The following is a 144,179-nucleotide window of genomic DNA, read 5'->3' on the forward strand; positions in this document are numbered from 1 at the left end:
AACAAACCAGATACTGTACATTGGACACCCATGGAAGAAATTAGTCTGTACCCAAGCAGAGGTCTATTCTCCACAGGGTCTGGTAGGGGCTGGAGCAGCATGACTAAGCATGGGACAGTGGGTTCTTAAGTCGCCATATGTTAAGCAGTCCCAGTTACCTGCATTGCCTATAAAAGGGGGTCTCCGTCTGAGGACCAGCCGGGTGCTTATCCATGCTGGGATTGCATACACTATTAAAGTTCACCACAACCAGCAGAGGAATCCTCGGGTGACCTGCCAAAAATGCACCTCTCCTCTGTAATACCTCACTGTAATAGGGAGGAGGAATACATACAGACCCCAAAATACATTGCATAGAGAACAATTTGCATAGTAATAACACACATCTGCGGATCCACCAATGTCTGCGTGCAGGAAAATTGTAATTTGGAGGAGATTAATATGCTAGAGCCTCTGGCATAAGCAGAGTATACAGAGTAGTATTGGGTGGGAAACATTCTATTCTGCAATAGAGAGAGAGTGTTAGTGTGTTTCCTGCAAGCAGACAATAGATGGAGCGTGTTAAGACAGTGCTTTACAGGGCACGCTTTTTAATTGGGTCCTTAAGTCCTCTGCTGTTCCAGGACAAATTCACTAGCCATTCTCATAAATGAACATATGACCAAGGGTAAAAGACAGGGCAACACTTTTGCAGACCCTGTGACCGGATGTCCTCTGATCCCGCTCTTGTAAAATAGCAGTATTCAGAAACAGTAGGAGCATGTGTAGCACAGTACTATAGTAAGTATAGGTCCAGTCAAATAATGTCGGGATCATCTTGTGGAAGTCTCACGACAAAACAACATGTGAGTAAAGAAAAAAAACAAAAGAGAGAACAAAGAAAACAAAATTAAGAACAAACCCAGCCAAACTCGCATCCCAGAACTCTGGATGCCAAATGTATTCCCACAGGAAGAACAGGGGGGAAGAGAAGTCCATCCAGGATTGCATCCACACATGGGGCCAGATTCACAAAGCACTTGCGCCGACTTATCTCGAGATGCGCGGCGTAATTGAAAAATGCGCCGCGCGTATCTTTGCGCCGTATCCTCAAAACGAGATACGCCTGAAATCCAGTTTTTTCCGTCCTACCTAGAAAAATTACACCGGCGCTTCTTCGAGCGCAAAATACGCTAGACACACCGCTGTTTTGATAGGCAAAGATGCAAATGAGGGAGATAAGACGATCCACAAAATTAAGTGTGTGCGGCGTAAATTACGCCCTGTGCGCATCTGCTAGTTTCATGGTGTAAAGTTACACTTTATAAAAGGTGCCCTAACTTTACACCAGCCGTGTAAATGTCAGCTAAAGCAACACCATTAAGGAAGAGCTGAGCACACATACTTGCAGGACAACAATCTGAATGCCACCATGCCAGGGGCATCCATGCTCATAGCTATACTAGTGACTTTAGTAACCCAGGGTACCCCCTCTTCTGAGGGAACAGCAGCCAGGAGACGCCTCGCAGAATGCATCTTTGCACAGTAAACACACACATTAATCATGTCACAATGAGAATGCATGCATGCACACCCACTGTGGTCCCTAGCACAGACACATCACATGCACATCTAATTGGATTAGATCCAAGTACCCCCAATGGTATTAGGGAGCAGTAACGCCACGCCACGGCTCCAATTATGTCACTGTGCATTCATACACCTTTCACACGGACCTGGGATCACTTCTCCCTGGTCCTGGGGATCCCTACTCCACCAAAACTGAGGGTGACACCCCTTATTTAATCAGGAATGTCACCCCCACATGTATACATCATTCACAACAAATCATAAGTACAGTATAATAAAAAAAACAAAAAACAACAAAAAAAAAGTACCCCAAAACCCCAAAACTGAACGGCGGCGTGAGCTACGCCTGGGCCGGCCACGGCCACGGCCAACCAGGGGAGACTCCTGGGGGGGGTGAAGCAGGGGAAGGAGGAGCCTCCCCTGGTGACTGTCCTCCTGCTGGCCTGCCCTCCAAGGCCACGGCTATCCTGGTCAGACTGAGTGTGAGGGCAGCCGTATTGGCCTGGACAGCCCGGGTGTTGTCCTGGACAGCCTGGGTCAGGGCACTCACCTCCTGGGCCACGCCTGTTGTTGCGGTCTGCAGCTCACAAAAGCATGTGATGACTGCCAAAGAGTTTGTGGCCACATCAGTGAGTGGTTCCTTAATTGAACCCAGGCTGTCCTCTATCTGGGTCAAAGTCCGGTTGATCTGACCCAGATGGCGGGTCTGAAGAAAAAGGTCCCTCCGCAGATTGGTCGGCAGACACTCGGCCACCCCCCTGGTCTTATGGGTAGCCTTTCTGCCTGCAGCTGAGTCTTGTGGCCTGGGAGGAGGGGAGAGAGAGACCCTTGTGGGGGAGGCCTGTTGGGGGATGAGTGGGAGGGGCTACCCCTGATGGTGGCCTGACTGCTGCCAGCCTCAGAGGTAGCCTCAGGGGTAAACACATCCGAAGCCAAAAGGATTTCCCTGGCAATGTCCATATCTTCATCCTCATCCTCCCCCCCTCATCCTCCTCGACCTCAACCTCCTCCTGAGGTGAGGTGTGGCCACTCCCCTCCCTTGGGGACTCCTGCCCTTCTTGGGGCTCTTCTGCAGCCTGTTGTCCTGGGGGTGGTGCAGCCTGGCCTGATGGCCCAGCCATCTCCTGGCCTGATGGCCCAGCAATCTCCTGGCCATCTGTGGAGGACACAAAACATTCACAGGTTGGAGGATCCACACACTTGGCACATACTCCCTTCCCCCACCCACACATGCTACTCACCAGATTGGAAAACTAAAAAATTACCTGGCCTCACAGGAGCATCAGATTCAAAGCCAGGCAGGCCCACCACCTGCTGGCTATGGAAGCACCGGGCCACTGCCCATTCCTCCTCAGTCAGCCTGACGGAGCAGGGTGGTCCTCCTCCAGTGCCCGTGGCATGGGCACTTATCTTGGCCATCTTGTCCCAGACCAGGCTCCTAAGATGGTTGATGTTCTTCTGAATCCCACTGGGGGTCCTCCTCTCCCCCCCTCCGCATTGATCTGATCAGTAATTCGCTTAATGATCTCCTTCTTCCTGGCCGGGGTGGTGTCCCGGCTCTCAGGGCCATGCAAATAATGCCCGAAACGGGTGATGGCCCTAGCAAGTATCTGCTTTTCTCTGCTTGAAAAATTCAGCTTCCTGCGCTTCGGTGCCATAACACCCAACACTCAGCACCAACAAAAAACAAACACAACAAACAAACACAAATACTCACAGAACAAACAGACACAGATACTCACAGAACAAACACACACAGATACTCACAGAACAAACACACACAAAAAGTCACAGAAGAAACACACACAAAAATCTAACCACACAAGCAGACAGCTAATACAAATTCAAAAACAAACACCGAAAAAACAAACAAAAAAAACACTCAGAAAAAAAACACAGCTACTACACTCTACTACTCCTCCAAATCTTTTATCTAACACTAAACTCACCAACACACACCAACAGACGACAGAGCAAAAGCAACTTGCTTGAGGAAGGGGAAAACAGGGATGTACTTTTGCAAGGGAAGTGTGTTTGTCTGGGGCTATTTATACACAGGGCGATTCTCAAACTAAGTACGCTTGGCCTTTTACCTATCTCACTGATTGCGCCGAGCCAAGTTCTGAGCATGCCCAGTGAGGTGCAGATTCGTGCGCGCATGCGCAGTATGGCTGGCCCTTCATTTGCATGGGGTCACAGCTCATTTCCATGGAGCACGCCCACTTCCTTCCCACTTGCAATAACCCCGCCTTACGCCTCGGGATTTAAGTTACGCTGGCGCAAATTTGGGCGCAAATGCGCTGTGGATACGGCACTTACGACACAAAATTAAGGCGCCGTAACTTAAATGACATACGTTTGGAGTAACTTAATTTGCGCCGCTCTACGTGAATCTGGCCCATGGATCTCATCAGTGCATACAGATTTCAACTGAAATTACACAGGTTTTAAGGTTGGTAACCTTAAAGCAACCGGTCATCAAATGTATAGGATATCTCCATATTCCAAGAAGCATCACAAGGAATTACAGCTGCGAGGAGGACGGGGCAGGTGTTGGTCGTTCCTGTCGAGTTATATGGCAGCTGCCTTAGGATTCGTGAAGAATAGCGTTTCTCCCCTTGCAACGATCCAGCGCTTAGCAGGGTATAGCATGGCGTATTGGATCTGAAGAGATGCGGAAGCGCCTTTTTAACATCCACGTAGTGAGCTCATAGCTTTTGAACTTCAACATAATAATCAGTGAAAAGGGATATTTTGAATCTGTTCACGTCAATATTATCCTTAGTGCATGCTAGAGAGAGGATATTGTCTCTGTGTCTGTAATGAAGCATTTTTAAGATAAACGGATGAGCCAGGGGTCTTTCGCTGGGATTCTGTGTGCCATTTTCACCAAAAAAGGGTGGGTGGTGTTTCGCTTATCAAATACATCCAGCAACCGTTGCCCGATAAACTCAATATGGCTCCTTTCTTCCATGCACTCAGGAAGGCCCAGAATGTGCACGTTATTTCTCCTGAGTCTATTTTCTAAATCGTCAAGGCAATAAGCGTGGTGGTTATAAGCAGTGCCTGGTTTTCTCCACACATACTCTCTCATCAGACCAGAGAATCTTATTTCTCACCATCTTGGAGTCCTTCAGGTGTTTTTTTTGCAAACTCCATGCGGGCTTTCATGTGTCTTGCACTGAGGAGAGGCTTCCATCAGGCCACTCTGCCATAAAGCTCCGACTGGTGAAGGGCTGCAGTGATCTTTGACTTTCTACAACTTTCTCCCATCTCCCAACTACATCTCTGGAGGTCAGCCACAGTGATCTTTGGGTTCTTCTTTACCTCTCTCACCAAGGCTCTTCTCCCCCGATAGCTCAGTTTGGCCGGACGGACAGCTCTATGAAGGGTTCTGGTCATCCCAAATGTCTTCCATATAAGGATTATGGAGGCCACTGTGCTCTTAGGAACCTTAAGTGTAGCAGAATCTTTTTTTGTAACCTTGGCCAGATCTGTTCCTTGCCACAATTCTGTTTTTAAGCTCTTCAGGCAGTTCCTTTGACCTCATGATTCTCATTTTTGGTCTGACATGCACTGTGAGCTGTAAGGTCTTATATGGACAGGTGTGTGGCTTTCCTAATCAAGTCCAATCAGTATAATCAAACACAGCTGGACTCAAATGAAGGTGTAGAACCATCTCAAGGATGATTAGAAGAAATGGACAGCACCTGAGTTAAATATATGAGGGTCAGCAAAGGGTCTGAATAATTAGGACCATGTGATATTTCAGTTTTTCTTTTTTAATAAATCTGCAAAAATGTGTGTACATTAATGAGGAAAACATGAACTTAAATGATTTTAGCAAATGGCTGCAATATAACAAAGAGTGAAAAATTTAAGGGGGTCTGAATACTTTCCGTACCCACTGTACAATGTAATACTGACATATAATCACACACATAGGTTGGACTCGATGGACTTGTGTCTTTTTTCAACCTCACCTACTATGTAACTATGTAACTAAGTATTTATTTCCTATAACAATCATCTCTGTCCAGTTGTCCTAATTAAGTATTTTCCTGAACCACTCTATTATTTTTCCTAACCACACTATTCTTATCAAGGAAGAACATCTTACCTATAGAGAATATAGCCTAGTAACATTTAAGTTTTGTTGGCATTGGCATAGAGCATTTATAAATATATAACTTAAAGCTTATTCAATAAGACAATGTGCAATATACACAGTCCAGCAAATCCCTAGCAATTACCTGAATTCAACTTTTAACTGATCTGACCTTAGAAACATAAACTTTTGGTAGTTATGCTTACTATAATACAACGTATGTTATTGTACTTTTTTTTTTTGCACTGCTTAATTAAATAAGCCCATAAATGTACGCACACTTTCTGTACCGAGTAATTAAACATCGCCCACTGTTACAGTTTATTTCTTCAAGTCATTTCGTTTTCCTTGTGTTTATTTTACAACACTTATTAATTTATCATTGCCATGTCTGTGCTTGTTTTTCCTCCTGTTCCTTTGCCCATGGTTAGCTCTTTATGAGTTTGTGAATTGTCTGTTCTCTCAGCCATCTGCTGCTCTGTGGTTCAACACATAAAACTATTTGCATAGTATTTATTATTCTTTTTACAGAAATCAATAAGCACTGAAGATATTTCTTCCTCAACCCCCTTATCAGGCCTCACTTTTCCATTTCATAACCAGCTTGTAGCAATAAAATAGACTTTCTGACAGAAAAAGGGAACAATGGGGAAATGGTATTCCTGTCCAAATGAACCCTGTGATTGCAATCTAAAGCTTTCCTTAATCAAATGGTTTATATCAAACAACAAACGGGGCAATTAGGGTAACGGATTTGATACACAGAAATGGCAATTCTCTTAAATTAAATGGCTAAATAGATAGTGACTTGATTTTTGGAATGAATCCTTTAAAGGAGAAGTGTGGGATTAAAAAAAAATATATATATATGCATACTCACATCTATGCTGCAGCATTGCTCTGATGCTGCAGTTGCCCCCAGCAGGCTCTAAACCTGAGAACTGATCGCCGATAGCTGAGTTTTGGGTTCGCTTGGAGTTGAGAGTGATGACTGTCAGTCACCTCTCTCTGCTCTACCCCTTCAGCGCTAATTGGAGTGCCAGGCAGGAAAGGGGGTGGGAGTGGCTGTCTCAAGCTTTTAGCGGTGTGTTGAAAGGCTGATGCATTTTTGGACCTCTCATGTTCAATCCATAGTGTAGCATGTGCATTTATATTGCTAAGTTGGCAGTGCTAGCAGGTTAGCTTGTGTAAAGATAACAGCTCATCTAAACCCAAGTACAGTACAAAAGTGATATATTGTATCTTAGCATTCCTCAGATGGGATGGCTTAATTAGGTTTCTTTCGTAGACTTTTTTTATCACAGATCCTGCTGGTAACACATGTTCAGTACTAGGGTGATAAAACTCACTCACTGTGCCATACACCTCAACTTCTTGAGATAGGAATGAGGGACACATTTAGCACAAAGAATGAAGGCAAACAACCACCCTGCATTGCCCCCAGTTGAGCCCACAAATGCGTTTCTCATAATTTTGTTTCTTCTATAGTGCTTTTTTTAAATGTGATAATAGAAAGGTTTGTGTGAACAGTTGAGTGTAGTGCAACCATTCTCAACCAGGTTCCAAGAAACCCTAGGGTTTCTCCAGAGGTTGCTAGGTGTTTCTTGAGCTTTAGCTGATTGACCTTCCATCTGATGGTGCGTGCATAGTTCCTGGGGCCAGTCCCAGGGGCCAATCGGACATGGCACAGCCAGCAGCAGGATACCAACATTTTTTAGCTGACTGTGAGGCCGGGTACTCACGACCAAACATGTATGGTGAAAGCGGTCCGTCGGACCGTTTTCACCATACATGTCTGCCAGAGGGCTTCTGTACGATGGTTGTACACACCATCGTACAGAAGTCTGCGCGTAAACAATACGCGGGGCGTGTCCGCGGTGTCGCCGCGTCGATGACGCGGTGTCGCCGCGACAATGACGCGGCGACGTGGGCGGCCCGCCTTTAAAATGCTTCCACGCATGCGTCGAAGTCATTCGACGCATGCGAGGGACGGCGGGCGCCTGGACATGTACGGTAGGTCTGTACTGACGACCGTACATGTCCGAGCGGGCAGAATTCCAGCGGACTGTTTTAAAACAAGTCCAGGAATATTTGTCTGCTGGGAAAAGGCCCGGCGGGCAAATGTTTGCTGGAATTCGGCCCGCTCGCGCCCACACACTACCAAACATGTCTGCTGAAACTGGCCTGCGGGCCAGTTTCAGCAGACATGTTTGCTCGTGAGTATGGGGCCTCAGGGTGACATTCTGACCACCAATGTAAGAAGGGCATTTTGCCTACTGTTCACCAATGTAAGGAGGGCGTTCTCCTTTAGCACCTACTGTAAGGGCAATATCTTCCCAGCTTCCCACTGCACCCTGATTAAATAATTCCCTGAAGCCTAAAAGTTATTTCAAGAGTTCCTCTGGTGTAACATTTTATGAAAACACTGGTATAGTGTAACACTTTTGGTAATTAAACATTGATTAGTTTTAATCCTTATGCTGCTAACATTAGTAAATAGATAGGAAAGTATATTTTATTTTCATGTTTTAAAGCTTTTTTTATATTTATTTCTTGTTTTTTTTTGCCTAGCAAAATTATGTCATACATGCCATGAGTCTTCAGGAGGAGAGGAGGGGTTTTCTCAGCTAAGCACACCCTCTTGCCTGCATGCCTAAGGTAAGGGCAGAAGGTTTCCAGGAAGTAAATGCTTCATGAATATTCTGCCCTTACCCAAGATGGCCATGAACAGAAATGCTAGGGAGGTGTTTTTCGAAGTGAGTTCTCTGCAAAATAAAGCATGGATACATGGATGGATGGGAGAGTTGGTTTGAATATTAAAAATGAATTAAATTGTGTTTGTGGTTTTTCAGATGCCGTGTAGTTCCACTCTAAGTATTGCAATTGTTATAGGGGTCTACATATCTGTCCAATATCTGACAATTGAGGAGAAAAGAGGGACAGAGGGATTTGGTTTTAAATGAGGGACAACATGGAGACTTTCTGTACTGTATCTAGGTAGAAACAGTATTGTTACCCTAGGCTGCTGCCCTGATTTGGACTACATAACCTTACCTTTATTTTTACAGAAGAAAATTGGGAAAATTGCTAACATTGTTTGAGATTTAGTCTCAGTGCACACAATATTGCAAAAACAAAGGTACTTTGGCAAAAGCATTTTTGCAGGAGATGTACTTTTTTGTTTATAGGTTTAGACTCAAAGTGGAAGATAAGGCTAATACTACATATTCTTCCAAATGTTCCCTTTCCCTTCCTACTACCTATCCTGCAAACCCTGTATAAAGAAGATCTGTGTACTGACCTATTTTTATTCTTCTCCGGTCTGGTCACATAATTCAGCAGCTCCAACACCCTTGTGTCAGTGAGCGATCAACAATGGCAGTGGATTCCCAGAACTGTGACATCACCCATAGGCTCCCATGGCCAAGCCGTTGTTGCACTCCTTCCTCACCCCTGCACCAGTGGCTCACTGACACAGAGAAGCCAGGGCCACAGGATGACGTGATCGGCGGAGGGGATAAATAAAGAGTAAGTATACAGATCATTTTTAAACAAGGTATGCGGGATAGGGGAGAGGGAACATTTCTACTTTAAACAAGTAGAGTAACAATCAGAACTGTGACTATAGGATAATCTAAACCTTCAATCCTTCAACCCCATGTCATCAAATCCTCCAAAACCAACTATTCCCAACATTTTTAAAACTCTGCCACTGTTGGATTTCTTGAATGCTTTTGCTACTTGCAGCGATTTTGTATGGCATTTTTCATTGCTTGCAGTTGAGGGTCATTACCTTTGTAAGCTGTAAATAATTAAATGCATTTAAGACCCTAAATTCTTCATCAGTACTGCCCTTGGCCTACGTATCAACAAATGGCTTGGATACAACTAGAGCATCATTTTTTTTGTAAGCAAATCATCATCCTGCTTGAGCAAATTCAAATTTTTAGACTGTACCACAACAATATACACATGCATACAAACATTCATATCAAATCCTTTTGTGGGATATTTCTTTTTTGTATTTGGGTATAACTGATCTCTTTGCCAGCACCACTTGTTTGGATGCACCAAGTGGAATTGTCACTTGTTTTCACAAGTCAGAGTATGCTAATAGTCAAGCAATATTGTTTCATTTTATCCTATGCATCATTTTGCAGACATTCCTACCTAAAGTCAAAGTTTTTCATTGAAAGTTTTTTCAAAGGTGAAAATCACATCAGCAAGAAATGGGATTAATTTTGCCAGGTAATTGGCCATTCGTGGAACTGCTTCCAGCTGTGTTTTTCAGGGTTTCTCAAGTGAAAAATTGCTATAATTTCATCTCAATCTCTTTCTAGGCTTTCTGATGACAATATATGCTTACAATACTTGACTTTGCTTGTCTGTAGTACATGTTGTATGTGTTTTTCTGGAGTCAATTTAACTTTTTTCAAGGATCTTTCACAAGTGGCTTTCACATTGAAATTATGATCTTGAAAAGTGATGGCAATCACTAAATGATCATCCATATAGCTGGCTACTTTCCTTTGGAACACTTCTCTTGCATACTGAATGCCAAATAGTAGGTGAAATAATGGTACTGCTTTGTGGCGTGTTACATGCTGCAAGTTTAGAACTGTCTTTGTTTTTGCTTTATCTGCCAATGTCCAGCAGCCTGGGGGTGAGGTCATATCTAAGAAAGCAGAACATTGCAGCCATTTTTATTAGATAGTATGATTACATCTGGCAGACAGAGGGGACATGCAGATCTAAAGCTTGCTATAGAAATTAGGGGTTTTATGTTTAAGCAAGTAGTGGTTACTGCTGCCTCAGTGGGAAGTTAGGGGTTAACTAATGTAATGTTACTGTAACCAGGTTTTTTTGGCGGGTTTTGCTGAGTCCAATCCCTGGTCCGTTGCAATATAAAAGGGATGGAGGTCCAGACCCAGAGAAAGATGGTGTGGGGAAAAAGAAGAAGGAATTCGGTTTAGGCCTTTCATTTTGGGAAGACTACTTCCTGAAACGCCCCTTTTTACCTTCCGAAAGGCAACATCAATTGCATCAAAATTGGTCAGAAGTGAGTTTAGGGGGGATCACGACATTGAGCACTGCAAGTACACAGGCACTTTCAAGTACGGATCTTGCGGGTACAGCAAATTTATGTACACCAACAAAAAACTCATCTTGTCAGATGGCAGTGTTTTTACACCTAAACACCTTTCCAACTGCAAAACGTTTGGTGTCATCTACATGCTCCGATGTGATTGTGGGTGCTTCTATGTCGGGAAGACCAAATTGGAATTCTGGCATAGAGTATACGACACATCAGGAGCATGCAGACCTGCAATCCAGACATACCCTTGGGAAGACATACCTCCTACAACTCGTATTATGGTGGATTTTCAGACTGAAAGTGACCAAGTCACCAGGGTTGAATGAGGCAGTTTTCTTTAAGCTCTTTCTAGAGGACTTCAACTCTGGTGGGATGGAAAAATAGGTTTCCTCTTTCTCAGTCTCATTCCCTCTCCCCTCTCTTCCTCACCTATTGAAAACGTTACTGCGTGTGGGTTTGTGACCAGCAATGCATTTTATACGCTGTGTTCTACTCTGTTTCCCTTTTTTCTCCCTACATGCAGTTCATTCTGCCCTTTATATACTGACTTTTATCCCTTTCTTTTTTTTTTTTTTTTTTTTTAATAATGTAATATATGATTTTTTGTTATTTGTATATTTGTTATTGTTTACATATACACATCACTCTGGTGTCCCACTGCTGACCACCCACAGGTCATTAACCAGTTAAGCCCCGGACCAATATGCAGCCTAAAGACCCAAGGTGTTTTTACAGTTCGGGACTGCGTCGCTTTAACAGACAATTGCGCGGTCGTGCGACGTGGCTCCCAAACAAAATTGGCGTCCTTTTTTCCCCACAAATAGAGCTTTATTTTGGTGGTATTTGATCACATCTGCGGTTTTTAGTTTTTGCGCTATAAACAAAAATAGAGCGACAATTTTGAAAAAAATGCAATATTTTTTACTTTTTGCTGTAATAAATATCCCCCAAAAACATATATAAAAACATTTTTTTTCCTCAGTTTAGGCCGATACGTATTCTTCTACCTATTTTTAGTAAAAAAAAATCGCAATAAGCGTTTATCGATTGGTTTGCGCAAAATTTATAGTGTTTACAAAATAGGGGATAGTTTTATTGCATTTTTATTAATTTTTTTTTTTTACTACTAATGGCGGCGATCAGCAATTTTTTTCGTGACTGCGACATTATGGCGGACACTTCGGACAATTTTGACACATTTTTGGGACCATTGTCATTTTCACAGCAAAAAATGCATTTAAATTGCATTCTTTATTGTGAAAATGACAGTTGCAATTTGGGAGTTAACCACAGGTGGCGCTGTAGGAGTTAGGGTGCACCTAGTATGTGTTTACAACTGTTTGGGGGTGTGGCTGTAGGAATGACGTCATCGATCGTGTCTTCCCTATAAAGGGAATGACGCGATCGATGCGCCGCCATAGTGAAGGACGGGGAAGCCGTGTTTACACACGGCTCTCCCCATTCTTCAGCTCCGGGGAGCGATCGCGACGGAGCGGCTATAAACAAATAGCCGCGCCGTGGTCCCGGATCGCTCCCCGAGCGGACCCGACCTCCGCATGTAGCGGGGGGGGTCCCGATCGGACCCCCCACCCGCTAATAGGCGAGGACGTACGTGTACGCCCATGTGCCTGTACGTGCCATATTGTGGACGTATATGTACATGCGGGGGTCGGGAACTGGTTAAATATATTTTTTTCTACCCCTTCTTTATTTTTTACTTACCCTAATAGGTAGATTCAGGTAGAGTTAGGCCGACTTATTAGTAGATAAGTCGACCTAACTCAGAATCTATGCCGACTTATGTTTAAGCGTATGCTCAAACAGAGATACGCTTAAACATATCTAAGATAGCTGCAATGCACACTGGGAAATGTAGGCGCCCGTCGCATGCACAGTTAAAAAAAAATGTAAAAAACGTGAGGTCAAGCCTCATTACCATAAAACACGCCCCCCTCCAAGACATTTGAATTCGGCGCCCTTACGCCCGCCCGCTTTAGGCTACGCCGCCGTATATTAGCAGGCAAGTACATTGAGAATCATGTACTTGCCTAGCTAACTTACGGCGGCGTAGCCTAAACAGGCTAAGCTACGTCACCACAAGTTTGCACCCAGGTACCTGAATCTACCTACTTGTGTTTTTTTCTACACAGGGGTTCTATACCAGGATTGCTGGGCCTTTTCGCATTTTCAATCTGTAGGGGATTGTTTGTGTTTTTATGATTCAGAAAATGGGGAGGTTTTCATAGACATACTGGGCCAGATTCAGGTAGATTTGCGGCGGCGTAACGTATCGCATTTACGTTATGCCGCCGCAAGTTTTACGGGCAAGTGCTTGATTCACAAAGCACTTGCCTGTAAAGTTGCGGCGGCGTATCGTAAATCCCCCCGGCGCAAGCCCGCCTAATTCAAATGATCCAGGTAGGGGGCGTGGATAATTTAAATTTGGCGCGTTCCCGTGCCGAACGTTCTGCGCATGCGCCGTCCCTAAAATTTCCTGACGCGCATTGCGGTAAATGACGTTGCAAGGACGTCATTGGTTTCGACGTGAACGTAAATGGCGTCCAGCCCCATTCACGGACGACTTACGCAAACAACGTAAAATTTTCAAATTGCAACGCGGGAACGACGGCCATACTTAACATTGGATACACCACCGAGGGGGCAGCTTTATCTTTATGCTGCGTATCTCTTACGGAAAGGGCGTAAATTTACTGCAACAGGCAAGCGTACGTTCGTGAATCGGCGTAACGACTCATTTGCATATTCTACGCCGACCGCAATGGAAGCGCCACCTAGCGGCCAGCGTAAATATTGCACCCTAAGATACGACGGCGCAGGCCGTCGTATCTTAGGCATGTTTAAGTGTATCTCAGTTTGAGAATACACTTAAACCATACGACGGGCTTAGATTCGGAGTTACGTCAGCGTATCTGCTGATACGCCGGCGTAATTCTTTGAGAATCTGGCCCACTGTGTATATCTTACACTAGTTGGCCAGGTCGGCCTGGTCGGCCTTGTGTAGTGTGTTGCGGTCGTTAAAAGCGGACAGAGAGAGTGTAATTTTTTGCAGGTAGAGAGAGCAGGCAGGCTAGTCAGTTAATGTTACAGTGTGTAGAGGATATATATACATCCCAGGTGTTGTACATATATTTATACACTGTATAGTTTAGCTAGATCAGTTCTTCCTAATTTACTGGCAGGCAGGTGATTGTGCTAGCTGCAGTATTCTTACGTGGTTTATTGCCTGTGTCCTCTGTAGTTTGCTCTTAAAGCTACTTGATGTGTACTGGCCGTGTGCTCTGTAGTTTGCACCTAAAGCTACTTGGTGTGTACTGGCTGTGTGCTCTGTAGTTTGCACCTAAAGATTCAGGAGCAGTGATTTTACTGATGCTTAAATAAAAAAAATAAAAAAAAAATAATGAAAAATTCCTTTAAATATTGTACCTGCTGGGTGTCTATAGTATGCCTGTGAAAACGTCTTTGCCCGAGGGAACATGTATCAATGTAAAAAAAGTTTTAAAAACTGTATTTTTTTCAGGAGTCCTGAAAAAAACGACAGTTTTTAAAACTTTTTTTCCCTCCTCTCCTGTCTGCTAATTACCAACATTGACACAGTGGATGGACTGCATGAACGGACATGCTCTGCAGTGTTAAAACTCTCTTTTTAACCTTTTGGATACTTATTTGCATTGCCAACAATAAGGATGTAAGTGACAAGTACTTTGATGGGCTAGATACACTATAGACTTCGTCAATAGATGTATTGTTGTATAAATTGTCCACTGATTATCTTGCATTTCTTATAGATGTGAAATTATGTTACTACCTTGATGAAGGAAGAAAAACCCTGTTTTCCAAAACGCATTGGTTTTAAGAATCTATATCTGTATTGCAATCTTTATGTATCCAGGCTTTTGTATTATTTATATATGTGTTTTCAATAAATATTATTTATTTACTTCAATACTATTATTATTGTTGCGGTAGTGCCTTTAAAGTCCCACTCCAGGTTTTTTTTCTCTTTCCAATAGTTTTTGGGATGTGGCACCTTTAGTTCCATTTATCAGATCCCTTTTCACTTTGATTTAGGCCTGGTCCACTTTTCTAGGACCACCTGATGCTGGCACCAAAGTCTGAATGGCTAGTATCATGCCGAAGTCATAGCTAGATTCCAGATATGGACTCAACCAGTATTAGTCGTTCGCTTAAACAGATATGTTGGGGCAGCCACAAGCCTTAACCCCCCTGACGGTAAACCCGAGCGTGACTCGGGGCTGGTTTTTTATGTTACTATCGGTTAGTCCGAGTCACGCTCGGGGTGAATGTGCAGAGAGCGCAGCGGTGTTCCTTACCTTGTCCAGGCGATCCAGCGATGATCTATCATTGCTGTGATCGCCGCCGAGACACACACCGCGCCGTCCATCAGTCATCTGACTTCCTGGTTCCGTTCCCTGCACCGCAATGGTGCATGGGAACGGAACTGGGAGGGAAATTCAAATGTTGCACCAACACAAACACATAAAAAGGTGGTGATACAATGTAATCTGAGAGGATTACACTGTATCACTTTGAAAACTGACACAGTGCCCTTTCATTGCCCCTTGCCATTGTCATTGCTGACATATGAAACCTTATAAACCATATAAAAAATGGCATCAAAAAAGCGCTGTCCTCCAAATGCGCTTTTGGACCAGCTGAGCGACAGCGACACGGAGTTGCTCGCAGATCAGAGCGACAGTGAATCATATGGAGATTTATCATCTGGATCTGACACTGACACTGATATAGAAAGTGACGCCGCAGATGATCCCGCACCTGACCTGAGTGATGTGCGCACTTGGTGCCCTATAGACAGCGATGCGGACCAGACAGCGCCCCCGAGGTTCCGATTTACTGGATCTCCTGGGATGAAGGTAGATGTGGAGGCCGACAACCCTATGGCGTATTTGAAACTCTTTTTATCTGAGGAGGTCATTTTACAAATTGTGACGGAGACCAATCGCTACCACGATCAGCAATCTGCTACGCTGCGTGGCAGATTTTCCAGGTCCAGAAAATGGGAACCGGTCACCGAGGAGGACATTTGGAATTTTTTGGGACTCATCATCCTTCAGGGGGTGGTGGGCAAACCGCTCCAGAAGTGGTACTGGACCACCAATAAGATGCTGGCCACTCCGTTTTTTGGCACTGTGATGTCCGAGTATCGCTTTTCACTAATAATGAAAAACCTGCACTTCGCCAACAACGAAGAATTTGACGAGGCCACACATCCTGCGCCAAAGCTGAAAAAAATCTGGGAGGTGTGCCAGATGATTGTTGCCAACTTTCAGCGGACCTATGTGCCAGAAAGGGACGTAAGTGTGGACGAAAGTCTGATGGCCTACAAGGGACGCCTGAGTTGGATCCAATTTATTGCGTCCAAAAGAGCGCGCTTTGGGATAAAATTTTACATGCTATGTGAATCATCCACCGGCTATATATGGAATTCGGTAATTTACACCGGGAAAGGTACCAAATTCAATCCCAGGTACAGCCGCTATGGGATGGCCACATCTTCTGTCCTGTCACTGCTGGACCCATTGCTGAACCAGGGATACTGCGTGACAACAGACAATTTTTACACGTCACCAGAACTTTATGAGGTTTTGCTCCTCAATAAAACGGACGGGTATGGTACCGTGAGGCCAAACCGGCGTGACATGCCATCTACGTTTGGCAAGAAAAAAATAAAAAAAGGAGAGATGGTTGCCTTTCAAAAGGGCAAAATGATGGCAATGCGCTGGCGAGACAAAAAGGACGTGTGTCTCATGAGCACCGTGCACAGCACCTCCACTGCCATGGTCCGCACAAAATACGGAAAAGAAGTGCTGAAACCACAAGTCGTGATCGACTATAACCACACAATGGGAGGTGTCGACCGAGCCGATCAGGCGATGACTTTTTACCCGGCGATGCGAAAACAACAAAAGAAGTACTATAAAAAGATTTTTAGGCATCTCCTTGAACAATGTCTTTGGAACGCCTATATCCTTTACAAAGAAAACACGAACATACCTCTTGTTCATTCGGACTTTATATGGAAGTTGGCTGAGCAGATCTTTATCAATCACCCGACGGCATCAGTGTCTGCTAACAGACACGGACGACGCTCTGTTGACGTTGGGAATCCAGAGCGCCTGACAGGTCGTCATTTTTTGGAACCTGTACCGCCAACCGCACGAAAGTTAGCGCCTACCAGGATGTGCGTCGTTTGCTGCTCCAAGAGGGATGAAAATGGGAAAAAAGTCCGAAAAGAATCAAGGTACTATTGCCCAGATTGCAATGTCGGACTTTGTCTATTTCCTTGCTTCAAAGTGTTTCACACTATGGATGTGTATTGAATTTCTTTCTTTGACTAATTTCTTTATTTTTCATTGCTTTGTTGAATAAAATTATATTATTGATTAATTATAATTCATGTGTTTGTGTTTCAAATTTATCACATCTGGAATGTCTACTAGAGTCTTGTTTTGGTCAGGTTTAAGTAAGTAATTACTAAGAATTGCAGGCCTATAATACATATCACCAAATTTCCATGAAAAAAAATGTACCGCTTTTGGTACGTAATTCCAGACAGAATCATACCGCCAGGGAGGTTAAATTAGGGACTAGGAATGTTAGGAAATGTTGGCACTTTATCTTGGTCTGTCAATTGTCTCAGTCATCATGTTAATTTTTTCTTCAAGTGAAATGCTTGAAACGTTGCCTTTGTCTGGTCTGAAGTTACCAACGAGGTGCAATGTAAGTAACCAGCACACATAGGGGTTGATTTACTAAAGGCAAATAGAAGTGCAGTTGCTCCAGAGTTTAGTAAATGAGCAGAAGCTCTGCTGACTTCTATCATCCAATCATGTGCAAGCAAAAATACATTTTTTTTTCCTTGCACTTGATTGGATATTCTTTTCAAAGTGAAGTTTTACCTCATTAACTAGCCCTGGAGCTATTGCACTTGCAGAGTGCAACTGCACTTTGCAAAGTGCACAGTCTTCTTGCCTTTGATAAATCAACCCAAAGTCTACAGCTTGGGTCACTAGACACACTGGGGTATGAAGTCAGAGTTACAAGGAGTTGATACAGTATGAAGTTTCAAATGGTTTCAGGGTAATAGAGGTTTCTCTAGCAGCCTGTTGTTAAGCATATACATAGTTACATAGTAAGTCAGGTTGAGAAAAGACACAAGTCCATCTAGTTCTACCAACAAAAAATAATACAATCCTGTATACACAATCTTTCACCCACAGTTGATCCAAAGTTAGGTGAAAAAAGCGAAGCATGCTTTAATTTTTTTAACATCAGGGGAAAAAATTCCTTACTGATCCCCCGAGAGGCAATTTTCCATGGATCAACTTTATCTATACAGGTTAGTACCCAGTTATATTATGTACATTTAGGAAAGAATCCAGGTCTTTTTTAAAGCAATCTACTGAGCTGTAAAAGTAGGCGGAAATACTGCGCTAACTATTAGGAGGTAATCACAAAACACACAAATATGTGAAAGTAATACAAAGCTGCAACATATGAATGTGACAAATATTCAAGTGAGAAGATGGGTGAAAATGTAGCGCTAAAATTAAGTGCATATAGGATGAATATTCTAATAAACATTCAAAGAAAATGAGTCAAAAAGTCCCACATGATGAACATAAAACTAGTCCAATGACATGAATCAAACCAAAAGGAAAACCACAATCACAGTCCACAAATGACAAGTGGTGATCCTCAGGTGAGTGAATGTGAAGAGCAGGTGTATGTGATATTCAACGAGTCAATATAGCAAGGGACGACTGTAACGGTCAGGGGTTAACGCTGTTACGATATTCCATTCCACCAACCCAAGACAGCTTCCGACATGCCACAATCCAGCAGACAGGACCCATTGGATTTCCCCCAGAAGAACGAGACACACACAGCTCTGTTCTCTGGTTCCAAACAGATTGACACTTTAATGGTAAACTTAGGTTTCTTATATACAGTTAGAAAGCATGCTGCAGTAATCAAAGGGACAATGACACACTCCACCCACAACATCACACAATGGGTGCTAACGAGTCCCTCTCAATCCACATCTTAGACAGACTTTCTGGCACCGAATTTGCATGAGTTAATTACTATAGCTGACATGGCAGACGTCATAACTCCGGCTCTTTTCACCTTCTATTCAATACACATTCCTTTAGTAAACATAAGTCAGACGTCTGACCTTTAGAGTGTGCTAACTCACAACACATATTAGCATCAATAGAACTTTCACACAATACAGGGTTAGTTAGCATAGCACCATGAAATATCTTAGGAGCCAGGCTTAATTAATACAATAGACAATAGAATGCAATCACAGCAAGCTTGTATCACTACAGCCAGGTTGCTGGAGGTGATTAACATCAATTAACATCTTAACAGTATGTGTCCCCACATTGAATGACTCACACTATTATTGACCTGTTGGGTTCAGAATGAACAACTTGTACTATTTCAAAATATCCTGCAATACATGAATTATCATTACTGTCCCATCTCATGTAATCCATGATATCGGTTCTCAGTCATCCTATGCCCCTAGTGGACATAGGATGACCCTAGACGCAAGAGTCATTGGTGAAGCTGACACAGGAGTACCTCGTATCCTTCAAGAGCCTCTGGGTCCCACGGGCATACCGTTACGACGACAATGAGTCAATATAGCATGGAAATCCAGAAGGATGAATCACCCCAACGATGGAAGAAGTCCAGGATCTCTGATGGTATCTCAAAGGGATCTCGTAGGTATCAGCCAAACTGGAAGCATAAGTGACTAAATTGGACAGCCAAAAACTCACATCCAAGCAGGGTATGTAGAGGAAAAAGAGGCTCCAATAGTGCAGGTCAAAAAGTAGGTTTATTATAAAAACCAACATACATGAATTAAAAAGTGATCACGGATAAAAAGCAATGTGGGGAGTGATGAACCTTTCCCAATGCATTTTGTCCTACTAGGACATCTATAGTGGTATCTGAGCTGGCCAAAAGCACATCTGGAGGGAGTCTATTCCACATTTTCACAGTTCTTACTGTAAAGAAACCTTTCCATATTTTTTATGTACATGTGACTGGTGAGCTTTTGCAGAGATGTTGTCAGCACTTCTTTGGCCACAATCCATCTCCCATAGCAATGGGAACAGATCTGCACCGCCCAGGCTCTAGAGTATCCTGTACACAGGTACGGAAGAGAATGATAAGTTAAGTGCACTAATGGAATCCACGATGAGTTGCACGGCGGGACCCCATACCGTTATTGCGAGTGAGGTAGCAGTGATATACTGGACAGGTGGAGAGGGCAAGGGCTCTGCATTTCCCTCCTAAATGTACAAGTAACTGTGGTGATATTTAGTACATAAAGAGAGTTTACTAAGGTTCCATAACGTTTAGCCATCTGTCGGGGTCATGAGCGCGGCTCAAGTAAAGGTACCCAATGTGTAGTGGGGTGGCCCTGTACAAAGTGTCTAGCTTAGCCCAGAAGAACCCACCCTGGGGTAGGCCTCCTATGTGACCCACACTTGGTGCCCAACAAGGAGGGAAGCATGAAGGAGGTGACGACCACCCTATCACCCTACTCTTACATCTGCAACCTACCTACTTTTTTACATTAGATCTCTATATAATTAAATGGTTGGTGGAAGCTTGACTTGTTTTTTTCAGTCTTCCTTTGCAATGGAAAAGTTGAAAAGCTAGTTATAAGGCACTGACGAATACTGACTGGGCAAAACATGTAGGTGGATTCTCTGCACTCTAAGTTCATAGCTGTAGTGTAGATGGATGCCTCGCTTCTTGTTTTTAGTTTTGTGAGTGTTTTAAACTGGAATATTTTATAAGGTTTAAAAGTAAATTTGAGTCTGCTGCAGCGTTTTTTCTCCTTGTTGGACTTTGGTTCTTACTTAGAAGAAGACATTACAGAACAAAATAAAAACCCATGGGTAAAATACATATTTACAACAAAAGTGCACTTTGATCATCTTGTAATAGAGAAATTAGTCTCCGCGGATGAATGTTGCTATTTCTTTGGGTGGAGAATAACACAAGCCTGAACAATATGCATGTGGTTTTATCTTTGCTTTGTTGCACATAGCTTTTGATGTTTGTATGAGTGTACTAGATGCCTCAATAATGCACACTGTGACTTTAGATCTGAAGCTAAAAATCTATCCTACCCTTTTCCTTCCAACTCCCACCAACAAGTGAGGTCCTCCATTACATTTATGGACCAATAATGATGAATGCTTTGAAAAATCCAAAAATATTTGGATCAAACATAGAGAGGGACATTTCAAAGACCTTTTATAGACATTTATATGGTACAGCAGTTTTTTTCAGTCACACTCTAGGCAATCTACCATACTGTACCCAAATCCAGGATGCTTCTTCTATCATTACCTCACAAAAAAAAAAGATTTATCAGAGCTTTCACCTAGTTCCTCTACAACTTGCATCTAGTAAATTACTACCAATTCCAGAATTCTGACTTTGCCCAAGGACAGGGCCCTTTTAAGAGCCAGCCCTTACATTGCTCAAATACGGCTCACCCCAGGATTGGGCAGGAGACAGTCCTACCACTGCTCCAATTACATACATATTCATTATTCAGGTGGAGGGAAGGGTATACAGTCCCATCAAAGAAAGTCCCCAGATTGGAACAGAGATCACCAACCACAGGGCATAGCAGGTTCCTGCCGTACACTCCTTGAGGGAGACAAATTTTACCCCTTATGGGCTCCTAACAGTGAAATAATACCCAACAGCACACCGTGCATCCTTACTGAGATAAAATCAATGACACTTATAGCCACATAGAGAGTATATTTTTTTCAGTCAGTCGGAACTATGCAATAGAGTTGTTCTGAGCTAAAAGTAACCGTTTTGGACAATCACTGTGTAATTAAGGTGGACTTAAGGGGGCTGATTTACTAAAGACAAATAGGTTGTTCACTATCCAATATATATATGTCCTTAGCTTAGTAAATTAGTAAATATGATATTAACTCATCCTGCAAAGAATACCCAATCACTTGCAAACAAAGTAAAAAAAAAAAACAGTTTTGCTTGCACATATTTGAATGACATAAGTCAGCAGATCATCACTTGATTCAATAAACTAATGGAAAACTCACACTGAACAGTCTATTTGACTTTGGTAAATCAACCCCAAAGTCTATACTTGTTTTTACATACCACTCACTACCCTAACATATAACAAGCTGTTAAAAGTTAAAGTGTAACTCCACTTTTGTTGAGAAAAAAACATTCCCCTCTGGGTGATCTCTGTACACTGCAAGGATTATAACAACCTTTGTTATTTTAAAGAAATCCATGTGTGTTTGTCTGTGCCTCTGTTCTGAGTAGGTCTAATGGGAGTGGTTTCATAATTATCCGTCAGCTGGGCAGCTGCAGGACACTAATGATGAAAGCTGCTGGGCCTGCATCCCTTTAGACATGTTCCTATTGGAAATATCTCACCAAAAATTACATTTTTTGTTGCAGGAGATGCCTGAAATATGACTTGTATCTTAGGCAGACGTCTGGGAAAATTGGTGAGCCAATCACATAAGCAGAGAATGATGTTTCTGGGGAGTGGTTAGTACACATTCTGTGTACAGAACAGCTCCATGTATCCATATTGCATTGCATTTTTAGAAAATTACAGCGGCTGCAGAATGAAAAGGAAAACTAATATTTAATAACATTTAATTACAATATGACTTGTTTTGTACACGCTATATTATTTTTTCCTAATTTGCTATTTTTTTCCCCACGAAAGTGGAGTTGCCCTTTAAGCATTAGCTACAACTTCATACTTACTTCGGCAGCAACTCCATAAACTCAGTACCAATGTGACCCTTTCTACCAATCACCACTGCCAACCAGTCAATGACACTCTCTGAGCATGCTTCATGACTATGGACATTGGGCTCCTCTGCAGTAGCTTCACTCTAAGACCTAAAGCTGTACTGAACCTAGGATGGTGGTAGTTGAGAAGATGAAAAGTTTGCCAGCATATTAATGGTTAAAACAGTGGAGGTTAGGTAAAAAATATGAACTTAAAATCCGACTCCTGGCAAAATTGAAATTTAACACCTTCCCACCCTGCCTATAGCAGATTGGCCAGACAGGACTTTTGTCCTTCTGAGTGGAAGTCATATGATGTCTTCTCAGAAGGCACTGCGCAGCAGAGTAATCCTTTTGCATGAATTACTGCATCAATGCCGCATGACGTAGAGGCGATCAGCCTGTGGGACTGCTGAGGTGTTATGGAAGCCCAGGTCGCTTTGATAGCGGCCTTCAGCTCTTCTGCATTTATTGTTCTGGTGTCCCTCATCTTCCTCTTGACAATACCCCACAGATTCTCTATGGGGTTTAGGTCAGACGAGTTTGCTGGCCAATCAAGCACAGTGATACCATAATCATTAAACCAGGTATTGGTACTTTTCTCAGCGTGGGCAGGTGCCAAGTCCTGCTGGAAAGTGAAATCAGCATCTTCATAAAGCTGGTCAGCAGAGGGAAGCATGAAGTGTTCTAGAATTTCCTGGTAGAGGGCTGCGCTGACTTTAGACTTGATAAAACACAGTGGACCAACACCAGCAGATGACATGGCTTCCCAAATCATCACTGACTGTGGAAACTTCAGACTGGACCTCATGCAACTTGGATTCTGTGCCTCTCCACTCTTTCCCCAGACTCTGGGACCTTGATTTCCAAATAAAATGAAAATGATCCATGTCATCTACTATACTGTGCATGGACATACTTTTCAGTAAGCTAACATTTCTGTATTAAATTTTTTTTTTTATTGGTCTTATGTAATATTCAAATTTTCTGAGCTACTGAATTTTTGGTTTTCACTAGCTGTAAGCCATAACCATCAAAATTAAAAAAAAGAAATGCTTGAAATATATCACTCTGTGTGTAACGCATCTATATAATATAGGAGTTTCACTTTTTTGATTGAATTACTGAAATAAATAAACTTTTTGATGATATTCAGATTTTATGATATCCACCTGTATACCATAGTTTGTGGACTCTATAACTTTCCTACAGACTGATAAACACTGATTTGGGCTATTTTTACCAAGGAAATGTAGCAGAACATAGTTTGACTTTATGAAGAAAGGTTAGTTAGTGCCGTGCATAACACAACCCAAAAACTCCACCCGATGCAGAAAAAATGTGCACACACATAAAGAGTGTTCACAAAAACATGCAGATGGGTGCAAATGTCAAGTGGCCCTCCGAAAAGGGCCCAACCCTGATCCCCCGGTACGTTAGGCTCCTGGCAGGGACTGAGGTAATCTGTGGTCCGTGCAGCCGAAGCCGACACGGACCCAACTTCCTTGGAGGGTCTGCCGTAACAGAACCCTCCCAGGTGGGGCTCCCACGAAGGGATACCCCATGAGAGCAGGTGAACTAAGCTAGAAGGCCATGTCCACCCACTCCCAAGACATTCAGGGCTGGCCCGAGGACCGGCACCCTACTAATCACACATAAAGTGTACACAAAGTGCACCAACAAAAAAAGACAGAAACGTGACAACACAGGGGTAAAATAAAAAAGAAAGTGGGGGAGAAGGAAGGTGGGAGATGTTAGTAGAAATTGAACATCGTGCACAGCGATGGCCGGCCCTCCGGCCAGGAAACAAAAATTCCCCTGGTCCTAGCCAAAAGGCTTGGCCCTAGAGGCAGGTGGTAAAAAAGTGTATGTGGAGATGTGACCAAGGTGCCACACTTGTAAGTGTCCCTCTCAAAACACTTGTGCAAGGTATGGCACCCCGGGACTGCCACTCCAGGGGCACTATCTCCACAGGCTTTTCAACAGACCCTGACCCCCGGCCCGGACCAGCAGCACCCTTCTCAGCCAGGAAGTTAGGAGTTCTGAGAGATTGGGGAGAGCCCACCTCGGCAGGCTACTCCCACAACTCCCATCCCTCCCTCCTAATCACGGTCAGGAAATACTAACCGCTCCCCCCAAGGGGGAGGGGGAGCAAGTGTTCTCTCCCGAACAACTGACCGGGGCAGGCACCACCAAATCCAGGCCGAAGGCCAGGGGCCCGGCCCCTCAGCTCTGACCTCATGTTTCTCCATCCAAATCAGAAGGCTTCCACCTCCAAAAAAATGTTCTTATGGGTACAGTGTTGCATGTAGTGCAGTGACAGTGCTAAAAGCTGAAAATTGGTCTGGGCAGGAAGGGAGTAAAGGTGCCTGGTATTGAAGTGGTTAAATGGTGCATTGTGTGTCAATTATCTTACTCATTGGCAGTGGTGACTATGGGTTTTTTATTTGGGGGACGGTAAACAACCCCCCCCCCCCCGGCGGGACTAACACCCCTCCCAAATCCCCCAATCACTGTCTGCTGGACAGTCCGTACCCTGGATGCGGCCGGTGAGAGCAGCGGTCAGATCTTTATGGAGTGTGGAACTGATGCAGCCATTTTCCAGCGTGGTCGCCCCTGTCTTTAAGAGTGGTGGACTCGGGGAAAGCTGCCCCGGTGTCCTATCCTGGAGCAGCTTCTGCAGTGCATCTCCTCTCTGTTCCTCTCTGCACTAGGCATCCAATAGGATCGCCTGATGCTTTGGCCAATTGGGAAACAGATTTCATACTCGCTTCCCGATTTGCCAGGAGGAGGATCAGTTCAGTGTTTCAACACACTCATTCACTGTTGCAACACACATAGGTGGGCTCCAGACGCAATGCTCTGTGCCCCAAGCCCACTCTATTTTGAAGCCTAATAGATCCAAGTGCTTCAAAACACAAACCCCCCCACCTATCCCCGTAATTGTAATTCATGCGTCCGGTGTCCTGAAACGTGACGGGAGCATGGGTAGGGAGGGCAGGGTTGGGGGGGAACCCACAATGCACAGGCTAACACTTCTCATTGGTCTTGGTTCCAAACACCTCTTCCTAAGCCATCCTGCAGTATAACAGATCAAAGTCACAGTTTCCTCTATGAGCCAAGATAATTTTCTGCCGCGGGGACCAGTTATTTTCCTTGCATATTATTACCTCTAAAGCCTACACAGTCAGTGATGTGGACTCTTGAAGAAGGACCCCAGGAAGTAAACAAAAGAAGAGAGAAGTGGGCATTTTGTTTAAATTATTTTTATTGTTTTCACATAAAATAGAAAAACTTTACATACTTTCTTTAAAGACATTTTTAAAATCACCAATCATTATAAAATTATTCATACATATAACATTAACATATACAGACTACAGAATAGGTGGGCATTTTGATAGGTCTATTTTGTTTATCAGACCAGCAGTTAGTTAGAAGGGTTTAGCCCAACTATTGTGGTGTTGGGCTATGCTCACAAAAACACTGTAGAGTTATTAAGTGGGACCTGATAATGTGTTCCTTAGAACTGTCTTGTTGGAATGGTGTCTCCTAATTCTCATTATCCAACTAAAATCAGCACAGCAGCAGAAGTTGTTTCCAAGTAAGGATATGCAGATCAATGCATTTCTTTTCAGTCATCTTGCTCATTGACAGAAAACAATAAGTGCAGCGCTAAAATTGATATTGAGTGAAAAAATGTTGCCAAAATCACATATCATTGGAAGTGTGAACAACAGAGGACTGTGAGGAATGTGAATGGGAATTCACTCAGCATGGGGGCAATGCTTTTAATGAGTCCATGTGTGTATAACCAAACAGATGAATGGAAACACTGACCAGGTGCAATGAACAATGAAAAGTTCAATGAACAAATAGAAACAGTTCATAGGTATGCTTCCCAGTGGAAGGATAAAACACTTCAAACGTAATGCTGGTTTAAATAAAGAATGTAGCAGTCATGGCTTGTCTGTAGCAATCTTCAGAAAATCATATAAAGAGGGTGGATACTCTTACCAACTAAGGTGGACTTGCATGTTAGTACTAACATCAAGTCGGATACGGCATGGTGGTCACAACGGACCCTGGGCTCTGTGCAGATGGATCCGTGGGATGGTCTCTCCAACTGGAACGATGGAACCGATCTCTTCAGATACCTCTCTTAGGAACAGACACCCAAATGAACAGGGCCGATGACTCATGGAACAGCACAGCATGTGTGGAAAGGAAAAAAAATTTGCTCCAATGGTGCAGGTCAAAAAAAAACCGTGAAGGCTTTATTTGTAAAAAATATAACAATAAAATCACATGAATAGTTATAAAAGGCAGTATGGGGTACTGAGCATATTACCCAACGCGTTTCGGCTCTAAGCCATCAACAGGGGCATGTATCTGTACCCCCACACTGCTAAATTTATATGTACCAAACAATCCAAAGCTCCTCCCCAGGGGGGGAGGAGACAGGAAGTTAAACAATCATGGTAATGCATGGCATAAGCTGATGCGTATTTTACATATGCAGAACATGTCATATAAGTATACATCATAAAAACATAAAATAAAAATGCACATATGTAGCACAAAAATATAAAACGACTTGCAGAGGGTAAAATTTGACTTGTACCAACTGTTTGTGTAGCAAACCGTTTATCACAGTATATGTTAAAACTTGTCAATGCTGAGTGTCCAGCTGGAAGCTGCAATCCGCCGCCAGCCATAACACATCACCACCTCTGAAAGAAGCACACACTCTCCAGCACTAACATGTATGAAAAAGAAGCCCAAAACTTGAGCTAACACAATACACAGCTCCAGGAAGTCAATCCGGAGCGTGTATCAGTATACAGGGGACACCCTACGTGATTGGAGGACAACGGAGAAAGCTGGGGGGCGGGGCCGGTGACGCGAACCGATAAACATCCAATCGCTGTCATCAGCCACAGCCGCGCCCCCAGGTCAGGTCCGTACACTAAAGAATAATGGCGGGGGAGGGCCCCAAATCGCGACCTATCAACAGAGAGGATCGTCGGTAACTGACAAGCATCAGCGATCAGACGTGAGGTGCAGAGAACGGGCGCGGTGACAACGAATCGTCTGCACGGCCGCCCACCACGTGCGCTCGTCATGTGACGTAAACACCATCAGTCTAGGGAAATAAACAAAGGCTCCGGACGTACGACGAATTACGTGATAACGTCATAATCGGAGAGCCAATCGAATGTGTATATCAACGGCCGAGGGATGGTGAAACTTTATATTAGATATTCGGTGCACATCTGAATAGGACATGGATGTCACAACAGCCCAATAGATGGACGCACGTCAAAAATAATTTGTGTCAGTGGGCATCCAAATAAAAATAATGAAAGTGCCTGAATGGAATACATGTTTAATGGTGAAACTTAATATTAGATATTCAGTGCACACCAGAATTAGACATAGACGTCACAAAGGCCCAATAGAGGGACGCATGTCGAAACCGGGGGGCACTGAAATCTGTGACTTTTGAGATAACCTTTACAAAAAAAGGGAGAAACAAAGGAGAAACACGACCTTAGGAGCTCACGCCCGGTTGATGAAACAGTTGACATCCCAGTCAACGTTCATGCCGTGTGGCGTGTAGCTCCTAAGTTCATGTATCCAAAAGGTCTCTAAGCGGGAGACCCCCCTCACACAGGAGTCACCCCGCCAGTGAGGCACAAATTTATCGATAACTTGGAAAGAGGTACCCCTAGGATCTTTCGCATGGCATTCCAAGTAGTGTCTGGAGACTGTGTGCTTGGGGCAGCCCTTCTTAATCTTACCCAAATGCTCATTCACTCGAATGGCAAAGTTGCGAATGGTTCGGCCTACGTATTGCAACTTGCAGGGACATGTGATCAGGTACACTATGTAGCTAGTAAAACATGTGGTAAAATGCTTCATCTGATACGTGCGGTTGGTTACAGTGGAAACAAAAGTATCCGTCCTCCGTCGGCCCAGAACATTGACAATGCATGGGTTGCACTTCCGACAGGGATGGTAACCTATAGTTTCTGGAAAAAATACAACTTTTTTTGGTGGATCTATGACATTGGGTGCAATTTCACTTTGTACGGATTTTGCTCCCCTGAAAATTACACCTGCCCTTTCAGGTAGGGAGGGTCTTAGAATCTTGTCACTACGAAGGACCTTCCAGTGTCTATTGAGTATTTTCTTTATGTCGTTATGTTGTACAGAAAAATCAGTGAAGAAGGACCATTTGAACCTATCGTCCCTATCTTTCTTGGGTTTGCTCATTAGTTATTATAATTTTCAATTTCTGTTTTCCTATTGGACCTAATCACAAAGAGAAATGAAACTGTGGGCACATTAGAGTCGGCGTGAAATGATACAATAGGGGTTTTTATGTGGTTAGTTACTTTTTTGATAATATAATAATGTGATATGAAAGTGGGAGGGGAGTATCATACAACCAGTGTGAAGCAGAGCTCGTACATCTTAAATAAAAGAGATTTATGCAACTTCTGTAAATTGCCACCAATATGAATGGGTGGATTAGTCATGCAGATCGATTTTGAAATTTCGTGCATAATTGTACTGGGTTACTCATTTTCTGTTGTCCATTTAAATTAATCAAAGTTTGCAACATGCTAAAATCTGAGAGTACATAATTATAAGCGCTGAATTATTTAGGGAAAAGCAGGTCTCGGTTCCATATTTGAATTTTGCTCTGATGCTTAATTAATGCCGAGTAACAGCTCTCATGATGAAATAGGACATTAATACCATCATGAAATAGAGTTGATACTATGGTGACAAAACACAGCTAAGTGTCTCTGTATGGTTTAATTTCTTTGTACACATCATCATTTTAGTTATTGATGCATTTATCATAAAGTAGAACTAAAGGCAAAAAATGTTTTCATTTCGATCAGTTATATTTTTGTCATCTGTGTCCCATTGGGGAGATTTCCCTTCATTTCATAGTTACATAGTTAATCAGGTTGAAAAAATAAACTAGTTTATCCAGTTCAACCAGAATTTATTTTAATATAAAACCCTGATATACACAATCCTTTACCCACAAATCATCCATAGGGCTTCCTGTCTCATACCCAAAATAGGAAGTGACAGGTGATCCCTCAAAAGTGATTGACTCCTGGGTTGTCACCAATGTCCCATTGGACGAGTTGTCCTCATATTCCTGTTCTGGTGAAAACCCCAATTTTTTTTTTCTTTTACTATTGCTTTCAATAGGTTAATCTCCCTACTAGGGGCACAGACAGCAATACAAACCTGACAAGTGTTTTAATCTCTTTCCACTCCATCCAAAACTTAAAAAATGCCTTTAGTTGTAAATGATATAAAATCTTAATGCAGCAGTATGTAAGAAGTATTGCTTGTACTAGAGAAAGATGAACCCTTATGTGTAATACAGTATTATGGCGCAGTGGTTGTAATGCAGAGGTATAGAACATTATGTTTATCTGCTTGCTGACCACCCCATGTATATGTACTGCGGAGCGACGGGTCCTACAGGCGGGAGCCAATCAGTGGGTCTGACGGACCCAATGTCCGCCGGGACCCATCAATCGTTCCCGACAGAGGCAGAATGGTATTCTGCCTATGTAAACAACGCATGACCACTCATGTGAAAAAAGCTTTGGCTATACTTCTCCTTTAATGCAGAGGGATGATGCATTTCAATTTATAGAAGAGGTATAAAGCTCCGTGTTCGTCCGTGTTCATCCGATCCCCCCATAGGGGAGAGCAGAGAAAAGACAGGGCGGTCCCTGCACAGTGTGCGGGGACAGCCCTGTCAGTCGACGGCTCAGCTGGGATTTACGGAGCGATCCCCGCTGAGCTTACGGACACACGGAGGCGGATCATTACTGATCCGCCCCGTGTGAAAGGGCCCTAAATCTGGTTTGGATGTGAAGCTTCTGTGTGAAGCTTTCTGCTGCAATAGAGCGAAGATTACAAGAACAGGTAATTATCAATTCTCTTCCTTTATAGGGTATCTTTTCATATTTTTAGGTCCGCTTAAAGAGTTAAAGAATATGTAAACCCAACATTTCAAATTCATGACATGTGACTGTTAAACCCTGTATGCCTGTTCTCTTTGTATTGTTTCCTTTGTGTGTGTTCTTGCCAGTCCCTCTGCATTCCTAGTTTTTTTAACTGACCACACTAGACATGCGAGCGCAGTATGGTCAGTTCTCTAGCTGTGCTGGGAACTCAGCCTACTCTCCTCCAATGATCAAACTTCTGCTGACCCCCCTCCCCCTCCCCATGGTGGAGATTTCCCTTCACTTCCTGTCCCATAGTCAAACAGGAAGTGAGAGGAAATCCCTGCCTAAAGGGAATGCCTTGGGGACCCCTCCAGGTCACCAGAACTAATGGGAAGATTTCTTCTCCATGACTTTTCTGGGGACAACCCAAAATTTGGGATTTTCTTTTACTTTCACTTTCAATGACAATGGTAAACAGGATGAATTTAGAGGGTGAATCTCCCTAACGGAGGCACAGAGAGCAATAAAACCTGACAGCTGTTCTAATCCCTCTCCACTCTATCCAAAACAAAACAAGTTTTGCCTTTAATTATACTTTAAGGTGATTGTACAGGCATAAGTTTGTTATCTTAATGCAATCCATGCATTAAGATAGAAAACATTCTGTGTATAGCAGCCTCCCCAGCACCCCCTAATACTCACCTGAGCCCCCTCTCTGTCCAGCAAAGTCCACTAATCCCTTAGCCACCTGGGACTCTCCCTCCTGATTGGCTCAGACACAGCAAGGCGTCATTGGCTCCTCACTCAAAGTAATTTAGTAACTCTGTGTCTGAATGGACACATGGAGCTGCAGCTTGACTCGGCTGCCCCCTTAGCAAGGTGAGGGGCCAAGAGCTCCAGTTAGGGAGCCAAGAAGAGGAGGATCAGGGCTGCTCTGTGCAAAACCAACTACACAGAGCAGGTAAGTATGACATTTTTTTTTGTTTTAAACAAGACATAACAATGGCCCGGATTCTCAGAGGACTTACGACGGCGCAGCGCCATGTACGCCGTCGTAAGTCCTAATCCGAGCCGTCGTATCTATGCGCCTGATTCTTAGAATCAGTTACGCATAGATATCCATTAGATCCGACAGGCGTAAGTCTCTTACGCCGTCGGATCGTAACTGCAATTTTCCGCTGGCCGCTAGGGGCGTGTAAGCTGATTTACGCGTCAAAAGATGTAAATTAGCTAGATACGCGAATTCCCGAACATACGCGCGGCCGACGCAGTCAATTTACGTTAGGCTTTTTCTGGCGTAATGTTGCCCCTGCTATATGGTGGCATAAGTGCGGCGCAACAATGTTAAGTATGGCCGTCGTTCCCGCGTCGAAATTTGAAAAAGTTACGTCGTTTGCGTAAGTCGTCCGTGAATGGGGCTGGACGTCATTTACGTTCACGTCTAAACCAATGACGTCCTTGCGGCGTACTTTGGAGCAATGCACACTGGGAAATTCCACGGACGGCGAATGCGCCGTTCGGGAAAAACGTCAATCACGTCGGGTCACAGTAGATTTACATAAAACACGCCCCTCTGATCCAAATTTGAATTAGGCGGGCTTACGCCGGCCGATTTACGCTACGCCGCCGCAACTTACGGAGCAAGTGCTTTGAGAATACAGCACTTGCCCGTCTAAGTTGCAGAGGCGTAAAGTAAATCGGATACGTTACGCCCGGGCAAAGATACGCAAATGTACCTGAATCTGGCCCAATCACTTTAAGGACAGATTTGTGCAGAGTAGGCAAACATGGTTACTGTCCATGGTGCTGAAGCTATGGTTCATGTAAAAATAGATAGCTTTGCAAAATCAAATTGAACTCGTTCTTGTTTCTATTTCTGGATTGTTATACACTACCAATGTGTATTGATCATTAGTAATAGAAGGCTTCAAATCAAACGTATGTCAACAGTGTTCTACTAAAATGAAATCCAATAGCTTTAAATGGCAGAGGATCAATATTTGCCAGGACTCCCTAAAGTTCAGTTCATAGTGAACTCTTATGTGGTCTATAATAATAATAATTAAGAATGTTCTGTTTAACCCCTGTCTGGCATATGGTATATATATATATATATATATATATATATATATATATATATATATATATATATATATATATATATATATATATATATATATATGTCATAGCTACACTGTGTGAGAGCATATGTAAAGCTGGACATACATTATTATACAGCACAAATGGGTGAATATTCCTGCTGGACAGCTGTCAGAATACTCAAACAGCAGCTCAATCTAATTGGATGCAGCTGCTGTTGGGCTTACAATTTGCCACTTGGCTCCTTTGATTTTTTTAACAGAATGCTGTCAGGCAAGAAGGTACTAACAGGGCCATCCACTAAGCAAATTGTGCAGGTTCATCAGGAACAGGGCAAAATTTGAACAGTGTGACCAGCTTAAAGAGTGTGTTACCCCAACACTTCATATTCCTGATATGTGCCTGCTGTATCATGTACTTGTATGAGAAACAATCCTGTTCTCTTTGTATTGCTTCCTTTGTGTGAAATCCCTGATGTTCCTGCTCGTCCCTCTGATTTCCTATTAAAAATTGACCACACTAAGCAGGAGAGCACACTGTGGTCAGTTCTTTAGCTATGCTGGGAACTCAGTATTCTCCCCTCCAATGATCAGATTTGTCCTGACACGCCCCCGCTGCACAGCCATTCACTGGAAAGCTCAGTGTGCTACTGCTCCTCCCCCCTCCCCCCAGCTCTTATGCGGCTGAGAACAGTATATAAAAAGTAAAACAGTAAAAAAATAAGGTATTTATAATGTATTTTTTATATCTATGCAAAAATGTTTTGCCTTTTATTTCTATTTTGAGTACAGAAGAACACAAACAGTTTAACCACTTAAGGGCCGCCTCCTGCACATATACGTCGGCAGAATGGCACGGCTGGGCACAGGCACGTACAGGTACGTCACCTTTAAGTGCCCAGCTGTGGGTCGTGCGCACGCCCGCGACCCGGTCCGAAGCTCCATGGCCGCGGGACCCTCGGACCCGATCGCCGCCAGTATCCCGAGATCGTTCACTGGAGCAGAAGAACGGGGAGAGGTGTGTGTAAACACACCTTCCCCGTTCTTCACAGACGATCAAAGACGATCAATGACATCACAAGTCCAGTCCTGCCCCCCTACAGTTAGAAACACATATGAGGTCACACATAACCCCTACAGCGCCCCCTAGTGGTTAACTCCTAAACTGGAATTGTCATTTTCACAGTAATTAATGCATTTTTATAGCACTTTTTGCTGTGAAAATGACAATGGTCCCAAAAATGTGTCAAAATTGTCCGATGTGTCAGCCATAATGTCGCAGTCACAAAAAAAATTGCTGATCGCCGCCATTACTAGTAAAAAAAAAAATAATACAAATGCAATAAAACTATCCCCTATTTTGTAAACGCTATAAATTTTGCGCAAACCAACCGATAAACGATTATTGCGATTTTTTTTACCAAAAATAGGTAGAAGAATACGTATCGAAAATCTAAAATAGGGAAAAAAACTTTTTTTTATATATCTTTTTTGGGGATATTTATTATAGCAAAAAGTAAAAAATATTGGTTTTTTTTTCAAAAATGTCGCTCTATTTTTGTTTATAGCGCAAAAAATAAAAACTGCAGAGGTGATCAAATACCACCAAAAGAAAGCTCTATTTGTGGGAAAAAAAGGATGGCAATTTTGTTTGGGAGCCACGTCGCACGACCGTGCAATCGTCAGTTAAAGCGACGCAGTGCCGAATCCCAAAAAGGGGCAAGGTCCTTTAGCTGCATAATGGTCCGGGTCTTAAGTGGTTAATTCTTTATAGATCCGGTACTGTTCCTTTACAGATGAACCTCCTGCTATCTATAATACACTGCCCATTTTCCCTTTAAAATTTCCCATGGCGATAAATCACTAGAAAGGCCTGTGAAGATTTCACCGTGTTGATGTAGTTTGGAAGGCACAGCCAGAATCTGCAACCAAGACATCTCAGAGCCCATTTACATTTGTTTTATTTATGCATTGTTTATATGGATCTGACATGAGAGCTTTATTAAGAAACATCTCCAGTAATATATTCTTTCGGTGTCAAAGCAAGCAATTTAAATAATTGTCAGATCATCCATCTAAAAAAAGCAGCACTCAGTAATTTAGACAATCTGGATGAATATAAAGCATTTTTTTAATGTTTTTTTTTTTTTAAGGTGAAGTTTAGTTATTGAATTTTTTGCATAGTTACATTGATCCAGTGCCATACCTGCGGGATCCCTGTGGATTGCTACCACTGTGATCACCACTATCATCCAAATGTCAAGCCGAGTAGTTGCCCTGCTGCATTGTGAACACGAGAGGTTGTGCACCTGTCACAGGCACCATTTAGAGAACACTTTGCAGTTTCTCAATGAATACAAAGCTTTCTCTGATTGGATGAGGTGAAGAGGCGGGGCAGTGGTATCCCAATCTTCACCTTATCCAATCAGAGCATGGTTTGTATTCATTGAGAAAATGCAAAGTGTTCTCTGCATGGCACCTGTGCTTAGTGCATAACTATCTGTGTTCACAATGCAGCAGAGCAGACATTCAGCACAGGACCCTGAAGTTAGTGCAGATCACTACGGTATAAGTGTCTAATACAGCGTCTTCTAGCTTCCACGGGGGGCCCATAGGTATGAAAAAGGCATACTTACGTTGGTCCAAATTGAACCAATGTAACTATACAATATATCCCATGCCTAACTTCAGCTTTACATAAAGCCAGCCTGTAAAAAAAATAATTTATAATTGCCTGTCCTGTTGTGCTTGCCATCTATTTATACAACTGTATTTTGGAGTTGACTGTCCATAAAAGCAATCATAGTGACTAACTAGCTGCTAGGTTTCTCTTACAAGCAGTGGGAGGGGATGTCCCCCTCCTCCCGCGTCTTCATTGGGCTGTCCCATTCCACCGGTAAACCGAATCAACCAGCCAGCACTCATAGAGATGAACAAAGACCAGAACCGATTTGTTTGTCTCTATGGAAAACCTTTTGTGTGTATGTTTTTCGTCGAGAAAACAGTCGTGGATCTTGACGAGAAAAAAAGAGAACATGTTCTCTTTTTTCTCGTCGAGAGTCTCAATTTCCTCGTCGTGTTTCTCGTCGGGCTGGTTTACGACGAGAAACACGTTTGTGTGTATGCTTAGAAACGCAAGCATGCTCAGAATGAAGTATGAGACGGGAGCGCACCTTCTGTAAAAGTAGCGTTCGTAATGGAGATAGCACATTCGTCACGCTGTAAAAATTATTGCATCGTTTAAATGCTTTGCATTTAAATCATCTTTAGAATGGTACATTAATGAACAATAATGAACTTCTTTTGCTGCTGATATTCACACAGAGTTCTGACTAGGGATGAGCTTCGTATTCGAGTCGAACTCATGTTCGACTCAAACATCTTTGTTCGATCGTTTGTCGAATTACGAACGTTTTGGGCCGTTCGCGCCAAATTCGAGTGGCATTTCATGGCCCATAATTTACTGTGGCATCGCAGTGCATTGCTGGCTGATGATTGGCCGAGCATTCACTATGACCCGCATGCTTGGCCAATCACAGCTTGCAAAAAACGGAGAGCCATACTTGGCCAAAGCCAGGGTGGCTTTGGCCAATTATGGCTCAGGGGGTTTAGTACACGCCCCACACTATAAAAGGCCGCCTGCAGGTCGGCCTTGTGTAGTGTGTTGCAGTAGTTAAAAGAGAGAAGACAGAGAGAGGGAGAGAGTGTTATTTTTAGTAGGTAGATGGAGCAGGCAGGCAGGCAGGCTAGTCAGTTAAAGTTACAGTGTGTAGAGGATATATATGTATCCCAGGTGTTGTATATATATTTATACACTGTATAGTTTAGCTAGATCCGCACTTCCTAATTTACTGGCAGGCAGGTGATTGTGCTAGCTGTAGTATTCTCACGTGGTGTACGGCCTGTGTCCTCTGCAGTGTGCACCTAAAGCTACATCGTGTGTACTGCCTGTGTCCTCTGCAGTGTGAACCTAAAGCTACGTGGTGTGTACTGCCTGTGTCCTCTGCAGTGTGCACCTACAGCTACGTGGTGTGTGTACTGCCCGTGTCCTCTGCTGTGTGCACCTAAAGCTAAGTGTTGTGTGTACTGCCCGTGTCCTCTGCTGTGTGCACCTAAAGCTAAGTGGTGTGTGTACTGCACGTGTCCTCTGCATTGTGCACCTAAAGCTACGTGGTGTGTACTGCCTGTGTCCTCTGCAGTGTGCACCTAAAGCTACGTGGTGTGTACTGCCTGTGTCCTCTGCAGTGTGCACCTAAAGCTACGTGGTGTGTACTGCCTGTGTCCTCTGCAGTGTGCACCTAAAGCTACGTGGTGTGTACTGCCTGTGTCCTCTGCAGTGTGCACCTAAAGCTACGTGGTGTGTACTGCCTGTGTCCTCTGCAGTGTGCACCTAAAGCTATGTGGTGTGTGTACTGCCCGTGTCCTCTGCAGTGTGCACCTAAAGCTACGTGGTGTGTGTACTGTCTGTGTCTGTGCTATTTTTCTCAATGATTTTCATCCATATTGCAGGAACCAGACATTACATTAAAGCCGCAAGCAGTTTTAAATTACTTTTTTCTTATAGTAATCTCATTTTATGCAGGGACAGTTCTAAACACATGCCACTTCACAGGCATACTATAGACACCCAGCAGGTACGATATTTAAAGGAATTTTTTTTTTTTTTTTTACTTTAAGCATCATTAAAATCACTGCTCCAGAAAAAACGACCGTTTTTAAAACTTTTTTTCCATTGATACATGTTCCCTGGGGCAAGACCCGGGTTCTCAAAGACGTTTTACGACAATAACTTACATATTAGGCTTTAAAATGAGCATTTTTTCATTCGAACTTTCGAGTCCCATAGACGTCAATGGGGTTCTAAATGTTCGCATGAATGGTCGGTCTATTCGAAAGTTCTGGTGCAAACCGAACGGGGGGGACGGGGGGTTTGTTCGGCTCATCCCTAGTTCTGATTAACTTTTGGTAACATTTTTCATGCTGACCTCATGAATATTTTTGGATAATTTATAGAGCAAGATATATATTTTTTTTTAATACAGATCTGCATTTTTAATTATTATTTAATTTCTAGTCATCTACATTATTTATTTTTTTATTTTGTTGTGTCAAGTTACCGCAATTTTAACATTATTGTTTGGTGTTATCTGATCTGTCCCTAATTAGACCTTTTGTAGTTTTTTTAAAGTTAACCTGCCCACTCACAAGCTACATTTTTGGGTTGATTAAAAACACATAGGCAAGTATGAACTGTAAAACAAAATGACCATTTATTCTGGTAAAGAATAGAAATAAAATATGGTAAATAGAAGACAGCACTGAAGAACCTGCTGCCATTTGTGCAACTCTGTGTGGACACTAACATTGGGACATTGAGAAGCACATACGGGAGGGAGCCCAATCTGGTCCTGGACTCCCAGAGGTCAGGAACAGCAGCAGGTGAGATATATGTCCCAAGTTTGTGGTACTACAGCAGGCTGCCTTCTGTCAGACCACCTTGAAGCAAGGCCATCACTTTCTGGTCTTCCTGGTAGCCTTCCCTGCAGCCTTCCTTGCTGCATTCTCTGCAGCCTGCTCTGCAACCTTCTCTGCAGCCTTCTCTGCAGCCTTCTTTCTCCGCTTGGCTGGAGACTGTGCCTCTGGAGGTGTACTCGTGCCAGGAGGAGAAGAGGGTAGGGGAGGAGGAGGAGGTGGCGGAGATGAAGGTGGAGGAAATGAAGGTGGAGGAGATGAAGGTGGAGGAGGTGGAGGAGGAGGAGGAGGTGGAGGTGGAGGAGATGAAGGTGGAGGAGATGAAGGTGGAGGAGGAAGAGGTGGAGAAGGAGTGGGAGGAGGTTGAGAAGAAGAAGAAGGTGGAGGAGGAGGAGGCTGAGAATAAGCTGGTGGGGGAGGATGGCCGTGGCTACAAATGACCATGTCCTCGGTAAGTACCCCCCTCACCCCCTTATTCATCAAACTTATTAAGAGGGGCTCAAATATTCCTAGAAAATGTTCCTCTGACTTTTGGCTCATTTTGGCCATTACAAGGGTGCCATAGCCCTCTTCAGGGGTGGTAGGCTGCTGGAGGGTGGCCTGTGCCTCTCTAATCAGGGCCAGTGCTGCCTCGCTCACCCTCATATCCCTCATGACCCTTCTTGTTGGAAGGCGGATGGGAGGCACCTGGCACCATGTGCTGCCACTTGGCCCTGCCACCTCCTCTCTGCCACTCACTCCTGCCACCTCCTCTGTGCCACTCACCCCGGCCTCCTCCTGCCTGACACTTTCCAGACCCTCGTCCAGGCTGATGTCCTCCTGTGTATAAAAAAGGGAAAGTTTGAGTTTTGGGTTAAAAAATCACACACAATTTTCACCTCATGACTGTTGCAAATTGATTGAAAATAAATAGAAAATAAAATCATTCTGACCCCAGCAGTTATCATTCTTTTCTCCCCAACTTTTTGGGCCACTACTGTCTATTGATATGGAAAACACTTTTAGATCAAACATTATATATTTTTTACATATTAACATCTATTTCACAGCATTTTCTTTCCACAATAAATTAATTTAAAATACTATACCTGGCTCCAGACAGCCACATCCGGGTCTTCCTCCAGGATGGAAGGCTCCTCTTGCTCATGAGAAGTATCAGCTTGGCATGCAGGGAAGGATGGAGGCTTGGCTGGAGGGAAGTCTGGAGATTTTTCTGGAGCTTTTTCTTGAGGGTTGTCTGGGGGGAAGGCTGGAAAGTGATGGCCTTGATTCAAGGTGGTCGTCAAGAAAGGACAGTCTGCTGTAGTACCAAAACTACGGTACATATACCTGCCCTGCTGCTGCTCCAGACCTCTGAGAAGCCAGGACCATGTTACGCTCATCCCTGTATGTGCCTCTCAAGGTCCCGATTTTAGTGTCCAGCTGTTCAGTGGTTACATGGGGCATGCGAGTGCACAAATGGGAGCAGGCTCTTCAGTGCTGCTGTCCTTAGCTCTTTTTTCCAGTGGATGGGGTCTTTTGTCGCCCAAAGAGTGGGCAGCTCCCTTAGTCTATCAATAAATTCCCCAAGGAACTCCCTCTCATGAAATGGATTCATATTTTCTGCAAGACAAAAAAAAAGACAAATATACTAATGTCAATCACAGTCTATAAACTCTAGTAATCTTTATCCCCATATAGGCCTTAAATCTCTTTGCAGTATAGGCCACTAATGTCCCAAGTTCAAATCATACCTTCGTTCACACGTTCGTCGCTTTAACGACTTCCTCCGCACACCGAACGTAGGTACGACACATGTGTGTTAAGCTTTATATACACTACGCATGCGTGACACTCTGCACACGTCGCCCGCCCCTGACGTTCTTACTCGATGTTTCCCTGCCCCTTCTCTTTCGGCGCGCAAACGACATGGCAGAATCAGATGAGCAGGTATCTGAAATTAGGCCTAGTTCATCCAAAAACTACGACATGGCGGAATCAGATGAGCAGGTGTCTGCAACATGGCTAGAAAACGAACGTCTAATCAGAACGAACAAACTAAACAGAATGCACTGAAGAACAGCAAGTCCTATGAAGAACGACCTGAAAATCAGAAACGAGCGGACAGGAACTCACTTTAAAGCAAAAGTGGGCCCAAGGGTGGCGCCAATGGAATGGAACTTCCCCTTTATAGTGCCGTCGTACGTGTTCTACGTCACCGCGTTTGAGAAACGACGAGATTTTGTCTTGACATTAGGTTATGCAAAGAAAGCTTGACAAGGTTCTCGACAAGCCTGACAAGAACTTCGTAGAGAAAAACGACATTTAATTTACGACGAGATTCTCGGTCGCGTGTACGAGGCCTCAGATATAAGGAACTGGAAGCGATGATGTTACATCACTTCTGATTTACCCGGATATAAATGGACTATATTTCTACGGTCTTTGTTTTACAAATATCTAATACATGACAAAGGATTCACAAAGCACTATGGGTTATCTAAACAGACAGCAAAGCAGAAATAGCTTCTTTTCAGACACAGCTATCTTTCAGTGAAACATTATAAGGAGCCAACCTATAACAGAGGAGTCTTTGCTCTGAATCGCCCAGGTGTATGGGACAATTCACTCTGATCTACTAATGTCTGTGAAAAACCCTCTTTTGTCAGCATTTAGTAGGTGGATTTTATATTTACCTAACTAAAAAAAGGAAAATCAAAAAAAAGTAATAAGTACAAAATGTACAAACCACTATGTATTTCTTGAATATCCTTTAGGGCAGGCATGTCCAAAGTCCAGCCCGCGGGCCAAATGTGGCCCTTCTGTTGATTTAATGTGGCCCCCCTGGGGATTTGGATATATACATTGTTTGTGGCCCCCAGGGCCACAAAAGATATATACCGTATTTATCGGGCGCTGCCTTGGAAAGGGACAGGGAGGGGCAGGACAAGCGACGTCGGATTACATGAAGAGAATCTCCTGTTTACTCAGCAGTGTCTGTATTGGAAGTCCCGTCTCCTGGGATGCCATTGGATGACTGTTCTGTCTATCGTAGGAGGCGGGACTTTGTATTAAAGAGGCCATAGAGTAAACAAGATATCCTCCTGTTTGTAATCTGCCGGCACTTGTCCTGCCCCCCTGCCTCTGCCTGCCGAGGCTGCAGATGGGCATCGATTAGACTGCACTGATGGCACATGTGAGGCTGCGTTGGTTGCAATGGTGAGGCTGCGTTGGTTGCAATGGTGAGGCTGCATTGGTTGCAATGGTGAGGCTGCGTTGGTTGCAATGGTAAGCCCATGCGTGTTATACGCCGATAAATACGATATATCCAAATAACATGCCCAAGCTCATCCTTAGTCCTGAGCAGTGCTCTGGGATTCGTTGGGGCCACAAAAGAAATATATGCAGTATATCCAAATAACACGCCCAAGCTCATCTCTTCCCCACACACAGCCACAAAGGCAATAGAATTCTTGTTGGGCAGTGTATTCGTGCTCAGACGAACACACTTAGACCGGATTTTAATGGTTCAAATAATGTCAGGCAAAATAGTCGGCCCTCGCGCATTTTCACTTCATCAATTCTGGCCCTCTTTGAAAAAAGTTTGGACACCCCTGCTTTAGGGTTTGTTTATAGCAGCAGCTCTGTTTGATCACTGGTGAGAAAGCTGTGTTTTTTCCCCAAACTTTAATGATGTATCACAACATGAATATTTTTTTTTTTGGTTCCATCAGCCACCGTGTGTTTGGGCATATAGTGCCGCATCACTTCCCTGGTGTAAACAAGCTGTACTAGAAAAAACACCGGGCAATGGCCATCTAGATTCCTCCTTAAAATGGAAAAAAAAACTTATGTTCTGTACACACGATCGGACCTTTGTCCGACCAAATGCACATAGGAATTCTGACAGAATTCCATTGGAGGAAAAGATAACATGTTCTCTATGTAAACTCTGATGGAATTCATCGGAATTTCCGATGGGGCATCCGTCTGACTTTTTCCATCGGAAATTACGATCGTGTGTATGGGGCATAACACTTACCTATCTTAAAAAACATTCCCTCCCCTATCCTCCTACCCATCTTGCATACCCTGTGGAAAAAAAGATCTGTGCATTTACCACTCCTGTCAAGTCATGTGATCCTGCAGCTCCAGCTCTTATGCATCAGTGAGCTGCTGTTACAAGGAGAGGATAGAGCATGGCCAATGGCTGAGCCATGGGAGTCTATGGTTGACGTCATGGCTTCCAGAACTCACAGCCATTGTGGAGCGCTCTCCTACAGGAATTGTAACTCTGTCTATCCAAAACTAAAATAAAAAATTGGATGAAGTTAGGCTTTTCATACAAGCTTTCCATATGATGGCTGATGTTCTGGGTTTGTGCGTGTTTTTGTCATACATTGTTGAGCAAACCAGATTTGTTGGATTTGGTTTAGTCCAGATTCTTCAAATCTGTACATCTTAAATTACTTTCTCGCTCATCTCTGCATATGATCTATTACATTTCTGGATTATAAATGTTTTCAACCAGACTAGCAGCTGATGACAGAGGAATGCAATTTGTGTGCAGTAGAGCGTGTATATTCGTTCTTTGAAGCACACCTAACAATTGATGAAATGTGTCCACTTTGGCCAAAGCAATCAAGTTATTCTGTTTTCTAATCAGAACGGAAAAATTGCAGATTTCCTTAATTATTACAGAATTGTAACATAATGTTTAAAGTGAAATCCCTTATTGGCAGCTTAACCTCTTTAACCTATGTTCTGAGACTTGCTTTTCTAATGCAGGCTTTCGTTTTTCTTTTTTATCTGTTGACCTATGGTAACATTGCTCCCTTGCTAGTAGGGGGGAATTTAATAAAATTGGAGCACTCAGAATCTTGTGCAGATGTGCATGGTAGCCAATCAGATTCTAACTTCAGCTTGTTCAATTAAAGCGGAGCTCTACCCAGATTTTGCACTCTCCAGTTTTAGTAAATCAATGAGGTTGGTTTACTTAAACTGAAGAGTGCAAAAACAGGTTCAGCTGCTTCTAACTTCAGCTTGTTCAATTAAGCTTTGACAATAAAGCTCCATGCACACTAGGAGCAGAAAAAACGTCAATGTTTTTGGCTTGAAAAACGTGGCATAAAAGACGCAAAATGAAAGCATATTGTACAAAGTTTAGGCGAGTCTATCAGGCCCCATACACACGACCGAGTTTCTCGGCAGAATTCAGCCAGAAACTCGATCGGAGCCGTATTCTGCCGAGAAACCCGGTCGTGTGTACACTTTTGGCTGAGGAAACCGACAAGGATTTCGTCGGGCCAAATAGAGAACATGTTCTCTATTTCCTCGTTAGTCAATGAGGAAACTTGGCTCGCCGAGATCCTCGGCGGCTTCACAATTAACTCGACGAGCAAAACGATGTGTTTTGCCCGTCGAGTTTCTCGGACGTGTGTACGGGGCCTGAGAGTTTAGGCGAGTCTATGAGAGTTTAGTTTATAGGCGTTTTTTGCACTACACTCCCCTCTGCAAACGTTTTTACTCCCACAACACACCTAAAAAAATGTTGGCACTTGACGTTCAGAAGAGATAAGAGGAGTTTAAGAGAGACTGACGTTTTTACAGCTCCTAAACTCCTCCCGGAAACGCGATAGAGAAGGTTTTTTTTTCCTGCCTCTGAACGTCCCTGACAGAAAACGCCTGTAGCAGTCAATAATGTGCAAAGACACATAGAGCACAATAGAAGTGCTTCTAGAGGCAGGAGAAAAAAACGTCAAACGCCTGTAGAATCAACTTTTTTTAAGTCCAGTGTGCATGGAGCCTAAAAGGCTCCATGCACACTAGCGTTTTTCGTAAGCTCAAAAAAGCTAGGAAAAAAGCTGGATGAAAAATGCTGATAATAACATTTTTGTCCCAGGTTCTAGTAGCATTTTAGTAGCTTTTTGAGGCATTTAGGAGCATTAGCATTTTATTAGTACATGAAGAGAAAAAAAAGCTAAAAAAAAGCTTTTAGGAGCATTCTGCGTTTTTTCTTCTGCTGGAAACATGCTCTACAAAAACAATTTTTGTTTTCTGCTCCTAGATGCTGAAGCTCAAAAACCGCTAATAACCCAAATTGGTGTGCATGGACACATAGGATAAAACTATTTAGCTTCTAGAAGCAGAAAAAATGCTAATAACAGCTTCTAGGAGCTTAAAAAAAAATGCGTGTGCATGAACAGATTTTGCACTCTTCAGTTTTAGTACATCAACCTCAATGTGTCCATACAAAACCAGCGTAGTTTTCCTAGTTAGACTGTCTTTGTGATTAAGTTCTTCATAACTTTTTTTTTTAAGAAAAAATATAAAAATGTATTTATAAAATCCATGCTTTTAGAAACCATAGCAAAGATTTTTTAGGTCTTTACTGCAAAGTAAACAAAAAAAAAAAAAAGGCTGTTTTTTCCCTATTTGCGTCCCAGCTTGGGGCGCAGTGGGATGGGCTACACGCACGCCCATGGCAGAATGACGCGGGACACAGCCCTGCCCCATCTCATCAGGTGACTTTGAACCAGATGGCTGCAGCCAACATGGCGCAATGCTCTGCCTCATCGGCCACAGCTGAGCAGGGTTGCTTACAAGCTCCTTCCCAGCTGTTCTAATTAGCCATACAGGCTATTCAAACTTCCTGTCAGCACCAGCAATCACACTGCTGGTGTCTGGCTGACAGGATCAACTCACTTGTGATTACTCCCTTACACGGTGGGTTGATTTGATCCCTTCTTTGTAGCACTCAGTTTTCCGAACTTTACTACCACTACATATCTACTATCACAACTCTATCCTTTTTGTCTTCCACAGACAGGAAGCTATTAGTCCAAGGTATCTTGTAATTTTTGTCCGATCCTATACTGACAGGAGTGGTCACTCCTATCAATGGGAGTTCTCGCAGTCACACTGGGCATAACCAGCTCCTGCCCTTTTTTTTTGGTGTCTTGTTATCTCAGAGCTTACCATCTGTCCCACCATGTACCAACCACAGTGCAGGCCAATTTCATCCATGCCAGGTCCCCCTCATGGTTCATTGGTGATCAGCTCATGCAAGTGAGTATCAACCTTCCATGCCTATTTTTTGTACTTGCATGGATGTTCTATTCCATGCAATAGGTTGATCAATGTTAAAATTGTACTATTATACTAATGTTTAAATATTTTCACTTTATAGACGTATGTATGCTTTAGATGACATTCAGCCTATGAAGAAGGACCTAGGTGTCTGAAACATGTCAGGTGTCATCTCCTACAGCTACGTGAAACAGCTCTTCAAACCAGAGGGCATTTATATTCATGACTGTATTTTTGGGGCACGTGCAAAGGGGCGGATGTCATATGATGGCGTCCCAGCAAAGTAGGTCCACGCTGTAGCCATCATTCGGCTATAGCACAGACGCAAAGGAGTTAAAACATCTCCTTTCATTGACATTTGAGTTTTCTCATCAATCAACACATTATCATAATCTTCAGTTTGCCCTGGGGGTGTGTATACTACACCAATTCTAAGGGAAGATCCTTGGTTGTAAGGGTTTCGAGTATTTCATTTGTTTTTTTATTAATGTTATCCTTATGCGATCTTTCACATATATGGCACCTCCACCTCCCCTCTTCCCTACTCTGTCATTCCTGTATAGCGTGTACCTTGGTATAGTTATTTTAGCAGTCATTTCAAACCTTGTTTCTGTAATTGCAATAAGGTCCAAGTTGTCTGTAGATATGAGAGCTGTCAGCTCACACAGCTTGTCTCCTAAACTAGGGGCATTAGTGCAACAAACACTGCTATTTACGGCTTTATTTTTAGTATCAGAAACATTAACTGAAGTAACTACCTCATCAACCTAGCCCTTAGTAACACAAACCTTCATATTTGTTTTAACCTGCGGAGGACAGAAATGCTCCTAGATAAGATTTCTCACTAATCCTGTGTGTTCAATTTTGATATTATGCATTTTCAGGCTTTCTGATTGTTTAGCTTAGAAATATAATCTGAGCTAGACAATCAGCAGTCTTCTGTTCTTTACCAACAACAGTTTCCCTGCTAAAATGGATTTGCCAGCTCACAGGCACTTCCTGAAACTGTTGTCTGTCTGTGTGAGAAATCCAGCCTAGCTTTCAATAAATCTGCCCTGTCCTGCACATTCCCACCCAGCACCTCCCTCCCAGACTTCTGCAGAAAGTGCAGCAGGTCCTCTCTTCAAAGCCACGTTTTGGCTTAAAGCTGAAAGAGAGACAGCAGTCATTGTAAGGTTGTAATACTCACTGCAGTGTATACACAAGCACATGATACACACACACACACTACAAGGTGGAATCGAGTGAATTATACTACAGCCTTTGTGTTACAAACTACAATGTTTGATCATGTGGAGTTTTCAACATGTTGTGCGTTAAAATAGCACTACAAGGGCAAATTATGTGAAGTTTCCTGCTTGTTGCGTGTTACAATCACACTAGAAGGTGGAATCATGTGGAGTTTTCTGCTTGTTGTACATTACACTCACACTACAAGGTGGAATCATGTGGAGTTTTATGCTTGTTATGTGTTACAACCACTAAAAAGTTTAATTTTGTCGAGTTGAGACCCCAGAGCACTTCCAGCTACACTGACAGGTCCCCCTGCCTCCACCTCCCTTCTCCTGTGGTAGTCTTGATTCAAAGCCCTGCACAGCTAAAGTGTAAACAGTGCCTTGAAAATGTATTCATACCCCTTCAAATTTTCCACATTTTGTTATGTTACAACCATGAACGTAAATATATTATTTGGGGATTTTGTGTGATAGACCAACACAAAGTGGCACATAATTGTGAAGTGGAAGGAAAATGATAAATGTTTTAAAAAAAATTTGTAAATAAATATCTGAAAAGTGTGGCGTGCATTTTGTGCTTCAGTCAATACTTTGTAGAACCACCTTTCACTACAATTACAGCTGCACATTCATCTCTGAGCTGGTGAATCTGGAAGGGAGATATTTCAGTGGAAGAGCTGTGAAATCTTCAGATCTCGCTTTATTAAACTGGCCGTTTGTGACAAAACAGCCATGTGCTGTGATGAGAAGTGAAGAACATGTTCTCTGCTCCTTATCTCCGTTTATTAAACCGGCAATGCTCTGTGATAAGCTGTGATCATCAATAATCTCGGCTTATCACTGTTTATTAAACGTACACCATAGCGTTTTGGTTTTAGTCCAGACAGTTCAAATTTGGTCTCATCTGACCAGAGCACCTTCTTCCACATGGCTTCTTGCAAACTGCAAACGGGACTTCTTATGGCTTTCTTTCAACAATGCCTTTCTTCTTGCCACTCTTCCATAAAGTCCAGATTTGTAGAGTGCACGACAAATAGTTGTCCTGTTGACAAATTCTCTTACCTGAGCTGTGGGTCTCAGCATTACCATGGGCCTCTTTGCTGCTTTTCTCATTAATGCTCTTCTAACACGGATTGTCAGTTTAGGTGGACAGCCATATCTTGGTAGGTTTGCAGTTGTGCCATACGCTTTCCATTTTCGGATGATGGATTGACCAGAGCTTTGTGAGATGTTCAAAGCTTGGAATTTTTTTATAACCTAACCCTGCTTTAAACTTCTCCACAACTTTATCCCTGACCTGTCTGGTGTGTTTATTCCTTGGTCTTTATGATACTGTTTGTTCACTAAAATTATCTAACAAACCTCTGAGGGCTTCACAGAACAGCTGTATTTATACTGAGATTAAATTACACACAGGTGTACGCTATTTAGGTAACTTCTGAAGGCAATTGGTTCCACTAGGTTTTAGTTAGGGGTATCCAGAGCTTTTTTTCTCAGAAAATAGGTGCAGGAACTCAACCACGATCCCGTTCAGTTTTCACAAACAGTAGAAGGGTCTTAAAGGGGCATTAAATACCAGGATTGCATAACATACAGAGTGCAGAGTTCAGGGGGTTACACACAGAGTGTAGAGCTGTCACTTGTAAACACAAAAACTGAAACTTCTGTGTTTACAAGTGATTGTGGTGAGCAGGCACCAAAGGGTCTGAGCCAGAGGTGGTGGAACTGAGTTGCCCCAAGTTCCCCCTGAAAAAAAGCCCTGGGGGTACCAGAGTAAAGGGACTGAATACAAATGCATGTTACACTTTTCAGATATTTATTTGTAAACAATTTGGAAAACCATTTATCATTTTATTTCCACTTCACAATTATGTGATACTTTGTGTTGGTCTATCACAGGGGTCTCCAAACCCCTGGCCCGCAGGCCACATCCGACCTGCTTGTCTGTTTTATCCGGCCCGCAGTTTAACAAAGCCGCCCATGCTGCCACGTCATTTTTTGCTTTGTTTTTTAAACAAGGGAAGCCGCGCCGTTTTTTAACATTGGCTGCTGCCTTGGACCGCTGAGGAACGGCACCTCTCCTCTTCCCACCTGCTGTTTGAACTTACGATCCTTCCACAAGTGACGTCACAGGCGCGGCACCTCGCCTCTTCCCGCCCCCTGCTATACTCGTGGAAGGCTCGTTAATTCAAACAGCGGGCGGGAAGAGGGGAGGTGCCGCACCTGTGACGTCACTTGTGGAAGGATCGTAACTTCAAACAGTGGGCACGAATAGGGGAGGTGCCGCACCTGTGACGTCACTTGTGGAAGGATCGTAACTTCAAACAGCGGGCGCGAAGAGGTGAGGTGCCGCGCCTGTGACGTCACTCGTGGAAGGCTCGTAACTTCAAACAGCAGGCGGGAAGAGGGGAGGTGCCGCGCCTCGGAGACGGGAGCTGCAGAAGAGCTGAAATCCACTAGTACAGAGGTAAGATGCTGATCATATTACTGATAAGCACACTACAGGGGAGATTGCTACAGTACTGTGCTGATGGGGATATTACTGGGTACATTACTGTGCTAATGGGAACATTCCTGGGGACACTGCTGATGGGGACACATCTGATGGGGACACCACTAATGGGAACACCGGCCCAGGAGAGCCATTCTGCCAACGTATATCGGTGTGAGTCGGTAGGCAAGCGGTTAATCATTAGGCTTTCCTTTCACTTTAAAAACTGAATTAATAATCCTTTATCTGGTGAAACAGTTCACCTGTGTATTTCAATAGTTTCTGCAGTTCATATATTCCTCAGTTTCCCTTTAACTTTACTTTAACATTTTTGCCAAGTTCTTCTGGAAGCAGCTGAGAAATTTCAAGAAATCAATATCAGAAGTTTCTCTAATTAGGTCTTCATCCCATTGCTGAGAAAGGTAAACAGCTTGCACAGGAGTTTGAAAAGAATAAGTTGGTTGCCTGCCAGAGCTAGCTGGAATAGTAAAAGGAATATATTTCCCCTGGTCACGGAGTCCTGTCTGATTCAAGAGCTTCATTTCATGTTTCTTTTATTGCCAATCCCTCTGATTTGGCTCAGAAAGCCCATTCGTAAAATGCAAATGAGCCTGAACATCAAAGCAGCACCAAATCAGCATATATTATATATGTGATACTGACTTATATAGCTGCACATTCATTATACACCGCCTTGTAATATTATTTCTACTGTATTAAAAAATCCTTTTGCATAACCGTGGCAGGTAAAATTGGATGGAACCAAGTCACATCTGCCCAATTCAGAACCCCAGACATGCCCCTAAAGACAAAGAAGATATTGTGGCCCAACTGACTTGTAGTCTGCATTGCTTCAATGTCCAACAGAGTTTTTTTCTTTTGAAATAAACAAGTTCCCTGGCTGTCATGCTAATCTTCTACCCTTGACACTCAGCCTTGGGCTTCATGGGTGATTTTTTTATCTCAGAGACCTAGTACAAAAATTGCTCTTATGTGCTACTGCAGGAAATTGTTGGGCGACAGGACTGTTGGTAGATTAGTGCCATGAGGTTAATCTGAAGGTGTGTGTTTGAATGGCCAAACCAGACCATGAATCTCAAAATGTGAAAATTTCAGTGCTACAGTTTCTGCTAAGGGATGAAATTGCAGCAGTGAGCGATTGCTGAAGATTCCAATATCTCCAATGGCGGGTGCCCGGCGGACATCGTGGACGCCGGGCACGCGCACCGGGTCACACGCAGTGCCACGGGTTTGCGCCGCCCAGAAGGCCCAGGAAGCCCAGGAGTCATATGACATTCACCCAGGATGGGAGATCCCATCTGTGGACGTCATATGACAATGGGCGGTAGGGAAGTGGTTAAGCTAGTGCATTGTTGGTCCACTTACCTTTTTCTTCCATTTCCCTTCTAAATGTTTTTTTCTTTGTCTGAATTTCTCACTTTCTGTTTCTCCTCAGTAAGCTTGCCCCCGTCACCTGAGCCGTTTTGGCTGGGGGTTAGTCAGCCTGCTCGTCCCCTCCCTTGGGACTACATCCCTGCGGGGAGACGCTGTGAATTCACACTAATTAAACTCATTAAAGCCCACACACGATCATTTTTTACAACCCGAAAAACTACATCGTTTAAAATGTTGTTAAAAAATAGAGCATGTTCAAATTTGATGTGAAGCCCACACACGATCATTTTAAATGACATTTTTAAAAAACTTCGTTTTTTACAAGCCGAAAAATGATTGTGTGTACGCGGCATAATACTTCTTCTATGTCCTCTTGTCTCTGTTCCTAAGGGAACAGTTGTAAAGTGTTTTATTTCCTCTTCTAGATTTTTTTAAATTTTTTTCTTTTTTTTTAAATAATGTAATTAAATTAGGCATTTACCAAAAATTACTGTGATTATTCCTTTGCAGTAGAAGGTATTTTTTACCTTTTACTTCAGTGATTCTAATTTAAAGGCTACCTTTTTTCTGTTTGACTTTTAAAACTTAAAGTGGAGTTCCACCCGTTTTTTTTTTTTATCCTAAAAATCTTAAAAAAAAATGTAAAAAAATTATACTCACCTGAAAGGGCGGTTTCTATGCGGAAGTAGCTCTTCTGCCTCTTCTTCCACCGCGGAGGATCTTCAGGCTCATCCTACGTCGCTGTGTCTTCTTGTGAATGAGCCGCGCTGCCTTCTGGGAACTGTGTATATCCCAGGAGGCAGCCACCCATTCACAAAGCATTGTGCGAGTTGCTAATGCGCAGTAGGAAACGGGCAGTAAAGCAGTTTTTTTTTTGCGCTATAAACAAAAAAAGAGTATACATTTTGGAAAAAAAAGCAATATCTTTTACTTTTTGCTTTAATAAATATCCCCAAAATATATATATATATATATATATATATATATATAAAAATATATATTTTTCCTCAGTTTAGGCCAATACGTATTCTTCTACATATTTTTGTTAAAAAAAAAAATGCAATAAGTGTATGTTCATTGGTTTGCGCAAAAGTTATAGCGTCTACAAAATAGGGGGTAGTTTTATGGCATTATTATTATTATTACTATAATTTTTACTAGTTTTATTGTGACTGTGACATTATGGTGGACACATCATACACTTTTGACACTATTTTGGGACCATTGTCATTTATACAGTGATCAGTGCTATAAAAATGCACTGATTTCTGTGTAAATGACACTGGCAGGGAAGGGGTTAACCACTAGGGGGCGAGGAAGGGTTAAGTGTGTCCTAAGGAGTGATTCTAACTGTGTGGGGGCTGGGCTACCAGTGACACGACATTGATCACTGCTCCCGGTCACAGGGATCAGTAGATCAGTGTCATGTCACTAGGCAGAACAGGGAAATGCCTTGTTTACACAGGCATCCCCCTGTTCTGCCTCTCCGTGACACGATCGCAGGCGGCTGGCGAGCATTGAGTTCGTGGGGCCCACGGGCACGGTCACAGAGAGTGCACAGAGAGTGCAGCGGGCGTGCATGCGCCCGCCGCAAGGCTTCTAAAAGGGGACGTACAGGTACGTCCATTTGCCCACGGCATTCAGTGGTTGCCAAGTGGTTAACAGGAAAGCAGAAATAATTACTTATTCTCTTTTCTGACAATATGGCTTTGCCATCTCTGTCCTAATGCGACACTTTACTTCCCACGCTGTAGATTCAACAGGAAGTGAGCTAAAAATCTCAAAAGGGAAATATTGTTGACTATACATGGATCGAACTGGCAGCATAACCGTCCAAATATTGATCCATGTGTGACCACTGCAGTTGAACAGAAGCTGACCTACTGCTTGACTTCTGTTCAACCTCCCTGTCACATAAAAGCACCTCGAACAGTGCTGCAGCAGGGGCTTATCTACCGCAACGCAAACAAGGTGTTTGTCTTGGGTGGCATTTTTCAGGGCAGCAGCACCACACACATATGCCTGGTGTGAATTTCTTCTCAGTTTTTCTTCAAATTTTGTGGTTCAGCTGTGATTTAGATGCGGTTCAGGGGAAATTTTTTGGAGCCAGTGGTCACCGGCATCTTTAACATTAGCTGTTAAGGAGCCGGCCATGAAGCCGGCTTCCGCATCCTTAACAACTGGTGACTCATCAGCTGTCAGCAGGGTTTCCTGCTGACAGCTGAATGTAAAAAAAAATTGCATTAAATAATTGTAAACAAAAGGGCATGCAGGTCCCCCCAATACATACCAGGCCCTTTCAGATCTGATACAAATTTTAAAGGGAATACCACGCCAAAATAAAAAAAAATTGATTTAGATCTGGTATGGATTTTGAGGGGAACCCCCACACCACAATTTTTTTTAAATGTCGTGGGGACCCTCAAAATCAATACTAGACACTTATCCGTGCATGCAGCCTGGCAGGCTTGGAAAGGGGAGGAGACCCAAATCACCCCCCATGTTGAGGGCATGAGGCCTGATATAGTTAGGGTGGACGCACGCTCCCCCCCCATTTCTTGGCCTGCGAGGCTGCATGCTCGGATAAGGGTCTATGGATTTTGGGGGGGGGGGGTTTGGAGGCGTGGGGGTTCTCCTCAAAATCCATACCAGACCTAAGGGCCTGGTATGGATGGGGAGGGGGTACTCGCTGTTTTTTTTTTCTGATTGAATTTGTGTTTAAAACAGATGAGATGTGCAGTTCCCATAAAAGGCGATGAACCTGGAATTCCCATCTGAATCGCATCGCAGTGCTCAGAAAACGCACAGGAATCTTTTAAAATTTGTAGCGAATTTACACTGCTGCTGCACTGCATATATGTGAACCAGATCCATAGAAAGCATGTTTGGTTCACATGTCATGCAAATCGGATGTGGTTCAAAACGCATGCAATACGAATATGTGTGAACAGAGTTAATAAGACTTTGCAGCCTCCTAATTTGCCTAATTAAAGACATGCCTCTGCTCCTAAACAGTCAGGACAGCTCAGTCCTCTAATAGTGTCCCAGAGACAAGAATGGTATGTCGCGGCTAGTGTGGGACAAATTAGATGGGGGGCACCCAATGTTAGTCTTGCCTAGGGCAGCACAGAACAAAACTGCACCACTGGGCTACAGCTCTGATTTGTTTATTCTGATAGTAGTGGTGTCTCCCCGCTGTCAGAAAATAATAGGTCAGCAGGAAGGATCCCCTCATCTACATCAAATGTGCGGATAGGGGAATCGGTTCAGTTTTTTTCTTTCAGCCTGCTGGCTGAATGAAGAAACAAAACCATGTACGGCCAGCTTTAGATAGCTTTTGTGGGAAGCAGTATACATATTAAGGCTGGGTTCACACTAGTGCGAATTGGATGTGTTTTTTCCACATCCAATTCGCATGACAGGAGATTGTGACTGGCTCTCTCAATTGAGCCAGTTCACACATATTCGGAGCTGCTGCGAAGAGCATTGCACAGGAGTCCTGTGCAACTTTGGCTCCATTTCAGGTTCAAGTTCAGGCAAAAATTCCTAAACGGAGAATAGGGATGCACCGGAGCCCTGCTGTGAGCCGCTCTGCACAGCAGTGTGAACCCAGCCTTAAAGTGAATGTAAACCCATTTTTTTTTTAATTAAGGCTTGCACCTTGTACAGTATAGGATTTTTATGTCGTCTGTGTCCAGTCTTGCCACGGAGAGTTAATCCAGCTCTTAGCAGTCCTCTTATCTTTTTTCAGTGAGATGAAAACTGACACACAGAGAAATATAAGTCAGTTCTTCCCCCTTGCTGTGAGTGACAGGTGATTTACATATCTTATGCAAGAGTCAGAGAGGCATTCTGTGTACTTCAGATCCCCTCCTCCTTTCTTCTTCAGCTCTCCCAGGATTGGCTGCTCCACACCTCAGCATGATTGGGCATGCTGAAGTCATGTGGTGACTTTTCTGGGTTTTGACTGGATGTTAGTTATCATAGCAGAAGTTCAGTGTAAGAAATACACAGGAGAAAATGCATGTTGACAAGGGGAGTGTAAAGGAGGGCGGGGAGTCTACTGACATCACGACTCCACCCACGAGCTCCAGACAACAGACCTACCCACAGAATTTGCAGTTTTTTGGGTCTCATAACAGACAGGTAAGGATACATGCAGGAGGCATGTATATCCTTATAGATAACCACTATGGCAGCAGTTTAGAAAGGATAAGAGTGGGTTTAAAGATTCCCCCTTATTTCTTCTTCTGGTGACAACTCAAAGCATCTTCCCTTACAGTCAGTCCTGTAGAAAGCACAAATCTCACTAGTGAGGACAACAGATAAAATGAGATTGTGCTTCTAACACACTGCTAGCTCTTTTTGCATTTGTTCTTACGAAACGTTAATACACTAGATAATGGCAACAGATATTTGACACATTTCGTTTGAAAGTGTCTCAAAATTTTGTTTGCTTTTAACAATCGAATTTTGTTATGAATGGAATTTCCTGGATGAAAGCCACATACTCTACTAGAGATTTTAAAAAAACAAAATTCCATCCTTCTCTGAATTTTCTCAACACTGTGGTAGAAAAGGAACACCAATTGGACCTCACCAACCATTACAGAAGTGAACGCACGTTCCAAAAACAAACATTTTCATATGAAATTCTACTAGTGTATGGCCAGCTTATACTTTTATGAATTTATCCAAAACGTTAAAAAGGTTAACCCCTTGGCTTAGCTTTAAAATCTGCCAAAATTGCCATCTGTTCTGTCTATCAAAGATGAACGTATTTTCATTCATTTTCCTCCGCAGCAATCAGTGATATGTGTAGCAGGGTGTTTATGGCTCGGAAGTCTACATTTCATTTAAGTGGATTCACATTTAAATATAAAAAAAAAGCTGAGAAAGATAGAGGTTTAGTAACCCATTGAGAATACTGTGAGCAGCTGATAAAGCCTGTTCAAGTAACACTACAGCAGACTCCGTATAGATTGAGCTTGTTCTGTAGGCACCATGTGCCAGAAATCAAATGTCTTGATTAAATCTATCTTTAGCCTTCAGCAAATAATCAGGACTTTCTTCGCTGAGAGCTTGAGAAGTTACCACGCAGTATCTGCAGATATCCATCTGATGTACCAATTGCTAAGCTACATTGGTTCACTGCAGGATAGAAAATACTGCATGTATAAAGAGCAGAGGCAGTACATCACACCTTAATTAATCTGAACCCTAAACGGCAGAATTTCCAATTTAAATACAGTAAATGTGAAAAAGTATATATAACGTGTTTAAACCAATAAACCAAAAATGATATATAAAACAGCGCTCAAGTGTGTGTGATCCACACTGTGATGAATAATAAATAATAATAATCCAAATATAAATGCAAATGAGTCAAAAGCCTGTGATAAAATTGTTCATAGAAAAACATAAAGTTCATGGAAGAGCGAAAAGGAAAAACACTTCTTTCTCTCCTTCAAGGTGTAAAATCTTCAAAACATATTCAAAGAAATCTTCCACCACACCCGATGTGAAAAAATAGTGAATCCTCCACCAATAGAAATGGCCACTCACCGAAACTATATGCCTAGCACTCTCGTGTTTTGGCACAGTAGCTTTGTTATAGTTAGTTTACATCAGCAGGCGAGCTTCCGTTCCCAGACAGGTGGACAAGTAAGATCCTCATAAATGAAGAAAGTGTGACATAGTGTAAAACCGTAAAAGTAATTTAATCACAAACCACAAGCAAAATCTTCAAAAGATGCACTCACACAATGCCAAAATTAAAAAGCGTGATAAATACACAGCAAAAGATTCCTCTGTATTGTGAGGCTGAAATGCAACGGTCTCGGCGGACCCAGAAAATAAAACCCAGGCAACTCACACCACTCGATCCCCACACTGTGTTGGAAGTGAAATTGAAGCTGGCGTGAACGAAAAACCGAACGCCGGTCACTGGCGAACAAACACGCAACTGGCCTATCTTCTCACGTTAGCAATTGGTCACTGATCAGATGATAACCAAGCTTCCGACATGTTTCGTCGTAAAATTTGACTTATTCATGGAATGAGAGTAAATGTACTGGATATTATTACTACATTACATTGTGCTTAGAGGGAACCTGTGCAAAAAAAATACACAAAGGACCATTGTTGATTTACCAGGATAGGTATTCTGATTATGGCTTTTGTAATTAACCATTTAAGGATTAGGGATGAGCTTTATGTTTGGGTCGAACATGAGTTCAACTCGAACATTGGCTGTTCGATTATTCGTCGAAATTCTAACTATTTATGGGACGTTCGCGCCAAATTCGAGCCACACGTCATGCCCCATAATGCACTGCGACATCGCAGTGCATTGCTGTCTGATGATTGGCCAAGCATGCATGTCACGGCGGACCTGAGGTGTGTGCTCAGTTGGTATAAGCTCACCACACTCCAGATTCCCGGCTCCCAGTAGCGGAAAGTTGTCTAAACAGCAACGGCGTCTCTAGTCAGTGAAGCTAGTAAAACTTTAGCCACGTTCCCGACATGTTTCGCAGTAAATGCTTAGTCATGGGATGAATCCCATGACTAAGCATTTACTGTGAAACATGTCACAGTGTTTTGAAGGCTCCAATGATGGAACCCAGGTTGAGGATGAAGGCAGTAACGTGAGCCCAGAAAGAGGGGGTGCCCAAGAAGGACAAGAAAACTGTCAGTCATGTTCCCCCAGCTGCAACATACTGCCAAGTTTGCTCCAGTGATGAGGAGGGAGGGGATGATGAGGTCACTGACTCTACGTGGGTGCCTGATAGAAGAGGGGAGGAGGAGGCACATCTCCAATGAGGCAGGATGCCCTCCATTGGCCAGCTTAAGGGCAGCCACCTGACTGCATCACACTACAGAGCTACGCATGTGCAGGCCGCTGCTGACTTCCCGCGTATTTTCGCGTAAAGTTCTTTGGTGTGGGCCTTTTTTGAGACATGTGCAGCAAATCGCACCATTGCTGTTTGCAACATATGTCTGAAGCGTATCAAGCGTGGCCAAAACAGCAGCCACTTGGGCACCACATGCTTGACCAGACATATGTCGACCTCCCATGCAGTCCGTTGGCAACAGTACTTAAAAGACCCACACCAAAGAACAAGGCGGACCTCTCCTTGCTCCTCATCAGCTGGGATCTCCAACCCCACTATACCTTCAGTCCTCTCAGAAACTTGCACTGAGAGAAATGAAGGTGTAGAATTAGGTGTCCCAAGCACTTGCGGGCAATCTGCTAGAGGTACACCTAAATCCGATTGTAGCAGGCAAATTTCAGCGCTGCACTCTTATATATTGTTTTTTTGTGCACATGCATATGAGGATGTGATTAGTGCTAGCAGCTGGTCTTTTGAATAACTTTCTAGTATATATAGTTTTGGTTTTTGGGTAGCTCGCAAGACTCTATCACATATATGTACATCTGAAAAGACCCATGAAGAAACAGAAGAAAGTGTTATGCATGTCCAAAAAACAACGGGCCTGATTCCCAAAAAAGCTGCCTAACTTAACTTTCAGCAGTTAAGTTACACTGACTTAAAATCTCTACCTAAGTGCCTGATCCACAAAGCACTTACCTAGAAATTTCAGGCCGTGTAACTTAAGTGCCGCCGTCGTAAGGCGGTCCTCCTCTCCGGGGGGCGCTTAAAATTTAAATGAGGCGTGCTCCCGCGCCGGCCGTACTGCACATGCGTGTGACGTAATTTTCCCGACGTGCAGCGCGCGAACGTAATTGACGCCGGGCGGCTTTGTGGATTGCGACGGGACACTAAAGTTGCGACGGGTGAAAAAAAATATACGCGCCGGGAAAACAAATAATTATAAAAAAAAATGACAGCGTCGCTCAGCATGCATTCCTGAGAGGGAGCGCGCCTTGCATCCCATTTATATAGGGATGCTCCGGCAGGTACCCACGTGGTGGGTGCCTACCCACGTGCACCCACCACGTGGGTACCTGCCGGAGCATGATGGGAAGGTGATGCCTATATAAATGGGATGCAAGGCGCGCTTCCATCATTGCAGTGACAAGAGGCGACGAGTCAACATCGGAAGAGGGGAGAAGAAGAGCCTGACGTCACAGAAGACCGCGATGGCTGCCTGCTAGTAATTGAGCTAACACACAAAGATAGCAGGCAGCCAGCGCTGAAGGAGAAGGCACTGGACAGCTGGAGAAGAACCGGGGTTCGCCGAGTCAACAGCGGAGAGCGGCGAAGAGAGAAGAAGACCCCCGGAGAGCGGAGAAGCCCCCCCCCGGAGAGCGGAAGAAGAAACCCCCCCCCGGAGAGTGGAAGAAGACCCCCGGAGAGCGGAAGAAGAAGCCCCCCCTGGTATTAGAGCTAATAAAGAAGACAGGGGGGGGCCTCCGGAGCAGAATAATAAATTATTTTAAAAACCCTTGTGTTGTGTGTTTACTAACTTTTACTTTTTGCCTCCAGGTGAATGGGTAGGGGTACGATGTACCCCATATCCATTCACTTAGGGTGGGGGGCCGGTATCTGGGGGCCCCCTTATTTGAGGGGACTCCCAGATTCCGATAAGCCCCCGCCCGCAGACCCCGACAACCAACGGCAAGGGTTGTCGGGAAGAGGTCCTGTCCTCATCAACATGGGGAAAGGGTGCTCTGGGGTGGGGGGGCCCGCAGTGCGCCCCCCTGCCCCAGAGCACCCAACCCCCCCATGTTGAGGGCATGCGGCCTGGCACGGCTCAGGAGGGGGGGGCGCTCGCTCGTCCCCACTCCCTTCCTGACCGGCCGGGTAGCGTGCTTTGGATACGGGTCTGGTATGGATTGTAGGGGGACCCCCTACGTCGATTTTTCGGCGTGGGGGGGTCTCCTTACAACCCATACCAGACCTAAGGGCCTGGTATGCTCCTGGGGGGGGGAACCCATGCCGGTTTTGAATTTAAAAATTGCCGTGGAGTTCTCCCTCAGGAATGCATACCAAATGCCGTCGCTTGAATGGGCCTTTACAAGGTGTGACTAACTTTCCACATTGTAAAACCAGCCCTAGTTTTGCGCAAGCAAAATCGGAACTTACGCAGAAATCACAGTGCTGAAAAGCGTTGTGGATCTGCTTAAGTCCTCATTTGCATACTCAAAGCTGCATTTCCATGAGAAATGCCCCCAGCGGCGGATGCGGTACTGCATCCTAAGATCTGACCGTGTAAGTGTCTTACACATGTCAGATTTTCTGCCTAACTTTGGAAAAAGCCTTTTGAGGATCGTTTCCAAAGTTAGGCACAGACTGAACAGCAGTTAAGTCTGCGTATCTCTTTTGGGAATCAGGCCCAACGTTTTTCCAACTTCATCATTAAAAACGCACCCTCGTTTTTAAAAAATTATGAAAAAAGCGTGGTGACGTACAACACGTACAACGGCACTCTAAAGGGGAAGTTCTATTCGCCTTTGGGCTGCTTTAGCTGATTTCGTGTTAGTAAAAGACGATTCACGCTTTTCTGTCTGTTACAGGGTGATGAATGTGCTTACTCCATTAGTTTTAAAACGTTAGTTTTACCTGAACGAGCGCTCCTGTCTCATAACTTGCTTCTGAGCATGCGCGGGTTTAAAATGTTGTTTTAGCCCACACACGATAATTTTTTACAACCCAAAAAACAAAAATTTTTAAAACAACGTTAAAAAATGCAGCATGTTTGAATACATTTTTTTGTCATTTTTCAGAAGCCGAAAAACAGTGTGAAGCCCACACACGATCATTTTAAATGATGTTTTTAAAAACGTCGTTTTTTTTTTTCATTCCGCAAAATGATCGTGTGTACGCGGCATTATAGTTTCATGTCAATGTGATGCATCCAGTATATTCCTTGCTATGTTGGTAGAGCCCCACTGGTACTATTCTTTATTTTTGTTCTTTATGTTTGTTGTATTATTTTCACTGTAATCAATCCAATACATCCTAAATGCAACATAATATTATACTTATCCATAAAAAAGTGCATAAAGCGTTTAGCTTATTGACAAATGATATCCCATGGAAATGGTATTGATGTGTGTGTAACATATATCCTGGGCTTTCTATGTCTCCTCTCTCAGGTATACTATTGATTGAATTAGATGGAAAGCAGCCAGGCAGCACGTTACGAGATTACAGCTTAGAGGAATCACTTTGTCTTGTGATCCAAAGCATCTGCATTTCAGAGGCATTAGGCCTGATGTTTAGATGTCAGCTTTATTTGCACTTTTAATGCCTTTTACTATGTGTTCATTAGACTGGCTGCCAAATAAGAAACAGAGCTTGGCATTCATCCATCACATTGACTGCAAGTGGTGTGTTGTGCGCTGCTTTATATCACATTTAGTGTACTGAAAACACATTTGGAAAGTAGAACAAAGAGGCACTAACAGAGACTTCTTTCTTTCTTTCTTTCTTTCTTTCTTTCTTTCTTTCTTTCTTTCTTTCTTTCTTTCTTTCTTTCTTTCCTTCCTTCCTTCCTGCCTGTCTTCCTTCCTCTCCTCCTTTCTTTCTTTCTTTCTTTCTTTCTTTCTTTCTTTCTTTCTTTTTCTTTCTTTCTTTCTTTCTTTCTTTCTTTCTTTCTTTCTTTCTTTTCTTTTATCTTTGTCTCTTACTTTTCTTCCTTCAACCTTTTCTTTTCTCTATTCAATGACAAATGATGTAACTATATAAAGAAACAAATACTGAAAATAACATATTAAAGAGCAGAAAACAAAAACGATATATTGATTGTTTTCTACATTTACCGTATTTATCGCGGTATAATGCGCTCTGGCGTATACCGCGCACCCCCAAAGTGGCCCCCAATCCTGTGGGAAAAAAAGATTTTTTGTTTTTTTGTACTTACAGTTTTGGTGTCTTGCGCGGCGTCCATCTGCGTCCTCGTCGGGTCCGGCGTCCTTCTGCGGCTTCGGGTGTCCTCTTCGGCGGGTCGGGCGTCCATCTTCGGCGGGTCCGGTGTCCATCTTCGGCGGGTCCGGTGTCCATCTTCGGCGGTGTCCATCTTCGGCGGGTCCGGCGTCCTTCTGCGGCGTCCTCCCGCTCGTTTCCTGCCACGACTTTGAATACTGCGCCCGCATATAGCGAGCGCAGTACACTCGTGAATCTTCGGGCAGGCTCGGGCGCCTCTCGCACTGACGTCCTGTACGCTCAGGACGTCAGGACGTCAGTACGAGAGGCACCGAGACTGCCCGAAGATTCACGAGTGTACTGCGCTCGCTATATGCGGGCGCAGTATTCAAACTCGTGGCGGGAAAGCGGGTATCGGCGTATATCGCGCACCCACGATTTTGCCCTGATTTTCAGGGCAAAATAGTGCGCGGTATACGCTGATAAATACGGTACTCCAAATATTTGTCAATGGAGAAAAAAATCAATACACATTTTTTTGTTTTTGCGCTTTTATTATGTTGTTTTCAAAGTTTGTTTATTTAGTTACATCGCTCCCAACTGTCCTTGATTTTGAGGGACTGTCCCTGATTTGGAACAAAGTCCCTTGTCCCCCTTTCCTCCTTATTTGTCCCTTATTTTGATCTGATGTATATAGTTGTATAAAAAATGCACTATTTATCTTTCAAAGAGTGTTTCCCAGTGCTAAACCTTTCCTACAAATTCTAAATTGCTGGATTTGTAAAATACATAAGCCAGTATAAAGAAATGGTAGTGGTAAAAAAAAAAAAAGCACTTGTGGGTTTAATAAATCTATTTTTGTAGAATTCTCCTTTAAGGGGGAGTGGCAAGGAGTGTGTCCTATGCCTACATACTTTTTCTAGTAGATTTCTGTAACGACACACCGAGTATGAAAGGGGTTAAAATCGTTTAGGACATTCCATTCCCGAACACAAGGCAGCTACCAGACACTCCAATCAGCCGAACAAGAGACCCATACGAATGATTCTCCCCCAAATACGAGACAAAGCTCCGTGTTGAGGGTCAAGCAGGAATATATTGTTTATTGAAAGGAATACAAGTTTTATACACAGTCAAAAGAGGAGGTGCTTACCTCCTGCTCATTACTCTGGAAATACACCTGTGACCAGAAACCTAATTAACATGAGCTAATTAACTAATCCCTTTAGACAGCTTAGGCATGACCTTTGAGTTATTAACCTGGCTGTCTCCTAAACTACAATACACATTATCATACATATCAACACGAAATTCCTTCATACAATTGCAGGGTTAATTAGCACAGACAACAATGGGTGAAAGAGAAGCCACATGAGGCTCATCTACATTATAACAGACAACAGACATACAAGTGGCTGGAGTTGACATCAGCACCTCCTAACAGTATGAATCAGTCAGTCTTTCTAATATGGCATATACAGTGTTCCATTTTAAGTAACCCAAGCCACATTCTTAATGTCCATTATTTTTATTGCTCACCCTGTGCCCCTAATAGACACAGGGTAACTTAGACATAAGAGGTGCATGGGGAGCGGAAACAAGGGTATCCCATACTTTCCGAGGGATTCTGGGTTCCACGGGCCCTCCCGCCACAACGTCCCTCATTCCCATCTCAAAAAGTTGGGAGGTATGCACTTACATCATTTGTCTTTGAATGGCATGGATCCTGAGGAAGCACAATCTTGGCAAAACGTGCTGATCCATGACACCAGTTTAAAACTATGTGACTTAATTTTATAATTTTGCAATCATATGATATGTGTTATCATGCCTAAAAAAAGAAAATGTCATTCATGTACCTTTTATATTGTAATTTTAAGATGATTTTAAAATATGTCATAAGTACTAGTGTTGTTACATTCCTATACAGTAGAGGCACATTTAAAATCCCTTTATTGTAAGTTTTTACTCACCCCTTGTAATGTTTTTTTTTTGTGGAAAAATAAATTATACTTATTTAAGAATCAAGGATGGTATCAAATGGTGGAGTTTTTAATAGTATTGGGCCGTACCCCACAATTTAATACATTTACTTACAAAAAGCACTCCCTCTAAAAAAGAAAAAAAGTGGATTGTTTTTCTTCCCAAGCAAATTTTCTCTAAGCAGTTCAGTGAGCGAAACTGAGATATTATTTTTCATTGGCAGTAGCAAAATCTATAGGTACGCAACTAAATAAATTTCTCCAAAATCACTCCTCTCAACACATCAGCTGTCAAAACACCTAATATTATGTGCATGCTTTTTTGCAGTTCAGTGATAATGTATCTAAGCATCTAAAGCCAAAACAGTTTTGCAACATTTCAGATTGAGTAGAAAAGAATTAACACCACAGTAATTTTTTTTTTTTGCAATCTGTCTTTCATTGGGTATTTTTCACCTGACTTTCTGTCCTGTAGTTCAGTCCAGAGGTTCTAACCCTGGGGTGCCCAACCAGTGGCCCAGGGGCCACATGTGGCCCACTGAGCCCTCTGGGATGGAGTAAAAATAGAATAGAATACTGTTATTAAAGGTAAATTTATTACTAAAATCACAGGGACAGATCCACAGAGCGAGTACGTCGGCGTATCTACTGATATGCCGGCGTACTTTCAAATTACCCGCGTTGTATCTTTAGTTTGAATCCTCAAACCAAGATACAACGGCATCTGGGTTAGATCAGACAGGCGTACGACTTCGTACGCCTTCGGATCGTAGATGCAATACTTCGGCGTCCGCTGGGTGGAGTTTGCGTCGTTTTCCGCGTCGGGTATGCAAATTAGCTATTTCCGACGATCCACGAACATACGTTGCATTCTTTTACGTCGTCTCTAGTCGGCTTTTTCCGGCGTATAGTTAAAGCTGGTGTTTTGCGGCGTATAGTTAGATTTGCCATGTTAAGTATGGCCGTCGTTCCCGCGTTTAATTTGAATATTTTTTTATTTTTTTTTGCGCAAGTCGTCCGTGAATCGGGATGGACGTAACCCCCCACTGTATATATACGTCCTCTTTTTAAACATGGATATCTCAGTAACGGCAGCAGCTGCTGCCACAACTGAGATATCCATGTTTTCAGCTGGCGGCCGTGTAAACGATAACGGCGGTCTCCGCGGCGGATTCGCCGCGAGATCGCCGTTATCGGTGGCGGGAGAGGGGCCCCCCTCCCGCCGCTTTTCCGCGCCCTCCGCCGCTTACCGGAGCCGTCGGTAGCGGCGGAGGAGATCCGATGCTGCCGCCAGGAGAGTGAGGACTTGAGTGAGGGCAAGATGGCCCCCACCCGTCCTCATAGCTCTGCTGGGCGGAAGTGACGTCAAAACGTCAGTCCCGCCCAGCCTCTTAAAGAGACAATTTTTTTTCTGTCATTTTTTTAAATGACAAATTTTCCTTTTTTTTTTTTTTTTTTGCATTTAAGCCTAAATATGAGATCTGAGGTCTTTTTGACCCCAGATCTCATATTTAAGAGGACCTGTCATGCTTTTTTCTATTACAAGGGATGTTTACATTCCTTGTAATAGGAATAAAAGTGATAATTTTTTTTTTTTTTTATATTTTAGTGTAAAAAATAATAAAATCAATAAAATTAAATAAGAAAACAAAAAAAAATTTTTTTTAAAGCGCCCCGTCCTGACGAGCTCGCGCGCAGAAGCGAACGCATACGTGAGTAGCGCCCGCATATGAAAACGGTGTTCAAATCACACAAGTGAGGTATCGCCGCGATCGTTAGAGCGAGAGCAATAATTATAGCCCTAGAGCTACTCTGTAGCTCAAAAAATGCAACTTATAGAATTTTTTAAACGTCGCCTATCTAGATTTTTAAGGGTAAAAGTTTGACGCCATGCCACGAGCGGGCGCAATTTTAAAGCGTGACATGTTGGGTATCATTTTACTCGGCGTAACATTATCTTTCACAATATATAAAAAAATTGGGCCAAATGTATTGTTGTCTTATTTTTTAATTCAAAAAAGTGAATTTTTTTCAAAAAAAGTGCGCTTGTAAGACTGCTGCGCAAATACGGTGTGACAAAAAGTATTGCAATGACCGCCATTTTATTCTCTAGGGTGTTAGAAAAAAAATATATATAATGTTTGGGGGTTTTAAGTAATTTTCTAGCAGAAAAAAATGTTTTAGTCTTGCAAACACCAAATCTGAAAAACACCTGAGGTCTTTAAGTGGTTAAAAAAAAAGGACGTCCTAGCGACCTCATTTAGCGCAATGCACGGCGGGAAATTTCGGGACGGCGCATGCGCAGTCCATTCGGCGCGGGGACGCGCTTCATTTAAATGAAACAAATGAAATGAAAAATCTTTAAGGATTCGATTTAAAGCCAGGTAAGGTACGGCGGCGTAGCGTATCTCTGCCCCACAGTGTATATATGGGCATATCTGTTCTGCAGTAGTTACTGGGCTGCTTTCAAACTGATCCACAGGTGCAGAGAAGTGCACCTGTGTGTTACCTGCACTGAGCCATGGATTTATTTTACCTGTGAGTTTGGTGTGCTTTCTGAAAGTGCACCACAACTACAGGATATAATAGAAGTCTATGGAAAAGTGCAGCTAACCTGCGGGAAAGCCACAGGTGAACTGTGCTGCACCGTGATACGGGTAAACAACAGTGCTTCAGTGTGAAAGCAGCCTTAGGCCCTTTCACACGGTCAGTCCAACCCAATCAGACCCTCCATTTACCTCTAAGAAGTGGAAGATGTAAATTGACTTTCCAATCCCATCCGCTATCCACCCGCTCCGCTCATTGTGGCCCGCGACCGGTTACCAAGTCGCTTAAGTGGCCCTTGCCCTTTAAAAGGTTGGGCACCCCTAACCCCTTGCAACTCCATCCAAAACTAAATGTTTTGTCTTTAATTATACTTGACATCTAAACTAACAGCTAAATACGGAGACATGTATCAGAGCTGTTTTACCCACCAAAGGATTTGTATTTCTCGCCATTCATTTCCAAAACCTACTGAAAGCTCTACCACATCACCTAGCCCTGTGTGGCAGGGAAGAACACAAGATTTGTTGCTACAACAGTTAACAGTCACCTACAGGTCTTTTCCCTCCCCAGCGTGTGACTGGAAAGTGAAAGGAGAAGTATCAGAGTGATGATGAGCCATGTCCCTTGTTAGTAGTAGCACATAAAGCTTAATTAATTTGTCTTTTATATATACCTGAAGTTTTAATTAAGAAGGATAGTAACGACAATCCTAAACAAGTAAAAGCAAATAAGAACTTTTCAACCTGCTAAAATCCTGAACTAAACTTTCACAAAAAGTTACATTTGTATTTGCCATCACTAAAGGTGATACTCGAAAAATTTGAATATCGTGCAAAAATTCATTTATTTCACTAATGCTTAAGTGGTGAAACTAATATATGAGATAGACTTATAACATGCAAAGCAAGATAGTTCAAGCCGTGATTTGTCATAATTGTGATGATTATGGTTTACAGCTCATGAAAACCCCAAATCCACAATCTCAGAAGATTTGAATATTGTGAAAAGGTTTCCTGAACCTTTAAATGGTCTCTCAGTCTGATTCAGTAGGAATCACAATCATGGGAAAGACTGCTGACCTGACAGTTGTGCAGAAAAACATCATTGTCACACTCCATAAGGAGGGAAAGCCTCAAAAGGTAATTGCAAAAGAAGTTGGATGTTCCCAAAGTGCTGTATCAAAGCACATTAATAGAAAGTTATGTGGAAAGGAAAAGTGTGGAAGAAAAAAGTGCACAAGCAGCAGGGATGAGCGCAGCCTGGAGAGGATTGTCAGGAAAAGTCCATTCAAAAGTGTTGGGGACTTTCACAAGGAGTGAACTGAGGCTGGAGTCAGTGCATCAAGAGCCCCCACACACAGACGGATCCTGGACATGGGCTTCAAATGTCGTATTCCTCTTGTCAAGCCACTCCTGAACAACAAACAACATCAGAAGCGTCTTACCTGGGCTAAAGAAAAACAGACCTGGTCTGTTGCTCAATGGTCCAAAGTCCTCTTTTCTGATGAGAGCAAATTTTGCATCTCATTTGGAAACCAAGGAGCCGGAGTATGGAGGAAGAATGGAGAGTCGCACACTGCAAGATGCTTGAAGTGTGAAGTTTCCACAGTCTGTGTTGATTTGGGGAGCCATGTCATCTGCTGGTGTTGGTCCACTTTGCTTCATTAAGTCTGGGCAGGGCCGGATTCCAGACAAGGCCACCGAGGCCTGGCCTCGGGGCGGCAGTGAGTGCAGGGCGGCGCCGTATTCGCAACAAAAACAATGTTGAATTGAGTACATATCACGGCACTGTCATATTCTCCATTGCTAAACGTACACACTAATAACACCACCAATGACAGCCTGTGTCTGACAAGCAGGTCTCTTGACCAATCAACACACACCATAGTAGCCAGCGCGTCCAATCGACGCTTATCAAAATAGTTTCTAGCGCGGGCGTCTCGGGATGTCCTCGCCTGTGTGTCTCTGTCTGTTGCCAGCTCGCCCGCCTGCCGATGCCGCTATATACACAGCATGGCAGGCGCGGCAGGTCTGTGCCTTCTCCAAGTTCTCTGCACTCCCCCCTCCCCACACTGCCTGTCTGCCTTATTCACGCACACATGAAGCACGACCGCGCTGGACAATGGGCAGGACTTTTTAAGTTAAAAAGTGGGTGATTGGTTGCTGGGCAGCGGGCTGGTCCCAGCAATAAATCACTCACTTTTAATGGGAAAGTTCCCACCCATTGTCCAGAGCGGCCACGCTTCATGTCCTGTGTGAATAAGGTAGGTTATCTGTGGGGAGGGGGGAGTGCTGTGCAGGACAGGACAGGACAGGAGTTTGATTTTGAGAGAGGCCTGTGATGGGGGGAGTCAGTCTGTGATTGGGGAGTCCGTCTATGATTGGGGGGGTCAGTCTGTGATTGGGGAGTCTGTCTATGATTGGGGGGGTTCAGTCTGTGATTGGGGAATCCGTCTATGATTGGGGGGATCAGTCTGCGATTGGGGAGTCCATTTATGATTTGGGGGGGTCTGTGATTGTGGGGGGTTCAGTCTGTGATTGGGGAGTCCATCTATGATTTGGGGGGGTCAGTGTGATTGGGGAGTCCATCTGCGATGGGGGGTCTGTGATTGTGGGGGGTTCAGTTTGTGATTGGGGAGTCCGTCTATGATTGGGGGGGTCTGTAATTGTGGGGGGTTCAGTCTGTGATTGGGGAGTCCGTCTATGATTGGGGGGTCAGTCTGTGATTGGGGAGTCCGTCTATGATTGGGGGGGTCTGTGATTGTGGGGGGTTCAGTCTGTGATGGGGTGGTCTGTGAATTTGAAGGGGTTCCGTCTATGATTGGGGGGGTCAGTCTGTGATTGGGGAGTCTGTCTGTGATGGGGGGTCTGTGATTGTGGGGGGTTCAGTCTGTGATTGGGGAGTCCGTCTATGATTGGGGGGGTCAGTCTGTGATTGGGGAGTCCGTCTGTGATGGGGGGTCTGTGATTGTGGGGGGTTCAGTCTGTGATGGGGTGGTCTGTGAATTTGGGGAGGGTCCGTCTATGATTGGGGGGTCTGTGATTGGTGGGTGAGTCTGTGATAGGGGGTCTGTGATTTGGGGGGGCCAGTCTGTGATAGGGGGATCTGTGATTGTGGGGGGTTCAGTCTGTGATTGGAGGGTCTGTGATTGTGGGGGGTCCATCTGTGATTGGGTGGATCAGTCTCTGATGGGTCCATCTGTGATGGGGGGTCAGTCTGTGATTCAGGGGGTCAGTCTGTTTTTTTGGGGGGTCAGTCTGTGATAGGGGGATCTGGGATTGTGGGTGGATCAGTCTGTGATGGGGGTCTGTGATTTGGGGGGGGGGGTCAGTCTGTGATGGGGGGGGTCTGTGATGAGGCAGGGGGGATGTGATGTAAGGAGGGGGGGGGCTGAGGACACTGATGTAAAAGGGGGTCTGAGCTGTGGTGCATAAAAATGAATGAAATGTATTTTGACATTTCAATAAAGTTGAAAGAAAAAGAAGCACAAAGTGTGATGTGTGTGGGTCTTAAAGGTGTGTGTGTGGGGGCGCTGGGATGGGAGGTTGTGAAGTGGAGGATATCATGTGGAGTCATAGCACCAATTTGACATTCGGACCCCCGTGAATTTTAATTCACTACCCCTGTTCTAGCGAAACCATGCGGCGCTACCAAACTCAAAGCAAGTCTGAAAATTCCCTTAAGGGAGGCGTGCCTGCAGACAGACATGACCGTCTACCAATAGAAGCAAGCATTGGTGCTGGTGGGCGGTCACTGGTCCCAAGTGCAGGGTGTACCCAGGGAAAGTAGGCAGGGTTTCGGCTGACTGTAGGGTTTAGTTGTGGCTGTGAGGAATGTAGCGTTGTGAATATGAGGTAGTTGTTTGTTTATAGTAAAAGGTGAATGGTTTATTGGACGGCGCACACCCAGGTGGTGAGTGTTGGGGGGTCGCAGTGTGAGGGCCGCTCTATGCTACGTCCTGAGGGGCTCAATGCCTTTTATATTACAGCCTGACAGGATTGGTGGGAAGACTTGTGGAGAAGAGAGGAGAGGGGAGTGTCGCTATGACCTTCTGTGTGAGGTGAGATGCTGCACTCACTCCTACAGTGTAATATAACAGCACCAAGCTCATCTCTGCCTATTACCCATTCTGGCCCTGTTCCTGACCCGTGTTGCTTCCTGGTACTTCTGCTGTGTACATAGTTAATCAGATATTTTGTTTTCCTACATTTCATGCAGTTTACTGGGTTATGTATAGGTTGCTGTATTTACAGTATGTTTTATGCCACATAAAACATACTGTAAATACAGCAACAGGAGAAATACCAGGAAGCAACACGGGTCAGGAACAGGGCCAGAATGGGTAGCAGGCAGAGATGAGCTTGGTGCTGTTATATTGATACATGCCCATATTTAGTCAATGTCATTTATCAATGTCAAAAATATGGGCATATGTCCATATAAGGGCAATGACATCACCAGTGTCCAACCCCCTAGTTTACGTGTGCTGCAGGGTAGTTAGTAAATGACCCACAGCTGATTGTACTAAAAAAAATGCAACTTTGATATTTGTTTTGGGGATGAGTTAAAGCGGGAGTTCACCCAATTATATATTTTTTTATCTTGTCCCCTTAGATGGATGCTCGTTTTGTCTAGGGGAATCGGCTAGTTGTTTTAAAATATGATCCGTACTTACCGTTTTCGAGATGCATCTTCTCCGTCGCTTCCGGGTATGGGTCTTCGGGAGGGGGCGTTCCTTCTTGATTGACAGTCTTCCGAGAGGCTTCCGACAGTCGCATCCATCGCATCACTAGTAGCCGAAAGAAGCCGAACGTCGGTGCGGCTCTATACTGCGCCTGCGCACCGACGTTCGGCTTCTTTCGGAAAATCGTGACGCGATGGATGCGACCGTCGGAAGCCTCTCGGAAGACTGTCAATCAAAATAGGAACGCCCAGTCCCGCAGCCCATACCCGGAAGCGGCGGAGAAGATGCATCTCGTAAACGGTAAGTACGGATCATATTTTAAAACAACTAGCCGATTCCCCTAGACAAAACGAGCATCCATCTAAGGGGAAAAAGGGTCATGTGCGGGTGAACCTCCGCTTTAAGAGGACAATCAAACTTGTCTCAAGTAGCAGGTTGGTTCATGGAGCTTCAGATCTAGAATATGCAGTTAAAATATTGTGCACAATTTTTTGTGTGTGTGTGGGGGGAGGGGGGGGCGGCATTGAAGGACCCGGCCTTGGGGCGGCAAAGGGAGTAAATCCGGGCCTGAGTCCGGGGTCACCGCAGCCGTCTACCAGGAGATTTTGGAGCACCTTATGCTTCCTTCCACAGACAAGCTCTATCGGGATGATGACTTTATTTTCCAGCAGGACTTGCCACCTCTCCCACACTGCCAAAAGCACCAAAACCTGGTCACATGACCGTGGGATTACTGTGCTTGATTGGCCAGCAAACTCGCCTGACCTGAACCCCATAGAGAATCTATGGGGCATTGCCAAGAGAAAGATGAGACATGAGACCGAACAATGTAGAAGAGCTGAAGGCCGCTATTGAAGCATCCTGGTCTTCCATAACACCTCAGCAGTGCCACAGGCTGATAGCTTCCATGCCACTCCGCATTGAAGCAGTAATTGCTGCAAAAGGGGCCCAAACCAAGTACTGAGTACATATGCATGCTTCTACTTTTCAGAGATCCGATATTGTTCTATGTACAATCCTTGTTTTATTGATTGTATATGATATTCAAATTTTCTGAGATTGTGGATTTGGGGTTTTCATGAGCTGTTAGCCATAATCGTCACAATTATGACAAATCACAGCTTGAACTATCTTGCTTTGCATGTAATGAGTCTCTCTCATTCATTAGTTTCATCTTTTAAGTTGCATTAGTGAAAAAAATGAACTTTTGCACCATATTCTAATTTTTCGAGTATCACCTGTATTTGCATTATTGGCAATATACACTTCATTTCCACCTAGCCAAGCTAGCTAAATAAAAATGTAATTTCAGCTTGCAGAATTATTGTCAATTGCCAACCCTCTGCTCAGTGTAGCATGACACCGCCTGGCCGAGATTTATAACCCATAGCCGTGTTTGCTTTCATACACATTTGTAAATGATAAGGAAGATCACATTTTTATTGAAGTTGACATTTATGTGGAAAGTAAATGACAAATAATACAGTCTCTGGCTTGCTCGGAGAGAAGGTGTCGCTCCACATTTTTTTAATTAGAAGTGACCTATCCTTTCTAATGGCACAAGCAGCGCAATAAGTTATCCAACAGTGAGTCGGCACAGCATGGAATATTACTCTGTAAATAACACAGAGTTATGGCAAAGGGTAATATTCTTAATTCTAACAGAGAAAGGATGGAGCACAAATCACTGACCCAGTGTATGAATATGTGGATAAATGTGGCTTCAGCCAGTGATACTCCAGCCATGCCCTCTGACATGTTTTGCCCCAATGTAGAGGGCAAAACATGTCAGGGAACATGGCTGGAGTAGCACTGGCTGAGGTCACAGTTATCGACATATCCATGCACTGGTTCAGTGAGTGATGTTACTTCCTTTCTTTACTAATGTTCCTGCACCCCTGAATGGTGCACAGATGCCTTGCTCCCTTCAATGTAACCCGCAATGAGATCTTTGTCTCAGCTTAGAGCAGCAATACATTACTAAGATTCTTAATTCTAGGCTAAAGTTTAACTGAACTCATAAGGTCTCATGTACACAGCCCATGCATTGAAATTAACTCCATAAAAATGGTTCATAGTACATCTTAATTCATACAGACATACCCGTGCATGTCTGTATAGTATTGAGATGTGTAAAGAAACAAAGTCATTCATCCTAATGTAGCACCCTAATGTTTAGGCAGGGTTGCTCCTAAATTTACCTGCACATCTCGGGCACATCTGGCTGCTAGGCTGTCTGAGGGCCTATCCAGAAGCAAGTGAGCAGCATAGGCTTGGCATTGCGGCTTGCATTCCAACCAGAAGTGACCGGTCTGCCAGCTGGAGGACCTGTCGTGGTCGGAGGTAGAGGGGAAGCTGTCACCACTAAGGGACCAACCACCTTATTACCAGGGACCACAGTGAGTAGCTGAAGCAAGTACTGCAGCAGTATTCTCACCATCCGGGGACTGTGAAGAATTGGGAAACTTCAGCAGGTGTCAAGCGAGGGACCCAGCCAGAAAAGGTGAAGCTTGCAGAGCAGCCTTGTGTGGCAAGCCAGGCACCAAGCAGGCCAGTGGGGTGAATCTTGAAATGTATCTGGAGTGCCAAGCTATGGACCCAGAGAGATGCAGGGGTGATGCTTGAGGAAGATACCCCATATACTCCTAAGCTGTCCTTGCTTTGCCCTTGTCTTATCTAATGTCACCAGGTACCTAGACACCTAGTGACAAAAGAGAGAAGTGCATCAACTCTAGACTTTGGGTGAACTCAATTGATCCCTAACAATGAACCAAGGTAACTACACCTGGCAGGTAAATTTAAGAGCAACCCTGCCTAAACATCAGGGTGCTACATTATCTCCCTGTATACAAAACTAAGTCTCGGAGTGTGCAGAAAAAATAATAATTTGAGCTCTCAAGCCTGGGAGCAAATGTCCTGGCAAAACTGGGATGGGTGGGGAAACAAGGAAAGAACAATGACAACAGTAAATGTGGCGTACCACATGAAACAAACATGAGTATCAAACACATGAGAAATGGTAGGTCATATACAGGGCCGATCCGCTCTATAGGCTCACTATGCAAGCCGCTTAGGGCCCCGCAAAGCTGCGGAGGGCCCCCCAAATTACTAGAGGCCCCGCCTGATGAGAAGTCATTATCAGCCCCTCACCCCACTTCTCAATTTGCTGGCTGCATGGGAGAAGAGGTAAGAAGTCAGCACCACCCTGCTTCTCACTTTAATGTAAGATGTCATTTTCGGAAGCCCCCCCCCCCCCCACACACTTTTCAACTTTAATGCGACATGTAATTTTGCTTAGGGCCCCAAGGAGGTCAGGATCGGCACTGGTCATATATGACAGGTAAATATCAAAAATGATGTACAATTTTAAAGGTGAGGTGCCACCCAAATATTTAAAGGCAGTCATAAACAATGACCATACTTCCTAACTACCTATCTAATATTTATTTACAATAATAAAAGGGTATAAAAAGGTTAGCGTTGTCTTCAGGTTAGATCCCTGTCTCTCCTTGTCCAAGGAAGACATACCGATGCAGCAATACCTGAAAGAGAAATAAACAGCAATGCAAATGCATCCTGTTCTATAATAACACGGTGCAATATGTACTGTACATACGTGATCAAGTGGTTTGGAATTGTTCTCAGCCGAGAACATTATAGCAGTGTAAGTACATCCTTATAATGCAATTATATCCTATACATAATGAAAGTGGGCCCCATTTTCAACTGAGAATTCCAACCCCTTTCTTTACTAATCAAAAACTTTTCCTAATGTTTTATGTCAAGAGAACAGTCCTGATGCATGAGTTAGTCCATTATTCACACGAATAGTAAGAATTTGCCCCTTTCTCACGGCTCATCCTACCTAACTAACTACACCCCCCCCCACAGTGTCCTTGACATGTCACAGTCCATCAGATATTTAATTGGGGTTTTCTTTAGGGAGTAACTCCGGGGAAAAAGAGGCACAGCTGCTTTCAGATAACAAGCAGCTAGGCCATGGTGCAAGGGACCGCACTTGGAGACATAGATCCCCTTGCAACAAAATCCTCCACTCTCTCTTCGTATACCAGTTCTTGGGCACCGCCGGGGAGGAACACAAGATCGTCCACCTCTCTTGGTACAAGATTAACGAACATCATGGGCCAGGCGCGTAAGAACTGTAGGGCCGCAATCCTCAGTAACAGTGACACCCAGGGTGGTAGTCGAAGCAGGTACTTGAGTTTCCTTAGAGGGAAGGTAGACTGTTGGTACTAATTGTCTCGGGCTAGCAGTTGCTGTAGATATCCTAGCGTGAACGGTGGCAGCAGGAACTGAGACTTCCACTGCGGTCTCGATGTGGTCACCGGTTGAAATGTGCTCCTCTGAAGACAAATCTGCCCAGGCAGGGACAGGCTGGCCAGAGTCGGCGGCAGTGGTGCTGGAGATAGGTTTTTCCACAGTGGCATAGTCACGAGCCCAATCTGCCCTCATCACCTGTGTTGGTAATAGTGGTCTGGCAACCACCAGTAGCAATTTTCACATCGATAGCACCAACTCCAAGGGCACAAGAAACAGAGTAAACCCAGAACACCACCAGCAAATGATCCCTATAGCTGCAGAACTTTGAGAGATACACAAGGCGATCTCCACTCTCGGCACCATCCGAATACCTGTGTCAGTAATTGGGACCCAGCCAGTGTGCCAAGCCAGGGACCGAGCAGATCAGTGGGGTGAAGCTTGAGAAGTATCTGGAGTGCCAAGCTAGGGACCCAGCAGAGAAGCAGGGTTGACGCTTGAGAAAGATACTTAAGTGAAGATTGGAAGAGCTCAAGGGATTCAATGGCAGTGAATCAGCAAGTCTAGTGAGAGAGACTCGGAGCTTAGTGGGTTGAGAACCTACAAAAAGTGACTGTAGAAAAAATAAAGGAGTTTGTTACAATTTGTGTTGGGAACTGTTCTAAGACTGTTGCCATAGGAGACAGCACTCCTACACATGCAGATATGGTGTCTTGCTGGATGCCTTTCCCTGCATAGTTGTCTACCTGTAGAAGTCTCTGAGTTTGCTAATTAACATTGCAACTAACTATGGGTGTCCTGGCCCTAACCCTCTCTCCCACAGGTCTGTTCCAGAGAAATAAAATCTCTTTGCATTCAAGAAGTGTCTGGCACCAACGAATCTACCTTGCATTATGCCCACTATGTCTTACAACCCACTCTATATGGAAGGATGTCAGCAGCTCTCGGCTCTGGAGGTTCTTATTAGACTAAAGGAGGCCTGGGATCTTGCTACACTAATAAATAAAGGCCAACGTTATTCTGCATTTGTGCCACCGCTGCTGGCTATACTTTGTCTATCTTTACATCTACCGCTGCTGCCTATACTTTGTCTATCTTTACATTCCCCCAGCCCTGAATGAGTTATTCTCTAGGCCACAGGTGTCAAACACAAGGACCAACCCCGATGCAGCTTTAGTCCACAATACTGCTGCGTTCAGATACAAATTCAAACTGCAGTGAGGATCTGAACATGTTCATTTGCATGAGCCCTAGGGATGCTAATTCATATCTCTCATGTACAGCCCCCAAGGTCCCATTCAGGCCTTTAATACAAATTGGATCTAATTTCTTTCAAAAATGTATTTTATTACTTTTAAATCATATTATAAAAGAATAACTGCGGGCAACATGTAAAAAAAAGACACCACTAATGTTATGCAGTGTTACAGTGCTAGGCCCTGCCACTGTGTTAGAAGAGGGAACACAGGGTTCTCACGAATGCTGACTGACTCCAGAATGTCGGTCTTTAGTGGAGAAAATTGCCATTTCAGTTTTCTTTGGGTTTGTAACACACGAGAATTCCAAGAGCTTTGGGAGGCAAACAAATATTTACCCCAAGTTCAGGTTTTACCAGAGATTAGCAGACTGTGTGTGTACAGATGTGCACACCCTTTACAGCAGGGGTCTCAAACTGGTGGCCCTCCAGCTGTTGCAAAACTACAAGTCCCATGAGGCATTGCAAGGCTAACAGTTACAAGTATGACTCCCACAGGCAGAGGCATGATGGGACATGTAGTTTTGCAACAGCTGGAGGGCCGCCAGTTTGAGACCCCTGCTTTACAGCTATGGGCTGGCCCAAGTTCAGGGCTCCACCTGTGAGACAGAAGGTTCCCTGCTGTTTTTTAAATCTAACTTTCTTCTGTAAATAAATGTGGGGCAACAAGCCCTAAACTGTATTTCTGTCAAGAACCATGAAACAGACGGAGACAGAAAATGCAGTAAAAATCACACCTTTTAATAAAATGGTAAAAATTGTACAACTGGTAAACATAGTCAAAACATAGCCAGGGTTCAGTAGCCAAATCGGAAGTCAGAATAAGCCAGGAAATCAGGAAGCCAGAGATTAGTGTAGTCAGAAGCAGCAGACGGGATCAGGAACCAGAAGGGACGTCAGCCAAGCAAGTCTTCAATAGGAACACAGCAGAGAGGCCCAGATTCTCAAAGGGCTTACGACGGCGCAACGCCATGTATGCCGTCGTAAGTCCTAATCTGGGCCGTCGTATCTATGCGACTGATTCTTAGAATCAGTTACGCATAGATAACCATTAGATCCGACAGGTGTAAGGCTCTTACGCCGTCGGATCTTAAATGCAATTTTTTTTTGTCTGCTAGGTGTTGCCTCCGTCGCTTTCCCTGTCGAGTATGCAAATTAGCTAGATACGCGAATTCCCGAACGTACGCGCGGCCGACGCAGTGAAGTTACGACGTTTACGTTAGGTTTTTCTGGCGTAAAGTTGCCCGCGTCGAAATTTATAAATTTACGTTGTTTGCGTAAGTCATCCGTGAATGGGGCTGGACGCCATTTACGTTCACGTCGAAACCAATGACGTCCTTGCGACGTCATTTGGAGCAATGCACCCTGGGATATTTTTCGGACGGCGCATGCGCAGTACGTTCGGCGCGGGAACGCGCTTAATTTAAATGCTACACTCCCCCTACCTGCCTAATTTGAATTAGGCGGGCTTGCGCCAGGTGATTTACGCTACGCCGCCGCAACTTTACACGCAAGTGCTTTGTGAATAAAGCACTTGCATGAAAAACTTGCGGCGGCGGAACGTAAATGACATACGTTACGCCGCCGCAGAGATACGCCCGATCTACGAGAATCTGGGCCAGAGTCTCTAGATATGTTGACGAAGGCAATTGATGAAATGAACCAGGCAGTTAGCAGCAGGCAGAAAATAGCCAGAAGGGGCTGGCTGTGGGCTTGACTTATGAGCAGGAGATGATCAACAGGTGAGTCACTGTGGAACGATGAGTACTGGCAATTAACCGACAGATAAGCAACCTGAGCACAGAGAAGGAAGGGCTTAGAGCCCAGCCCTGACAATTTCCTGCCTGCAAATGGGAAGTACTGCACTTAAGAAATCCCAATCTCCCCCTGCATGTCACAGCAAGACACACAGGCCCAGATTCACATATAATTACGTTGCTCCTGGGCAGCGTAACGTATGTGATTTACGTTACACCGCCGCAGGTTTACAGCGTTAGTGCCTGATTCTCAGAACACTTACCTGTAAACTTGCGGTGGTGTATCGTAAAAGCGCTCGGCGCAAGCCCGCCCAATTCAAATGGGGCGGGCACCATTTAAATTAGGCGCGTTCCCGCGCCGAGCGTACTGCACATGCTCCGTCGGGTAAATTACCCGACGTGCATTGCGCTAAATGACGTCGCACCGACGTCATTTGCTTAGACGTTAACGTAAATGGCGTCCAGCGCCATTCACGGACGTCTTACACAAACTACGTAGATTTTTTAAATTTCGACGCGAACGACGGCCATACTTAACATTGGCTGCACCTCATAGACCCAGGGGCAACTTTACGCGTCGCAAAGGCTACGGAAACATCGTAAATTCTCTGCGTCCAGCGCGCGTACGTTCGGAATCGTCGTAATTTGCTAATTTACATAAGCGACGGGGAAAACGACGTTGGCGACACCTAGCGGCGGGAAAAAAAATTGCATTTAAGATCTGACAGCGTAAGAGCCTTACGCCTGTCAGATCTAATGGGTATCTATGCGTAACTGATTCTAAGAATCAGTCGCATAGATACCCGGGGCCAGATTAGGACTTACTACGGCGCAAATGGTGTTGCGCCGTCGTAACGCCTTTGAGAATCTGGGCTACAGTTTAGCTGAGTTCAAACTCATATTGACTCAGATCCTCTGCTGCCAGGAGCGCTCACACAGCAGGGAAGCTTGGGGTGAGAGGCAGCTTGCTGCACAGCACACAGTAGTCCTGGCTAGTGGGCAGAAGTGCAGGTGGCACATGGCTACATATACTGTATATATAGTATATATTAATACAATATACTTTTTTTTTACTTGTTCCAGTGAGACTAAAACATGCTAATATGACACTTTTACTGAAGATAAATTCTGTTTTCATCCTTTAAAAGAGGCTGATATGTCATATTCAGGTGCTTACACTGCTTGCATTTAAAAAATACATTTAATAATATAATACAAAAGACAGAATTGTACTAGATTGTGTAATTTATAGTGTTCATCTTCAAAAGTATAAAAAAAATCAATAGGTTTTCTCCAATTAACAACTGAAAAGAAACTTCTAGAACTTTGGCTTTATACATAAATCACCTAGTTCCATGTCACTTCGTTTTTGCACTCAGCTGCCAGTACAGTCTTAGAATCTAGGTCATGAATGAAATATGCAACCTCTCCTTTAAAAGTCCAGATTAAATGAAAGTGTGAGCTCCTCTCTGATATTGTAATTCTGTGATTCACCTCTACAGAAAGTCCACATAAGAGGAGTCTGTAGCCTGATAGGAAAACATTAATATTAATGCCTGCCTGGCCAGAACCTGTGCAATAATACGCCAGGGTATAGAGTGCAATACAAAAAACGAATCTCTCTTTCCAAAAATGGAAGAAAACCCTATCTTGAAAATACATTTAAATTGTGTTTAGGTAAGAGCTAACAAGTTCTTCAAAAGTCATTGGATTATATTTAGAATGACTATTCTAGTTTAACTAATCTTCCACCAGAATTTCACCAATTGATTAAATTCAAGAGTTGTTACGCTTTAAAGCGGTTCCAAAAGTCACAAGGTTTTTTACCTTAATGCACGCTATGTGTTAAGTTAAAAAACCTTTCAGTGATTGTTTCTCCCCTTCCCACCCAAATATTTACCTGTCCTGTATCAATCCCACACTATTTACATCTGCAGGTCTTCTCTCGTCTCTCTGCTGTCTCAAAGGCTTGGCTGAGAGCAGTGGGAGCCATTGGATCCTTTTGCTGTTAGCCAAATACAGTGTGGAGGGGGGCCAGGGCCGAGGAGCGCTGTGTGTGTCCATGGACACACACAGCCTGGCTCAGAAGTGAGCTTGCACGTGTGCCACCATAGGAAGTGGCTTTCTATGGGGGCACATGCAGAAGAAGGGGAACCTAGGGCGCTGGTGGGAGACCTCAGAAGAGGAGGTTCAGGGCTGCGCTGCGCAATGCCATTGCATAGAGCAGGTAATTATAAGATCTTTTTTTTTTTTAGGGGAAAAAATGTATCTTTATTTATGCTTTAAGTAACAATAACTCCTATGAAAAGTTTCTACTTGTTTCAGGAACTCTGGGTGTTTTAGATTACATTATTGCTGGGAACTTTGCAAACAGATTGTAACGGATGAGATAATTGCTAATTAGTAGACAGCATAAGATGCCAAGCTTAAATTCTCCTATTTGCTCCTTTCTGGTCTGTTAAATATAATATGAAAGTATTTGTTTTATGTTTGAGAGGATAGCTTTCTGCACATCTGTTTGTGCTGCTATCAGTTACATTGTTTCCAGTAAACTCTGTGGACTACAGACCCCCTCTGAACAGAGCAAACAAGTAGTAGCGGAATTGTAATAAGTGACTCTTATGATTAAACTGATTGTGTGTACATTTGTGCATTTGGTTTTGTGCTTTGTTAACAGTATTTTTTTCTTTAATGCTCAGTCTTTTAATTAAGATTTTAGGTGTTTTAGAAGGAGAAGTACTGCAAAGAATGTTGAAACAGTTTAGGTAACAGAGGTATATTTGGAAACTGGTCAGTCAAGTTCAGTGACACTGCCTCACCGCCGACCTGCGATTTGAGTTTTTAGGGTGGAAGTTCTGTGCTGATCCTGCTTGGTATTTTGTCCACATTTTTGTTAGTGAGTTTTTTTAAACCCCAGATTCAGGCCAGGTGTGTATCTCATGGTAAATAGTGTCTATGGCAGTGTTTCTCAATCTGTTAAGGCACCCTTCAAAATCTTGCACAATCTCAAGGCACACCATTCTAAAATGTAAAAAAATAAACAATAGCCACTTAAGCCCCGGACCATATTGCTGCCTAAAGACCCAAGGTGTTTTTACAGTTTGGGACTGCGTCGCTTTAACAGACAATTGCGCGGTCGTGCGACGTGGCTCCCAAACAAAATTGGCGTCCTTTTTTTCCCACAAATAGAGCTTTCTTTTGGTGGTATTTGATCACCTCGGCGGTTTTTATTTTTTGCGCTATAAACAAAAATAGAGCGACAATTTTGAAAAAAATGCAATATTTTTTACTTTTTGCTATAATAAATATCCCCCAAAAACATATATAAAACATTTTTTTTCCCTCAGTTTAGGGCGATACGTATTCTTCTACCTATTTTTGGTAAAAAAAATCGCAATAAGCGTTTATCGATTGGTTTGCGCAAAATTTATAGCGTTTACAAAATAGGGGATAGTTTTATTGCATTTTTATTATTTTTTTTTTTTTTACTACTAATGGCGGCGATCAGCGATTTTTTTCGTGACTGCGACATTATGGCGGACACTTCGGACAATTTTGACACATTTTTGGGATTTTTGTCATTTTCACAGCAAAAAATGCATTTAAATTGCATTCTTTATTGTGAAAATGACAGTTGCAGTTTGGGAGTTAACCACAGGTGGCGCTGTAGGATTTGGTGTACACTGTGTGTGTGTTTACAACTGTAGGGGGGTGTGGCTGTAGGAATGACGTCATCGATCGAGTCTCCCTATATAAGGGATCACTCGATCGATGCAGCGCCATAGTGAAGCACGGGGAAGCCGTGTTTACACACGGCTCTCCCCGTTCTTCAGCTCCTGGGAAGCGATCGCGACGGAGCGGCTATAAACAAATAGCCGCGCCGTCGTCCCGGATCGCTCCCCGAGGGGACCCGACCGCCGCAAGTCGCGGGGGGGGTCCCGATCGGACCCCCGACCCACGTCTAGGCAGGTACGCCAATGTGCCTGTACGTGCCATTCTGCCGACGTATATGTACATGCGGCGGTCGGGAAGGGGATAGTTTGCAGCAGCATCCATATACGTAGCACACCCAACATTACAGGTGATTTAGTCTTCCAAAGCAAACACACCTTTGCACACTGGTACTAACAAGTATACCAGTGTTTCTCTTCTCCCTCAGTTTCTCTTCCTCACTTAGCTAATGTGACCCCAGTGCTGACAAAGAGGGGCAGAGGAGGGGCAAAATTCAGGCACCCAACGTCCTACTTATCAAACAGGTTGTTAGGACGCTGGTGGTTGGAAGGTTATAATAGTTCACAATGAAAACCTGTGGCTTTGTGTAACTAGAAGGCAGACCTAATCCACCTGTTGAATTGTATATCATTTTGTGGTAATTTTTAGGCATTTTGCCAAGGCACCCTGTTTGAAAAAGGCTGACCTGTGGTAAGCCCTGGAATTATGCCCCTGTCTGAACACTTAACACTCATATTTTAGCTAATGTTCCCATGATATCAACTAACATATCCATAACTGAGTGGTTGATTCATCAAACCAGCATGCTGTAAGTGCAGTATAATCTACCGCTGCCATGTGTAACAGTGCATTCCCTTCAGGCTCCCGATAGTAACAATAACAATGCTCATGCTGTGTTACTATGCTGTACTGTAGTATTATTGAGTCAGCAAACTTTAACATCAGAGTTCCCCCTTTCACATCAAGAGCCCCCTTCCCTTTAGGAGTCTCTTTCCCATCAGAGTTCCCCCACTCCTCGTTAACATCGGAAGCACCCTTCACATTAACAGCCCCTTTTGCATTTAAGACCCCCCCCCCCCTTCACATCAAAAGCCCTCTTCATATCAAGGTCCCCCCTTTACATCAGGAGCCTCCCTTTACATCAGAGTCCCCAAAGCCCCCTCACACCAAAGCCACCTCACAACAGTGTCCTTAGAACCTCCTTACATCAATTTATTCAGAGAACCCCACCTCTCATCAATGTCATCAGAATCTCCTCCTCCCAACACTGTTCTCAGAGTCCACCTCACATTGGTGTCCTACAAGCCCCCCCCCCCCATACCAGAGTCCTCAGAATACTCAGAACCCTTTCACGTCAGAACGTTGGCGAGAAGAAGCTTAATGCTGCCCACCCTGGTTCAACATCATGCATTTTCATGGTGCAAGTGGGCTGTCCTGCCTGTACCATGAAAACCCATGATGCTGTGTAGCTGTAAATAGAGGACTCTACAATACAAAAAGGATGCTTTAATCTGGTAATTTGATGAGGGTAATTTGGGTTATGCAAGCAGAATCTTTTGGGGGTGTTATTGCACACAAAAGCACACCCCGGGACACCCATGCATGGCACCCCCTTTCAAATAGCACCCAGGGGATGTGTCATACCTTGGAATCACCATTGGATTCAGCCAAATGGATGCTGGTACTGCTGTCTAGAAATGTTCTACCTCCCTGCCAGTAGGAAGGATCTTAATATAGGCAGCTCCAGCAGTTATGTCCCTCATGCTGTCACTAGCTTAGCTGACTGCACATACAAACTAGTGGAAATCTACTGGTAAATGCACTATAAAAATACATATGGTTAAAAACATGAGATAGATATAGTTACATAGTCAGTCAGGTTGAAAAATTACACAAGTCCATCTAGTTCAACCAAAAATAAATAATAATGCAGTCCCATATACACAATCCTTCACCCAAAGTTGATCCAGAGGAAGGCGAAAAACACCAGCAAAGCATGCTCCAATTTGCTACAGCGGGGGAAAAAAATCCTTACTGATCCCCCGAGAGGCAATCGGATTTTCCCTGGATCAACTTTACCTATAAATGTCAACACCCAGTTATAATATGCACATTTAGGAAAGAATCAAGGCGTTTTCTAAAGCAACCTACTGAGCTTACCAGAACCACCTCTGAAGGGAGTCTATTCCACATGTTCACAGTTCTTACTGTGAAGAAACCTTTCCATTTTTGGAGATGAAATATTTTTAATTCTGGATGTAAATAGTGCCCCCTTGTCCTCTGTGACCTTAAGGTGAATAGCTCAACACAAAGTTCACTATATGGACCACTTATGTATTTGTACATGTTGTTGATTATATTCCCCCCTTAATCTCCTCTTCTCAATAGGGAATATATTCAGTTCCTCTAATCTTTCCTCATAGCTGAGCTCCTCCATGCCTCCTGTCAGTTTGGTTGCCCTTCTCTGCACTTTCTCCAGTTCCCCGATATCCTTTTTGAGAACTGGTGCCCAAAACTGAACATATTCCAGATGAGGTCTTACTAATGATTTGTACAGGGGCATAATGATAGCTCTCTCTCTGGAGTCCATACCTCTCCTAATACATAAAAGGACTTTGCTTGTTTTGGAAACCTCAGCTTGGCATTGCATGCTATTATTGAGCTTATGATCTACCGAAACCCCCAGATCCTTCTCCACCATTGATTTCCCCAGTTGTACTCCCGCTAGTATGTATGATGCATGCATATTCTTAGCCCCCAAGTGCATAAATTTACATTTATTAACATTAAACCTAATTTTCCACTTAGTTAAAAAGTAAGGGTCCCAGCACGGAACCTTGGGGTACACCACTGATATCCTTAGACCATTCAGAGTTAGAGTCAATAACCACTACTCTCTGAATTCTGTCTTTTAGACAGTTTTCTATCCATTTACAAATTGATCTTTCCAAGCTGTAGACTTTACTTTACATATGAGCCATGTGTGGGGAACTGTGTCAAATGCTTTTGCAAAATCCAGGTAGACCATGCCCACAGTCACCCTTCTGTCCAAGGTTTTACTTACCTCCTCATAAAAAGAAATCAAGTTTGTTTGACAATTTCTGTCTTTCATGAATCCATGCTGTCTGGTGCTTAAAATATTTTTTTCAAGCAAGAACTCATCTATGTGGTCTTTTATTAAACTCTCCAGTATCTTCACGACTATAGAAGTTAAACTAACAGGGTCTATAGTTACTTGGTAAAGACTTTGGGCCAGATCCACAGCCAGCCGCCGTAACTTAAATTTTCCCATTTAAGTTACACTGCCGCAAAATTTCTACCTAAGTGCCCGATCCACAAAGCACTTACCTAGAAATTTTCGGCTGTGTAACTTAAATCCGGCCGGCGCAAGGCGTTCCTATTCAAATGGGGCGAGTCCCATTTAAATTAGGCGCGCTCCCGCGCCGGACGTACTGCGCATGCTCACGACGTCATTTTCCCGACATGCTTTGCGCGGTTTTACATTGTGCCGGGTTTTGAGAATCGCGACGGGCGTAAAAAAAAAATACGAGTTGCGGCGGGAAAAAAAAAATTTGAAAAAAAAAGACGGCGACGCGGGATAGAAGGGTCTACTTTTACAAGGCCTAAACTAATACTTACGGAGAAAAAACGAAGCGTAAAAGCTTTGTGGATCTTCGTAAGTGCAAATTTGCATATCCGAAGCGACATTTCGACGAGAAATGCCCCCAGCAGCGGCCAAGGTACTGCATCCTAAGATCCGACAGTGTAAGTCCCTTACACATGTCGGACCTTCTCCCTATCTATTGGAAACTGATTCTGTGGATCAGTTCCAAAGATAGAAACAGGGATACGACGGTGTATCAGTAGATACGCCGTCGTATCCCTTTTGTGGATCTGGCCCATAGATCCCTATGTGCATCGCGTTGATCCTGAGCCAATCCAGTGGTACCATTCCAGTCATTAACAAGTCCCTAAAAATGAGAAACAATGGCTTTGAAATGACAGAGCTCAATTCTTTTAGGATCCGTGGGTGGATGCCATCTGGTCCAGGTGCTTTATCCACCTTTATTCTGTCTACATATTTGTGGCCCATATCACTTTTGAGCCATTGTGGCTCATTTGGGGCTGTGTTACTACCACCCCCACATTATGAGTATGAGCTCCCCCATGCTCATTTGTATACACAGAGCTTGGGGGAAGTATTTAATAAAGTTGTCTTCTCTTTGTCCCCAGTCACTCACTCTAGATTATTTTGTAAAGGGCCCACTACATGCTCAGACCTGACCTTTTTATTTATTAATATATTTGAAGAATTTTTGAGGATTTGTCCTACTATCTTTTGCAATCTGTTGTTCGTTTTGAATTTTTGCATCCTTGATTTCCTTTCTACATATTCTGTTATATTCTTTGTGAGATTTAAATGATGACAGCGTTCTTTTGTTTTTATATTTGTTTAAACGCTCTTTTTTTATTATTTTATCCATTTTAACTTTGTCCGTGAGCCACATAGGCTATATTTTTAGATTTTTAAACTTATTGCACATGGAAATATACTTTGTAGTCAGTTTGCGTACAGTCACTTTGAAGAATTCATTAATGGCAATATTTCCTCCAAATCTAAGTCTTGGAGAGCAGCCGTCATCCTTGGAAAATGTTCTCTCTTAAAGTTAAGTGTTTTTATCTTGCCCTTATGTGTTTGTTGCTTAAAGCTGAAATCATGTTATGGTCACTGCTACCCAGATGTTCTTTTATATGAATATTGTTAATAAGCTCTGCATGGTTTGAGATTTCCAGGGCCAGCAGAGCGTCATTCCTAGTCGTGGTCTCATTAAACTGGACCATAAAATTGTCTTGTAATGTACAATTTTGCCCTTTAACTGTCCCAGCAGTGCCATTACTCCGGTCAATTTTCGGGTAGTTAAAACCCCCCATTATTATCACTGTCCCAGCCCTTGCAGCCCTTGCAGCCCTTTCCATCTGTGCAAGGAGCTGTGTATCCACCTTCTCACTAACACTGGGAGGTCTATAACAAATTCCAATGACAACCTTTGTAGTACGCACACCCGTTTACAGTTCCACCCATAATACTTTAGACTCACCACACTCTCCATCAACTAGGTCCTTTTTCACACTTGCTTTGAGATCCCTTCTCACATAGAGACAGACACCAGCACCACTCCGTCTTTCCCTGTCTTTCCGAAAGAGAGCATAGCCTGGAATATTGATAGCCCAGTCATGAGAAGAATGAAGCCAAGTGCAAGTGCAGCATGCAGCAAGTGCTTTCTTTGTGCAGATAATATAAATGGATACTAATATTTATATGTACATTTCATGCAGGGAATATCTGATTGCTTCTTGGAGGATCAGGAAGGATTTTTTTCCTCTGCTGGAGCAAATTGGATCATGCTTTATTGTTTTTTTTTTGCCTTCCTCTGGATAAACTGTGGGCATTGGATAGTGTATAAGAGGGTTTTCTATATGAGTGTGTTTTTTTTTTTTAACTACATTAAATAAGGACTTTTGCATGGATATTACTAAGTAATTACAGTACTTTGCAGCAGCTTAAAGGCTAATGTGCTCTGCCATTGAACCCTTTGAGCCTTGAACCTTGAAACACAAGGCCAAGCTATTCTTGCATACTACACTGGTAAACTGAGATGGCTCACTGCTGAATAAAACTGAAGAGTGATACATAAAACTGTATTCAATATTAACCTATTTTTATTCTTGCTGGAGAACTTGATACCAGGGAAAGTATATCTATTGACGTTACACAATAATCACACAGGGCTCTGATCATGTCAGGAGATGAAAACATGGCTGTTCTATCATTCCTCGCAAATAATAGATGCTTAACAAGCATGAGGTGAAGAGACAGATGTTTCATCAAAAGGCCATGATCAAATTTATAGACTGAAAGCCACAAGTCTGAGCTTTGGCAGTTATGTGGCAAATAAAACTGTTGTTTTTTACTCTAATGACATTCATAATTTTCTTTTTTTGTTTGCTGTGACTATATTCCTAGACTTACAGGATATAAATGGTGGAGAAAACAATCAGGGCTTACTTAGGAAGCCGTTTAAAGAGCAATAATGATGTATGAAGTTTGGTTGCCGATACCACCCAATCAGATTTCACATCACTGAATCCAAATTATTTACGAATGATGCTGTTGTTGTTGATTTCTACACTGTACATATTGAACCCAGTAATATGCAAAAAGCCTGTGGTCTACGTGAAGGAATATATAACATGTTCTGCTGTAATTACTATTGCTGATACTGTAGATACACTTAAAGAAAATGTATCATGATTTTTTTACAGTTCTGTCCCCTATTAGACAAAGTACATGTATTGCTTGCAAACCCTATTAATGAAATCCAACCTGCCCCCCCCCCCCTTCTTTTATGCCATGGCCAATCTGCCAACAGCTCTGAAGTAGAGGGTTGATTCATAGCTGCCAATTGTCTCAGCTGTGAACAATGGCAAGAAGAATGCAGAGGCTGACACATCCCCCTACCCTCTGCATTCCTCTTGTGGTTGCTTCTCTCGGGAAAGTCCTTACGGGCAAAACAAGCTGCCACTATGAATCAGCTATCTCCTTCATAGCTGTTGTTGGATCGGCCACGATGGGGAGAGAGGAGGTGGAAAGATCAGACCTCATAACTAGGTTTAGAAATTTGATACAGTCAATAATGGAATATATACATAAATAAATGGTATGCTATTGATGTCACACAGCTGAGCACTTTACTAGGCACTCAACATCTGTATTGGAAAATAAGGTCTTGGTCTATGAGAAGCATTCATTGGGTGTACATGGTGTCAGGGCCACAAAAGAAAGTAACAATGTGGCCCCATGGGATTGTCACCCACTCAAAACCCTCTTATTTTAAGTAGCTGACATTCTACATGCTACTGCAGCCATAGATTTTTCTTGGGCTGTTCTGATGGCTTTTCCTTTCTATTTCAGCGTTAATCTGCCTGGATGTCAGTATAGGAGAAGTGTGAAAGGGCTGCTACTGCCACTGTGCAGAACCTGGTTCAGCTGTTCAATGGACTGGCAAATGTAATTTCAGCTGGAAACTTGACCTTTGTCAAATGTTGAAATACCCTTATTTTTATACTGTATATCTCTGTTATCAGGTGGTCTTCAGCAGTATTCCTCAGCCATTGAAGCTTGATCTTCCCTTCCACCACACCCCTTCATGTTTTCGCTGTCTTTTTGTTGGGATAATGCCACCCACTTTGTGGGTAAACATGTGGTTCTCAACTGCTAGGCCTTGTCCCACTACCGGGCTGGGGCCTCCCTCCTCCTGGCCCTCAAGATAGTTGCAGATCCTTTCAACTCCAACATTGCCTCCCAGCTCTCATAGTGCCACACATCCTCCAGGGAACACTTTCAAAAGTAAACACAGAGGAGGAATTCATGAGAAAAAACAGCAAATAAATGTTTTTGATTAAAAAAATACTTTATTATTATACAGGATTTATATAGCGCCAACAGTTTGTGCAGCACTTCACAACATCAGGGAAGACAGTACTGTTACAATACAATTCAATACAGGAGGGATCAGAGGGCCCTGCTCATTAGAGCGTACAATCTAGAAGGGAGGGTCAAGTGGAACAAAGGGTAGTAGCTGTGGGGGATGATGAGACGGACAAAATGAAAATACAGTTATTAGGTGTGGGTAGGATAGGCTTCTATGAAGAGGAGGGTTTTCATGGATCCTCTAAAAGCTAATAGAGAAGGAGATAGACGGACAGATTACGGTAAGGAGTTCTGTAGGCTTGGAGAGGCTCTGGAAAAGTCCTGGAGACGAGTATGGGAGCAGGTGACGAGAGAGCTAGAGAGCAGGAGGTCTTGAGAAGAACGAAGAGAACGATTAGTTTGGTATTAGAAACTAGGTCAGTGATGTAGCTGGGGGCAGAGTTGTGGATGGTTTTGTAGGTAATTGTTAGTATTTTGAATTTAATTTGTTCACTTTATCATACTTACACCCAGAAAATTCATCTTGCTTTTGGACTCGTTCTGCTTCTGCACTTCTGGTCCTACACTGCCATCTTCTCTTCTATATCATCAGGAGATAGCTGTCTCTTCTGGGTTCTTGCATTGGTACCAGATGATGTGCTGCCCGATCTGTCCTTCAGTCACTGAGTGTCCCAGTTCCTGCAGCCTCCTGGGACATGTTATGGTGTCAATCACCTGGCAGAGGCCAAACTTCCAAGAGGGCCTCCCTTACGCCTACTGTCCTATTTTCCCTGGAGTTGATAAAAGGGAATATCAGGGCAAAGCGTGGCATGGGTGCCTGTAGAAGATTCTGGCCAGAAGATGCTCTGAGTGATGTGAGGATACTGTGGATGCAGGTCTGTAGCCTGTGCAGGAGGCTTACGTAGGAACTTGCAGATGCAGGATACTGGAGCATAGTCAAACAAGCATAAGTTGGCAACAACCAGGCAGCAGAGGTACAAATTCAGGAAACAGAAGCAGGATGAGAAACTAGGTCAGGGCCAGTATCAGAAAGGCAGAACCGATATCAATCAGCAAACAGAAGACAGTCACAAGTAATAGTTGACAACAGGAAATTAGGATCAGGCAGAGCCAGGCAGAGCCAGAGGGTAAACCAGGTCAAGCTACAGATGAAGAAGCAGACTGGTGACTGATAAACCACTCAGCAATTCTCCTAACTTCTGTGTCCAGCATGCATGCATTGAGGTACTGACAGCATAAACTTTATGTTCGGGTGCATGAACTGTGTTATGCACACATGCATATCTTTGGGCATGGCCGCGAACATGATCTTCCAGCCGTTTATGCACATTTGCATAGCTTCAGGCATGGCTGTGTACATGATCTTCCAGAAAGATGGGGGATTACTCAGAATGCCGCAAGAGCAGGGACACTTCATTACCTAGCTAAGAGATACTCCATAAATTCACAAAAATGTTCTTCAGAATCTCTGAAGAAGGATTGTCGTTCGAAACAGGTCAGCCAGCAGGAACCCATGGGCCTGGTTCCCTTCCCCATGCTTGAGGATTCAGGCGGTCTGGGACATTTCAGACGAGTGATTTTACACCTCTGTTCGTGAGTAGATATTGTATGTTTTCCATTCTCTAATAAATATTTGTTGGATAATGTATTAGGCCAGTGCGCCCTCTTTTTGTTCATTTTTGCAGTACGGCAAGGACAACCCCAGTCCTAGAGGGCAGCAAGGTCCCTAAAGAAATTATCCACATTTGTCACAGTGGAACAGCCACTATTGGGTAATTTAATTCATGCGCAAAGGGCATTGCTGTTGCTTTTGTTAAAGAGACACTCCATACCTAGCTAAGAGGAGGCAAGGGGTGGAATAAAAAAAAGAAAAAGAAAATCACAGATGTGCCTCTGAAAAGTGATCCATGGTTGAAACACAAGTGTGTTGGACAAGTCATGAGTAGGTGATATGTTGTCTCTTCACCTACTGTTTTATCCCTGTAAATACAGAAACAACATGCCACAACCGCATGCATTGTTGAGAATTGGCTGCTGGCTGAAAGAAGAAACACTTATGCCTCGTACACACGGTCGGACTTTTGACCGTGCAAAAGTCCGCCGTGAGCCAGTCGGAAGTCCGACAGAAAGAAAGAGAAAAGGTTCTCTATCTAAGGTCTGTTGGACTTCCGACAAAAAAAGTCCCATGGAGGCTACACACGACTGGACTTTCCGAGAAAAAAAGCCAGTCTGACTTTTTTCTCGAAAATTCTGGCCGTGTGTATGAGGCATAACATAGTATTGACAGCTTTAAACATCTAAACAGCTCAGAGATGATCAAAAAGTTTTGACTTGGACCAGAGTTTCCCTTTACATTTATGAACTTTATTTAAAAAATACAGTACATTTTAGAACTGGATTCAATTCAAGAACAGATGTTCTAATATCTTTTATATCTCAGATTTATAGACAGAATATTTTTTCTTCTCCTCAGTGGCAGCCTGGAGCAAACAAAGGCAGAGGAGTAGAATATTAGTTTCTTCTATATATCAACTCTTCCAGCACAAGTTCATATGATATACTGAAAGTAATTTGAGTACGATCTGAGTGGGTTCAGCTCATACAAAAACTGCTGACAAAACTTTTCAGACGGAAGGTTGACAGGAGATAACTGAGCAGCGGTGACACCGCATTGCCCTCCGTGATTACACCAGACAATGACAGTGACACCAGATGAAAGACCCAGCAAGATAAAAATAGCTTTGTGTGCCAGCCCCGAGACACAGAATTTTCCATCGACCATAATGACATGGATCCACAGTTACTACTTAGGGAAAATGTTACAAAATGGTATTTACAGAACAACCTTGGCTCTTCTAAGGCCTTATCAGTCACCTTCTGATTGCAGTGGTGGTTTTTAGGGACTCAAGCTGGGATAATTGTTGCCTAAGACATCTCCTGGGGTAGAGGATCACTGCTGCGTATTGGTGTTTAGCCCTCAAACTCATTATTTTCGCGGCGATGGAAAAAAAATACTGTTGTCCTTCAAAAAGAACGGAAATGATGAAATAATCCCTTACTCTATACATTTTAAAGCAGAATTCCAGCCCAAAATAACAAGAAAAATGAATAGCCCATAAAAAGATAATATAACAAAATAAACTTTTGCCACAGTGTTCACATGCAGTACTTTTTCTGTTGCTAGATGTCCTCAGTCTGATAGCCAGCATCATGCAACCCACTTCCTCTGAGCCCAGGTCATCCTAGACTTGCCTTGGACTGGACAGGGAAAGGAGAAGCAGCAGAGTGAAGAGATGTAACACTATGATTTCTCCACCTATCAGCATGCTCCTTGCCAGAACATTGACTGACTGTTTGTACTGCTTCACATACTTCTGTTCTGATAAAATGTATTGATTCTTAACTCAAAAGGTACCTTTTATTGCTCTCAGCCTTCTCCAAACCTCTTCTTTTTTTTTTGCTGTTGTGATCTGACTTCTAGTTAGAGAGTGGCTACTACACAAAAAACACACAGGCAACAGTGTTTTTTATGCACTGCGGTCCCTCAGCCTCCCCGACAATGATGCAAGCTTAGTGCATAATTTCCTGTGGTCAACCGGAAATAATATCATGATGCACTCCCACCCTGATTCCCTAGGTACAGCAGAGTGCAGTCCTCAGGAGTGCACTGTGTACAGAGTGCAGACTTCAGGGGTGCGTTACATATAGAGTGCAGGGTTCAGGAGTGCACTATGTACAGAGTGCAGGGTTCAGGAGTGCACTACATACAGACTGCAGGGTTCAGGGATGCGCTAGGTACAGACTGCAGGGTTCAGGAGTGTGCTACATACAGACTACAGGGTTCAGGAGTGTGCTACGTACAGACTGCAGGGTTCAGCTGTGTGCTACGAACAGAGTGCAGAGTTTAGGAGTGTGCAGCCCCAAAACTCAAGGCTTCCACACATCCCAGCTCTAGTACAGGTACCCCCTGTGTAGGCGGCTCTGCCTCCCCTTGCAGGAAGATCAATCTCTCTCTCATATTATGGAGATCTGTCCATGCTGTGAGTGCGTGCAGGCATCTGTTAGATCCGAGGACATAAAATAATAATAGTGCAGCGCAAAACAAACAATTTTAAACTATACATACAGAAAGTTAAAACATATGATATATGATATATAATTAAAAATTATATAATAAAGTCCATATAAAGTGCTCAAGTGCAAAAAGATGATCCAAATCGGAATATAATAGTGCAAAAATCCAAAGGGTGATATCCAGAAGGAACCTCCACCAAATAGCAGGAATGGCCTCTCACCTTACAACTTCGACCTGCAATAGGTCACAAAGCATAATCAGAGAACCACCTGTTCTCAGAGGAAAGCAAGCAATGCAGCAGTAGAACCACGATATCAGTCAGACTCAGGATCAGGACATGGCAATCAGGGCATAAAAAACAAAGGAGAGGAAATCTAGTGCTCTCTGAAGCCAAAATACATTTATTTAAGAATAAAAAACGAATACACTCACTGTATAAGCGGAAGGGGAAGGGGCCACGTGTGACGTCAACCGCGATCGCCGACCTAGACTGAAACCCATGCTCTTATGGATGTTTTATGCTGTTTCGCTGCACTCGTTTGAGAGTGCTTATACAGTGAGTATTTTATGTCAATGTGAGGTGTTTTATTTGAATTTACCTTAGTGCTGGCTTGCATTTTTTAGTTTATATTTACATTCCAGCGCTGAATAATTTTTCTTTATTAGATCCGAGGACAAAGATGTATTTTGTAAACCCAGAAGGCTTCTGTGCTTATAAGTGACAGGAGCGGGAAGGTGAGAGCCGGAGGTGGTGGAATGGTGTTCCACCACATTCTAGCTGCAAAACTGGGTGTGAAGGCCACATGACAAGGCCTGGTTGCCTGGATTTGGCATGCGGGCCTTGTGTTTGACATATGTCCTATAGATAATGCGAGAATTATGTGGGCAGACCTTTGGCCCAGTCTGTGACTCAAATCCCACCCCTATATGGGCGGCATAGAGGTGTATTAGAGAGTCTATTTATTTGACCATTAGGGTTTGCTGGTTAGCTCAGTTCTGAGGAGGTGGGGTGTGCTCCTGAGATGCGTCAGCTCACCAGCACTACAGTATTGCTTGTGTGGTCACGTGATTTCTGCACTGGACCATCCTCCATGTTTTTATGCCTTCCTTTTTTCTATTTTTGAGAGTACCCAATTGTTAAATTTCTGTTTTTATTTAAAAAAAATCGCAGGTAATGCACTAGGCGTTTGCGCCCTCCTGTGTGTTTTTTTGTAGTTTTTACTGGATTCCTGATTTGAAGAGGGCTGCATCGGCGGAGCAAACCTGACAGATGTTACCTTCATTGTACTTCTTGTCTCTGAGTGCTGGAAGTGATTGCATTTTTGTGTAGAGAGTGGGGACTATGGGCTATGGGATGCGTAGTGTGCATAAAACAGTGCACATGACCGCAACAACTAATGTGCACTGCTCACTCCAAACAGAAGTAAGGGGAAAATTAGGGATTAAGGAGCCCATAGGACATTACAAAGAGGTAGAAAGACACAGTAATGCCGCGTACACCTGATCGGGCCTTTACCTGACCAAAAGCTCAACGGAATTCTGACGAATTTTAAACTCCGATGGAATTCATTGGAATTTCCGATGGAATTTCTCCGATGGGGCATACACACGTTTGGAATTTCCGATGGAAAAAGTCCGTCTGACTTTTTCCATTGGAAATTCAGATCGTGTGCACACCGTGTAAGAAACTATTTCATTAAAAAACTATTACAGTGCCATTAAGTAGAAGACGTGTTTGTTATTTTGGAGATTAGGGATATTGTTTAGTGTCACTTTATTGATGCAATATACAGAGCTGTATTTATGTGTTTCTTTTATATCTGTTTCAGCTTTAAAAGTTTACAATGAGATTTATTTTCTGCCTTAGTTTAAAGAAAGAGTGTATTTAGAGTAGTTTGGTTTATTTCATTTAGTGTTCTATGCATTTGTATTTTTTTTGTGCATTTCATATTTCATATTTGTGTACTTTGAATTTGTTTTTGTTTTTTTGTGTGGAATTAAAAACAGAATACAACATTTTTTTTTATTATATTTTGGCAAAAGAACCATTCCAGGATATTGAAAGGTACGTCTTACTCTCCAGAAGTCATTTAAAGCCTATTTAAAAAAATCACTAAAATCAATCAAAATTATACTATTTTGATTATACTATTAATATTCATGCCAATCCACCAGAATAGCCATAGTCTCAATTTTCACTCAAATTTTATGGGAAAGAAAACTCTCAGTTCTGCGCATCCAAAGTCTAAAGCCAACCACCTTTAGTTTTAAACAGAGTGGGAAGGGTTTTAATTGCTGTGTCCTTGCTGGGGATATTTACGATCCTTATTTATCTTGCTGATCGTTTTAGGTAAAATGTACATTAAAGGAAGCCGACACAGTAAATTTGTCTCTTTAAATGCATAAATTTAAGTGTTTTCCCGATAATATGTAAATATATTTTAAATACAACCACAGCTTTTAACTTCCTTGTCCTATACAATTATCTTTAGAAATATGTACAGTGGGGATTGAAAGTTTGGGCACCCCAGGTAAAAATTTGTAATAATGTGCATAACGAAGCCAAGGAAAGATGGAAACATCTCCAAAAGGCATCAAATTACAGATTAGACATTCTTATAATATGTCAAAAAAAGTTAGATTTTATTTCCATCATTTACACTTTCAAAATTACAGAAAACAAAAAAATGGCGTCTGCAAAAGTTTGGGCACCCTGCAGAGTTAATATCTTGTACTGCCCCCTTTGGCAAGTATCACAGCTTGTAAATGCTTTTTGTAGCCAGTCAAGAGTCTTTCAATTCTTGTTTGAGGTATCTTTGCCCATACTTCCTTACAAAAGTCTTCCAGTTCTTTGAGATTTCTGGGCTGTCTGTCACGCGGCGCCCTGCTCTTTTGAGGTCTATTCATACATTTTCTATTATGTTGAGGTCAGGATATTGTGAAGGCCATGGCAAAACCTTCAGTTTACGCCTCTTGATGTAATCCCCCGTGGATTTTGAGGTGTGTTTAGGATCATTATCCATTTGTAGAAGCCATCCTCTCTTTAACTTCAGCTTTTTCACAGATGGCATCAAGTTACCATCCAAAGTTTGCTGAAATTTTATTGAATCCATTTTTCCTTCTACTCGCGAAATGTTCCCTGTGCCACTGGCTGCAATACAACCCCAAAGCATGATTGATCCACCCCCATGCTTAACAGTTGGACAGAGGTTCTTTTCATTAAATTATGTGCCCTTTCTTCTCCAAACGTACCTTTGCTCATTCCGGCCAAAAAGTTCTATTTTAACCTCATCGGTCCACAGAACTTGCTTCCAAAATGCCTCAGGCTTGTCTATATGTTCATTTGCAAAGTTCAAACGCTGATTTTTGTGGTGAGGACATAGAAGAGGCTTTTTTCTGATGACTTTTCCATGAAGACAATATTTGTACAAGTATCTCTTTATAGTGGAATAGTGTACCACAACTCCAGTGTCTGCCAGATCTTTCTGGAGGGATCGTGCAGTCAAACGTGGTTTTGGATTGCTTTTCCACAATCCTGCGAGCTGTTCTGTCTGATATTTTTCTTGGTCTTCCAGATCTTGCTTTAACTTCCACTGTTCCAGATGACTGCCAATTCTTAATTACATTCCGAACAGAGGATATTGACATCTAAAAACGCTTTGCTATCTTCTTATAGCGTTCCCCAGCTTTGTGAGCGTCAACTATTTTCAGTTTCAGTTTTCTAGACAACTGCTTAGAAGAACCCATGGTGCTGATTGTTGGGTAAGGTCAGATGAGTCTGGGCATTTAAAACCTTTGAGATTGACATCACCTGGTCTTCCCAGACAATGATTGAGAACAATCCATGACACTGGCAGGTCTCAGCTTTGCAAAGGGGGCAGTGCATGCTATAAATTCAGCAGGGTGCCCAAACTTTTGCAGACGCAATTTTTTTGTTTTCTGTAATTTTGAAAGTGTAAATGATGGAAATAAAATCTAACTTTTTTTACATATTATAAGAATGTCTAATCTGTAATTTGATGCCTTTTGGAGATGTTTCCATATTTCCTTGGCTTCTTTATGCACATTAATACAAATTTTTACCTGGGGTGCCCAAACTTTCGATCCCCACTGTATGAGGAATTTACAATAATTTAGTCTTTCAACAACAGTAGGCATAATGCTGGTATAAATATATTGCTATTTTGATATTGTAGATATATTAATGTTTTTTCTCTTTTGGACAGAAACATGTTTTAACTTTATCAGATTTGCCAAGTGTTTGAATTGTGTTGGTATTCTACTAAAAGGGAAAACAATTAAGATTAAATAAGCTGCATGCAATCTGACTGACTGGCATCAGACACTTTTGCTTAGCTTCTGTAGGACTTTAGGTCAAAGACAGCTCTTGAACCCCACTAACAAATCGATAGGCAGTAGGACTGGCTCCCAATTGTGTGCCCACTATCATAGCCAACCATAGTGGTCACATAATTGCTGATCCTTGCAGCTCCTGATTGTTGCAATCCTTTTACTGGACACCGGGGCAGGCGAGAAGGGCTTAAGCCACCCATACACTAATCAAAATTCAACCGCTTCAGCAGTGCCAAATTTTGATCAATGTGTAGCTGCCCCTGCTTGACAAAAGTCAAATGTTTGATTGGATTCTGTCGAAGAGACAAGTTGCAATTTTTTTTCTCAATCGGTGGCTGTAGCAATAGCTCAATGTATTCTGACTGCGCCAGGTCTCACTGTCAGGATATAATGTCCACCTAATTTGAGTGGATGGAGGAATCTGACTATTTTTGTTCAGACCCCTGGCTAAATGGAAAAAAAATGTCTATGGTCAGATTTAGTTCTTTCCCTACACCATTATTTTTTTTGTCTGCAGCCTCTGCCTTCTTTTCCTTTTTACCATGTTACAATTTACCACTGCCAGCAGCAGGATTTACAGGATATGAGCCCAGAGAATGCCAGGTGTGGAAAGCAGTACACACAGTCTGAAACAGAAGAGGCTTTTCTGAAACTCATTGATTTATTTTTTATTTTTTTATTCTATATTTTTATGGTATGAACTATGAAGAAAAATAATGGAATGGAATGTGACAATTTGAAATAAATTAAAATTTTGTGTTTATTTAAAAAAAAAACGCATGCAAAATTGATGTGTGTTGCCAGCTTTTGGGAATTAAAAAATGCTTCATCATTTATTATTTTAGATGAAAAATTTAATTGTGTCTGGAAAAATGTTATTCAAAAATTACCAAACATATAGAAGAAATAGATAATTAGGTGCATTTATAAAATAAATGCAGAACGATTCATTTTGTGAAATTGCATTTGGTGCAAATGGGGACAAAAACAAAAGTTATTAGGCTATTTTCTCTCTAGGCTGAATGTTTTTCATTCTCACAGTGAATTAGGATATTACCACATTATAGCCATTAGATGGCACTGATATTAGGAAATAAATACTTGTTTACTATCATCATCAGCTCCATCTAGTGGCCATAATGGGATATTTTCCAAATTCCCTCTATTCTGTTTAAATGAAAATATTTGACCTGGAGCGAAAATAGACTAATAACATTCATTTAGTTTTTTAATTTACCTTCAGAAACTAATGCTACTTACCTTGTGGCAAACTGCTCCTGTGTAAAGTCATTCATCCTGCCAAGCTAATCAAGACAGCCAAAGTCCCTGGAAAGAGACCAGGCCAGGATGAAAGTGTTAAGGAGGCAGCTCACAGTGCTGGACGGCAGGTAGGTACTGTCTAATGGAGAAGTGTTTTTTTTGCATGTTCTATTTCTGAATGGTGTTGTAGAATTCTCATAATGACCTTTTTACAGTATAAGGTACACTAGCTCATCATTACAGCCAGCACAACCTACAGCCTTGGTAATTATCCTTTCAGCAGCCCTGAAAAGGTTTGGGAGGCTTAAATAAATAACAATGATTATAATAAAAGGTCAAAAACAGATAAGTGTAACAAGACTGGTAATTTGTATAAAATGAATAGAAGAGGGAAGAAAAACTGCACCTTAAAAGCAAATAAGCAGCCATAACGGATATTGTAAGACAGGATTTGTTAAAAATAGTTCCATTTATTTTATTTTGTATTAATATGTAGTTTGATGTCAGAATCCATGATTCATTTTTGAGCTGTGGTCTTGCTCTTGGAGTTTATATGGTCTCAGTAAGTTTCCTGTGGGTCCCCTGGTCTCCATTCATAATCTAAAAATAAACATCATATATTAAAGTGGAGTTCCACCCATAAATATAACATTACATCAGTAGTTTTAAAAAAAAATCATTAGTCCTTTACGAAAACAATATTTTCTTTTAGATGCCTTTAAAGTGTTGTTGCTAGGCAGAATAGTTAATCTTCCCACTTCCTGCACCTAGGTGCTTAATGCTTCCTAACCTACACCGCACAGACTCCTGGGAATGTAGTGGGTGTAACTTTCCAGGAGTCTGTGCACTCCCCAGTCTCAAAGAATCATGTGACTTGGACAGCACAGGTGCTGAAACCTAATCTGACACTGCTTGTGCAGCACTGAGCATGTGCGAGATCTGCAAGGCTGAAATCCAGGAAGTCATACAGTCTGGCTTCATGATGCCCACACTTAAGATGGCCCCAGTCAATTTCTATTTTATAAAGTGTCTAAATGCTGTAACAACCTAACAAAACGGACCTTAGTTTACAGACTAACTTTACTAGAATACATTAAGCTTGTGTATTACAGGGGTATTTATATTTAAAAAGTGAAATTGTGGCCGGAACTTCGCTTTAATTGGCTTCCAACTGGCCCTGCTCTGTGTGTATGATTGTAATAGTAATCACATATGGTATGGGCACTGGAGCAAATGGTTCAATTTCCACTGTAAAGTGCTGCACAGTGAGTCATTGCTACATATATAAAAATATAACAAACCCCAACTTAGAATTTTATCTGTAGATAAATACAAACAAATAATAATAGCAGAACTGTTCTTATGTAGAAACTCCCAAGATCTCAGAATTGCAGGGTGCTCTGTTGTGCAACCAGCTTCCATAGTCCCTAGATCTGCCCAACCTCCAAATCCACTGCTGTGATGGACAACATAACCAGCCAATAGAGAGGCACAGGAAGGGGGTGCCAGAGGCAGCAACTGCAGAAGCTGGTTGATGATCATACATTGGATCAATCTACAATTTGGGGATCCTGGCACTCTCAGAATAAAAAGACATATGGGGTTGATTTACTAAAGGCAAATAGACTGAAGTGGTTAAAGCACATCTTCAGTCTTTAAACCCTTGAGCCCCACATTTTCAATTTCCTTTATATGTAACTTTAATCCAACAGTCTTCTGTGAAGATGTGAATGGTGAACATGTAGCAATATCAGCATTGTTCTCTGCAGCATTCTACTGTGAGCCCAGGCTGACGTGGTGACGCACCACCAGAGGGTGGGCCTATGATGAACCAGGTTGTAATTGCACCCATAATAAGAGTTTGTGCAGGTGAGTATTGCAGCCAAAGCTTAATTGTTTAGTCTTAAAACTTTTGAGTTATTTTTGATGCAATAAAAAAACTTTACATTTTAAGCTTGTCACTAAACCCACATCATAAAAAACTATCAATAAATGCTGTATTACATGCTGTTCATACTCACTCAGCTAGGGATTTTGCAGCTGTAGTGGCAACTCTGCTCATGCTCAATGTTTAATGAGTTTCTATGCTGGGCATTTCCTCCCTATCACATGTGAGCCGCCCATGTGACTATAGAGTCACACATGTGGGTGTATACACAGTGGTAAATGACAGCCCACTCCTTCCCTCCTCCTCCATGCCCACTAATCAGCTAAACACAATGGGGGTGGGATATTACATCTTGATTCACCTCCCTTTTATTCTAAGACACAGGCTGGAGGGACATTACAAGCCAGTGACTGACAGAAATCCACTCACACCATGCTATTGCCAAAAAAATATAAAGATTTAATTTTAAATATATATTTGTATGACAATTTAAAACCATTTATTGATATTATTTATTTAACTCTGTATTCCAAAGGCAGTTTTTTTTTTTTTTTGAACAGAGGACTAGAGGCTCCTCCTGCTTATGTTTCCCTGCAGACAGGCTGGGAAAGAACTGGGTCATGTGACAGCTGTATATTTTTAGGAAAAAGGTACACATTACACACACACACATGTATAGTATCCCACAAAAGTGAGTACACCCCTCACATTTTTGTAAATATTTTATTATATCTTTTCATGTGACAACATTGAAGAAATTACACTTTGTTACAATGTAAAATAGTGAGTGTACGGCTTGTATAACAATGTAAATTTGCTGTCCCTTCAAAATAACTCAACTCGCAGCCATTAATGTCTAAACCGCTGGCAACAAAAGTGAATACACCCTGGTACACACGATAGGATTGATCCGCCGGACCGTATCCGCGGATAAATCCTCTGAGGATTTTGATCCGATGGAGTGTACACACCATCGGATCGAAATCCGCGCCGAATTCCCATCGTGGTGACGTGTCGCGCCGTCGCTGCGATGATGACGCGGCGACGTGCGCGACGCTGTCATATAAGGATATCCACGCATGCGTCGAATCACTACGACGCATGCGAGGGATGGGTTCGGACGGATCGATCTGGTGAGTCTGTACAGACCACCGGATCGATCCGCTGGAGCCGATTCCAGCAGGTAGATTTGTTAGCATGTCTACAAATTTTTATCTGCTGGAAATCTGAAATATCCGCGGATAAATATCCGCTGGAACGTACACACCAGGGGATCTATCCGCTGAAACCGATCCGCTGAGATTTTTCAGCGGATGGATCCTCTCGTGTGTACGGGGCCTAAGTGAACATTTTTCAAATTGGGCCCAAAGTGTCAATATTTTGTGTGGCTGCCCTTATTTTCCAGCACTGCCTTAACTCTCTTGGGCATGGAGTTCCCAATGTTGCCACTGGAGTCCTCTTCCATTCCTCCATGACAATATCACGGAGCTGGTGTTATAGACCTTGCACTTCTCCACCTTCTGTTTGAGCATTCCCCTACAGATGCTGGAGACATGTTTGGCCAGTCCATCACCATTACCCTCAGCTTCTTTAGCAAGGCAGTGGTCATCTTGGAGGTGTGTTTGGGGTCATTATCATGTTGCAATACTGCCCTGTGGCCCAGTCACCGAAGGGAGGGGATCATGCTCTGCTTCCGTATGTCACAGTACATGTTGGCATTCATGGTTTCTTCAATGAACTGTAGCTCCCCAGTGTCGGCAGCACTCATGCAGCCCTAGACCATGACACTCCCACCACCATGCTTGACTGTAGACAAGGCACACTTGTCTTTGTACTCCTCACCTGGTTGCCGCCACACACGCTTGACATCATCCGAACCAAATAAGTTTATCTTGATCTCATCAGACCACAGGACATGGTTCCAGTAATCCATGTGCTTAGTCTGCTTGTCTTCAGCAAACTGTTTGTGGGCTTTCTTGTGAATCATCTAACCACTTCAATACAGGGCTTTAAAACCAACCTCCATACCTGGCCTATTCTGGCACTTCACTCCTACATGTACAAATCATCATTTTTTTGCTAGAAAATTACTCAGAACCCACAAACATTATACAGAGACCCTAGGGAATAAAATGGCGGTCATTGCAACTTTTTATCTTGCACGGTATTTGCGCAATCATTTTCAAGCGCCTTTTTTTTGTAAAGAAAATGGTTTCATTAATTAAAAAACAACAAAACAGTAAAGTTAGCCCAATTTTTTTGTAAAATATTACGCCGAGTAAATAGATACCTAACATGTCATGCTTTAAAATTGCGCACACTCATGGAATGGCGCCAAACTTCGTTACTTAAAAATCTCCATAGGCGACGCTTTAACATTTTTACAGGTTACCAGTTTAGAGTTACAGAGGAGGTCTAGTGCTAGAATTAACGCACGCGGCGACACCTCACATGTGCGGTTTGAACAACGTTTACATACGTGGGCTGGACTTACGTGTGTGTTCGCTTCTGAGTGCGAGCTACCGGGACAGGGGCGTTTTAATTTTTATTTATTTATTTTTTATTTTACTTATTTATTTATTTTTTACACTTTTTTTTTTCTTCGATCGCTTTTATTCCTATTACAAGGAATGTAAACATCCCTTGTAATAGAAATAGTGTGTCACAGGTCCTCTTTAAGGAGAGATGCGGGATCAATAAGACCCCGCATCTCTCCTCCAGGCTGGAAAGAATGAGATCATGAAAACAAATTCACAGATCTCATTCTTACTAGCCGCAATTGCGGTTTGTTTACTTACGGGTACCCGGGCATGACGTCATCACATCACGCCCGGGCCTCCAACGGTCATAGAGAAGACTGGTGACCATCTGGTCACCAGTCATCTCAATGCTGCACATCCGGGCCCCCGATGGGACGGGAGAGCCCGGAGAAGCACCGGATGGCGGCGGGAGGGGGGGATGTCCCCTCCCGCCGCCTAAAGGAACAATGAAGCGGTGGAACCGCAGCTATGATCATTCTTACGGTTCGCAGGATCGCCGCCGGAAGAAAATTATATCTGAATGATGCCTCTAGGTGCAGGCATCATTGAGATATCCCCGCACAAAGTACAGGACGTCATATGACGTCCACCCGGGATAACAGATCCCCTTTTTGGATGTCATATGACAGCGTGCGGGTTTAAAGTGGTTAATAGAGGCTTCCTTCTGGGATGACAGCCATGCAGACCAGTTTAATGCGCTGTGTAGGGTGTGGTCTGAGCACTGATAGGCTTACCTCCCACCCCTTCAACCTCTGCAGCAATGCTGGCAGCACTCATATGTCTATTTCCCAAAGACAACGTCTGGATATGACACTGAGCATGTGCATTCAACTTCTTTGATCAACCATAGCAAGGCCCGTTCTGAGTGGAAACTGTCCTGTTAAACCGCTGTATGGTCTTGGCCAGCGAGCTGCAGCTCAGTTTCAGGGTCTTGGCAATCTTCTTATAGCCTAGGCCATCTTTATGTAGAGCAACAATTCTTTTTTTTCAGATCCTCAGAGAGTTCTTTGCCGTGAGGTGCCATGTTGAACTTCCAGTGACCAGTATGAGAGAGTGAGAGCGATAACACCAAATTTAACACACCTGCTCCACATTCACACCTGAGACCTTGTAACACTAACAAGTCACATGACATTGGTGGGTAAAAATTGATAATTGGGCACAATTACTATATTTACTATGGGCCAGATTCACAGTAGAAATACGCCGGCGTATCTACTGATACTCCGGCATATTTTCAAATTTGCCGCGTTGTATCTTTAGTTTGAATTCTCAAACCAAGATACGACGGCTTAAAGGCTTTGGATCGTAGGTGTAATACTTCGGCGCCCGCTGGGTGGAGTTTGCGTCGGGTATGCTAATTAGCTGTTTACGGCGATCCACGAAGGTACGCGCGTTCGTCGCATTCTCTTACGTCGTCGCTAGTCGGCTTTTCCCGGCGTATAGTTACGGCGCGATTTCATGGCTTATATTTAGACTGCCCATGTTAAAGTATGGCCGTCGTTCCCGCGTCGAATTTTAAATTATTATTATTTTTTGCGCAAGTCGTCCGTGAATAGGAATGGACGTAACGCACGTCGCCGTTCAAAAGATTACGTTGGTGCGACGTCATTTCGCGCAAAGCACGGCGGGAAATTTCAAAACGGAGCATGCGCAGTACGTTCGGCGCGGGAACGGGCCTAATTTAAATGATACACGCCCCATTTGAATTAGGCGGGCTTGCGCCGGACGCATTTACGCTATGCCGCCGCAAGTTTACAGGCAAGTGCTTTGTGAATCAAGCACTTGCGCTTAAAACTTGCGGCGGTGTAACGTAAATGGGATACGTTAGACCGCCGCAATTGTACCTGAATCTGGCCCTATATATATATATATATTTTTTTATAAAATAAATACAGTACCATTATCCATATACAGAAATAGAAGGGACAATGTAAATTAAACAGTGTGGCCCAGATTCTTAAACGAGATACGACGGCGTATCTCCAGATACGCCGTCGTATCTCTAAGTTGCGAGGTCGTATCTATGCGCCTGATTCTTAGGCCCCATACACACGGAGGATTTATCCGCGGATACGGTCCAGCGGACCGTTTCCACGGATAAATCCTCTCGAGGATTTCCGCGGATTTCCATCCGATGGAGTGTACTCACCATCGAATCGAAATCCACGCCGAAATCCTCTGGCGATGGCGTGTCGCGCCGTCGGCGCGATTATGACGCGGCGACGTGCGCGACGCTGTCATATAATGAATTCCACGCATGCGTCGAATCATTACGACGCATGCGGGGGATCCCTTCGGACGGATGGATCCGGTGAGTCTGTACAGACCAGCGGATCCATCCGTTGGGATGGATTCCAGCGGATAGATTTGATAGCATGTCATCAAATATTTATCCTCTGGAAATCCATCCCAGGGGATAAATATCCGCGGAAACAGATCCGCTGGAGTGTACACACCATAGGATCTATCCGCTGAAACCCATTCGCTGGGATTTTTCAGCGGATGGATTCTATCGTGTGTATGGGGCCTTAGAATCAGTTACGCATAGATTTCCCTTAGATCCGACAGGCGTAACTGTTACACCGTCGTATCGTAAATGCATATTTACGCTGGCCGCTAGGTGGCGCTTCCTTTGAATTCCACGTTGAGTATGCAAATTAGGTAGATACGCGAATTCCCGAACGTACGCCTGGCCGACGCAGTAAAGCTACGCCGTTTACATTAGGCTTTTCCCGGCATATAGTTGCCCCTGCTATATGGTGGCATAAGTGTGGCGTAACAATGTTAAATATGGCCGTCGTTCCCGCGTCGAAATTTGAAAAAGTTACGTCGTTTGCGTAAGTCGTCTTTTACGGGGCTGGACGTCATTTACGTTCACGTCAAAACCAATGACGTCCTTGTGGCGTACTTTGGAGCAATGCACACTGGGAAATTCCAAGGACGGCGCATGCGCCGTTCGGGAAAAGCGTAAATCACATCGGGTCACAGTACATTTACATAAAACACGCCCCCCCTGATCCAAATTTGAATTAGGCGGGCTTACGCTGGACGATTTACGCTACGCCGCTGCAACTTACGGAGCAAGTGCTTTGAGAATACAGCACTTGCCCGTGTAAGTTGCGGAGGCGTAACGTAAATCAGATACGTTACACCCGCACAATTTTACGCGGATGTACGAGAATCTGGCCCTGTGTCTTTAGTATCACTTTAAAGTTTTCAGTAAAACACTACATATAACAGTTTTTGCTTATATTTTGTACCTTCATTATACACATTTTCTAAACAATTTCTTCAGCTGTGTCCCTATAAAGAAAAAAAGTCGCAATTTTTATTTGAGTGTCTATATTTTTTAATTATTTTTAAAGTAACAACAGACTTATCAGTGTAATTACTTAATCTGTATACCCTATGACCATACATGCCCTAACCCATCTCTCTCTTCTTTGGCATTAGATTTGGAATGCTTTGGCTTTGTATGTATTTTAATTTTCTAGTTCAAGCAGAGTTCATGCTCCACATGCTTTTGTGTTGTGCTGTGCCGTGTTGCATTTATGAGCTGCTTTAACATTCAAAGCCTGTATACACAAATCCTTACACAGCTTATAGGTTATCTCATGTCTATGAGTACTGTCACTGAGAACACTGCAACAGTGCATTATTATACTTTATCAAACATAACATATTACATAACCTGCAAAAATTTGCAGTATAGCTTCATTTAAAAAGACATAATGAGAGATAAAAACGTACCATCATCCAAATTATTCAAGTAAAACGGGGAAGAGTGGGGACAAGGGAGTAGGGCTGAGGCTAACCCTATGGTGTCTCCACTCAGAAAGGATTTTCCTGGACTATCTCGGTACTGATAATAAACAGAATACAGTGTAATATAAAAATAATTAATATATTATAAAACCAAGTATACAATAAACATTCTAAAAAATAAACAAAAAACAGATGCTCAGGGGTCACCCAAGGAACATCTGTAGTTGTACATTGATATATTGGTCAGAGTCTTTACTAGTTTTGCGGTAACCCGCTTCCTCAGGAGAGCCAATCTATAAAGCAAATAATACAATAAGGACATATACAAAACATACAGAAAAATTTCAGCATATTGAAACAGAAGTAAATAAAAGGGTAGCTTACCCAATGTGACGAGATCCTTCCTCGCCCAGGTCCTGCTCTCCCGACACTCCTCTGCTCCCAGTGAGTCAGATTGCAGATTGCAACGTCTGATGGTCCAGTCATCCAAGGTTCCGGGATCCGAATTACAGCTATGTGCCATTCGGACCCATTAAGAACAAACACCAGGCAGGCTGTATGTAAGTTCCAACAGGACTCTTTATTTTCAAGTACACAGCACACTTTTATACAGAATTTGGAACATCCCACTCCCAACAACCGCTTTCCTATTGGTCAATTGTAAAGTATATGCAGTCTTCACTCAGGTCCCCCTTGACCATGCAAATGAGGACTTGAAATTGTCAACAGGGATTGGTCCAATAGCTTGGATAGAAAGACTTGTGTATTGAGACAGAAGCCCCAGGGGGTAATCAATGTACACAATAACCCGGTCTACTTAATTACTACCTCTGAGAGGTTACATTGCTTTAGACAATAGAATGCTAATTCAATACAGCTGACAGGAGGCTTCTGACCTTTAGAACAATAATCACATACATCTTCAAACATACATTCTAGATTCAATTAACCTTCAATCCATAGTTTTTAGCCAGACGGAGTGTCTCCGACACCCGCTCTTAACCTGCAGAACACAATAAAAGGTATTTCTCTAGCTGGTTCCACTTAGCATTTCAATAGCCGGTGTCCTTGCATTGAATGTCCCTCTCCTGTGTAACAGATGTCAAGTAGAAACACTTTAATATCTCAAGATCCATGACACCCAATAAATGGCAAACACTGTGTGAGCCGTGGCCGCCATCACGAATACCCCCCAGGCGGACAAGGAGGAGTGTGAGTGGATCTCTGTAAAGTGAAGTAAGGTAATATGAAGGGGGATAGACCAAAAAAAAAAGGTATAAGACTGCCATAAGGGAAGAGGGGGGGGGGAGAAAGGGTAGGGGGTTTGGGGTTTGGATTTGGATCACTTTTATTCCTATTACAAGGAATGTAAACATACCTTGTAATAGGAAAGGTGTGTGATAGGTCCTCTTTAAGGAGAGATGTGGGGTCATTAAGACCCCACATTTTCTCCTCCAGGCTGGAAAGCATGAGATTGTGAAAAAAAATCTCATGCTTACTAGCCGCAATTGCGGCTTTGTTTACTTCTGGGTACCCGGGCGTGACGTCATCACAACGCACCCGGGTCTCCGACAGTCATAGAGATGACTGGTCGAAAGGCCCGGGCGCGATGTGATGACGTCGGAAGTTAACAAAGCCGCAATTGCAGCTAGTAAGCATGAGATTGGTGATTTTTTCTTTCGTGCATCTGGTCACCAGTCTCTATGCTTCCTATCCGGCGCTGGGCGATTCTTTCTACGGGCCCCTGATGGCACGGGAGAGCCCGGAGAAGCACCGGATGGCGGCGGGAGGGGGGATGCCCTCTCCCGCCGCCTATAAGAATGATCAAGCGGCGGAACCCGCCGCTATGATCGTTCTTATGGTGCACAGGATCACTGCCGAAACACAATGATATCTGAATGATGCCTCTAGCTGCAGGCATCATTCTGATATCACCGCACAAAGTCCAGGACGTGAAGTGGTTAAAGTATATTCTATCACGCTTGATAAAGCAGGGAATTGTTGTGGGTCAACTTTCTTGATATAGGGGACCTCAAGTGTGACTATTGACATCATCAATTTAAAGCTACAGAAAGTTGTCAAAGACTGCAGACATGCAACATGAGCTGATCAAAGATTATATATCAGACAGGAGGCTCATATCTTATGCATTAATCTTCCTTTATTAATGCTCACAGCAGAATGTATTTCTACAAAAACTTCAATGTAAAACTTTTCAAAACAACTACCACCCCCAGCAGTCCATACAGTCTCTAACCACGCCCCTACGGGGACCTCCATAAAAGGGGACTGCCTGAGGTGGTTCTTCCTCTTTCTTTCTGCTCACAGCACAGAGAAGATAAGTATTGATCTCCTATAATTTCAATTTCTAGTGCAGGCAGTGCAGGTTTCCCTGTCATTCTTCTGTCTGTTATTACACTTGATTATTCTTATTTCAGTATTTTCTCCCTATATTTATAGCTGTATAGATAGATTGCTTTCATACAGTGTCTTCTCCCTGTATTTTTTGTGACATTCATATGGTCTGTTTTCCCTATGGTTATTGCGCTGTATTCAGCTTGTAATCGGGGATTCTCTCCCCCCCTCTTCACCTGAGACTGTGTCCCCTTACACAGATTCCCCTGCGCCATATCGCCGCCATTCTGAAGGAGGATCCTTCTCCTTCCTTCTCTCAGCGCGCACGTACGGGGGGCGGAGCTTACGATCTCGCCGTCCGTCCAATCAGCGCCCAGCGGGGGAAGTCTCGCGGGACTTCGTTCCCGGGCTCTGGGATCTCAGGCTCCCCTCCTCCCTGTCTCCACTCTGGCGCCGACGGAGGGGAGATCAGGACGGAGCCTGTAGTTCAGAGCCCTGCTGTAGGTACCGTTTCCCTAATAACCCTTGCAGTGCCATCCGGTTTCACTACAATTCCGGTTTATTGCAATTACCCTAACAGAGCCACCTGTTTCTTTAATCTGCATTAACCCTTGCAGAAACACCATCCAAACTGCATTACCAGCAGACAGCAATACCCCTCATAGAACCCCTTTTAAACATATACTGGCATATAATAAATAGTGCAGCCGCAATATAGATATACCATGTCAGAAGTTAACCCAATGAACCCCATTGGAGATGCAAATCCCACAGGCACCTCTCATACACTGAGTGCCTCTCAACTGCAGGACATCATACACATGTCCATCCAGGCTGCATTAGCATCCACCACCCCATCCGCCTGGACGCTACAGTCCACTAACAATAACCCAGTACCATCCCAACAGGATGAACCTCCCTCAAAAAAGGGAAAATCCTCACATAAGAGGAAGCACACTTTGGTGGTGCATGACTCCCCGGCAGGGGAAGTAAACAGTTTGCATTAGGTAGCCCCCACCACGGTCTACCAACCCCAGCATCAGTCCGAAACTTCTCGACCCCTGGACCCCAGGGAGACTCAAAAGGGGTATAAAGCCTCTAGGAGGGCTAAGCCGGACTCATACGTTGATTCCTCGGAGGACGATTCGGCCGGTCCCTCTGAAAAAAAAAAAAAAAAAAAAAAAAAAAAAAAGGGATCGGACGTTTCCGACGCCGAATCATACATAGAGGATGCTGGGGCCACGGCGCTTGACACAGCCGCCAATCCTGCCACGCAGGACCAAGTCCTTCTGGACGCACTTGGGGAACCCTTTTTCCACCCGGACGCAATCACCCATCCGCGTTCGGGGGAATGGACCCCACTGCCACATGTGGCAGAATACGTGGAGTTATGGGCCAGGAAGTCTTTAGATAGGACTGCCCGCAACAAATTGAGGGCTGAGTGCCCTAGGCCCTCCATACCCAAAAAAGTGGTAGCCACACCGGAGGTGGACCCGGTCCTAACTAAATACCTCCTTAAGACGGGGAAGTTTCAGAAGAAGGGTATTGAACGATCCTTTCGCTCTATACAGGACCGCGTCCTGGACCTCATGGGTCCACTTACCAAGATACTCAACTTGTCCGAGCAAGCTGCAGCTTCGGGACAACCTGTTGATCTCCCACAACTAAGGGGTTGGGCACAAAGAGCCCTATGCCTAGCCGGCACTGCCAACACGGCATGCTCCGTGGAGCGGCGCAGATCCATCCTCATGCGCCTTGACCCCCAGCTTTCACATCTGGCGGAATCCGAACCCGGCCCATCGGCTGAGGGCATGCTTTTTGGTGACATGGTCATTAAAGATATTAATAAATTTGTAGGCTTATTCACCAGCCTAGACAAGGCACAGAACTCCTTAAGGAGGACAGGAACCAATAAGGTTTTCAACAGGGCCGGCAGAAGTAGAGGCCGTTCTGCCGGCCGTGCCAACTACTATAGGCCACAGAGTAGATCACCGGCTCAGTATCACTACCAGGCTCCATCCTACGCCCCACCTGTGGCTCAACCGGCGCCCTTTTTTCCTCCCAGAGGCAGACCATGGCGCGGACGTGGAGGACGCGGTTATCCTCGATCCCGACCTACTGGTAAGCATACCTCACACCACACTCGATCATATTCCTGTGGGGGGTCGTTTGAGATTTTTTACCCACGCCTGGTCTGCGATTACGGCAGATGCGTGGATTCTAAACTCAGTAAGAGGGTTCGTGATAGACATACTTGTCCCACCTCCTCTCAACATCATCCCCCCTCCCATTCGGTTCGCAAAACGAAACACCCTTCTCATAGACAAGGAGATATTAGACCTCATCTCCAAACAGGCTATTATAGAAGTACATCCTTCTTCCCCAGGGTTCATGAGCAATCTCTTCCTAGTACGCAAAAAAGGAGGAGGATATCGACCAGTGATCAACCTCAGAGGTCTGAACCAGTACATCCAGTACAGGCATTTCAAGATGGAAGGCATTCACTTCCTTCGAGACCTTCTCCATCCTGGAGACTGGCTCATAAAAATAGATCTAAAGGACGCATACCTTACAGTTCCCATTCACCCAGAATCCCAATACCTCCTACGCTTCCCATGGAAGGGCAAGATATGGCAATTTACTTGCCTCCCGTTCGGACTGTCGTCCGCTCCATGGTGTTTCACCAAGATCATGAAACCTGTGGTGGCAGCTCTGAGGAGCAGGGGAGTACGTCTAATCATCTATCTAGACGACTTACTCATCATGGCCTATTCCAAAAACCAGGCCCTTCTCCACATGTCCTGGGCTATATCCCTTATACAAGAACTGGGCTTTGTAGTCAATCACGACAAATCGATTTTAATCCCATCCCAACAGATGGAATTTCTAGGATTTACGGTGGACACCGCCCTATCCACCCTCAGTCTACCCAAGGCCAAACTCACTCTAATCCGCAAAGAAATTCGTTCAGCGCTACGCAGAGGATACCTTTCCCTCCGTACGCTAGCACGCCTGGTAGGCCTATTGGCGGCGTCTATCCAAGCGATATTTCCAGCCCCACTGCACTACAGAGCCCTTCAGAGGCTCAAAATTATGCACCTGAGACAGGGCCTCAGGTATTCGGACGAAATTCCCCTTTGCCAAGAGACCACCGAGGAGTTGCGTTGGTGGCTTCACCACGCAGTCGAGTGGAACGGCAGAACCATCTTCAACCCCAGCCCGGACATCGTCATAGAGTCGGACGCCAGTCGTCTGGGCTGGGGCGCCCGGTGCGGCGCAGCCTCCACAGGGGGAACCTGGTCCCCTTCGGAGACTGCTCTCCATATAAATGCGCTAGAGCTGTTGGCAGCCCTGTTCGCGGTCAAGAGTTTCATGCCTTATACTCCCACATGCTGCATTCTTTTCCGCATGGACAATGTGGCGGCGGTGCAATACGTGAACCGCCTGGGAGGCACCAAATCCAGAACCTTGGCATATATTGCAAAGGACTTCTGGCATTTTTGTCTAGCCCACGGCATCACTCCTATAGCAGAATACATCCCGGGAATCTACAACTCGGTGGCCGACTGGAATTCCCGGTATCTGCGCGATTCCAGCGACTGGAGACTAGATCGTTCGACATTTCTTCTTTTACAGAAGCTCTGGGGACCGCTATCCTTCGATCTCTTTGCTTCCCGACTCAACCACCAACTGCCTCGCTTCTTCAGCTGGAGGCCGGATCCGGAGGCTTATGCAGTGGACGCTCTCCGCCAACCTTGGCCGGAGGGAACACACTACGCTTTCCCTCCCTTCCAACTAATCTCCAGACTTCTTCTACGGATTTCCAACTTGGGAGCGAACGTGGTTCTAATTACACCATGGTGGCCGACCCAACCTTGGTTCCCAATTCTACTGGAGATGTCCATAGATGTTCCCAGACTGATTCCACAGTTTCCTCTTTTACTCACCGGTCCGAACGGGGAATCCCATCCCCTAATTCAAGAGGACAACCTTCCACTTCTCGCGTGGTTAGTCTCCGGGTCCCAATCTCTCATAGAGTTCTTTCAGACTCAGCTCAGAACCTCCTTGCCATGGCCTGGGCCCCCGGGACTAGATCGGCGTATCGATCGGCCTGGAAACGATGGGTCCGTTGGTGTGATCAACGGCAGGTTGATCCCGTACAGGCACCTGTAGCATTAGTAGTCAATTATCTGGCGGATTCATTTGATTCCGGTAGCTCATACAGCTCAATTAACATCTATCGGTCAGCAATTTCGGCTTATCACTGTCCCGTAGACTCCTTACCTATTGGCAGACATCCACTCGTGTGTCGTCTGCTGCGGGGTGCAAAATTTCAACGTCCCCCTAGGCCTAGATACCAAGCGACCTGGGATGTTTCCAAGGTGCTTGATATGTTCGCCAATTGGGGGGACAACACGAATCTCTCACTAAAGCTCTTATCCATAAAACTAACGGTTCTTCTTTGTCTGATTTCCGTCAAAAGGGTATCCGACGTTAGAGCTCTAGATATTTCCAGACGCCAATTTTCTCCACAGGGGGTTCTGTTCTCCATAGTGCGTAGAACAAAAACCGGCATTTCCTCGGTTTTTTACCCCTCATTCCCGGATCATCCACTCCTCTGTGTCGTTCGTTGCCTACAGGCATATGAACTACGGACATCTGCTCTACGTCCTGCAGATTCCTCCCAACTTCTTGTGTCATATGTTAGACCTCATTCACCGGTCTCGTCTACCTCTCTGGCACGCTGGGTGAGAACCGCCATGGAAATGGCGGGCATTGACGTTACCATGTTTGGTGCCCACTCCACCAGGAGTGCTATGGCTACCAAAGTTCTCGTATCAGGAGGCTCGCTCTCCGATCTCTTGAGAGCAGCAGATTGGTCTTCGGAATCCACGTTTCGCCAATTCTATTTCAGACCTCAGGATCATATCTCATTGTCAGTTATCTCTTAAGACTAATATAGCTGTGTATTATTATATTGTATACTGTTTACAGTTAGCTTTGAACTTGCATAAGATATGAGCCTCCTGTCTGATATATAATTTGAGATTTTCCTAGCTTGTGACGGAAAATATTGATTATATGAAGACAGGAGGCGAGTATCTTCCCTCCCTACCCTCCCTATTACGGCTGTTTTTTCTTCTTCACAGGCTACTGAAACTCCGTGTACGTCCTCTCGACGGATTCTTCAGTTTGGAGGATGAGGGACTCCCGTCTTCGTGCTGATGCACAGATTCTACTTTGATATCCCCTGTTGGGATTGATCGTTCCTGGGACCCCGTTGGGTCACGGTCAGTGGTTAGCTGCTTCCTGGAAGCTGTTGGACGTCGACCGGCTGGTCTGGACTCCGAAGTTACACCTCTGTCCTACGTTGGTACTGTTTTTTCCTCTAGACATCATCGCATAAAGAAAGAGGAAGAACCACCTCAGGCAGTCCCCTTTTATGGAGGTCCCCGTAGGGGCGTGGTTAGAGACTGTATGGACTGCTGGGGGTGGTAGTTGTTTTGAAAAGTTTTACATTGAAGTTTTTGTAGAAATACATTCTGCTGTGAGCATTAATAAAGGAAGATTAATGCATAAGATACTCGCCTCCTGTCTTCATATAATCAATATTTTCCGTCACAAGCTAGGAAAATCTCAAATTACATGCACCTCTACAAGAGATGGTCAGAATCTGCAGACATGCTGCAGAAGATGGCCAGACTCTGTGAAAATGGTATAGCAGTTTTTTGGAGTCTGGGGACATGCTTCAGGAGATCTAGGGGTTGACTGTGGCATAACTAGAACCTTCGGATCCACTGTGCAAGAAACCATGAAAGGCCCCCTGACCCCCAGCCAGGGCCATTCCCTCTGAGCCCAGTGGCTTAACGCCAGGACCCAGTCAAAAGTGTGACCTTTGTGACTCTGGTAGTTTGGTCACTGGTGGAAGTATTTTTTTCTTTTTGTTTTTAATATTTTTTTACCATTTTTTTTTTACATTTGTTTTAATTATTTTTTTTACCATTTTTTAGGGCCCCCTTTGGGGGGCTTTGGTGAGATATCAGGGGTCTAAACAGACCTCTGATGTTCCACCTTTGAGACAGAAAAAAAGAGATTGAGGAAACAGCCCTCCATTTTTGCAGCCTCATCTGCACAGAATGAATGAACAGAAATGGCTCTGTACAGAGCTTCCAGTTAATAAAAAAAACAAAAAAAACAATTTACTATGTTACTATGTTTCAGTTATGAATGGACAAAGTCAGTGACCGGTACAGATCACTGACTATTTATTCAGACAAGGAAGGGGGCGGTAAATGTGTGTGCCCCTTCCCAACTCTCCATACTGACATATCCCTGCAGCAGCCAGAGGGAGAGGGCAAACCCAGTAGAGCTGCAGGGGACGAAGAAGGCGGGAGAGAACACAGGGGGCCCCCGGAAAGAGCTCAGGGGGGCAGGAGAACACACATAGGGGGCAGCAGAAAGAAGCTGGATAGGAGGAGTGGGAGGGGCGGCTGCATATAGAGGAATTATCTTTTAATTTTCCTCCTGCAGCCACTGAATGCCTGCAGGAGAGGAGGAGAAGCAGGCATTCAGTGGCTGCAGGAGGAAAATTAAGAGTTTGGTTCCACTATATGCAGAAGCCCCTGCCTCTTCTCCTATCCAGGTGTACAGAGGGGCTGCATGGGCCCCCTGGTGCATGAGGCCAGGTCACAATTGAGACCCCTGTAGGTATGCCCCTGGGGGTTGATGTACAGTAGGCAAGGGCATTTTCTCTTTGGATTAAAGTGAATCTCTGCTAACTTCCATCATTCAATCATGCTCAAAAAAAGTTGAATTTTTTCATCATACATACCTGTAAAATCCTATTCTTTGAGTACATAATGGGACACAGAGTCAGGCTAATATTTATTACCTGCTGGGATGTCCCAGAGCAATAGCCTTGAGGGGAGGGAGACACCCTGCCAAACAATAGCCGTAGAACTTATACGGCAGCCCACAGTACTGCGGCCGAAAGCCGAATCCTCGACTGCACGAAAAACCACTTGATAAAATGTTGTGGACGTATGCACTGAAGACCAGGTAGCAACCTTAGAAATTTGAGCCACAGATACCTGATGGCGAAAAGCCCAGGAGGTTCCTACACCCCTGGTAGAATGAGCTCTCACCCTAAATCAGTGTTTCTCAATTCCAGTCCTCAGGCCCCCCCAACAGGTCAGGTTTTCAGGATTTCCATTATTTTGCACAGGTGATTTGATCAGTTTCACTGCCTTAGTAATCACCACAGCCTTTTCATCTGAGGGAAATCCTGAAAACCTGACCTGTTGGGGGGGCCTGAGGACTGGAATTGAGAAACACTGCCCTAAATGGAGGAGCTTTATGTTTCAGACTGTAGGCCTGAATTATCAAATGACGGACCCAATTGGCAATGGAAGTCTTGGAAGCTGCCTGCCCCTTCTTGGGTCCTTTTGGTAAAACAAAAAATGTGTCTAATCCTCGCATTTCCGCAGATCTAGACAAATAAACCTTGACTGCAGGGACAACATCCAATGAATGCAGTCGTCTCTCTTCCACCGAGCGAGGCTGAGAGAAAGAAGAAGACAAAACAATGACCTGATTTAAATAAAAGGCCAACACCACTTTTGGCAAAAAGGATGAAACAGGTCGTAACACGACCCTGTCGTGGTGAAGGATCAAGTATGGTTCCCTGCATGAAAGGGCTGCCAACTCTGACACCCTTCTAGCCGAGGCGATAGCCATCAGGAAGGCTAGCTTGCGTGACAGCAAGTCTAATGGAATTTCTGTAACACAGACAGCACCAATTTCAAGTCCCAAGGACACATAGGTGACCTAATGGGGGGGAAGCAAGCAAGTTACCCCCTGCATAAAGGTTTGAACCAGTGAATGGGAGGCTAAAGGCCTTTGGAAGAATACTTATAGGCCCGAAACTTGACCTCTGATTGTATTCAAAGCCAACTTGATTTCCACAGCAGACTGTAGAAAAGAGAATTCTCCCAATCACGTATTTCCGGGTGCCATTTTTTGGCTTCACACCAAGCAAAATAAGTCTTCCAGACCTTATGATAGATCTTCCTAGTGACCTAGCATTCACTGGGGTAGACATCACTGGTCCTAAGATGCCACTGCCCTTTAACACCCTGGCTTCAATTGCCATGCCGTCAAATTTAGAGGCTGTAAATTGGGGTGGAATATAGGACCTTGAGACAGAAGATCAGGTTCGCTCTTTCGGATACAGGAACCTGTACAATCACTCCTTGATGCACTAAATGATGTAGTGCCTGAAGCAATAAGTCTCTTTTTGGAGGATCCGAGGGAACGCTGGATCTTAAAAACCTCTGAGGGGGAACCCCCTGCAATTCCAGCTTATAATCGCTGGATATAATTGAGGTGACCTATTCGTCTTCAATTATCGTTCTCCAAATGTCCGCCAAGTGCAGCAGCCCTCCCCCACCCGATGGAGTGGGGTGTCCCCTCAAAAGGAGGGCTTGGTGCTGGGTTTAGAAGAATTTTAGACCCAGTGCTTTTTCTGGCCCTGGCCTTGCAGCTTGCCCTTGGCCCTAGCGCCCTGTTGGCGGCGGAACTGCCTTGTCGCTGAGACATTTGAGGAAGCAGTCCCTGAAGTTTTAAACGAGGGATGTCTGGTGCGTTTCTTCACAGGGAGTAGAGAACTCTTGTTTCCGGAAAACTTTTGGATATATTTGTCCACCCTCTCTTAACCTGCTCCGATGAAGATCAGTAATGATCGAAAGGAGTAAGCAGTAGGCATACCAGCGGTGAGGCAGGACCAGCCACCTCTCCAGCCATCCACTCTGCCAATATTTGGATTTATTCCAAAAGCTCTACATGATTTTTATTTCTCGGCACCTACTCCTTTAAGTCTCACTTGCCTGGGTCATGCAGTAAGAAAACTAGTGCTCACTCACTAACTGCCTCCTTACCAAGGAATCTTCCAAACCCCCAGAACTAAGTAACATGATCTCCGTGTGCCCCGGACACTAGCTGACGGTTGCACAACGTATCCTCTGGCCAGAGGCGTTATCTGTTACATACCAGCAACTGGATCTGTGCCTGTCCCGGGACTTAGGATCAGAAGATTGGAGTGAGCCCGTCTGCACGGACATCTGATGGGATGTTCACTTATCGTTTAGCAGCACCGTTCCATGGTGCGTTCAGCTATTAGCAACCATCACCCCAGAATGGTGTCCGTAATACTCCACAATTGATATTCATTGTGGAAGAATTAAGTCCTTATCAGCGGTGTTTAACAGTGGCCCCCACATTGATTTCTATCATTGAACTGTGTGTTATCAAGCATTATATCATCTTTGTGGAAATAACCTTAAAGGATTGTTAAGCTTAACCACATCCCAGTCCTTTTGCCTGTTCCCATGTGTGAGTTGATTGGCTGTGGTGGCCACCTGTCCTCTTTAGACTAGCGTCAAATTTTATTAGTACCTTGGAGGTATTGGTACCTTTTTGTACTTTTGTATTTATGTTGTGTACACGTGGATAAATATTGAATTAAATTGCAGTCTTAATCCCCATTCCTCTCAGATTAATTTCTGTGGAAACTTCTGTTCCTTTTCTTTTAAATATACTGTATAATTTAGAGCAGGGGTCTCCAAACCCCGGCCCGCGGGCCACATCCGGCCCGCTTTTGGCTTCACACCAAGCAAAATAAGTCTTCCAGACCTTCTGATAGATGTTCCTAGTGACCTAGCATTCACTGGGGTAGACATCACTGGTCCTAAGATGCCACTGTCATTTAACACCCTGGCTTCAATAGCCATGCCATCAAATTTAGAGGCTGTAAATTGGGGTGGAATATAGGACCTTGAGACAGAAGATCAGGTTTGCTGAGAAGCCGAGGTGGGGCACAACCCCTCTTCCCGCCCACTATTTGAAGTTGTGATCCCACGAGTGACGTCACAGGCGCGGCACCTCCCCTCTTCCTGCCCTCTGCTACACTCGTGGAAGGATCGTTAATTCAAACAGCGGGCGGGAAGGTGCCGCGCCTGTGACGTCACTCGTGGAAGGCTCGTAACTTCAAACAGCGGGCGGGAAGAGGGGAAGTGCCGCGCCTCTGAGACGGTAGCTGCAGAAGACCAGAAGTCATCTAGTATGGAGGTCAGAGGCTGATCATGTTATTGTGTTGCACAACGCTGATAAGAACACTACAGGGGAGATTGTTACATTGCTGTGCTGATGGGAACATTACTGGGGACACCTCTGATGGGGACACCACTAATGGGGACACCGCTAATGGGGACACATCAGCAGTGTCCCCAAACCCATTTTTTCTCCAATTTTTTAGCCGGCAATTCTTTATTTACATTCTTGCGGGTTCTCTGCTGACAGCTGAAGACTCTTTGTTGTTAAGGATGCGGTGGCCAGCTTCCCGGCTCCTTAGCAACCAGCTATACACACCGTTTTTAACCACTTGACAACCAGACAAATTCTGTAAAAATCATAATTTTTTTGCTAGAAAATTACATAGAACCCCCAAACATTATATATTTTTTTTAGCAGAGACCCTAGAGAATACAATGGCGGTCATTGCAACTTTTTATCTCACACGGTATTTGCGCAGTAATTCTTCAAACGTGTTTTTTTGGAAAAAAAAGTTTCATGCTTTAAAAAAAAAAAACAGTAAAGTTAGCCCAATTTTTTTTCATAATATGAAAGATGAAGTTACGTCGAGTAAATATATACCTAACATGTCACGCTTCAAAATTGCACACGCTCGAGGAATAGTGCTAAACTTCAGTACTTAAAAATCCCCATAGGCGACGCTTTTAAAAATGTTACTGGTTACATGTTTTGAGTTACAGAGGAGGTATAGGGCTAAAATTATTGCTCTCGCTCTAACCTTGATGCCGCCACACCTCACATGTGTGGTTTGAACACCGTTTCCATATGTAGGCGGGACTTATGTATGCGTTCGCTTCTGCTTGTGAGCACACAGGGACAGGGGCACTTTAAAAAAAAATGTATTTTTTATTGTTCATTTTACTTAAATGTACTTATTTTGACACTTTAAAAAATGTGATCACTTTTATTCCTTTTACAAGGAATGTAAACATCCCTTGTAATAGAAATATGACATGACAGGTCCTCTTTACAGTGAGATATGGGGTCAATAAGACCCCACATCTCACCTCTAGGCTGGAAAGCTTAAAATAATAAAAAAAACAAAAAAAAAACGATCCTGGCTTCCCATCCGAGGCGGCGCCATTTTTTTTAATTGCAGAGGCCAGGTGTGACGTCATAACATCGTGCCCGGCCTCCGACGATCATAGAAACTCCGGCAACCATCTAGTCCGCCGGAGATCTCTATGGTCATGAACTGTGGCTGGCGGATCCTGTCACCGACTCACAGGTGAGTCGGTAGAAGCCCCGGAGGGCGGCGGGAGGGGGGACATCCCATTTCGCCGCCCGTAAGAATGATCAAGCAGTGGAACAGCCGCTATGATCGTTTCTATGGTGTGCAGAATCGATGGCAGAAAATGCCGATATATGAATGATGCCTGTAGCTGCAGGCATCATTCAAATATCACTGCACAAGGCCCATGCCATTAATTTACGGCCAACGGTTGCAAGTGGTTGAAAGGGGAAAAAACGCGAAATGCATGAAAACTGCATGCAAAAACGCATCAACTGCAACCGCATAGATGTGAACCTAGACTTAAACCAGGGGAGAGATGGAGAATGAAAGTTTGACTTCTTGCTGTGCAGTAACCTAGATAGTTTACTAATAAAGATAATTCTGATAACTGTGTCCTATATTTAATAAAATATGAAGGATGCAGGTTTTATTAAGATTGTTCTTACTGTGGAAATTTGGAATGCTTTATATTATCGTAGTCAAAGTCAAAGTGTAAGTGGCGTCTGATTCTGAGCATACATGGGGCAGCTGCCTCCCATTGCAGTAAACCAGGTGTTCAAACTCTTCATTACTTCTGATGTTTGCATACATCTTTTGTTTGTCTCCAGTGATATTGCCAGAGTCCCCATAGGCTCTTTGTGATAATTGCATTTAATGTGATTAACACCTGCAGTTAATAAAGAACAGATTTAGAGATTACAGAGTGTTTTTTTTTTCCACTGTCAGAAATCAATTTAAATAGTGCTACCACAATAACTGCCAGCTAGTCAATGATTGAGGCAGCATAAGACTTCCCTTTTCCCACCTCACCTTATCAAAACATTGTGTTCATAAAGTACAGATGAAACCCAGCAATCCCCTGTGTGTGTTAATATAGTACCATATCCCTTATTTATGTGGGTTACCAATGTGTGATTACAGATCATCCTTGCCTGCTGGTGAAATCTGAATTGTGGCACAACTTGAAATATGAAGTATATGAAGTATAAGAAGAATGGGCCAGATTCACGTAGAATTGCGGCCGTGTAACGTAACCCGTTTACGTTACACCGCCGCAAGTTTTCAGTGTAAGTGCCCGATCCACAAAGCACTTCCAGAGTTCGCAATTTTCCCGACGTGATTCGCGCGAACTTACGGCGGCCCGACTTGTTTGTGAATCGCGACGTGCGTAACGTACTTACGCCGGAAAAAAAAAATTCAAAAGCGACGCGGGAACGAAGGGCATACTTTAACATGGTGGAGTAATTTTACACCATGTTAATAGCACCCCTAACTTTGCGATGGGAAACTAAGACTTGCGCCGACGTAACGACGGGAAAAACCTTTGTGGATCGCCGTAACTGCTAATTTGCATACCAGACACTGGAATACGACGCAAACTCCACCCAGCGGCGGCCGAGGTATTGCATCCTAAGATCCGATGGTGTAAGACAATTACACCTGTCGGATCTAAGGGCTATCTATGCGTAACTGATTCTATGAATCAGTCGCATAGATACTCTGAGAGATACGACGGCGTTTCAGAGATACGCCGTCGTATCTCTCCTGTGAATCTGGCCCAATGTACCTATGTTTTTTGTAAGTAAGCTATTGGCTGTGAGAGGTTTTGATACTTCTGTGTTAATACATAGAGGAACCTCAATGGTGTTTCAATTTTTCATGAAATGCCCTTAAAGGGATAGTTCACCTTTACCGCAAAACTGCTTATGCAGATAAGAGGCCTTCTGTAGATAACATGCATTGTGCAGATCTGTCTAAAGCTGAAAAAAGCCCTTGCTATAGAGTGCCTTGAAAAAGTATTCATACCCCTTGAAATTTTCCACATTTTGACATGTTACAACCAAACGTGTAATGTATTTTATTGGGATTTTAGGTGATAGACCAACACAAAATGGCACATAATTGTGAAGTGGAAGGAAAATGATAAATGGTTTTCCATATTAAAAAAAAATATATATCTGAAAAGTGTGGCGTGCATTTGTATTCAGCCCCCTTTACTCTAATACCCCTAACTAAAATCTAGTGGAACCAATTGCCTTCAGAAGTCACCGAATTAGCAAATAGAGTCCACCTGTGTGCAATGTAATCTCACTATAAATACAGCTGTTCTACGAAGCCCTCAGAGGTTTGTTAGAGAACCTTAGTGAACAAACAGCATCATGAAGGCCAAGGAAAGCACCAGACAGGTCAGGGATAAAGTTGTGGAGAAGTTTAAAGCAGGGTTAGGTTATAAAAAAATATCCCAAGCTTTGAACATCTCACAGAGCACTGTTCAATCCATCATTCGAAAATGGAAAAAGTATGGCACAACTGCAAACCTACCAAGACGTGGCTGTCCACCTAAACTGACAGGCCGGGGAAGAAGAGCATTTATCAGAGAAGCAGCCAAGAGGCCCATGGTAACTCTGGAGGAGCTGCATGCAGAGATCCACAGGACAACTATTAGTCATGCACTCCGGGAATCTGGCCTTTTTGGAAGAGTGGCCAGAGTTGAAAGAAAGCCATAAAAAGGCCCATTTGCAGTTTGTGAGAAGCCATTTGGGGGACACAGCAAATATGTGGAAGAAGGTGCTCTGGTCAGATGAGACCACAACTGAACTTCATGGCCTAAAAGCAAAATGTAATGTGCGGTGGAAAGCAGAGGAAGCTGGTCAGAGTTGATGGGAAGATGGATGGAGCCAAATACAGGGCAATCTTAAAAGAAGAGGCCCCGTACACACGTCCGAGAAACTCGACGGGCAAAACACATCGTTTTGCTCGTCAAGTTCCTTGTGAAGCCCCCGAGGATCTCTGCGAGCCAAGTTTCCTCATTGACTAACGAGAAAATAGAGAACATGTTCTCTATTTGGCCCGACGAGATCCTCGTCGGTTTCCTCGGCCGAAAGTGTCTAGACGACCGGGTTTCTCGGCAGAATACGGCTCCGATCGAGTTTCTGGCTGAATTCTGCCGAGAAACTTGGTCGTGTGTATGGGGCCTTAGAGTCTGCAAAAGACTTGAGACTGGGGCAGAGGTTCACCTTCCAGCAGGACAATGACCCTAAACCTACAACCAGAGCTACAATGGAAAGGTTTAGATCAAAGCATATTCATGTGTTGGAATGACCCAATCAAAGTCTAGACCTAAATCTAATTGAGAATCTGTAGCAAGACTTTAAAATTGCTGTTCACAGATGTTCTCCATCCAATCTGACAGCGCTATTCTGAAAAGAAGAATGGGCAAAAATGTCACTCTCAAGATGTGCAAAGCTGGTAAAGACATCCATTAAAAGACTTGCAGCTGTAATTGCAGTGAAAAGTGGTTCTACAAAGTATTGACTCAGGGGGGCGAAAAACAAATGCACACTACACTTTTCAGATATTTATCTGTAAAAAAAAAAATAGAAAACTATTTATAATTTTCCTTCCACTTCACAATTATGTGTCACATTGTGTTGGTCTATCATCTAAAATCCCAGAGCCACTCATAAGAACTATAAATTTGTCCAATGATATCCACGGTTTCAAAATTCAAAATAGAGAATACAAAATAGCTGCATAGGCAGATGACCTTTTGTTTTTCCTCACACAACCCCACACCTCTGTACCCAATCTCAAAAAAATCTTTAAAACGTTTGGTTATATTTCCAACTTTAAGGTAAGCCAATCTAAATCTGAGGCACTCAACCTAACACCAAATAACCAGACCAAATAAACCAATTGAAAGAAAATTACACTTACAAATGGGAACAAAATACTCTCAAATACTTAGGGATCAACCTGACCCCTAGGATCGATTCTCTATACACAACCAACTTCATACCTTCACTGAACTCCATAACTAAAGACTTTCAAAAGTGGACCCCAAAATTATTCTCATGGTTTGGTAGGACTTCAATTTTGAAGATGACAATTCTCCCAAGATTGCTATACATTTTCAACGCACTTCCTATACCAATTCCCAACACCTTTTTTTACCTAACTTACACAATTAAAAAGACGCTTCCTATGAGCTGATAAAAAACCTACATTAAACCTCTGCCTCCTCACATTACCTAAGAGCAAAGGGGGTATTGGGCTCCCGGACTTCAAAAAATACCACCAAGCTTCCCACATTACCATAATAATCGATTGGCATTGTCACGGTCCAGGTAAAGATTAGGTTCAACTACAACACGTACATAACACTCAACAAGTATTATACTACTTTGGGTTTCTCTGCTTACCATTGCGCCTAACCATTTTTAAATTCTGTGATCACATTTTATCCATTGTACACCCCGGAGGGTGCTTTGCTGTACAATCTCTTTTTTATTAAACCATTTTTGATCTATGCCATGAGGAGGCTTTCTTTTCTTTTTTTTCCTTTTTGATCTTTATGCCAACATTTTGGTCGCTATCCATGCGAAGGGCTACTACATCAACTTTCTGCTCCATCACAGACTTACCTGCACCACGGGCCACCATCTGCATTGCCTTCTGGAAATCCTTGACCAGCCATTCGTTGAAGGGATCGTCTTCAGAAGCAGACACTACCCTTTACGCTGTTTTGACTCACCACTGCTGTGGGGGAGTCCACATCTCATGGTAAGGGTACCCATCTTCTTCACCTTGGTGGCGGCATTTCTCATTTATTCAGTGGTGATATTACCTTCATAACGTCAGGATTTATACCAGCATTTCGGCCCAGCAAATTAAAACACTGAGGGCCAGATTCACATAGACTTACGACGGGCGTATGCTCAAACTGAGATATGCTTAAATGTTGCTAAGATACGACTGGCGTAAGTCTCCTACGCCGTCGTATCTTTACTGCATATTTACGCTGGCCGCTAGGGGCGTGCACGCTGATTTACGCCTAGAATATGTAAATCAGCTAGATACGCCGATTCACGAACGTACGCCCGGCTGTCGCAGTAAAGATACGCCGTTTACGTAAGGGGTTTTCAGGCGTAAAGCCAATGTTAAGTATGGCCATCTTAAAACATATTTCTTAATTTATTTTTAATATAGTAAGTAAGTAGCTCAGGGACAGGATACAGGAGGGTAAGAAATTAGAACGAGCGGCCCACACACATGAAAATTACTCTCACAGTGACACTTACAGCAGTGTACAGTAGCACAGATGATAAATACATCTCACTATCATGACATGTCCCCTCCTGAGTCACAGTGAGACCTTGTACACACGGGCAAACATGTCCGCTGAAAACGGTCCGCTGTACCGTTTTCAGCGTACATGCCCGCCCGGAGATTTCTGTATGATGGCTGTACACACCATCATACAGAAATGAGAGACAATCCGCGCGGACAGACAGCGCGTTGACGTGTTCGCGCCGTCGCCGCGACGATGACGCGGCGACGTGCGCGACGCTGAAAGGTCAATGCTTCCACGCATGCGTCAAAGTCATTCGACGCATGCGAGGGATGGCGGCCGCTGGGACATGTACGGTAAGTCTGTAGAGACGACCGAACATGTCCAACGGACAGGATTCCAGCGGGCATGTTTCTAAGCAAGTTTAGAAACATTTGTCCGCTCGAAAAAACGGTCTGGCGGGCAAATGTACGCTGGAATCCTGTCCGATCAGCCGTACACACGACCGAACATGTCTGCTGAAACTGGTCTGTGGACCAGTTTCAGCAGACATGTTCGGTCGTGTGTACGGGGCCTAACAGTCTCTCTCCACACCAGATGGACCCCTCAGTCCACTCCAGTCCAAATAGTACTGGCAGTCCCACTCCCAGCTTGCCTTGCTCCAGTTCCTCAGACCCGCACATGATGCTCCAGCCACTCCGCTCAACTCCCTTGCACCATGACATCACATGACACACTCAGGGACCACCTCCACCAGACCTGCCCCCTGGTGGTGCTGCCCGAACACACTATACTAGGCACTCAGATGGTCTCAGCTGGCCAGGGTTGCCAACTGTCAGTAAATTTGTGACTTTTACAACTGTCCTTAAATATCAGGGGCTTATAATTTCTCATGCTGTGTTGATTTCTGTAAGTGTAAACCAGGCACATTAATTGTTTTGTGTATTGTCAGTGTTTCCATATCATGTTTATACTGTTTAAATATACATTTTCTTAGTTTTTAATAGGAGCTCTGTAATTTTTCAGGTTGTCAGTAAAAAATGTGCTCCATCAGTACATTTTCCAATCTTTTGTCAGTGAAAAATGCCATAAAGGGTTGGCAACCCTGCAGCTGGCTCCAAACCGTAACTCTGTATGTGCAGTTGCAAACCGAGCGTCACAGACATATTTTTTAGTGGCAACCCGTTCCTGTCACTGGCATTTACTGGCAGGAGAAAAGTGCATTTTTTACTGGCTGTTTGTAAAAATACTGACGGTTGTCAACACTGCCATAATAGTCCAGTACATTTTAGAGAGTGGCTGAATTTCTGGAGTTCGGTTTCTGCAATGCAGCATTTTGACAGCAGGGGGTGGGGGCAGACACATAGGCAGCCGATTATCTTTTTACTTTGCATTTTAGTGCAAAGTAAACCTTCAATTTATGGTGTCTTTACTGTGATTTGCCGTGTAGAAAATTAACTTCTGTCAGCCTTCTGCCATAAGTACTGTAAAGAATTTCACCATGCCTTGAAATGTCCTTTCCTTTCATGTTTGTTTGGCAAGGAATGTAGGGATTGCTGAGGTACTTGATCTGCTGTCATAGTTGCAATAAAGTTTATTATTAATATATGGCACACGTCTGCTGCTGTGCGTCAATGAGAGTTAAAAGCTTGCACAGCACTGGCATTTTCTGTTCTGACTACTATACATTATTCAATAAACTCCAGACGTATCATTTTCTCTTTTTGTTGTTTCATAACTGACAATGGAATCCTTTTTTTTTTCTTCTTCTTCTTCTTCTTCTTTACATATCAGGGAATCATGAGAAACTCTGTCAGGTTTTTATAGTTCACATCCTGTCATGGTGACGGGTTGTCACAGAGACAGCAAGCGATGAGAGATCTTCCCAAAAGGGCAATAGCCAGAAACAATAACACTTTTTTTTTTTTTTTAGCAGAGTCGAAACTTCAAAACTTTTTAGTTTTTATTACTTTAGTACTTTAGGCATCTATATGTCATGTTGAAACCTGCTTCCCTCATGACTTGTCCAGGTGTCACAAGGACAGGAAGTGAGAAGGAATCTCCTGCCAGGCAGCAATAAAACGGAAAATTGTATACTCACCTTTACGTAATTTTCCTTTCCTGTCGCATCTTCATGGCAGCATACACCTTTGGGTTGTGGCTCCGCCTCCACAACCTGATAGGACCGCATAGCTATTAAACCCAGAGAGGGCCCCCGCCCAGGTATTCTCAGTATATATAAACCTCACCTCAGATGGGTGGGCATCTGTATGCTGCCATGAAGATGCGACAGGAAAGGAAAATTACGGAAAGGTAAGTATACAATTTTCCTTTTTCCTGTCGCATCATGGCAGCATACACCTTTGGGGAATAACTCGCAAACTTGGTGGGTCTGAGCATAAAGTCAAGTTTATTTACATGTGTAGCGGGGTCACCCTGTCAGAGTCTAATGACAGACCATCCCCGCCGGAACTTTGCTCACACTTGTAAATATGTAAGTTACCTTTAAGGAGTTATGCATTGTGGGATTGCAAGTAGCTGAAGATATGGACACCATTGACTCTTAGGAGAGACAGACTACACATCCCACAATGCCTTGCAGCACTGGAACATGTGACACCTCCGCACGGACTGATAGGGGAGGTTACTTAAGGAAAGGGCGCGCCTGTTTTCGCTCTCTTAGGACCTGCATCTTCTCCTCTGCGGAGCTGCCGACGCAGCCAGCTGTGCGACTAGGCCAGAGGCCTGAGCCTAACTCCACCGAGAGACCAGCCATCTGGAAGAAAGCAAGACTCCAGTATCCAGCCCGTGTTCCCGGAGATCAAAGAGGCAGCCCAGCTGACAACTGAAACAGTGGAGCACCCTCGTCCGGGGATCCTAGTGCTGTGGAGCAGAGACTCACCAACGCGCCTTCTGAGAGGAACTCAGGCGGATCGGCCTGTCGGGTGAGAGAGCACATGCTCAACTTCTAACTTTCCCTTTAGACAGACACCACAGGGCCACCTCACAGACCGGAGACACGTGTTTGGCCTCCAGCTGAAACTTAGAGGCCCCCGTTAATTGTTTAGTGCATTATAGAAGTGACTGGCGCTGACGAGCGACCAATTTTCCAACGTTGCTGTTCCAGATACTTTTTTGTGTAATTTCCTTCACCGATTGCCACTTGTGGATTACAAATTCTAATGTGCACCGACCGGCCGCAACGTGGACATTAACTGTCTGTAGGATTGCCTGCTAGAGGCAAGAGATGTCTCTGAAATTGCGGCATGAATTTGGGACTGACATGCAGGAGTGAAATCAGCTGAACTCGCACGGCTTCATTCCCGCAGTTCAGTGTGAACAATTGTGTGAAGCATTGACTGAGGATTTCCCATGCATACTTCCATACCAGGATTGGTTATGGTGAGCGTCAGTCTTATGCTTAAAAGGCCATAATAACAAGGTTTAGGTAATGAGCCAGGAATTTGGTAAGGTGTTTAGCGTCCACATCAGGTAAGAAGATTGGATGATAAGAAGAATAGAAATCCGGGTTATTAGCAGGTTTTGGCAACGCAACCATCACTGCCTCACTCAAGGAGACTGGCAGTGAACCTGCTTCCAATGAATGTCAAAGCATTGCATGATAACGAGGGGCTAAGTCCTCAATGTACATTTTGAAAAATTCTCCCAGAAGACCCTTGGGTCAGGGCATTTTGTTGGACTGGAGGGAGCGAGGTTATTGTAAACCTGTACCCCCACAAGGGTGATGGGGCATCAACTTTGTTTTTCAATGAGAGACCGTAAGTACTAGGAATTCAGTTTTCTCCAGATATGCAATGAGAGCAGCGTCAGTATAAGATACCTTGGAGCTCTAGAGAAAATGATAATCTGTACTAAAAATATAGTCACTACGGGATCTGTAATACGAGGAATACAAGCAGAAGACGAGCGTTCCCTATCCAGCCACGTTAGTCATTTACAATTTTTTTTCTCCCTGCTCAAATATCCTCTGTGATTGTTGCAATAGATTTTTCCTAGTCATGAAGGTACCAAGCAAGAGAATATCCTTGTGCATAGCACATTAGCCAGTGATGGTGAACCTTGGCACCCCAGATGATTTGGAACTACTTTTCCAATGATGCTCAACTACACTGCAGAGTGCACGAGCATCATGGGAATGTAGTTCCAAAACATCTGGGATGCCAAGGTTCACCCTGACATAAGCCATAGTCCCATGGGTTGGTCATAGCTTCGTCATATATCCGTTCTAAGATCTCAATGGTCAACTTTGCTTTCTCCAGGTCAGGCTTTCTCTCTCTCCTCACCTACCCAATGATAGTCTGATATTAGGCTCTGGTAAATGCTTAAAAGGCATCCCATACCATCTCTAATGATGCTGAAGCAGGGTTGAGGCCTCAAAATTAACTCTGTTGTTGAAACTACGGTTTCACTCTGATATCAGAAATCCAAAATCTAGACAACTGTCATATCCTATCAGACTGTGACATAGCCACCTTCACAAAGGGTGATACATGGTTAGAAATACCCCTTGGCGGCAGGATAGACATTTTCCTAACCCTTGACAGGACAGATCGCCTCACAAATAGCCAAATCAATGTGTCCTATAAGATCCTGAGTGCCAGGTAAATGTTCTGAGAGAAGGATGCTTCCACCTTCACACATCCATAAGACCATATGTATCAGCCCAAATGGAGAGAATGCATTAAGGTGAAAAAAAAAAAAAACCTTTTGCCTTTAGAACCACTTTAAATATTAAAACACATATATCCTGGTACTTTTGACCTTAAAACCCTGTAATCTCTGTAATTTGACGTGTAATTACAGTATAGAGTTAAACTATGATAATTTCACCTCTTCCAGTAATTACTTCCTTGTCTGGCCTTAAAATGGTCTATCTGCTGATTGCCATTTCTACATGCTTTTCTGGCACATAGTCTGGAGATTAGATGGGCTTGCCTGGCTTAGCTCATATTGCACAACAGCATTACAACAAATCCCTCACTGCACAAGGGAAGTGAATGAATCCAGCTAATATTCTGTACAAGAATCCATCTGTAATGGGGATATTGAAACACAGGCAAATGTCAATTCATTCCATGACCTGTCCATATTTATCTAGTCAGTGACACAGAATAATGAAATAGGAATGGAATCTTGGGTTATCACATGAAGCAGTCTATGTTATTGTGGATAACTCAAATTCTAGAAATGTTATCACTCGTGATCGGGACACTTGGATTTGTTTGTACAATATCTTAAAAAAAAAAAAGATCACATATTTATACTTTATTATTTATTTTGTATTCATAATGGTTTGAAGCTGTACAGTCATTTTCTGAATTATGATTAATTAGCTTTCTTTACTTCTTTTCATGATTTTCTCCTGACTCCAATCCGGACAGAGAAGTATTTGTATGGCTTTTATTTTATTTAAATTAAAATAAACAAAACTTACAAGGTTACCCTCACAAAGGTTTTCAGCATCACCGCAAATGAGCCTAAAAGTGTTTCCTGGCTATCGCATCTCTGCTCACCTTGGCTTGCACAGGCTCCTGCCCAGTTAAACACAGAGGGCCATATCCACGTACCTCGGCGCTTCTTTACGTCCGGCGTAGTGTATCTCAGATACACTACGCCACCGTAACTTACAGCGTATTTCCCGTATCCACAAAGAATTTGCGGCGGCGTAGTGTAACTGTGTCGGCGTAAGGACGTGCAATTCAAATGGATGAGATGGGGGCGTGTTTTATGTTAATACGTCTTGACCCAACGTAAATGACGTTTTTTCTGAACGGCGCATGGGCCGTCCATGGGGGTATCCCAGTGCGCATGCTCCAAATTAACCCGCAACAAGCCAATGCTTTCAACGTGAACGTCATTCTACGCAAAGCCCTGTTCACGAACGTTTTACGCAAACGACGTACACTACGGAAAATTTGACGCTGGCTCGACGTCCATACTTAACATTGGCTACGCCTCATATAGCAGGGGTAACGTTACGCCGAAAAAAGCCTTACGGAAACTACGTAAAAAAATGCGCAGGTCGAACGTACGTTTGTGGATTCGCGTATCTAGCTAATTTGCATACTCGACGCGGAAATCGACGGAAGCGCCACCGAGCGGCCAGCGTAAATATGCACCTTAGATCCGACGGCGTACTAAGACGTACAACAGTCGGATCTAGCCCAGCTTCAGGCGTATCTTGTTTTGTGGATACAAAACAAAGATACGCCGGAGAAACCTAGCAGTTACGCGGCGTATCAATAGATACGCCAACGTAACTGCTTTGTGGATCTGGCCCAGAAAGCAGATCTTCCCAGCATCTAAGCACCACAAACCAAAAACACAATTTAATTAGTTTTAATATTGAAAGCAAACTCCACCATCCATGTCTCCATGCTTTATTTTGGTGAGAAATCACTCTGAAAAACACCCTTCTAGCATTTTTGGCTGTGGCCATCTTAAATTAGGGCAGATGATTCACATAACATTTACTTCCTGGAATATACCAGTATCTGCCCTTAGCTCTAGTATGCATGCAGGAGAGTGTGCTTAGCTGAGGAAACCCCTCCTCCTCTCCTCCCCTCCTGAAGACTCCTGGGATGTGTAACATCATTTGCCTAGGCAAGAAATCAGGATTTAACTGAAAAAATGCTTTAACACAAGCAAATATGATATACTTTCCTATCTATTTGTTAATGCTAGCAGCATGAGAATGAAAAATAATCAATGTTGAATGAGAGAGTGTAGTTCCACTTAAAGCGGTTGTAAAGTTTTGTTTTTTATTTTCTAAATAGGTTCCTTTAAGCTAGTGCATTGTTGGTTCACTTACCTTTTCCTTTGATTTCCCTTTTAAATGTTTTTTTCTTTGTCTGACTTTCTCACTTCCTGGTCCTCCTCAGTAAGCTTGCCCCCATCATCTGAACCGTTCTGGCTGGGGGCAAGCTTACGGAGAAGAAATGTCATTATTGCATTACAGTGTACACCCCGATTTGTATATATATATATATATATATATATATATATATATATATATATATATAAATCTATATATATAGATATATATATATATATATACATGGGCGTAGCATAAGGGGTTGCAGGGGGTCACAATCGCAACCCCACTACTAGCTCCAGGTGGCCCCTGCAGCCTCCCTGTCATATTATCATATCCTCCACAAAGTCCAGCTCTGATCTGCCCAATGGCCCCAAAGCCATGCTCCAGTACTGGGCTTCCAGTTTTCCTTCCACGGTCCATACCCCTCCGTTCTCATTGGCTTGGGACAAGCTGTGAGCCATTTCCTGAATGGAGAGGAGCACAGGGTGAGAACAGTCCAGGGGCCAGGTCAAGTTTTGCATCGGGGCCCCCAAGCGTCAAGCTATGCCTCTGTGTGTGCATATATATATATATATATATATATATATATATATATATATATATATATACACACACACACACACACACACACACACACACACACATACTCTTAAAAATAAATGTAAGCAAACAATTTAAAATGTAATAAAACATGGACAGTGTCAGTAGGACAGTGGATACTGTCAGTAGAGCAGTGGACGGTGTCAGTAGAGTAGTGGATATGTCAGTAGGGCAGATATTGGTGTCAGTAGGGCAGTGGACTGTGTCAGTATTTTTGTTATTATTACTTATATATTTTATTTTTTACATTTTTTTTAATTGTATTTTGTATTTTTTTTTTTTATAATTTTTTTACAATATAATTTTTTTATTTTTTAAGTATTCCTGTTGGGGCTTTGGTGAAATATCAGGCGTCTGAACAGACCTCTGATGTCTCAGTTTTGAGACAGAGATTCCCCAGTCCCTTTCTCTGGAGATTCAGCTGCGCCGGACAGTGAATGACTGTGAAGCGCTCTGTGCTGAGCGGCTTCCTGTTCATTCACAAACTAGAGCATAATAAACATAGTTTACTATGATTCAGTTATGAATGAACACATTGAGTGATTGGTATGGATTGCTCACTGTGTTCATTCAGAAAAGGAAGGGGCTGGTAAATGACATATTTACCAGCCCCTTCCCCAGGGCTGTCTTAATGAGAGGGCACACCTGGACACTGCCCAGGGGCCCCAGCAGCATGGGGGGCCCCTGCACTTTCTCCAAAGCAGCTGGACCTTGAGCCCACGCTGCCCCAAATTTGGGGGCCCCATGATGGCACTGAGAGTGATGGATACACAGGGGAGGCAGGCTGGCAGCGGTGCGCCGTGCTGTGCAGAACAATACCCATTATTTCACAGCCAGCATCGAGGGGCAGGGCTTGAGCGCCAGTGATGCTCTGACCCTACCCCATGCAGCTTGAATGCTTGGGACTCGAAGGCTGTGGGGTAGGAGCTGGAGTGGGAGCTGCTGAGTCGGCAGCACTGAGAGCCCACCTGCGGAAGTAGCATTGTGCATGGTGTCATAGTGAGCCCAGCTGTCCAGCACTGTTTGCAACAAAGGGCTTCGAATGCCCAGAGGGATGCTCCTTCCTCCACCCCTCCTCCTGCCTGCTTGATTGGTATAGGTGAGTCCAGTGCTGGAGGTGGGCATATAGCCAAACGTTTACATGCACTGTATCTCCACTGGTAAAGGGGGTACTACATGGATGGAATAATGGTGCTGGGGGATATCAAGGGTGTATAGGGAAAACAATGCTGAGGGGTGATCTGGAGTGTATAGGTGGTAGCAATGCTTGGGGTAGCTTAGGTGGCTATAGTGCTAGAGGTATCGGGGTGTAGAGAGGCCACAGTGTAGGTGGTATCATGGATGTAGTGGAGTTGCAATACAAGGGGTATTTTATGTTATATGGTAACAGTGCTGGGGGGAATATCTAGGGTGTAGAGGGGTCAGAGTGTTGGGGTGATATCTAGGGTGTAGAGGGGTCAGAGGGCTTGGGGGATATCTGGGGTGTAGAGGGGTCAGAGTGCTGGGAGGATATCTGGGATGTAGAGGGGTCAGAGTGCTGGGGGGATATCTGGGGTGTAGAGGGGTCAGCGTGCTGGGGGATATCTGGGGTGTAGAGGGGTCAGAGTGCTGGGGGGATATCTGGGGTGTAGAGGGTTCAGAGTGCTGGGAGGATATCTGGGATGTAGAGGGGTCAGAGTGCTGGGGGGATATCTGGGGTGTAGAGGGGTCAGAGTGCTGGGGGGATATCTGGGGTGTAGAGGGGTCAGAGTGCTGGGGGGATATCTGGGGTGTAGAGGGGTCAGAGTGCTGGGGGGATATCTGGGGTGTAGAGGGGTCAGAGTGCTGGGGGGATATCTGGGATGTAGAGGGGTCAGAGTGCTGGGGGGATTTCTGGGGTGTAGAGGGGTCAGAGTGCTGGGGGGATATCTGGGGTGTAGAGGGGTCAGAGTGCTGGGGGGATATCTGGGATGTAGAGGGGTCAGAGTGCTGGGGGGATATCTGGGGTGTAGAGGGGTCAGAGTGCTGGGGGGATATCTGGGGTCAGAGTGTTCGGGGGCATCAATCGAGCACATATATTATATGCACAGGACAGCTTTGTTACTTTATGTATGTAGTATCTTCCCACTGTTTCTTTGCTGTACAAAATGATTGTAGTTAATGAGGAGCTCCACCCAAAAGGGGAAGCTCCGCTTGTCAGCCTCCTACCTACTTGATGTATTTTTACCTGCGTTGTCTCCATTGTAGGGGCCCCAGAGCATTACTTTGCCCAGGGGCCCTGCCTTCCCCTGAAATAATCCCCCGCAGAAGCCACCCTGCGCGCACGCTTATGTGTTTGGTCCATGAATGGCTGTGTGCATGAAGCCTAATAGTAGGTCAGTATTGTGAGGAAGAGTTGGCTTGAGTGTGCTACTCTATTCCTTTGAGTGTTAAATATGAAATGTTAATATGCAATATTTCAGATTTGCCTGGATAATAAAATAATAATAAAACAAGCCTTCACAAGTATTTTATATATAAACAGTCCATACTTGATTTATCATCTTTGTATGCGGATTAACTGATGTCATCTGAAAGTGAATTCAAAGGATAGATTTTTAGTGACATATCCATGAAAGAGTTTCTTAACAGTTATGATAGTGTAGCTGATGTATCAAGGCTTGTGTTATATAGTATTTTGCTTGACAACAATGCTAAATGCTTAGTTTTTTTTTTGTAATCATGGCATCCCATTGTATGTCCACTATTTATTGAAACTGCACAATCTATGGTGACTGACATTGTTTAAAAGATATACAGAGATCTTATTGTCATAAGCAGACTTTTATACTAGAGAAATGTATTTTTCCTGCACCTTGGTTCTGGATGTGCAAATTCATATTGGATGGTAACAGATCCCCCTATAAATAGAGATGGTGAAAATGTTGCCTGGTAAATGCCCACACAAATCCCACCATTCTATTTATCACAAACGTTTTATTTAAAGGAACAGAAAAAAACATAATAAAAACATAGATAAAGTTTTAAATTTGAAAAGTAATTTTGCATATAAACACAAATAAGAAGACCCACATTTTACCTCCACTCTCTAGTATTCATCCATAAAACTGTAGTCATCCATCAATTTTTTTTTTTTTTATAAAATTATTCTCTCTCTGACAAAAACATTTAGGCGAGGACTGTAACTGATCAAATGGAAAATATGTGATGACTGTAACTGATAAAATGGAAACTTTTTTTTAATCAGTATTTTTGCTTGTAGCACATTAGTAGCGTTGTCTGCTTTTAGTGACCTGTGTTAATAATGCACAAGCGGCTTTAAATATACATGCTTTCCTGTAGCATCCTTGTGACTGTGATCAGCTGTATTCTGTGTATTTTATTATGTATTCTGTTACTGGCTGAATGATATTTACTACTTGCTGAGTAATGCTTTACTAAATGTATTCTGTTTCTTGCTGATAAATGTTTAACTATTTATTCTGGAACTTGCTGCATGAATTCATTTTCGTTTCTTTCTTTTTTTTTGTTCAGTGTGCAGGATTGAAACAGGTCTCATTAGCTGTAAGCCTGGAAATATTCCGCATAAATAAGGATTATACTCATGTTACAGTGGGCAGTATCCATACAAGTGTATTCTCTGGCTAGGAGAAGTCAGTCACATTCAATTCCACTTGCTTTGTAATGTTGAAGATGTTTTGTAGCCGATCCAAGCCACTTCTTCAGTTCTAATGAGGTATATTAACCACTTAAAGACCCCTTCACGCTGATATACGTTGGCAGAAGGGCACGGCTGGGCTCTTAAAGCGGAGTTCCACCCTCTTTTTTAACTTTAAAGCTTTGTATAGCATACTGCCCCCTTAAACATATTTGGCATGTGTTTTTTTTTTATTTTAAAAACTCACTTTGTTATCGCCGTGAGTTTCTTTCACCCGCCGCGGCGCAGCGCTGCTATATCTCCTGGGACATGTTTGTGATCAATCCCAGGAGGCAGGGCTGAAGGATCGTCGCTGTTTCAGCTCGAGCGAGCGGGCTGGAGGGCGGGCGGAGGCGGAGAGATGTTTAACAGCCCCGCCCACCGCCAAGGGAAGCATTGCGGTTGTCTTTGAAACATACGGCCCCACCCCCTGTCACTCTCAGCATCCCAGCAATAATCTGGCCGCTGGACGAATGTGGGCGGGGTATCAGGAGGGGGGGGGGGGACCGTGCGGCAGTGTGGGCTCCTCAATGCCGGCTGGCTGGGATGAAGATGACAGCAGCCGGGGGTGTGTGTCCAGCCTGTCATCAGTGTTAGCAGAGTTCAAACCATGTGTGTGCTGCCTGCTAGAGCTACGCCAATATACAGCCCCACCCCTGTCATCTCCATCCTCCCTGTCACCCACCCCTGTCATCTCCATCCTGCCTGTCACCGACCCCTGTCATCTCAATCCTGCCTGTCACCGACCCCTGTCATCTCCATCTGTCATCTCCATCCTCCCCTGTCATCTCCATCTGTCATCTCCATCCTCCCCGTCACCCACCCCTGTCATCTCAATCCTGCCTGTCACTGACCCCTGTCATCTCAATCCTGCCTGTCACCGACCCCTGTCATCTCAATCCTGCCTGTCACCGACCCCTGTCATCTCCATCTGTCATCTCCATCCTCCCCTGTCATCTCCATCCTCCCCGTCACCCACTCTTGTCATCTCCATCTGTCATCTCCATCCTCCCCGTCACCCACCCCTGTCATCTCCATCTGTCATCTCCATCCTCCCCGTCACCCACCCCTGTCATCTCCATCTGTCATCTCCATCCTCCCCGTCACCCACCCCTGTCATCTCCATCTGTCATCTCTATCCTCCCCGTCACCCACCCCTGTCATCTCCATCCTCCCCGTCACCCACCCCTGTCATCTCCATCTGTCATCTCCATCCTCCCCGTCACCCACCCCTGTCATCTCCATCTGTCATCTCCATCCTCCCCGTCACCCACCCCTGTCATCTCCATCCTCCCCGTCACCCACCCCTGTCATCTCCATCTGTCATCTACATCCTCCCCGTCACCCACCCCTGTCATCTCCATCTGTCATCTCCATCCTCGCCGTCACCCACCCCTGTCATCTCCATCCTCCCCATCACCCACCCCTGTCATCTCCATCCTCCCCTTCACCCACCCCTGTCATCTCCATCCTCCCCGTCACCCACCCCTGTCATCTCCATCCTCCCCGTCACCCACCCCTGTCATCTCCATCTGTCATCTCCATCCTCCCCGTCACCCACCCCTGTCATCTCCATCCTCCCCATCACCCACCCCTGTCATCTCCATCCTCCCCTTCACCCACCCCTGTCATCTCCATCCTCCCCGTCACCCACCCCTGTCATCTCCATCCTCCCCATCACCCACCCCTGTCATCTCCATCTGTCATCTCCATCCTCCCCGTCACCCACCCCTGTCATCTCCATCCTCCCTGTCTCCCACCCCTGTCATCTCCATCCTCCCTGTCATCTCCATCTGTCATCTCCATCCTCCCTGTCACCCACCCCTGTCATCTCCATCCTCCCCGTCACCCACCCCTGTCATCTCCATCCTCCCCGTCACCCACCCCTGTCATCTCCATCCTCCCCGTCACCCACCCCTGTCATCTCCATCCTCCCCGTCACCCACCCCTGTCATCTCCATCCTCCCCGTCACCCTCCCCTGTCATCTCCATCCTCCCCGTCACCCACCCCTGTCATCTCCATCCTCCCCGTCACCCACCCCTGTCATCTCCATCCTCCCCGTCACCCACCCCTGTCACTTCCTCTGACACTCCCGTTGCTATTGAAACCTGATCTGAAACCATTACATTGCTTGTACAGCACTGAGCATGTGCGAGGCTGAAATCCAGGAAGTCATACAGTCTGGCTTCATGATGCCCACACTTAAGATGGCCCCAGTCAATTTCTGTTTTATAAAGTGTCTAAATGCTGTAACAACCTAACAAAACGGACCTTAATTTACAGACTAACTGTAGTAGAATACATTAAGCTTGTGTATTACAGGGGTATTTATATTTAAAAAGTTTTTATATTTAAAATTGTGGCCGGAACTCCGCTTTAAAGGCGACGTACAGGTATGCTGGTACGTACAGGTACGAGCACGCCGCCGGCAGTGTGCTCTCGACCTGGTCCTGTTCTCAGTGAACGTGCCCGTGGGACCCGCGGACCCTATCGCCGCCGGTGTCCCGCGATCGAGTCACAGAGCTGAAGAACGGGGAGAGGTAAGTGTAAACAAACCTTCCCCGTTCTTCCTAGTGTGGCTGTCACTGATCGTCTGTTCCCTGTGTTAGTGAACGACGATCAGTGATGTCACACACACAGCCACGCCCCCCCACAGTAAGAACACTCCCTAATCCCTACAGCGCCCCCTCCTGGTTAACCCCTTCACTGCCAGTGTCATTTTCACAATAATCAGTGCAATTTTATAGCACTTTTCGCTGTGAAAATGACAATGGTCCCAAAAATGTGTCAAAAGTGTCCGATGTGTCTGCCATAATGTCGCAGTCACGCAGTCCGCCATTACTAGTAAAAAAAAAAAAATATTAATAAAAATGCCAAAAAACTATCTACTATGTTGTAAACGCTATAACTTTTGCGCAAACCAATCAATAAACGCTTATTGCGATTTTTTTAACCAAAAATATGTAGAAGAATACGTATCGGCCTAAACTGAAGAAAAACATTTTTTTTTATATATTTTTGGGGGATATTTATTATAGCAAAAAGTAAAAAAGATTGCATTTTTTTTTTTTTTTAAATTGTCGCTCTATTTTTGTTTATAGCACAAAAAATAAAAACCACAGAGGTGATCAAATACCACCAAAAGAAAGCTCTTTTTTTGGGAAAAAAAGGACGCCAATTTTGGAAGTTACGTCGCGCGACAGCGCAATTTTCAGTTAAAGCAACGCAGTGCCGAATCGCAAAAAGGGGCCTGGTCCTTTACCTGCATAATGGTCCGGGTCTTAAGTGGTTAAAATACCTCAGACTTTACTCTATACAACAAAGGTAGCACCGACACCTCAATCATCATGGGACGTGTGAATTGTCATCAAATTGCCATGGTAAAGATGCTAAAACTTCATTAGATGTGGAAGACAGAAGATGTCGAAGGCCCGCACCCTTGTTAAGAGATATATGTTAAAGCAGAGTTCCACCCACGTTTACATGATTGTACCATCCACTTATTAGCAGCAAGTTAAAACCACATTGGATTTTTTATGTTTTCTTCCTGTTTAACACCGCCGTGGCGAGGTACATCATTTCCGCAATCAGATTTTTGCCCTCCTCTGCCCCTGATGCCTTCTGGGACCTGTGTGTGTCCCATAAGACGACATGACCATTCAGAAAGCACCATGCGACTTGCCCATGAGTAGTAGGAAACTGTCTGTGAAGCCTGAAGGCTTCACTGCCAGGTTCCCTTAGTGTAGTGATAATGTATAATGTGTAGTTCCCAGTACTCCGGTTAGATAATTAATATCTTAGATGTTAGTATGATGACCATAAATTAAGTTGTTTCGCAGCAACACAGGTTCTCCAGAGAACGCAAATTTAATTAACCTCCAATAACATACAAAGCCCAAAGTCCACAGATGATACAAAAGTCCAACAGAGTATTTCAGAATCCCATCTTTTCCTAGACCTGTGCAATATTCATCATAGAGTGACAAGACCACGCTACTTGAATGCCAGCTTGAGTGTCTCAAATATTGGTCTCACACTCAAGGGAGTGGTTCTCTGAATGAATGGAAACTTCCCCAAGTCTAATTACCATCAATAAATACTTCCTTATGTAAGGAAGTACCAGGCCATCTCACACAACTAGTCCTAAGATTAACACATCAAAGGATCTTCAGCTGTCCCTTTCATCTGTGTTTGACCACTAACCCTTTTGGTCAGCAAACACCTTTTCATGTGTAACCTTGAATGCATGTAAACCATGCCATATATATATATATATATATATATATATATATATATATATATATATATATATATATATAACATAATATTTTAAATACCTACACATCTATATTAATATTACAACAAGAATCACGACGAGAAACCATACACACGCATGGTTTTCTCGGAAAAAACTCTCCCAGCAGCTTTTTTCACGAGAAAACCGTGCGTGTGTACGGGGCTTCAGGGTTTTGTTCTAGAATTGTTATACGTCATTGGTTCCCATGCAAGGATAAAATATACACCTTTAAAAAAATGTAGCGGGTGCCGCTCTGCCACCTGCTGCCCCGCACCTCCCGTCCAGCCGCTGACAGGATTTATACTGACAGGTGTGTAAGACACAGAAGCCTGTCAGTAGCAGTGGGGGATTATCCCCCTCCCTCTCCAGTCTCTTCGGCAGTGTAGGCGAGTGGCGCTCCTCCATCCAGTCGCCTGCTCCTCCATCCAGCAGCACCATTGTGACTATATGGGGGAAAGATTACACACCCTAGCCTGCACATAGGAAAGAGGAGGACTGGGACAGCAAGAGCCTGCCTGGGAGCAAGGAGACACCACGAGGCGAGGATACAGACCAGACGCAGAGGAAAAGGTGTCACTATCTTGAGTCGGTGCTTGGACACATAGGCTTTTATGAAATTGAGTTTATGAGCTTTGGCAAAAAAAATTCAAAAGAGCCTAAACTCTAAAGTTTAAAAGCTACACTACACTACACATGAGCCCTAAGGCTTAATGTAAACAGGACATTTTACAACCTCTCCTGTACGATTTAACTTGACAGATAGTAACCGAGGTTTAAAAAAACGTCAGTTTTGCCACGTTTACATGCTGCGCTTAGCCGTTTTTGCGTTTTAGAAGCATTTTTTTTTCAAAGTAAAAAATGACAAAACGTCTGTAACATGAGTTATCGCGTTTACACGCATTTACAAGCTGTTACAGGCGTTTGGCATTTCTGAACATCCATCCTTGAGCCCTGGTTCACACTGGGTACGATTTGGAACGATTTGAGATGCGATTTGACATGTCAAATCGCATCTCAAATCGGCGGCAATTGTCGGCAATGGCACTGTCCTAATCAGTGCGACGCCGCATCTGCGATTTCAAAAAGTAGTTCCTGTACTACTTTTTGCGATTTCGGGCCACGATTTACATTAAATTGCGGCCGAAATCGCGGCAAAATCGCAGCTGCGAAATCGCGGTAAAATCGCGCATTTTACCGCGATTTTGAATTCGCAGCAGTGTGAACCTAGGCTGAAGGCAAAAAAATGAGTTCAGACGCCAAAGTTTCCGACGTTTCAGATGCCAAACGTGTCTAAATGCGGTAGCCTGCATTTAGCTGCGTTTCATTTTAGGCGGTTTTCTTTTCTCAAATGTTTCTAGACACAAACGCGGCTAAACAGCCGTTTTTAGACACTGGTTTATAGCTGTCAAGTTAAATCGTTCAGTTGAAGTTGAATAACGTCCTGTGTACATGAAGAATGTAGAAGGAGGGGAGACATTTGACAACGTGTCATGTGTTATGTCAGTAGTGTCTTTTCTTCCCAGGCGCTTCGTTCCCAATATTCAAGACTTAGGCTTTCTTCAAAAATGTGAAGTTTATTCTTCTAGATAGACAAGCAAAAGACAATGCTTACATAATGACAGCTGGTAACACATGGTAAGATGGTTTCAGAAGGAGGAATGATATGATGGTACATCATCTTTCTGCTGGATGGGGTCCCTTCCAGCAGGGTTGGGTGACCCCCCAATTCCCGCAGGGTCGGGTGACCCTCAAGTTCCTAATTAGCTACTGAAACCACATGGATTCTTATACTGTTCTTAAAGCCAAGCTAAGCATCTTTTACTTTTAGAATAGCTCCAAGAAAGGTGGTGATGCTACTGTCACAAACGTAACACCCACTTGTGTATATTAAGTAACATAACTCCACCCATTGTCTTGACGTAGAACTTCAAAAAATACATGTAACCTACACAGCAAATGACCTTTCTCTTGTCCTCAGCAACCTTCAAAATTAACATGTTTAAATAGAGATGTCAGAAACTTTTATCACTTAAAATAGTAATAGATTCAAACTCTAACAGTACATGAAGCCTAAACATCCGTTTACCAGCAGCAGAGTACATGAAGCCTGAGGCCCCATACACACGAGAGGATTTATCCGCAGATACGGTCCAGCGGACCGTATCCGCGGATAAATCCTCTCGAGGATTTCAGAGGATTTCTATGCGATGGCGTGTACACACCATCGCATTGAAATCCGCGCTGAAATCCTCTGCCGATGACGTGTCGCGCCGTCGCCGCTATTATGACGCGGCGACGGGCGCGACGCTGTCATATAAGGAATTCCACGCATGCGTCAAATCATTACGACGCGTGCGGGGAATCCCTTTAGACGGATGGATCCGGTAAGTCTGTACAGACGAGCGGATCCATCCGTTGGAATGGATTCCAGCAGATGGATTTGTTGAGCATGTCAGCAAATATCCATCTGCTGGAAATCCATCCCAGGGGAGATTTCTCTGCGGATAAATATCCGTTGGCGTGTACACACCATAGGATCTATCCGCAGAAACCCATTTGATGGGATTTATCTGCGGATAGATTCTATGGTGTGTATGGGGCCTCAGTCTGTTGGGTGCTCACAAGAATCCTACTTACTGGAGGAAGGAGCACAGTGAGCAGAGGGTAGAGAGGTAAGCAGCTGCTAGTCCTTCAATGTTCACTCATGGCCTGCTGCATTTCTTATATTTACCTGTCCCCCTCCTCCAAGTTTTCATTTTGCGGCCCACTGGGAGACTTACAGACTGTCTACAAAATATTTCCTGCACAAAAATCTGCTCTGCCCAAAAAAATATATATATTCATACCCATGGAAAGACTTGTCTATTATTTACAGAGTGTTGATTTTTTTCTGAAACTGCATTGCAGTTGCATTGTAATATATGACCAAAATAAGGCAGATAGCGGTTGGAGGATTTGTCATTCTCATTAGCTGTAACTCTTTCATGAATGTATAATGTGACACTGAAGAAATCACATAGAATGATAATAAAGTTTTATGATGGATGACCCCTCTAAGTAAGCACTGCTTGATTCAGTTATTGTTCAGTAGGAT

The sequence above is a fragment of the Rana temporaria genome, chromosome 4 (assembly GCF_905171775.1).
Source record: "Rana temporaria chromosome 4, aRanTem1.1, whole genome shotgun sequence".
Lineage (NCBI taxonomy): Eukaryota > Metazoa > Chordata > Amphibia > Anura > Ranidae > Rana > Rana temporaria.